Raw genomic sequence first — 127,541 nt, forward strand, 5'->3', positions numbered from 1 at the left:
AGTAATAAGCGAAATTCGGAAGTGTGTTTAGTGCATGCGTACTAACAGGGCTGTAAGGTAAAACTGAAAGCTTTTTGTTGCGACAAACTTTCGGTAGTTTTGTGATCGGAAAATAGCGTAAGCCGTACCCTTTTCACGAAACACCACCCCAACAACCCCCTGTTCCAAATTATAAAAAGAGAGTCAGAGGAAATGGCCATGCAGGCAATGGAACGTCTGATGGATCCAGCAAAGTTTGTGGTCGCAGCGACCAGCAGCAGTAGCAGAGTAGGCCAGTGTCCCACGTGGGAGCTGGAACTCCGCAAATATTTACAAGGAAAGGGATGGCCCCTTTGGAAAGAGTTTTGTGCAAATGAGGAGACAGGTCCCGGAAGTATAGGTCATACTTGGTGGGAGAACCTCTCTCAAATACACAAAAAGAGTTTAGGTAAAGCACGCAAGCCGATGGCGATTGTGTCCTGCTTGGCACAGTTGCGAGGCGCAGAGGAGGTCATCAGGACGCTCCGGGCAGATTTAGAGGAAAGGAACCGAATGAGTAAGGTCGATGTCAGGGACATCGAGAAAGAAAACCTGGAATTAAAAGGGAAGTTGGCAGAGAAGGGTAGAGAGGTGGATGATGCCAAGAGGGCTCACCAGTCTTGTCTAGCTCATCTGAACAGTTCCCAGACCCAGTATGAGAAAGCCTATCAGGACGTGCAACGTGCCGTTCTGATAAGACAGGAATCGGAAAAGCAGGTGGAGGCATTGCAGAGGCAATGTTCTGATCTCAAAGCAGCTTTGAGAGCACTCCATGCTGCAACGACCGAACAAAGACAAAGCACAGTTGACCACGCGAAATGCAGGAAACAGATTGCGGAATTGCAATCTCTGCTTTCGGTGCAGAATGGCTTCCAAAGCACCTTTGGAGCTCAGTTAGATGGGGAAAACGCCCCAGATTGGCAGGAATTAAGCGAGACAGCGCAGCGTTATGTTCAGGGAACATGTGCGCCAGCAGCTCAGCAGAAACGACAGGCACCCCAACCCCCCACAGCTCAGATCATAACCGCACCCATGAATCCCGTAACCACACAGAGGAAAGCCGAATCAGAAGGCGCCCCAGACATAACTTACACCACCCCTTTAACAGTAACCCAGCTAAGGGACGCTTGTGAAAAGATCACTCCGTTCCTCCCCACCGCAGACCCCCACCAGTTTTTCGCTAAAGTAAAACAGCAGGCTACCATGTACGGCCTGGATGAGAGAGAGCAGGTTAAGCTCACCGTGCTGAGCTTAGACCAGAGTGTAGTGGCAGCCCTCCCCGACCCACAAAACGTGGCAGGAGGCAGCCTAGAGGAGATGCACACTGCCATTTTAGATGCCATCGGGTACAATAGAGGTGACCCCGTAGAAGGATTGAATAAGTGCAGGCAGAAGAGATCCGAACACCCCACAGCATTCGCAGGAAGGCTGTGGATTCATTTCAGCGCAGTTTTCGGACAGCTAGATAGAGCGCATTTAACCCGCGAAAACATGGTTAAGTGGACGCGCACAATTATCTCACACGCAACAGAAGCAGGACAGAGCGCTTGCAATAGTTACGACCCCTCAGAAGAGGCCCATAACGAAAAATGGGTCCTGAAAAGATTGTCCCGCGCTTGGGAGCAATCGCTTCAGGCAAAAGGAAAAGTTAGATCCCCAGAAGAGGCTCAGGCTGCTGCAGATATCCAAGCAGTCAGAGAGCACCAGAAGCCCGCATGGGTAAATGAAGGCAAGAGCAGCCCTCAGCAGAAAGGACAGGAATGCTATAACTGTGGACAGTTAGGGCATTGGGCAAAAGAGTGCCAAGCACCCCAGCGATCTCAGAGAGGCCAGCAGACAGGCACTCTGAACCGCAACAAAGCAAAACCCATCCACAATGTAGCAGTACAGTCAGGACCCACCAATGTGGACGAGACGAACTGACGGTGTTCGGGCTCCCCCACTTGGGTCTGTGACACACTATGGGACTCATCAGGGAGGCCCGTAGTCACGGCAAAAGTCAAAGGGAAGCCCATAGAGTTACTGTGGGACACAGGAGGATCCCGCACCACCATTAACTCCACAACCACGGCACACGCAGACACGTGGCCGACCACCTCCACCATCACACTTAGCGGGTTCACCGGACACTCGCAGCAGGGACACATTACAGCACCCATAGCAATTCAGCTAGGGAACATTAGCACAAGGCACCCCGTAGTTTTAGTAAATCTTCCCCGGACAGCAGAGCACATCCTGGGGATAGATTTTATGAACGCTCACAGCTTGTCGTTCGACCCAGTGAACCAGTGTGTCTGGCGAATGGCGAGATCAGACAGAGCCCCAGCCACCCTCACAGTAGGAGACTACGCTAATCGGATTAGCGCAGTGGGAGAGTACTCATTCGACCTGACTACACTCCACACCGACAGACAAATTAAGGCCCTACTGAACAAACACAGGACAGCATTTGCAAGTCACCGTCATGACTGTGGCAGAATGACTGGACAAGTTCATGTTACCGGACAGGACCCCCGACCGCAAAAGCAGTATAGATTTCCCCTCGAGGCAGAGGTGGAAATAGAAAAAGTTATAGGCAGCTTGTTGGACCAAGGTGTACTGAGAACGGTAGCCTCCACCAACAATGCCCCTATTTGGCCAGTGAGGAAGCCCGATGGATCATGGCGTCTGACCATCGATTATCGGGAACTCAATAAAGTAACCCCCGCAGTAGCCCCAACGGTAGCTACTAGTCCCGAGACCATGCTCAAGCAGGGTCTCAACGCCAAGTACTTCACGGTATTGGACATCAGTAATGGATTCTGGTCAATACCATTGGCAAAAGCGTGCCAATACAAATTCGCATTCACTTTTAAAACACAGCAGTACACGTGGACATGCCTCCCACAAGGATTCCACAATTCACCCTCCATTTTCCACCGACAGCTGGCAAGTGGATTAGAAAAATTTTCCCGACCCGAATGTCTGGTACAGTATGTAGACGACCTACTACTGCAGACAGACACAAAGGCAGAGCACATTTCGCTTCTGGCCGAACTCCTGGAACTCTTAACTGAAATTGGCTGTAAAGTTAACCCGAAAAAGGCCCAAATATTGGAAAGTAAAGTGATGTATTTGGGATCAGTCATCACGCACGGCAAACGCGAGATCGAATTCAAAAGAATTGATTCGATTGTCAAATTGCCCCTTCCCCAGAATGTATCAGCCCTCCGGTCGTTTTTAGGACTGGTTGGCTATTGTCGGAACCACATAGACGGATGCGCGACAAAAGCCGCCCCACTTTCAGACCTCCTTAAGAAAGGAGCCCCCTGGGAATGGCTTCCGCAGCATACAGGCGCTGTGGAAGAGTTGAAACGAGCCCTTAGTGCAGCACCCGCGCTGCTAGTCCCCGACCAACTTTCACCGTACGCAATAGAGGTAGCGAGCACCGATCTGACCCTCTCGGCCGTGTTGCTTCAGGAACGGCACGAGCAGCTAAGACCAGTGGCTTATGCCTCCCGACTGTTAGACCCGGTAGAACAAGGATTTTCAGCCTGTGAGAGGCACCTCCTTGCTGTCTTCTGGGCAGTGCAGTATTTCTCATACATCACCGGACTCAACCCCATTACTATTCTGACCGAACATACACCCACACAGCTACTACTAGACGGTCGACTGAAGGACGGTTCAGTTAGCCAGATTAGGGCAGCTAGGTGGACCCTACTTTTACAAGGACGGGACATTACAGTAAAACGGACACGCACACACACATACTTAGCAGACAACCTCCAATACCCCGGACAGCCCCATGACTGTGAAATTGTAGCTCCCCTGCATAACACAGGACCCTTTTTAGCAAAAACACCCTCCAGGAAGATAGGGAACCCGAAACAAAGCCCCCAGCCCACAGACACGTGTGGACCCTTGAGGATTTATGTAGACGGTTCCTCCACAGTTTTAAATGGTGAGCGTATCACAGGATGCGGCATCTATGTAGAGGACGCGCAGGGGCGCGCTCTCGAAGAGATAGCTCTTAAGTTACCAGGTCACTTAGGCGCGCAGGCAGCAGAGCTAGCAGCCATAGCGTACATAGTGGACCACCCCGATTCTTTCCCCAGCCCAGCGGACATATATTCAGACAGCTTATATGTATGCAATAGCCTAACAGATTTTCTGCCCCTGTGGAGGACACGAGGTTTTGTCTCCGCAGACGGAAAACCCCTTCCATCAGCCCCCTTACTCCAGCATATCCTAGAGAAAGCGAAGGACAGGACCTTCGGCATTATAAAAGTTCGCAGCCACCATAGGTCATCACCCCCTGGGAATGTAAAAGCCGACGCGTTGGCTAAGGCAGGTTCTAGGAGAGGACACTTATGGACCCCCCCAGCTAGCGCACCAGCTAGCGCCCCTGTGAGCGCAGTCCAAGTCCCACAGACTGATATTAAAGATCTCGTGGCAGCACAGAAACAGGACGGAGACCTCAGGGAGGTTTTCAAGGGAAACTTTGTGCCTGCTTACGAGCACTTTAAACACGCACTGACCACACATGAGGGTGTGATCATTAAGGACCAACTTTATGTGGTCCCACAGCAGGACAGGAATCAGATGATTGCCTTGTTCCATGACGGACACGGGCATCAGGGAATTGATGCAACAACGAGGCACCTCAGGCAACTCTGTTGGTGGCCTAATCTCAGGAATGATGTAACGCACTACATAGAGAATTGCCTGATTTGTGCTCAGAATAACCCGGAGCGGTATTCTAAGAAAGCACAACTTCGGCATACTCGCCCAGTTAACGGCCCTTGGACAAACCTCCAGATCGACTTTATAGGTCCATTGCCCCCTTGCAGGAATGGCTATAAATACGTTCTGGTGGTGATAGATACCTTTACCAAGTGGGTAGAGGCATTTCCCTCACGAACAAATACAGCAAAGACAGCTGCAAAGATCCTGACCCACCACATCTTCACGAGATGAGGTTTACCCCGAAGTATCGATTCGGACCAGGGATCTCACTTTACAGGACGGGTCATGAGGAACGTCCTGACAATATTCGGAATCAAACAGAACTTCCATATTGCGTATCATCCACAGTCCAGCGGGATTGTGGAGTGCATGAATCGGACCCTAAAAACTACCCTTAGGAAAATGGTTCAAGAGAATAATTCCACATGGGATTCAGTGCTCCCATTTGCACTTATGTTCATAAGGAACACTGTCTCCACATCGACAGGATACACACCACACACACTCATGACCGGACGCCCTATGAAAGGTACAGAATTCCTTTTAGGACTGGACATGACAAGCCCCGAAGTGACGGCCCTCACACATGAAAAGGCAGTTAAAGATCTAGTTGAGACTGTGAGGTCTGCACAGCTCGCAGCCGCAGTCCAGCTAGGGAAACGCCGACAGCAACGGACTGCCTGTTTCAATAAGACCGTCCACACCACAGAATTCCAGGTTGGGCAACAGGTAATGTTATCTGTTTATAACCCCAGCAGTTTTTTGGCTCCAAAATATTCCGGTCCCTACTCAATTTCGGACAAAATTAGCCCCTCCGTTTACAGAATAAAATATCCTAATGGGAAGACCGCGTGGTTCCATATAAACCAGTTAAAGGCATATGGAACACAGGCCAACCATGCTCACCATGTCCTGCTGGATGCAGCAGAACACTACACCCCGCCCACCAGAGACACTTTTCCACCATCCCCCTCACAGACCAGTTCATCAACGGACTCGCCCACGACTCCGCCCACAGACCACAACAGACCACGCCCCGACACGCCCACAAGCTGCCACAGCAGAGACAGCAGGACTGACACTGACTCTGAAGACAGCGACACCACACAGCCATACAGCCCACACTGCACCAACTACGACCCCGACTCCAGTGACCCCATGGAAGTCACCTACCTCAAATATCCAGAACCACCACCCAACCCCGACTACCCCGACAACACACTCGACACTACACAATGGCACAGGGACAATTCATACAGACTTGTCCGCAATGACGAGAGTGACCCCCGGTCACACAATTCCAAAATAGCATGCCTGATCCACACAAGGGTGTGGGATCCGGGAGAGCAGGACGACACGGTGTCTGACTCCCGACACGGCAACCCCTTTGTGACCCTGTTCACAGAGGCAGAATCAAAGTGAGGTGTCCAGATGATGCAAGATAGGAGTCGTTTGAGGGAAACGATGTCCTTTCTGATGGAACCTGCACGTATGTTTGTCTTCGTTTTATGTTTGTTTGTCTCAGGATTGTACATTGTTCAGCTGGAGGATGGACATCTTCTTTTCAGCTGAAAAGATTGTGACCACCTCACATACACGTTAGCTTGTCCGCAGATACTTTTGAGAACTTCGGTTTGATTGGAGATCTTTTCCAAAGTTGTAACACTTGTGACAGCCTGGTGAGCAGCTCACCGTATCGTCTAAAATATCTGAAGACCAGCTCATGTCCTCAGTTGGAGCATCTTGGCTCCCATGGTTTTTTTTTTAAGGTGCCCCTCTATTCGGCGAAATAGAGACTGCAAGTCATGGTCAACACATTCGTACCCGTTTTTTCCAGGTTACTCAGGCAGTGGACAAACGGCACTGAGGACCCGCCCTGTCTGAGAACCCACCCTTGGTCAGCCAAGCTCGGGTATGGCACAGCACGCCCTACCCGGGGATCCCATCCAACTCGTACCCGTAGCGGCCCATACGCAACTCATTCGGATGTTTGTTTCCAAGTTTGTTTTCATTTTACGTTAGGTAGCCCTTCGGCCGCCATCCCACATGCTATTTACATCCGGGAACATTCGGATGGTAAATCAGCAAAGCCTGCGAGACGGCTCGCAGAAGGAAGGATTGTTAGGTGTATGCTGGTCTTTAAATTCGCTTTTTGAAAAAAAAAAATGAGGGGAGTCACAGGGTGTGACTTAGCCAGTCATTTTAAAGGGTCAATTGGGTTTTGAAAGACAGATGCACTAACAAGTAAAGGTCTTAAACTGTGTATTGACAGATACTGTGCTTGATCCCAAAGGTTTCAAAGGACGAGACAGAAGTCGAAGCCAGGATTGTCAATACCGGAGGAAGAAGGAAGAGAAAGAAGAAGAACAGCAAAATGATGGAAGCCCACTTATTACTGTTTAATGTCATATGTATATGTGTGGAAACAAGACACGTTTCCCCCACAACCCCCACCGTAAATGTTAGTACAACAAACCCCCAGTGCTCAGCTCTGATCAGCGAGGTTCAGACCTGGTGTACTAAATTCATGACGTGGTACTCCATGTCCTACATAATCGAATCACTGTTGGTGATCGCGATCCTCATCGTCCTAGTGCAGACCCTCAGGTTGAGGAAATGGAAGAGGAGAGCCTCTCGTTCCAGCACCTCACCCATCTATAGAGTGCAATCCCCCATCTTCGGATTCCACCAAACCCCTCAACCCCTCACTGATTACAACACTCTGTAAATAAAATTCAGCCATGTATTATATTGTTCCATACTCGACTGCCGAGTTGGGAAGTGTGATGTTGTGGTGTGAATGGTTAAGATTTTAGAGTGATTAAATGTTTAAGTTAAGGTTAAGGTTAATAGTGATAGGTAGAGGTTCCCAATTGTAGTAATGCATGTCCCCTTTGACATAGGGCCAAGTAGAAATGTTAGTTAAAATTTTTTTTCTCTTCTTCCCATAGTTTAGAACAGAGTAGAACAGGAACTGGCAAGAGGTCAGAACACAAGGAAGGCAAAGTACATAGGTGATCCTTCACAATAGTATGATTGTGAGGATCACAAGGAGGGAATGTAGCCATGCTGGCCACGCAAAATGGACACTGAGCCAAACTAAAATGGAAGACTGCTGGGAAACAGACAGTTTAGCCAGAACAGCAGTCTGCAAAGAGCAGTTTGCATTCTGCAGCAGCAGAAACCAGTTTGGGCTCAGGTGAAAAGACCTTAGCTAGGTGCAAATGGCAAAACGCTTTGCATGCTAATGAGGCCATCAGACTTGAACACCCACACAATAGATACATTTGGTTCTGAATGGACACATTCTAATCAAGACCCAGACATCGAGGCACCAGAAACCTCCAAACAAAAGGACATAAGAAACGCCCCCTCCATCACGGAGACCCCCTCGCATTGGGGAATTAATCCAGTATCGATAAGAAATTGATCCAATAGGTAGAGCCCGCCCGAGAAGAGGGAAGGACAATGGAACCCCTATAAAGATAGGGACCTCGTGTTGTCCGGTCTGTTAAACCCGTGCTCCGGCTCTGACTGACATCTCGCATCCTGACTCCAGCCGTTGAGCACCAGCCGCCGAAACCGTAAGTTCAACGCTCGCTACGCGATCCAAGCCCACTAGACTCCCAAGTACCAGAACGCTTGCTGAAGGCTGCAGACAAAACCAGGACGAAGGCCTCGTTCTCTGACCTTGCCTGTTCCTGTTAGATAAGTATTCTGTTTGCTTAAGTTTAGTTATAGCTTAGTCTCTTAGTGTGCATGAGTATTTATTATAACTGTATAATAAATATTGATCGTTTGAACTTTACTAATCGGTGTATCGTCTTTATTACTTTGAACTTGACCTTGGAATACTTGTGACGTTGCCTATACGGCAACTGGCGACTCCAGAGCTAAATAATTACATAGAACAGAGCCTAGCAGTGTTAAGCACACGTCGAACTCGGAGGCGTGTTAATACACTCCAATAAACGCGTTTTACGCCCATAGTAAAACGTGCAACAACTGACATGTCCAATGGTCCCTGGGCTAGGACACAAGCAGTGTACGCTGCAGCGCTTTTGGTTATCCAAATAAACTGCAGTTCAAATGAAGCCTGGCCTTGGTGGCATGGCTACACTTTCCAAGCCCACCTTGTTATGGCTGTTCAAAATTTTATATGCTTCAATCAAGACATCTCTCACTCTTCTAAACTCCAGTGGAAACAAGCCAGTCTGCCCAACTATTCATCATTTCAGGTGTCAGCTCTACTCTGAATCGATGTTAGATGTTAACATCTAACAGACATTAGCTACATGCATGTAATGCCTCCATAAAGGTGGAGGCTGGCATGCTTCACATCAGAAACATGTGAAAACACAGTGGATGCCATTTTGGATCTTTCATAGCATCCAAATAACAAACACCACCAAGCCCAATTTCTCACCCAAAGGGGGGAAATTTATGAATGTAATAAGAACATAAAAACTAGGAGCAGGAGTAGGCCATCTGGCCCCTCGGGCCTGCTCCGCCATTCAATAAGATCATGGCTGATTTTTTTGTGGGTTTAGCTCCACTTACCTGGCTGCTCTCCGTAACCTTTTATTCCTTTACTGTTCAAAAATCTATCTACCTTTGCCTTAAAAGCATTCAACGAGGTAGACTCAACTGCTTCGCTGGACAAGGAATTCATTTGGGTGAAGAAGTTCCTCCTCAACTCAGTCCTAAACTGCTCCCCATTATTTTGAGGACATGCCCTCTCGTTCTAGTTTTACCCGCCAGTGGAGACAATCTCCCTGCTTTCCTATCTATTCCCTTCATAATTTTATATATTTCTATAAGATCCTCCCTTATCCTTCTAAATTTTAATGAGTATTGTCCCAGTCTATTTAGTCTCTCCTCATAAGCTAATCTTCTCAACTCTGGAATCAACCTAGTGAATCTTCTCTGCACCCTCTCCAGTCTCAGTAAATCCTTTCTCGAGTAAGGAGGTCAAAACTGTACATTGTACTCCAGGTGTGGCCTCACCAGCACCCAAACAGCTGCACCATAACCACCCTGTTTTTAAACTCCATCCCTCTCACAATGAAGCACAGAATTCCACTTACCTTCTTAATTACTTGCTGCACCTGCAAACCAACTTTTTTGCGGTTCATGCACAAGCACAATTTTAAAAAATTTAAATAAAAGTCCATTTTGCCGTTATTCCTACCAAAATGGATGACCTCACATTTATCAACATTGAACTCCATCTGCCAGACCCTTGCCCACTCACTTAAACCATCTATGTCCCTCTACAGACGTGTAGTGTCCTCTGCACACTTGGCTCTACCACTCATCTTCTGTGAACTTTGACACATTACACTTGGTCCCCAACTCCAGATCATCTATGTAAATTGTACACAATTGCAGACCCAACACTGATCCCTGAGGCACACCACTAGCCACTGATCGCCAACCAGAAAAACACCCATTTATCCCCACTCTTTGCTTTCTGTCAGTTAACCGATCCTCTATCCATGCTCATACATTACCTGTAACACCATGTGCCTTTATTTTATGCAGCAGCCTTGTGTGTCACCTTTTATGGAGCCCATTACAGCAGGAAAAGTGATGCACCAGGGTGACTCAATTCGGTAGAATGTGAAATTTCAATTTCTGGATGGCAGCTTGAGATGCAGTGATACAACCAGCTGTGTGTTTGTGGTGTCAAAATATGTTCTAAGCTGTGGCAGGTTGATATTGCCATATATTTGTATGCCATGATTACTCATTAATGTAAAACAGTTTCAATAAAGTCCCACCCTATGGATAAAGTCAGCCAGGCACAAGAATCTTGTGGCACTCGGTTCACAATCAGTTAATGGTGGTAGGTGGTGTGCATCAGTCGTCTCGGTGCCATTGTAACTCTGTGATACAAGGTAGTGGGTGTTGAAAGATTGGTGTTTAGGTACAGGGAGATGCGGTGGAGGGAAGGGAAGGTAGACAGAGATTGGTGTTCATGTGCAGGGTAGCTGCAGTGGGGGGAACAGCCTCACATCGTGGGTGTGGTAGTCCTGTAAGAAGTTGGGGTTGGATGGATCAAGCAGGGATTCAAAGTGTTGAAGGCTTGGAAGGGTGGAGTCCGTGCTGTTTATGATGGTGTCTGAAGAGTTGAATTGCTTGGTGGCAGAGGGGACAGCCACAGTCAAAGGGAGAAGTTGGACTCGGTATGGGGGTAGCTCCCGAGTCAGAAACAGGCATCGCAAGGTCTCAAGCGGTGGGTCATGGGCATTAACAAAAGCATGGAGGAGGATAATGTGAGGGGTCAGGGTGAGCTTTGGGATAGTGATTAATGTAGGCAGGAGCGGGTAGAGATAGCATATAAAGGTAAATGATGATAGGGTCCAGGATAATAGTGGGAGGTCCAGGGGTAAGAAACAGGAGAGAAAAGGTGACATTGCCTGGGTCAAAGGGTGATGGGGCAAGCATGAGAGGGACTGGGGGAGGGTAAAAGGTACTTGATTGGGTTTGGAATGTAATAAGCACCATGATCTGTGACTCGCTGAAATCACGCACCTAAATTATGCAGATTGAACTGAGAAGAAGGAAATTTTGGGTGGATAGAGTTTGTGTTGTGCACAATTGATTGGTTAAAGGGACTCTCGAATAATTAGTTAAATGGATGAGAACCATGGTTGAGCATTCTCTTAAATGTATGTCTGCCTCCTTCACAGAGTGCAATTTTGTATCATAACCATGGCTCTCATTCACCCAATATTCCTGCAACCTTGGGAACAGGCAAGGAGAATTAGAAGAAGCTCTTGCTGTTCAACAGAGGTGTCAAGGCCAATAGCAGACAGCAACAAAGGCTTTGTTGAAAATGGGCACTGGCGCGTAAACACATCTAGAGGATAAGAACAAACTACCTCCAGATATCAGAGAGGTGATGTCAGAGGCGCCTCACGAAGTTGCAGGAAGTGGGCATGGAAGCAAGCCAAATTGTTTATGAAGAAGTACAGTCATGTGGATTTTGTGGAAATCCCATTCCAGTGCATCTCAAGGTTACAACAATGCTCAACTTCTTTATCTGCATTAAGCATGACAGATAAACATGTAGTATCAAACAGGAGACCACATTAATGCATAAAGGAGATGACCAATGTCCTATTGAGTTCTGCCAATGATTTTATCCACTTCACCTTCGATGAAGACAGTCAGTCTGCAAGGTCAACCGCCTTTGGTATCACTGCTGTGTTCCCTCGAGTGCAGGGTGTCATCAACTGCACTTGTGGCCATAAAACTCCCTGGGAACAATCAATTCAATTTGCAAGTTGTGAAATGTTCCACTACATGAATGTAGAACTAGAGTGTGAACACAAGAGAAGAATAATACAGGTCAAAGCTCATTTCCCAGATGTTCACATCATCAGGCTGCTTAAATTGTGCTACTGCTGCCTTGACCAGTCTGGACGGGCTCTGCGATACACAAGCAGAGAGTGTCAGAAGTAGGAGTGATCTTCTGTGCAGTGCATAACCTGGCATACTGAGAGTCGAACTGAGGGTGCTTAGTGGCAGAGGTAACAGTCAGAGTCAAAGGGAGTACTTAGGCTCAGTACATGGGACAGGTCCAGAGCCAGGTACAGGTGTTGGCAGATTTCAAGGGGTGCATCACGGGTGTGCACACCATTAGGCTGCTTAAAATGTACTTTTCTGCCTGAACTGTTCCTCCTCTAGTGCATTTGGCCCTCTTGCTGTTGTGGGTCAGCATGTCCTGCATGACAAAATGCAGGGTTAGTGATATATCAAGTGATGTCAACCCCCTTGTGTGCATGCAACCTCGTCACACACAGAGGCCTAATTTGAAACATTACATCAAAGTACACACAAAAAGGAAAACCTCCAGATGCTTTGGTTTCAATTGACATGCAGCACTGAGACTGATACCACATTCATTCTTCTGGCATGACTGCCATTCACACATATGCACTGATGATCACGCAAGAGACTCTTGCTGGAAATGCAGCACCGACACTTACCCTTGGGGATCAGAGCAGGTAACTGGCCTGTTTACTGCAGTGGGTGACCCCACTGTTGCTCACCTCCCTTGCCATCTCCGTCCATCCCAGCATGGTCTGGTGGGAGAACTTTCTTACACCATCTTCAGTTAAAGGTACCTCCTGCCTTTTCCTGATGACCTGGAGGAGAACAGATGCACTGATGCATTACCGAACCACAAGGCTCGGCTGTTGCAAAGGTTATGCTATTTTCATCCAGCAGTAGAGTATTCTGGCAGTGATGACAAGCCTCTCTGTTTGAGTAAAAGGCTCTACCAGACCGTACCTAGATTCCGCTGCTACTAAATGGCACATGTTTTCATACACACCGCTAGCTCTTCGATTTTTAATGATAATGGCATGGGAAAAGGCAAAGAGAGAGAGAGCGGAAGTGACGATGGCAGGAATGAGACACTGTTGACAAAACTCTGGCCAACGTGTCTCAGACTATTCCTGTTGGAATTTGAAAGGTCTTTCATTTCTGACTAGGTTTATTATTTTTATTATCCACTTGTGAACTGTTTCCATCCTTCTACTATCATTTTGAATTGTGTAACGTCTCAACTAGATGGTGTGCTTTTGTCGCCAACTCCATTTCCTTTCAAAATTTGGTTAATTGTTTTACATTACTTACAATCTGACAATATGAGTTTAGTCCCACAGCTCACTCTATCCAACATATAAGATGCAAAATTGGACCAATGATGTGTGGGTTCGATGGATTGGTCATGCTAAATTGCCCGTAGTGTATCCAAAGTTTAGATGGGGTTACAGGGATAGGGTGAGGCAGTGGGCCTAGTTTGGGTTCTTATTCAGAGGGTTGGTGCAGACTCGATGGGCCGAATGACCTCCTTCTGCACTGTAGTATTCTATTCTATGATCAAATTAAGAGCAATGCAGTATGGACTTGCCTATGGAAACTGCAAAAGTAAAAAAACAGTATTGGGAGAAGCCTGAACCACTAACATATTCATTAGAAAATGAGACGGTGTACCATTACATGAATTTGCAAACTTACCTGCCAGGTTGTCTTGTTCAATAACATCCAAAGTCAGATTTCCACATCCTATTATTTATGATTTTTTTGCCTCACTGATGTTTAGATTCCACCCAATCTGCTATATTTCGATGTATCGTCAGGGCACTGCATTTGTCATTCTTCATACTTGTCAATCTGTTTACTAATCAGAATCACTATCTTGTGAATGCTGGGCTGCGACACCATGTAGGTAGGGGTTATTTGTGTTGTGTAATTAGAGCTTTCTGTCAGTACACTGATAAATATGAAACTGCGTGTGAGATTTCTGCCCAGCTAAATTGGATTATATCTTCCAATTTATTTCAGAAAGCTTTTGAGTTTACTCGTCCGCTCACAGTTCACGTTTTAGCTGTCTTCACATCAGACAATGTTTAATTAAAATTTCATGCGAGTGCTGCCTGCGAGTATGCGCCCTATGTTTACATTGGCAAATCAAGGATTCCTTACCATGGCGGGGTACTCATCAGTCCAGGTTTTTGTATCTGTCACAAGGATAAGGAGATTGCCAGCAACAACGAATAAGATGGGGAAACGGGGAAGTTAGAAAGAAAAGGGACAGGAAAAACGAAAATAAAGACATCAGGTGGGAGAAACCACAGGAACACACAACCTGGGGGGGGGGGGCGGGGAGGAGAAAAGACTGGAGGGACACAAAAGGGACAATGTGGGAGGGAGGAACACCCAATCATAGGGGGTAAACAGCAGAGGTTGATGGGGGAAGAAAAGAAAGGGGGAAGGGGGGAAGGGAAGGGGAGGGGGGGGGGTGAACCCCCTCCCAAAAAACGATCGGGGGGGGCAGAGGGTCAGGGAGGGGCAGGTTGGGGGGAGGGGGTCCACACGCCAAGCCAGGTGGCGGCAGAATGTAAACGGGAAATTAAGAGAAGGAAAAAACAAACCTTTATTGTACAGTGAATAAACACAACCAGCAATGTACATAACTGTTTATAAAGTTATAAAAAAGATTTTTAAAAAAGGATAAGTAGATTGAAACCAATGCTTCAAATGCTAAGTGCTGTCTCACAGATAACAATGCCCCGAATCAGTTGTAAAAGAAGCTCAATATAAAATAAGCATTTTCTTTACTCATTAATTTCATTTTTGTCATTTAAGTTGATTTATTTTTCCTCTATTTTATTTGTTCTTAGTAAGAAGTCTTACAACACCAGGTTAAAGTCCAACAGGTTTGTTTCAAACACGAGCTTTCGGAGCACGGCTCCTTCTTCAGGTGAAGAAGGAGCCGTGCTCCGAAAGCTCGTGTTTGAAACAAACCTGTTGGACTTTAACCTGGTGTTGTAAGACTTCTTACTGTGCTCACCCCAGTCCAACGCCGGCATCTCCACATTATTTGTTCTTCACCACATTGGTCACAGTATGTCCTCTGACTGGAACAACAGGATATTATTGTTAAAGCAATGGAATAGCAGCATTATTTATTGATCACCCGTTGGGATGCATAATTCATGAGGATTAGTCGAACATTGACCATTGTCTTTCTCTGCTCAAGGTGGCACATCTAACTCTGTGCAGTGTTAAACTGAACAGCCAAAAGGACAATAGATACAATTCATTTAATTGAGTTCAAGTCACAAGAACGCAGTGATTTGAATTGATGACTCTGTGGCTGGGAGGTAAGTAATAATCCACTTAACTAATCATGCTGTGTGGAGAAATAAGTTCAAGATTGTCAGCCTTATGGAGTAGAATTTGTTCAATTATATATTCTTTGCCAGAGGTGCTATGAAGAATGAACATATCTGTAAAGATTTTTATAGCATGTCTTGATAAACATTATTTGCATGTGCAAATATGTTTCATTATTAAATGCCAGCGAGGTACAACGTACATATCAGCAGGTTCCAGAATTGAAATGAAATGAAATCGCTCATTGCCACAAGTCGGCTTCAATGAAGTTACTGTGAAAAGCCCCTAGAGTGAGTAAGCCGGCTGGGAGGGATCTTTGATTATGCTGCTGGCTTTCCTCAGGCAGCGGGAAGTGTAGATGGAGTCCATGGATGGGAGGCAGGTTTGTGTGATGGACTGGGTGGTATTCACGACTCTCTGAAGTTTCTTGCGGTCCTGGGCCGAGCAGTTGCCATACCATGCTGTGATGCAGCCAGATAGGATGCTTTCTATGGTGCATTTGTAAAAGTTGGTAAGGATTAACGTGGACATGCTGAATTTCCTTAGTTTCCTGAGGAAGTATAGGCGCTGTTGTGCTTTCCTTGTGGTAGCGTCGACATGGGTGGACCAGGACAGATTTTTGGAGATGTGCACCCCTAGGAATTTGAAACTGCTAACCATCTCCACCTTGGCCCCGTTGATACTGACAGGGGTGTGTACAGTACTTTGCTTCCAGCTCAATTACCAGCTCTTTAGTTTTGGTGGCCTTGAGGGAGAGATTGTATTCTGACTCGTCGTTATTCGATATCCGTCCCACTATTCGTAGAATTTACAGTGCAGAAGGAGGCCATTCAGCCCATCGAGTCTGCACCGGCTCTTGGAAAGAGCACCCTACCCAAGGTCCACACCTCCACCCTATCCCCATAACCCAGTAACCCCACCCAACACTAAGGGCAATTTTGGACACTAAGGGCAATTTATCATGGTCAATCCACCTAACCTGCATATCTTTGGACTGTGGGAGGAAACCGGAGCAGCCGAAGGAAACTCACACAGACATGGGGAGAACGTGCAGACTCCACACAGACAGTGACCCAAGCCGAGAATCGAACCTGGGACCCTGGAGCTGTGAAGCAATTGTGCTAACCACAATGCTACCGTGCTCCCCACTATGGTCGTATCGTCAACAAACTTGGAGATGGAGTTGGAACCAAGTTTTGCCACACAGTCGTATGCGTACAGGGAGTAGAGTAGGGGGCTAAGTACGCAGCCTTGCGGGGCCCCGATGACTATTGTGAAGGAGGTGTTGTTGTTCATTCTTACTGATTGTGGTCTGTTGGTCAGAAAATCGAGGATCCAGTTGCAGAGTGGAGAGCCAAGTCCTAGGTTTTGGATCTTTGATATGAGCTTGGCTGGGATTATAGTGTTGAAGGTGGAGCTGTAGTCAATAAAAAGAAGTCTGATGTAGGAGTCTGTGTTTTCGAGATGCTCTAGGGATGAGTGTAGGGCCAGGGAAATGGTGTCTGATGTGGACCGGTTGCAATGGTATGCGAATTGCAGTGGATCATGGCGTTCTGGGAGTATGTAGGTGATGCGTTTCATGATCAACCTCTCGAAGCACTTCATTACGATTGATGTCAGGACCACTGTATGGTAGTCTTTGAGGCACGTTGCCTGGTTTTTCTTTGGTACCGGTATGATGGTGGTCTTCTTGAAGCAGGAGGGGACCTCGGAGTGGAGTAGGGACAGGTTAATGATGTCTGTCACTACCTCTGTCAGTTGGTCCACGCAGGCTCTGAGTAAATGACCAGGGATCCCGTCCGGGCCCGTCGCCTTCCGAGGTTTCTCTTTCAGGAAGGCTGATCTGACTTCGGAAGCTGTGATGGTGGGTATGGGTGAGTTATGGGCTGCTGGGGCACTCGACAGCAGATTGTTAGTTACCTACTCGAACCGAGCATAGAATGCATTGATTTCATCGGGGAGGGGTGCACTGCTGCCAGAAATACTGCTCGGCTTCGCTTTGTAGCCCGTTATGTTGTTTAGTCCTTGCTACAATCGCCGAGAGCCTGTCTGTGACTCTAGCTTAGTTTGATATTCTCTCTTGGCATCTCGGATGGCTTTGCGGAGGTCGTACCTGGATTTCTTGTATATGTCAGGGTCGTCTGCCTTGAACGCCTCAAATCTATCCTTCAGTAAGGAGTCAATCTCGCGATTGAGCCAAGGTTTCTGGTTAGGGAATGTACGTACTACTTTCTTTGGCATGCAGTCGTCCACACATTTGCTGATGAAGTCTGTGACGGTGGTGGCGTACTCATTTTTTTTTTTTTATAAATGTTTTTATTCAGTTTTCGTATTTTATATTGAACAAATTACAAATTGTTAGGAGAGAGAAAAAAAAAACAAACAAAAACAAACACGCAAAAATTAACATACATATTTACAGGTAAGCATCTTCGTAGTAGTAACTGCGCCCCCCCCCCCCCCCTCCCCCCCTCAACATGTTTATTTAGCTTGGTTTTGGGCCTTAGCTAGCCATCGAACCCCCGTAACGAACCTGTAGCCCCCCCCCCCCCTCCCGCTACCTTCCCCCGACTATTCTTCCTCTTGTACATTGGCCACAAATAGGTCCCGGAACAGTTGCATGAATGGCTCCCACGTTCTGTGGAAGCCGTCGTCCGACCCTCGGATGGCAAATTTGATTTTCTCCATTTGGAGAGATTCCGAGAGGTCGGACAGCCAGTCCGCAGCTCTGGGCGGTGCTGCTGACCGCCAGCCAAACAGGATTCTACGGCGGGCGATCAGGGAGGCAAAGGCAAGGGCATCCGCCCTCCTCCCCAGGAATAGATCTGGCTGTTCTGAAACCCCGAAGACCGCCACTATCGGGCATGGCTCCACCCTCACTCCCACCACTTTGGACATTACCTCGAAGAAGGCTGTCCAGTACTCCACGAGTCTGGGGCAGGACCAGAACATGTGGGCGTGGTTGGCCGGGCCTCTTTGGCACCGTTCACATCTGTCTTCCACCTCCGGGAAGAACCTACTCATACGGGTTCTTGTTAAGTGGGCTCTATGTACCACTTTTAGTTGCGTCAGGCTGAGCCTTGCGCACGTGGAGGTGGAGTTGACCCTATGCAGTGCTTCGCTCCAGAGTCCCCACCCGATCTCCATCCCCAGGTCGTCCTCCCATTTCCTCCTTGTTGCGTCCAGTACGGTGTCGTCCCTATCTACCAGTCGGTCATACATGTCACTACAGTTCCCTTTCTCTAGGATACTTGCGTCCAGTAGGTCTTCCAGTAGTGTCTGTCGTGGCGGTTGTGGGTACGTCCTTGTCTCCTTTCGTAGGAAGTTTTTGAGCTGCAGGTAATGTAGCTCGTTCCCCCCAGCTAGCTGAAATTTCTCTGTCAGTTCGTCCAGTGTTGCGATCCTGTCGTCCGTGTATAGGTCCCTGACTGTCAGTGTCCCCCCGTCCTGCCTCCACCTTTTGAAGGTGGCGTCGGTCAGTGCTGGTTTGAACCTATGGTTGTTGCAGATGGGAGCCCTGTTCGACATTTTGGTCAGGCCAAGTTGCTGCCGCAGTTGGTTCCAGGATTGGAGGGTGGCTGTCACCACTGGGCTGCTGGAGTGTTTTTTGGGTGGGGATGGGAGTGCTGCCGTGGCGAGGGCCCGGAGGGAGGTTCCCATGCAGGAGGCCTCCTCCGCACGCACCCACTCAGCTTCTGGCTCCTGGATCCATCCCCTTACTCGCTCGGCTGTTGCTGCCCAGTGGTAGAATTGTAGATTCGGGAGGGCTAACCCTCCCCTGGTTTTTGTTTTTTGTAAGACCTTCTTTGGGATCCTAGCATTTTTACCCCCCCATACGAACGCCATGATGAGTTTGTCCAGCGCTTTGAAAAAGGCCTTGGGGATGTAGATCGGAATGGATCTAAACAGGAAGAGGAACCTGGGCAGTACGTTCATTTTGATCGTCTGAACTCTCCCCGCGAGGGAGAGCGGGAGTGTGTTGGTGGCGTACTCATTTAACTTGGTCACTGAGACGCTTAAAAGACAGGAAGTTAAAGTAGATGTACTGGAGCAGGTTGAGGAAGGAAGTAGTTCGAGACATTAACCTAGTGGGGAGATGTTTACATTTCTGAAAGTTCTTCCAAAATTTGAGTAAAAGGATGTGGAAGCTTTTCTTTAAAAAGGTAGTTAAACAAATGGAATGACCTGAATAAATTTCAACATTACTTTTACAATGAAGGCTGGTACAGACAGCTACTGAGTTGGATGCATCATTGTCGGAAGAGGTATCTGTAGATCATGATATAGTCAAGAAAGCAATCCTAGTGTATATGAGTTGGTCCCTGAGGCATAGAGGCGGAAATTTCAAAACGCAGGAAAATAGCCTGGACAAACACATATTGAATTTGCAAGGGTGAAGCAAAATCATTTTGATTGCTGGATACGGGCATTAAAGAGAGACCAGATTTGTTTCCATCACCCTTTTAAACCAGAGAAGGAAAGAAGGTGGAAAAAAACAAATAGTCAGGGAAAAGATGGAACAGTTGGGAATGAAGAGGAAATGTCACCTCAGATCGAAAGGGAAGGTGCTAAGGGTGGAAGTGACATTCAGAGAACGAAGTGTTTCCATTGTAATAAAGTGAGACATGTGAGGGCAGATTGTTGGAAATTAAATGGAAGACTAATTGCAATAGTATGAAAGGAAGCATCTGAAAAAGAAACGGCTGCTCAAACTGCAGCAGTGGTGAAGGTGAAATATGCTCTTTCAGAGTCAGTGAGAAAAGGGGGATAGACCTTAAGATAGTTCAGATAATTATTTAAGTATTGGAGACGTACTGGAGAAGGGAATCAAGATATTGGAGATTCAGGATGTTTTGTTCCAAAGGGAGAAGGTTTCCCTTACTCATCCAAGAAAATATGTAAACAAATTAAAATTTTGAAAGTTACAGGAGCAGATCAATCATTGATGATAGCTGATGACACAATTTGTATTCCAGGAAGTTCTATGAAGGAAAAAGTATTAATAAGGGATATTACATGAAGGGATGACCTGTTTCTTTGTGTCAAGGTAATTTAAGAATTTTGTAGATTGAATTGTTATCATGGGAAATTTCCTATTGGAGGAATAGATTTCATCCTTGGTAATAACTTCGCTTGCGGAGACAGTAATGTGATGACAACTGTATTGCAACAGCCAGTTGATCATGGTGATCTTAGCAAACTTTTGAAAACTACTGTGGAGGAAAATAAGACACATATTACAGATAGCAATCAATTATTGAAAAATCTGATTAATACAAAAAATCAACTTTCAAGTATGAAACTGGAGTTTGCGAGTGAAAAGAAGAGAACTGATGAGAACAATTGAGAATCAGACAGGAAAAGTACAACTTTTGGCTGAGGATTTGAACGATCAGACAGGAAAAGTACAACATCTGGCTGAGGATTTGAACGATCTAAAGGATAAACTTGAAAAAGCAAACCTAGCAAAGATTGATCTTCAGTTAAAACTTGGTGAACTTCAAGCATCAGAAGTATTTATGAAGTATCATGGGAAATGCCTTGAAAAAGAAAAAGGGGTCTGGTCAAACAAAATAAGTGGTTAAAGCAGAATTGAAAAGCAAACCGAACAAACTGTTAGAACATTTTTGTGAGAAGAACATGGAGATTTTTGAACTTGAAAGCAAAACAGAGGAAATGAAGAAGAAGATGGATGGTACAGTTTCGCAATTCGAAAGTTATTCCTGTGACTAAAAACTAATTGTTGAATAGTGAACAAGTTGAGCAGATAACTTATCCAAGTAATTGACGTATCAAAGTCAGTAATGGACAATAAGAAAATCACTGAAGTACCTGCAGAGTTTGAAAGTACGGATTGTCAACCAGAAGTACTGACATTGCAAAATGATCTTTCTGAGTCAATGACCAGATACTCTGATTTAAACAGGCTTGTTAGTGATATTGCACAAAATGTAGCATTTGGAAGAAAGGCAAGTGAGCAGATGCCAAAGACCATTCAAACTCTACTGAGAACTGGACTGAGATAGATCAGAAATTATGTGAAAAAGTCAAAGGATTCGAACGAACTATGAAACTCCAGAGAGGAAGTGATTGACATGGCTCAACACTGAATTGAAAAGAACTTGTTTGAAATGGAACTTGGAGAAACAATGACTAAGACATTGTAATTCTATAGTACGATATGTAATTGTGAACTCATTGTGAACTAAGAAAACTGTTTTTGTATGATGTAAGAACTTTCATGATTAGACAGTTGTCATGTTAAGTTTCGAACATCAACTGAGAACATCACGATACATCAGCTCTATAATTAGTTTGTGGCCATGCCACAGTGGCTCCTGAATCATGCCAGTGACTGGGAGTTGGACACCCCCTACACTGTAGTGTGGGGTGTTTGTCTTTCAGCTGCCTTGGAGCCACTGCTACTTCTCCGATAGGACTGTCGCTCTGGCACATGAATTTAAATTAAAGTTGGTAGATGGACGGTCACGGAGATGTCTGTGTTCTAGAAGCAAAAGCTGCATCATCTGCTGTCACCCATGAAGAAAGGGTGTGCGTCTTCTGTGTCGGTTGGCCTTAACTTTGTGGATGACTCTCGGATTGCCGATGTACTGCGGAGGTCATGACTGGCACAGCTTACTGAAGTGTCACGATCTGTGGCAGTGGACGCATGTGACAGCACTCGCGGGGCATTGTCTTTTCTGCGAGTGGGCTTTGCACCGCAGCACTGACATAGTCGTTCGGCTGGGTGGTTGGATGATGGTTTATCCTGGCTTGGATGTTGCCTGCACTTGCGTGGCTTTTACCTGCTATGTGAAGTCCTGTATCCTTGCAGCATAGTCCAGCTTTGTTCATGTAGCTCCGATGGTCTCTTCCACTGAATGCTCTTGTCGAGGGTACAGAAGCCTGCAGGCCTGCGGCCTTTGTGCAGGGGTCTGGAGTAAAACTGTCCATTAGAGAAACTTTCCCGCAAAGTTTCAGCTCTGAGATTGATCAGCGCCATAGGTAAGACATGTCTGTGGTGGTCATAAAGATTTGTGTTGCATCTTCAACATACTTCAACGTGTGGGTGTCCCTTCAAGAGAGAAGGGGACTGCAAGATAGTGTCGGCGATATCGCTAAAGCTGGGATTTCTGCATGCATTGCAGTCTTGGTGCAAAAATCAAAATGGCGGTGGCTATTCGCTGAGGAAGAACAAGCCACAAAATATGTTGCTGCTGAGGGTTGTTTTAGACAGCACGGTAGCACAAGTGATTAGCACTGTGGCTTCACAGCGCCAGGGTCCCAGGTTTGATTCCCCGCTGGGTCACTGTGCGGAGTCTGCACCTTCTCCCCGTGTGTGCGTGGGTTTCCTTCGGGTGCTCCGGTTTCCTCCCTCAGTCCAAAGATGTGCTGTTAGGTGGATTGGCCATGATAAATTGCCCTTAGAGTCCAAAAAGGTTAGGAGGGGTCATTGGGTTACGGGGATAGGGTGGAAGTGAGGGCTTAATTGGGTCGGTGCAGACTCGATGGGCAGAATGGCCTCCTTCTGCACTGTATGTTCTATGTTCTATGTGGACACAAAGACATGCTGCAGGCTGGGGACGGGTCGGGAGGGCACAATACCCGCTGGTCGGAAGGCTGAAGAACAACAAGGCAATTGATTCTTATTAAAATTCTTTCATGTTTGATCTTTTTTTTGCTTTTTTAAAACTTTCTTTTTCCAGACGTTCCGGACTCAAGGGTATGGAAGGTGTCAAGTCGGAGCTCCTTCCAGGGATGGAATGTACAACTGGGTTTCTGGCTGGATGGACTTTTTTTTAATTGTTCATAGGACTGGCTTGCCTGGATCTTTGACATGATTTTCTCTCACCCTGCAGGTTGCTGACTCTGCTTTGTTGGAGCTGATCTTCCAGAGGGATTGAACGGAGACATTTGCTTCAGCTGAAACTCTTTTCTGCTGCCAGGCTCTCATTTCTCTGGAGTTTCTCAGGTGGCTTTTCTCAGCTTTTTGCTTCTTGAATGAGATTGCATCACTGCAGAATTGTTTCCGATGTCCTTTTTCTGTCTTTTGAATTTGTCAGTCTTTTAATGAGGATGTGAATTTTTATCCGTCTCTGCCACCATTATTGTTGCTACCCTCGTTGGGGTATGGTTCTTACTGTGGGCGTTTTAATCAGCGAGATACCGTGTGCAAAACACCGATGACCACTTTGCTATTGTTTCCTATTAGTCAGGTCACAGGGAGGTGGCACGGTGTCACAATAGTTAGCACTGCTGCCTCACAGTGCCAAGGACCCGATTCTGACCTTGGGTGACTCTGTGTGGAGTTTACATGTTCGCCTTGTCTCTGCAGGTGAGCAGATTTGTGTATTATTCCTTGTGTCTGAATAAAGCTCATAGTCTTAACAGTTGAAGTAGATGCTTTATTTCTATGGGTTCGTTCTCTCTCCAGCCTTTATACTATATGTTACATCTGAGCTGCCTGTCTGTGTCCTGCTCACCAGCTGCCGTTCCTGTGGAGAAACTACTTCCTGTCTGTCTATGTATTTATACATCTCTGGTGCTACCTCCAGTGGTTACTTAGTTGTAGTGTGTTTACCTTAACCCCTTGTGTATATACAGTGATGCATATCACTACAGACACCTTTTTTCTTTTTACATATTTTCTGTACTTTGTTAAAGAAAATTGCATAACACAGGTAGATAAATGTTGATATGTACAAGCTGTGATGATGTTGATGTTTATACAAGCCAATTAATATTTATGAGTCCAATATTAATTTAAAAAATTAGGAGTCCAAACTTTATGAATTTGTACAGTTGAGTTGCTTTCTTCTTCTGTTGTAGTGATGTTGATGTTGTCATTTCTTTGTGAACGTTGTCAGTGTTCTTATGTTTAAGTAACCAAGAGGTCATCATGAGGTGTTTGAATGGTCAAATCACTTTGTTGTCTGATTTAGACTTCTTTTTACTATGCTTGTAGTAGCGATTCTGTATTTCATCTTTGTTGTCTGTCCTGGACTTTTTTCTGTGCTTGCGTTATTGGGCAGCATGGTAGCACACATGGCTAGAACTGTGGCTTCACAGTGCCAGGGTCCCAGGTTCGATTCCCCGCTGGGTCACTCTCTGTGCGGAGTCTGCACGTTCTCCCCATGTCTGGGTGGGTTTCCTCCGGGTGCTCCGGTTTCCTCCCGCATTCCAAAGATGTGCAGATTAGGTGGATTGGCCATGCTAATTTGCCCTTAGTGTCCAAAAAGGTTAGGAGGGGTTATTGGGTTATGGGGATCAGGTGGAAAGGGCTTAAGTGGGTCGGTGCAGAATGCCTCCTTCTGAACTGTATGTTCTATGTTCTATTGATTCTGTATGTCGTCTTTGTTGTCTGACCTGGACTTTTTTCTGTGTTTGCGGTATTGATGCTGTATGTCAATACCACTCTTGAAAGCTGGTTTGCTTGTTTGTAGTGGAGAAAATGTGAATTTGTGAGACTCGTTGTCATGCCATGGCATGTTTGTACTCTTGCCATTGCTTTGAGCTTGCTATTACATTGTCCTTCTTGTGCAGAGTTGTACCATGTCGTACAAGTTGTTGTTTCATTGTTGTTATTTTTGTCGTTTGTCTTTGTTGTTTCCATTGTTGTTCTTGTTGTTTTTGTCGTGCTTGTTATTGCTGTTGCTGCCTTTGTTATGCTCTTTGTTGTTGTTTTTGTTGTTGTTCTTATAGTTTTTGTTGTCATGCTTGTAATTTGTTGTTGTGCTTGTTGTGCTTCTTGTTATTTCTGTTGTTTCTGTTGTTGTTCTTGTTTCTGTTGTGCTTCTTGTGTTTTTTGTTGTTTTTGTTGCGCTCAATGACTGTTCCATGTGGATAATTCGAGTCATTCAGTGTCCTTTGTGGTATCTGATGTTTCATTGAGCATTTCTTCTTGAGGATTGTGAGAATTATCTGATGTTGCATTGATCTTGGTGACATCACTCATTTGTGGTTGATGTGATTCCTCTTTGGTTCCGAGATGCTCCTCTTCTGGAGTCATTTCTGGTTCACTTGAATCATCATTGATTTTGTGGTGCTCCTCTTTTGGAGTCATTTCAGTTCATTTGAATCATCTTTGGTTTCTTGGTGCTCCTCTTCTGAAGTCAAAATCTTCAAGATTTCATCTTCGTGTGAGTAGTTAAAAGTAGATGCGGTTTTAATTGACGTGGTCTCACTGGAATCACAAGTGGTCGTGCCACTCAAGTCACGTTCTTTTGTACAGATGAGCTGAGATCTATCAGTCTCGCTGTGATCTTGCACATCTTGTATGGGAATTGTGATTTCTTCATAACTTGTCTCACATAGTGGGTAGACATTCAGTGTCTTCTTGCTGGTTTAATGAGCTGGGTAGACTTTCATAGTCTTCTTCTGGTGGCTCAAATAAGCTGGGCAGACATTCATAGTCTTTTTGTTGTTCACGTGAGCTTGGTAGACTTTCATAGTCTGCTGCTGGTTGCTCAGATAAGGTTGATAGACATTCATGTCTTGTTCATGCATGGACTTCGCTATGGTGTATTACGTTGCTTCCATTTTGGAGTCTGTCAACGAGCTCTCTGTGGAGACTTGCATCGCTCTCTGTGTGGAGTCTTTCATTGCTTTCTGTGTGGAGTCGTGCTGTGGTCTCTCTGTGGAGTTGATCTCAATGGAGTCGTTCAGTACTCGCTGTGTGGCATCGTTTTCTTCTTGGGTATTTGACAGGTTGCTGTCATCCAATGTATCGACGATCTGCCATTGCATCATGGTATTGGATTCATCTACTATGAGTAGAGTCGTGTTGAGCTTTTCTACCGCGGCGCTTGTGCCTTTATGATCATCATATCTGAATAACTCAGCCATGTCTGATTAGTATTCTTTTGTTTCGGATTTCTCATTGTGCTCTGCACCTCGGGTGGTGCAAACAGGTTGTTCCAGGGTGCTGCGGAAGTTATTTTCAACTGATGGTAGAAGTTCAGTCATTGCTCTGTCTTTCAAGGTAAAAGAATTGTGTTTTGTAGCTATATAACTCTTTTTTTCAATTTTCGGGCATTTCCCCTTTAAATGGGTGTGGACTGGGGCCTCTGACATCATGACGCTCATGACGTAAATCGCAAATCAATTTTCCTTTACTGTGCAGTTTATCGTAAACTGCGCATGCGCGACTTGCGCAGGCGCAGAACGATTTGCGCCCAAAAGGTATTTTTTCAATTCGCATGCGCGGCTGCTGTTTCCTGCGCATGTACAGACCTAGGTTTGCGTATTTTGTTCCCCAGGCAGTTTAAAATGTGCTCAGACACCATTTTAACTTCTTCAGACCCATGGAAATGTATTTTTTTGCCATTTCTTCTGGTGAAAAACAAAGTTTTTTTTTCTTGCAATCTGCCCTTGTCAATCGCAATTTCCCTCAGTTAACCTTTCTGTTCTGATGATTGCTTGAGTTTCACAACACTCATTCCCTGTGTAATTTGGTCTCTGAGCATTAAATGTCTTAAAGCGCATTGTTCCTGGTGTTACAGTAATTTTCTAATTTTTTAAGTATTACTTCTAATTCAGTGTTGTCTCCACCTTGCAAGTAATTAAAGCAGTTATAGATTTCACTAGCTTCATGTTCTGCTAGTAGAAGTGCTATTTTCATTTCTTCTGAGGCCGCACTTAACCCATTAGCTACGATATACAGTTTGAACGTTTGTTTAAAGAATTTCCATCTATGTCTTAAATTATCGGTTGTTTTCAGCTGCGGTGGAGTTCCAACGAGTTTCATCGACTCAGCGAAGTCTCCCCACGTCCGAGTTTTCTTCTGTTTTCAATCTTGCTTTGTCTGCACCTTGTGTAACTTTTCTGGTAAACGTTCTGAAGTCTCCTGGTACCATGTATTATTCCTTGTGTCAGAATAAAGCTTGTAGTCTTACAGTTGACGTATATGCTTCATTCTATGAGTTTGTTCTCTCTCCAGGGCTTATACTATGTTACATCTGAGCTGCCTGTCTGTGTCCTGCTCACCAGCTGCTGTACCTGTGAAGAGAAACTACTTCCTGTTTGTTTATGTATACGTACATCTCTGGTGCTCCCTCTAGTGGTTACTTAGTTGTAGTGTATTTACCTTGACCCCTTGTGTATACACAATGATGCATATCTCTACAGTAGATGAATTGGCCGTTCTAATATTACCCAAAGGTTAGCTTCAGTTACGGGGACAGGGGCGGAGGATTGGGCCTAAGTCGGACGCTCCATTGGAGCAGGGGTCGGTGCAGACTCGATGGGCTAATGTCCTTCTTCTGCACTGTAGGGATTCTATGATTTCTACCCATGATGGCTACTGCCTGAACATCATGAAGTAGTCTTGTTAAAGTTACAAGAAAGTCTTTATTAACAGTTGTCACTCCCATCTACCAACTCACCCACATATCACCCTACTTGCATACCACCCTACCCATCTGTCACCCCTCCTGCCACTTCATCCGCCTGCCAAACTATGCAACTGCCACCCGACCTATTTACAACTTAACCCATCTACCCATATACGCACCTACCATCTCACACACCCAACATCGTAGTCAACTGGCTCCCTGCCCACCAACTACCTCACCCACCTGGCACCCTACCCAACTATCATCCCACCCAACTACTGCACGCCAACCGACCGCCCTATCCCTCTGTCACCCTGTGCGCATACTATGTCACCCACCTACCACCATACCAACCTGCTATCCAAACCACCTACAACTTCACCACCCACCAGCCAGACCACCTGCCACCATACCTGTCGAGTAAAGGGTTAACTTCATATGCTTACATAATGCTGATGTAATAATGATGTTAGAACACATGGCTGAGGAAGAAGGGGGACCTGGAAGGAGGTGAGCCTCCAGATTTGTGTACAGGTTCAAATGTGTAAATACTTGCTGCCAACCTATCAGCTAACCCAACTGCCTCCACACCCACCTATACCCTATCCACCTGCTACCCACCACTTCACCACAGACCTCATCCACGTACCCACTGTGTTCAGCATTTCTGGAGAATTTAAACAGAGGCAGTCTTCATCTATTAGAACCATCATTGTTCCACTTTTCCCAATGCTGTATTCTGAACTGGCGGGTCTTTCCCTTAAAAAAAAAACTTGCAATTATGTCACACTTTCCATGATCTAATCATGTTCCCAATGGATTTGACATCCAATGAAGAACTATGAGGTGAAGGGGAGGCACGGTGGCTCAGTAGTTAGCACTTGCTACCTCACAGCACCGAGGACCTGGGTTCCATCCCGGACCCAGGTCACTGTCCGTGTGGTAATTTCACATTCTCCCCGTGTCTGCGTGGGTCTCACACTGACAACCCAAAGATATGCAGGTAGATTCGGGGCCTCACGGTGGCATGGTGGTTAGCATCAATGCTTCACAGCTCCAGGGTCCCAGGTTCGATTCCCGGCTGGGTCACTGTCTGTGTGGAGTCTGCACGTCCTCCCCGTGTGTGCGTGGGTTTCCTCCGGGTGCTCCGGTTTCCTCCCACAGTCCAAAGATGTGCGGGTTAGGTGGATTGGCCATGATAAATTGCCCGTAGTGTAAGGTTAATGGGGGGATTGTTGGTATGTGGGTTTAAGTAGGGTGATCATGGCTCGGCACAACATCGAGGGCCGAAGGGCCTGTTCTGTGCTGTACTGTTCTATGTTCTATGTTCTATTGGCCACGCAAAATTGCCCCTGAACTGGACAAAAAAAGAATTGGGTACTTTAAATTCCAAAAAATAACTTTGAAATGTGCTGTCTCTTGTAATGTAACAACTGTGGTGGCCAATGTATGCACAGAAATGTCCCGTAAACAGCAATGACCAGATAATCTGTAGGAGTGATGGAGGTTGTGGGGAAATGGTTGGCAAGGAGGCAGAGCAAAGGGAAAAGCTGCAATGTTCCCTGGAGGAGCTGCTCTCAGTCCATTTCACTTCAAGGACTTTGCACACCATTTGTATTTTGCGGGTTCAGTGTCGGTGCAAAGGCAAAAGATCTCTACACTGATTCTAAATTTGTAGTGTGAATGCACCATTAAGCTTTTGCTTGCAGCACCCTTTGCCGCTCCTTGGAAAGTAATGAGCTGTGGTGGGAGCAGACAGCCAAGACAAACTGCTGAGTCAGGATGTTTCAACAAGAACAACTTCTTAAATTAATGCACTTCTCATGGCAAAAAAAATCCCAAGGTGCTTCAGGGACAGCATTCTGGGAAATGTTTTGAAAGGGGGGTGAAAGATGGATAGGCTGAGGGATTTAGGGATTGTATCCCAGAGAGTAGAGCCAAAGATGCTGAAGCTACAGGCTTGGAAAAAATAGCAAAGGAGCACAGCAAAACCAGGGGAGAATTTAAAAATAAATTTATTTAATCTATTTCAAACATGAGGCATTTGGAAATAGAGGAACGGGTGGGTAGTTGAGTGAGACATGGTACAGGACAACAGACTTTAAACGGGGTGTAGTATATATAGAGGTGAATGATGCCAACAAAGAAGGGGCCATTAGCGTAATGAAGCCAAGGAGTAATAAAATCATGTGGAAGAGTTTCAGCTTTGTGGGGTTTGGTGGGGTGGGCGGAGTGGGGGTGGGGGAGTTTACTACCATGGATATAGCATTGCAGTAATGCAACTGACTGCACTTTCTGATGGAAAAGCGATCACACAGAATTGTTATAGTGTAGAAGGAGGCCAATTGGCCCATTATGACTGCATCGGCTCTCCAAATGAGCATTATGACTGTCTTTTCCCCACACCTCTGCACATTGTTTGTATTTAACTATGTGCAATGGTGGGTATTGAATGGATTAAGATTGGGCCCAATTGATTTGAAGTTCAGTTCAGGCATCTATGGTGTGCTGAGGTTCAGAACACTTTGGCTCAGCCCAAGAGAATGGCCAGTGAGACGGCTAATTGCGGCAGAGATAATGGGCTAGATTCTCCGTCCTGCCATGCCACAATTCTGTTTCAGCACGCCGGCTGGATGCTCCATTATGTCGGCTGGTCAATGGGGGGGGCAGCCATTGTAGGGCAGTCCCACGCCATCGGGAAATCCCCAGGCTGCCGGCAAAATGGAGCATCCCGCTGGTGGAGAATCTAGCCCGTGGCTTTGGTCTGCCTATTGTTGAGCTGGAGGAATTTAAAACTCATCCGAAGCTGGATAAGATATTGTCACTGACCCAGTAATCCAGAAACTTGGACTAATTCTCTCAAGTAACAAGATTTTACATTCAACTCAATTAATAAATCTAGATAAAAAACTCCCGGCTCCCACGCCAAAAACGGCAGGAGAATGGCCGGGGCCCTGGCCGCTCATGCGTACGGCTGAGGACCTGCAGCAATTGCGCCATACAACATTGTGCCAACCGTGCACGGGCCCGCCATCCGCGACCCCACAGGCCATCCCTGGCCACCCCCACCAGTTCCCCCAGCCCTCGCGGAAGCTCCCCCGGCCAGCGGCACGGATCCCGGCCGAGTGTGGCGGCGCTAGACACAGTCCGCAGCCCCCACGCGGGGTTCCTGACCGTTGAGACCACATATGTCCCATGCCATCGGGAACTTGTCCCATTGAGGGTGGAGCATAACGGGAGGGCCTGCCGATGGAAAGCCAACGCCGTTGCAACAGCGTGCAGTGCGCGATGCGATTACGCCATTTCTGGGGGTGCGGAGCATGGCTGACGGATCAAACCTGCGCCGGCCCTGATTTGGGTGTCGGAATCGATTCTCCGCCTGATCGCCAATTCCGATATCACCGTTGGACAATGTACAATCCAGCCCATCATCTTCTTTCGCATGATGGATATCAGCCGAACATTATATCTAGCCGTACAAGCCATCTTCTCCTTATCTTCTACCCAATTGTAATCATTAAAAAATTTCCTCTTTATGTTCTAAAGTGCTGATCACCTGTGTCATAAGCTTCACCCGCACAGGACTTATAGGCTTCCCGCTAAGGGGGTGGAGAAGCTCAATTAATATTGTATAAAGGTCGGCCATTTGGGACGGCTGTTCAGAACCTGTTGGGTACCACTGAGAGCCATGTACCTTAAACATTGGAAATAAGCCTTTGTTTTGTTTGTTGCAACTTGGTGCAGACATATGCTCCTATGCCCGTATGCTCCTAAAACTAGCGGCGAGGAGTAAAACTGGTCTGCTGCTAATGCTGCAGCCCTGTCGCTTCTGCCAGCTCCCTGCATTCACATGCCCTAGTTGGAGCCTTGCTTTATCGCCATACCTATGCTCGGGCGGCTGGACACATTTGACGCCGGTGTTGAGGATTGGACTCAGTTTGCAGACCGGGTGCGCTATTTCTTTCGTGCAAATAGCACGAAGATGAGTGCCAGGTGGTGATCCTGTTGAACTCTGTGGAGCCCACACGTTTGGATCATTCGGAGCCTTACGTACTGATCTGCATCAGAGGCTGTGTGATGCTCACCAGCTGTATCTGGGGAGTATTACATAGCCTCTGATGCAGATCAGGTGAAAACAGGGACCTCCCAGGATCGAGCAGTCAGAGGCCAGCTAGATCCCAGAACACATCTATGCTGGGCAGGTGATGCGTCTCTGGACACATTTATCCCTCAGCTGCTTGAGATGCAAAGGCAGAGCTGGGAATACCAGGAGGGATTGTCAGTAACATTCCTGTGACTGCAAAGCCAAATGGAGGATTCCCAAAACCTTCAGTTGCAGAAGATGTTGCCAAAATTGCATGGCACCCAGGCCTGGGGCAAGATGCCAGTGTTATATCACCCAAAACTCGGCTGGGACCCTCCAGGTCCAGGCCTTCCAGAGGACGCCTGCCAAGGGCATCTCAGGCAATGGGGAGTGGAAGGCCGCAGGCCACCTCCACTTATGAACTGTATTCTGGGAATACAGTTGGACATAATGGGAAGACAAGGAAAGAGAATTTGCTGGAAAATCTCAGCAGGTCTTGCAGCATCTGTAGGGAGAGAAAATAGCTAATATTTTGAGTCCGATGACTCTTTGTCAAAGCTAACAGACAGAGAAAGTGGGAAATATTTATATTGTGGAGTGAGAATGAAAGATGAGTCATAGTCACAGAAACCCAGGGAAACCGGCTGCTAATGGGCACAGAAACCACGGGGAAAGAGTGCTAATGACAGTCCCCAGAGAGGACAAAAGTTGTGAAAGCCAAACAGCAGAAAAACTAACTGTAGATGTGGGGGGAGGGGAAGGGGGAAGCAAAGAGGAGAAAGATTAAGGAAAGGTGGATAAGATTGGGGGGGGGGGGGGGGTTAATATATATTAAGAAAGAAATGGTAAAAGACAGTTAAAATGAAATGGGATAAAAACAAATGGGTTGAGGTGGGGGAGAGCTGGTCATCTGAAGTAGTTGAATTCGATGTTGAGACCGGAAGGCGTGCCTAACCGGAAGATGAGATGTGGTTCTTCCAGTTTACGTTGAGCTTCACTGGAACATTGCAGCAGGCCAAGAACAGATATGTGGGCATGGGAGCAGGGCCTTTTGTTAAAATGGCAAACAACGGGAAGGTCAGGATCCTGAATGCGCACAGACCAAAGATGCTGAGCAAAGTGATCACCCTGTCTGCGTTTGATCTCTCCGATATGGAGGAGGCCACATTGGGAGCGGCGAATGCAGTAGACCAAATTGGAAGAGATGCAAGTGAAACTCTGCTTAACCTAGAATGAGTGTTTTGGGCCTGGGATGTTAAGCATGGAAGAGGTAATAGTGGGAAGACACATAAGATGAAGGGGTTTTATGGGCACAGAGTTGCAGGGGTGAAATTCGGTAGTGATAGTTGTGGGTCAAAATAATTTGTCACCAAAGCACACATCACATTATTAAAACCGTTTGTTGCTCACAATCTTAGGGTCTCACTTTCTTTGACTCTCCTCCCACTGGGAAAAGTCCTCACCCCATCTGGACACAACTTTTATCTCAGTCCCTCAATCTAGGGAAACGGTTAGACCCACTCAAACTGAGAGTAGCAGCCATCTTGGCATTAATCAATGAACCCTTTACCCTCGCCCCAAATCCCCCTATAGTGCTACTGGACAAAGGGGTGGAGGCCTGAATACCACTCACACATGAGTTGCGAAATCAGCATGCTTGCAGCAGACAGATAGACAGGGGTCAGATCTATGTAATAGCTGAGGGGCATTAGAGCTTTCCTCACTGAGAGTCATCATCACCCTCCTGCATTGACAGGCTAAGCAGCACAAGGACTCCCAGGCCCAGCACCCTGACAAGATGTTTTTATTGCGAATCTCTCCCTTGGTCATGGAGGGGATCACAAAGATCTTGTGGGCTGGGGGGCGGGGGGTTGCAGAGCTGTTAAACAACATGATAGTCTGAGTATGTGAACCATGAAGTGATGAGGACATCTCTGGTCCTACTGCCCATGGGAAACCTCGCCCTGCCGGGCGTCCATTCTCCGGCTCCTCATTGGCCCCTCCCTCCACTCCCTCCTGGACATCCTCCTCATGATATTGAAATGCATTTAGATTCAGTCAAATCAGGTTCTCACCCTTCCTGTGCGTGAACCTGATCACATCACTGGGGAAGACCTGGAAACAATGCATTCTGAAATCTCACAGGCACAAATCCTGTTTCTGGCCTCTTGTGATATTTTGCAGCCATTTGAGCCATGAGGTTAACAGAGTATCGGATTCACCAATACACAGTATATCTGAAGTACAGTATACTTACTCTAATATTCAATTCTTCTTGTGACAAAGGATAGCACTAAATTATTCTTTTTAATTATTTGCTGTCCTTGCATACTAACCTTTTGTGGCTCATGCATTAGAACACCTAGATCCTTCAGCACTTGACTTTCTCTGGGTGCTCACTAATGAATTTCAGGTATGTTGAAACAGGTACATCGCTACAGGATGTATATATTTGAAACTCTCAAAACATAAATCTGCAGTAACTATAAAGTAATGCTCCAGGGTACAGCATTGGTCTCTCAAGTTGAGCCCCTTCAACGTGGCCAGGCATTGGGCTGTATAATCCTCCGGGAAGTACATCACATGGAACGTAAATAATTCCCATAAATTTGTGCACAAAGAAAAGCTCGATTGTGGTGACAAGCTTAGTTCCGGTTTAAAAGATTGAGGAAATTCTAGCATAATCGTGTCTGCACATACTTATGATACACTCCAATTTTATTCTTGTTTTACGCCCATTCAATGAGACCTGTGCCCAGACGCACTATGACTTACTATCATAGCTTCACATTCCATGAAGGGGAGCAGTACACTCTAATTTCCTGTGAATACACAGTTCAAAGCATATTGAAGGCACAGCAGGATTCATGATCAGATTTCTGGTGTTTTATGATTTATTAAGATTTTTTTTCTGTTTCAATGAATTTTTTTTTTTAATTTAGATTAGCCAATTAATTTTTCCAATTAAGGGGCAATTTAGCATGGCCAATCCACCTACTCTGCACATTTTTGGGTTGTGGGGGCGAAACCCACGCTGACACGGGGAGAACGTGCAAACTCCACACGGACAGTGACCCAGAGCCGGGATCGAACCTGGGACCTCAGTGCCGTGAGGCGGTTGTGCTAACCACTAGGCCACCGTGCTGCTCCTGTTTCAATGAATGTGCACAGCATCATAATAAGTTACACTAAAAATGAAAAGCCTCCACAATTGTATTTTCTGAAATGTCTTTGAATTTCCTCTGTGTTTTCCTCCAGGGGCTCAAACAGACCAATTAAATGACTTAAAAGATTGAGGTTTCTTTCCAGCTAGATATATGCCTTAGCTGCACTAAACCTAGTTCTTCTTCGTCTTTCATGGGTCTCTATTAATCCCTCCACACAAACAGATCTCCACCCAAAAACGTGGCCCTGTCCCAAGAACTTCAAAAACAGGTCTCTACTTGCTCAGATGTTAATTTCCAATTCCAACCAGATTTTCAGGCACAACAGGAAAGAAATTAATTTTACTGGTGTTTCGTTGCAATTTCTTGATATTTTTGTTTCCTAATTTATCTTCACTGAGACCCTGTCTGCATTTTCTAAGTCTTTTCATGTATTATTACGGCATCAATATAAATCACATTAAAAATTGTAATCCTCCCATTTTGCAAGCTCTTTAACAATGCTGTGCGTGCTGGACATGAATGGAGGTTGAATGAGTTGAAACACAATATTAATTGTGAATTAATTGAAAGGAGTATGGTATGTGTGTTTCCTAGGCCTCAGTTGTTCATTTACACTGATTTGTATCCCCAATTTAGGCATACTCTCATAAGGTTTGAAAAAATTTGGACGTAATTTCATTTTGGCAAAAGAAGCAAGGTGATGGGCCCAATTTTGGATCTACCTTCTGATTTGGATTTGTTTATTGTCACGTGTACCGAGGTATAGTGAAAAGTATTTTTCTGCGCGCAACTCAAATAGATCAATTAGTATATGAAAGAAAAAAAAATACATAATAGGGCAACACAAGTTGCACAATTTAAATACCTAGACACTGGCATCGGGTGAAGCATACAGGAGTGCAGTATTAATCAGGTCAGTCCATAAGATGACCGTTTAGGAGTCTGGTAACAGTGGGGAAGAAGCTGTTTTTGAATCTGTTAGTGCGTGTTCTCAGACTTCTGTATCTCTTGCCGATGGAAGAACTTGAAAGAGTGAGTAAACAGGGTGGGAGGGATCTTTGATTATGCTGCCCACTTTCCCAAGGCTGTGTAGATAGAGTCAATGGATGGGAGGCAGGTTTGTGTGATGGACTAGGCTGTGTACACCCCACCTGGCTGGCTCTATTTCAGAGACAAAGATGTCCTCTCTTCCACAGATTTCATGGAGTCAGGCCAGGTATAAATAAATAATTAAATAAATAATGCAGAAGACAATTCCTAGATAACTGATCAAAGTCCATTGTTGCTATTTTAACAAACAATGGTGGATATCATTGTATAGGAAGGTAAATTGGACATTCCAAATTCTCCGTCAGTGTACCCGAACAGGGGATTAGGGGATTAGGGGATTTTCACAGTAATTTCATTGCAGTGTTAATATAAGACTACTTGTGACACTAATATTATGATTAGGTCTTAAAATAGTTATGGTTTATGGCAGAGGAGGTGCTTGGTCTATATACCACCTTGGCACCAGCCAGCCCCTGTGGCTTCTTCCGATCTGAATTTGAGGCTGACCGACCCGACTTTGTCCTTTACCCACGCATTTCCAGAATGAAGAACTGAAGACCCCACCACTCAGAGCACTTCTTTTACCGAGGTGGGTGCAGCAAGCCAGGAAATACCTCAGTTGTGCACCCATGCCTCGTGAGTGAAAATTCAGGCCAATGTGTGACACTATTTGACAAAGAAAGATCTGCATTTATACCACACTTTTCATGACTGCTGTCTCAAATCACTTTAGGGGCAATGAAATACTTCCACCCTGGGCGGGTGCGCAGCTAATGCCAACCCCACAGGCCACAAAGTCCCAACGTAAGTGAATTAACCGATAATCTGTGTAAAGTTTGTAGCATGGTAGCACAAGTGGGTAGCACTGTGATTTCACAGCACCAGGGTCCCAGGTTCGATATCCTGCTGGGTCACTGTACGTGCGGAGTCTGCACATTCTCCCCATGTGTGTGTTGATTTCCTCCGGATTCTCCGGTTTCCTCCCACAGTCCAAAAGACGTGCAGGTTAGGTGGATTGACCATAAGAAATTGCCCTTAGTGACCAAAAATGAAAGGTTAGGAGGGGTTATTGGATTCCGGGGATAGGGTGGAAGTAAGGGCTTAAGTGGGTCGGTGCAGACTCGATGGGCCGAATGGCCTCCTTTTGCACTGTATGTTCCATGTTCTATGATTTAAGGCCCTCAACTGCTCCAATGACCTACAGGCATCAGATTTATAAGTAAAACATAAAAGAACAGTTTATTTATATCAAGAGAAGAGTTAAAATGTAATGGCAATAGTTGCTGATCTAATTACTCCTCAGCCACCGTCTCACCCTCCACCCCCACACACACAAGACAGATACACAGTCGGGTTGGGAAGGATCAAAATAATGGGGATTAAAAGGGCATAAGAGTTGAGTATTTTTGCTGATGAGGTTATGGTCTTTGTAGTCGGTGCTTTCCTCAGGATGTGGAGTGATGAAACCCACCAGGTAGGTTGGACCTTCTGGTTTGTACCTTCAATTCGACCCCAGAAGATGTAGAATTCCCTCTCGGGAGTCATTTTCACTTGACTGATGCCCACCAGATTGGCTCTCAGTCTCGCGAAGACAATTTTAGAATTCTCTGCCTGAATTTCAAAGAGAATTTCCCTCCACTCTGCCACTCTAGTTCTTGTCTGGCTTTGTGGCTGCAGGGTAGAAAGAAAGGAAAAGGATTTTTCTTTAGGCCTTTAGAGGTCTCAGGAGAGAGCTGCCAGCACTGCTTTCCTCAGCCTTTCAAACTGGGCTTTCACAGACCTGGCTATAGAGACTCTTTGCAGTCTAATAATCAGAAGTTAAATACCAGCCTAAGCTGATAGAGAGTTCAAACCTACTCTCCCTAGGTATAAGCAGAACAAAATGCAAGATAGAGTCTGCACCCCTTCTTCCAGTATCATCTGAAGCTCCTCACCAATCGACATCAAAAAACTCACATGTCCTGGGATTCGAAAAGAGATGATTGGCTGCCAGCCAAGTCCATCAAAATGTGGCATCACTGGATTATACCACATCGCACACTGCACTGAGGGGAGTCGTCGGGCCAGTTCAAACAGTACCTTGTAACCGGGGTCTTTCAGTTTAGAACCAAAGTCTTCAGAACTGTGGAATCCAGCATAACAGAACATAAAGGAGATCCCACAGGTAAGCCAGATTTAAACGGGGAGATCAAAGTTTAAACATGAGGTTTCTTACAAAGTGTAGTCATTGTTGTATTCTTGCAAACATGGCAGCTAATCTGCGCGCAGCAAACCTCTACAAATAACAATGTGATAGTGACCAGATAATCTGCTTTTATGATGTTGACCTCGGGATGAATATCGGCTCCGGGACAAGGAATAACTCCCCTGCTGGTCTTTAAATTAGTGCCATGAAATCTTTCACATCCAGCGGATGGGGCCCTGATCTCATCCAAAAGGCAACAGCTTGAAGAATGCAGCACTCCATTTGTATTGCACTCAAGTGCCAGCCTTAACTGTTTTGTTCTGGAGTGGGACTTGAACCCAGAACCTTGTGATTCAGAGAGAAGCATGTTACTAAGACAATGTATGGTGAGGGTAAGATTGTCATGAAAAACATGATAATGACAATGCAACTCATTGACAAAGCAATAAAAATGTCTGCTATAATACTCCTGGTAACATTTTCTGTCTTGCTGTGATTTTTTAAAGATGTTTTGGAATAAAATACTGGAAAGCTGCCTGTCCTAGGATATTAATCCAAATTAACTGTGCATAAAAATAAGTTATAAACAGTTTAGTAGATGTATTATATATATTTGATCAAAGATTGACATTATTAAACAATTATTAAAGGCCCAGATCATCTGAAAGCATTTGGAAAACAACAGTTAAAATCGAACAAATGTCATGTGCTGGATAATTCACAAAACCCTGCAGCTTCACAGAGTCTATATATATTGAAAAAAATTGGGTAATCTGGATCAGCTCAACCAATGAAAGACTTTTGAGAGCATTATCTCCCACATTCTGGTTTAAAGTTGGTCTTTGTGTGTGTGTGTGTGTGTGTGTGTGTGGGTAGAAACTATAAGTTCGGAGAGGCAGTGTCCATTATTTTTTCACATTGTCCATCTATTTCGTGCAAATCTAAAGTCCCAGGTCAGTAATTCAATCGAGATTTTAGAACATAGTGTTAGTATTGTTTTCTTGCTTTCAGACAGTACAACTTTGAGCAGACCTGAAGGAGCTAATGCGGTACTGTGGTACTGGGGTTGCTGCATAGAGCCAGGGACCTGGGTTCAATTCCCGCTTGAGTCACTGTCTGTGCGGAGTCTGCACATTCTCCACATGTCTGTGTGGGCATCCTCCGGGTGCTCCGGTTTCCTCCCACAAGTCCCGAAAGATGTACTGTTAGGTAATTTGGACATTCTGAATTCGCCCTCAGTGTATCTGAACAGGCGCCGGAATATGGCGACTTCTAAGTAGATTTTACAGACTACAGTTCATTCATGAAAGCCCATGCTACATATTTAAACTTCCTAAATGGTAAATCCCTTCTAAAGCCAGACATTGTTATTCATAACCTCACATCAAAGACAGGTAATCCTGAGATCATTTTTGTTTGCTGTCAATCAAATTGTGAACTCACAGCCCCCCACTGTGTTAATGATAGGTTGTGGAAAGCAGCCGAGCATTAATAATGTCAGAATGATAACACTTAGGATGCTGACAGTTAATTGTTAAAACTGCTTGCTCATTTTTTTTCAACTCTCAGGCACAATCAGTCAGGTTTAATTTTCCATATTTTTAAAGGGCATGCATTGTAAATAATTTGTTAGCTCTATCAACCTTATCTCCCCTTTAAGAGCATTTATGTTTACTAATAATTTATAACTGACACACTGAGGGATAAGGCACTTTGCACTGAAAAATCTTGACCAACATAATTATTTTATTTCCAGGTTTATGATGCACCTTTTGGCATGTGAGCCCAGTGCCTATATTTAAGACATAGTTTTTAACACTTTGTTATTTTGTCAGGAAGTCTCAACTACAAAGAGTGTGTGTTGCAAATTCTGGCATTTGCAGCACAAATGTGCCGCACAAGTAATCATATTTCTGTGAGGCCAGAATTTCTAGCCTGTGCTTCTGACAGCAAGGTTCCCTGTTGCGTTTTAATTACTAAAGACAAAAAACAACTTATGCTAGCTTTACGTTCATTCACAGATGCCTTTCAACAGGATGCACTTCCAATTGATTATGTTTCAGAAATAGCCACACAATTTTCTTTATACTTGAACAGCAATTAAATAGCTTAGTCTAGGTTAGATATTTAATACATTGTAGTTTTAGAGTCTACTGTTGATGCATCATTCTGGAATTTCCTATTGATTGTTAAACATTATCTGAGAGATTGATTAATGAAACAGTAGCCCCTGATATTATTATCTTTGGTTGGGGAATACATTGTGCAACAACACCAACCTGACCAGCAGACGTAGGTAGAGGACTGAGCAGTTGATGATAATGAAACCCATGCGTTTCAATGTGGTTGCAGCAAGCCAGTGGTTTACTCTTTCATATTGTTTCACAAGAATTATTGTAATGATAATAATAATAGTCTTTCTTAGTGTCACAAGTAGGCTTACACTGCAATTAATTTACTGTGAAAATCTCCTAATCATCACACTGTTTGGGTACGCCAAGCGAAAATTCAGAATGTCCAATTCACCTAATAAGCCCGTGTTGTGGGACTTGTGGAGAGGAAACCGCAGCACCCGGAGTAAACCCATGCAGACATGGGCAGAAAGTGCACAGACAGTGACCCAAGCGGGAATCAAACCTGGTACCCTGTCGCTGTGAAGCAACAATGGTAACCACTGTGCTATCGTGCTGCCCTAATAATTGTGCCATTAAATATTTTACAATAAATGGACTGCTTGAAATCACTTCTTTGAGGTAAAAATGTTAACGATGTGCTTCTCTTCTGCTTCCACAGTGCTAAAAGTACAGTGACATCCCAACGATAGTCCCCGAGCAAGCCAGCCCTTCACAGGAGCCAGAACATGACTGCTCATCGCCTGTACCAGCCAGCAGCACGGAGATGCAGATCCAGGCAGATTCAATATCAGGTCATAGTTAACAGGCCAGGTCGCACCAGAAGAGAGAGGACCAGAGCTAAGATCAAACAGCAGTCATCAGAACAGAATGTTAGCTGTGTTTCACCCTCCACAGAGGCTGGCTAACCTGCTGAACATATCAAGTACGTTCTCTTTTTATTTCAAGTTTGCAGAATTTGCAGTGTTTTTCTCATGATCTTGGTGGATGATGTTAGTTTGAGGAAGTTACAGTGCAGGCACGAGAAGGAACAAATCGTGATGTCAGGTGTTTAGGATTGGGGCACTAGAACTCCATCAAACTGTCCCTAATACTCAGCAGCCAACCATCACGCTAATGTATTCCACAAAGAATAACACCAGGGTCTATTGCTGTTGTAATCAGTACAATAGGAAGACAGAATACCCTTTCTTGCCATCTGGTATCTCTGGCAATCCTTTTGAGTTGCTCGTTCTTCTCCATTAAGTCAAGTACTGAACATTGTTCCAATTTTTGTGGGTTTTCTGTCAGGAAAAGCTCAATGGAAACAGTTTTCTTCAGATTCCAATAAGATCTTTGCTTAGTCACATCACTGACCAGTCAACACCCACTGGGTATTGATTGTACGATCAATCGAAGGAACAAAATACAGATTTTGTTCACAATAAATTCTATAAGTTTCATTCCACCCATGTTGGATTAGCTTTGTGTTGAGATGTCTGTTCTCTAACCTCGTATGTGAGGCACTTGAACAGAGTTGTGTCTGTTGACAGTGAAGAATACCAGCCCTATTAGCCTAATTAAATTAGGCAACATTCACCTTGCTTGGATATTTAGCTTTGATGTGTGCGTACTGTAATTGAATATATGAGTAAATTTCTCAGCAACTAGCAGTGCAAAGATCCCCTTTGGGGTGAAAAACAGGGGGTGCTTGTGTAACATATATGAGTGGCCTTTGCTACTAATAGATGTTTTTTTCCTTTTGCGGCTGTTGTTTTATGTCGATGAACAGCTTCATAACAAAACCAATTCAATGTATTGAGGCCTTGGGCCTTGTGATTGATGTGCTCGTGATTGTTAAATGTATTGAGGCCTTGGGCCTTGTGACTGATATGCTCATGTGACTGTCAAATGTATTAGCGGCCCTGTGCCTTGTGACTGTTTTATTCATATGAATGTCGGAATGTTACCACAATAAAATAAGAGCACTGCAAAGATAATGTATGAAATTTACAGTGACATACAAAACCTCTTGTTTTTTTTAACACCGTCAAGCAAGTTGGAAATTAGGCAGTAAGCCAGAGATTTTCAAGGTGTGGGTAGCGACCCGCACCATGGGTGTAAGAAGGGTTGCGGGGTGTTCCCATCAGCTACTAACGCAGTGTTTCCCAATGGTAGCATTCTGAGGCCTGCAGGGAAAACACTGCCTAAAACACTACCTGACACTGGGAGTATTCTGCATTTAAATAGCGTATTACTTGCACACTATAAAATAAGCTGAGAGCTACAAACCTGTCTACTCTTCCACGTGTAGTTGAGGAGAATCTGCAGCACACCCGCAGGTGCTTTGTGTGTGATCTCCAGCCGTCTTGGGTCTGACAGGCTGCCGACTTGCAGTGTTCCGCAAGGTGGACAGCTTGTGGACAGAGTCGCAGTTGAGGAAAAGGAGCATAAAATCCTCATCAAATTAAAAAGGACTTAGAAATCGGAAAGAAATGATAGGTGAGTAATATGCTGATTCCCAAGCATCTGCAAAACAATAGGACCGGCTAACATTTGGGGTGCAGTGCGTTTGAGTGTGTATGTATGTGTATGTGTGTAGAAACTATAAGTTGGGAGATGCAGTGTCCATTATTTTTTCACATTGTCCATCTATTTCGAGCAAATCTTAAGTCACGGGTCGGTAATTCAATCAAGATTTTAATATGTAGTGTTAGTTTTGTTTTCTTGCTTTCAGACAGTATAACTTCGAGCAGACTTGTACGAGCTAATGCGGCACAGTGGTACTGGGGTTGCTGCACAGCGCTAGGGACCTGGGTCACTGTGCGGAATCTGCACATTCTCCGCACGTCTGTGTGGGCTTCCTCCGGGTGCTCCGGTTTCCGCCCACATGTCCCGAAAGATGTGCTGTGAGTTAATTTGGACATTCTGAATTCACCCTCAGTGTACCTGAACAGGCACTGGAATGTGGCGACTTGGGGATTTTCACAGCAACTTCATTTTAGTGTTAATGTAAGCCTACTTGTGACACTAATAAAGATTATTATGCGTATATGCAAGTTGATGGTGTAATGTAGAACAAGGGAAGCTCCTGCAAGCACTCCCCACCAACCGCAACCACCCCCCCAAAAGCAGCGTTCTCGCCGATTATCCACCACAGGAGGCCATTGCCAGAGGCCTGCCCCGCTACTCTCCGCCCCTGACTGACCGAATTCCCGACGGCGTAGACCACCCATGGTCGTGCTGTTCAGGATACTCGCGAAGTGGCTGCAGACTCAGTCCACGGCCGCCACAGTCGGGCACGGGCCGATCGCAGGGCAGGGGGTCCTCATTTGGGACTGAGGTATTTTTGTGTGGGCGGTCCGGGTCGGGCAAGCGGCCGACCAGGGAGCACTATTTCCACGGTCCAGGTCCGCAGTCTCGGTTCGCTGTGCACATGCACGGCCTCTGATTCAGAAGTGCGGGGGGGTCGCATCGGCAGCTAGAGCTGCGAGCCCCATGAAAGCTGCCTGATCGCTCCCTGCAAGACTATGAATCTGGGTAAAAGACCACAGTTTTCACGACGGCGTGGGGACGTAGTCTCATAGATGGAGAATCCTGCCCTGCATCTCTCTCAGTGCTGGAATTATCACCCATCCACTTGGTAAAAATTCATGTCAATTACAACTTCCAGCTTGTAATGTTTTCCTATCTTAAATGGTTACTCTCAGATGATGTTCACTGTTGCAATTCATTTGTAGAACCACTGTAATAATTTAATTGATGTGCATTGCTGAGGGACATTTTTATTGTCCATTTAGGGGCAGCACGGTAGCATGGTGGTTAGCATAAATGCTTCACAGCTCCAGGGTCCCAGGTTCGGTTGCCGGTTGGGTCACTGTCTGTGCGGAGTCTGCACGTCCTCCCCGTGTGTGCGTGGGTTTCCTCCGGGCGCTCCGGTTTCCTCCCACAGCCCAAAGATGTGCGGGTTAGGTGGATTGGCTATGCTACTTAGTGTACTTTAAAGTAAGGTTAGGGGGGGGGGGTTGTTGGGTTACGGGTATAGGGTGGATACGTGGGTTTGAGTAGAGTGATCATTGCTCGGCACAACATCGAGGGCCGAAGGGCCTGTTCTGTGCTGTACTGTTCTATGTTCTATTACTCTTTCCCACTGATGCAAAAGGTTTTTACTGCTGCAAATGGATATGAAACTGTGCTGGAGAAAAAAGTAGCTTTTTTACCTTTAAGCAGCCTTTGGCCTTTAGTTTGGTACTTTCCAAGTCTCTATGGAGCCTCTTGTACAGACCTGCTACAGTTTTCATTTGAAGAGGCCAGTTTGTTTAGTTGCAGAACCTGTCCACCTGTACCAAGAATTTCATCTCACGTCTGTAGCCACCTAAAATGGATGCTGAGCTACAAAAATAGGCCAAGCGCTAATACTGCTGGGAAACAGACAGTTTAGCCAGAACAGCAGTCTGCAAAGAGCATTTTGCATTCTGCAGCAGCAGAAACCAGTTTGGGCTCAGGTGAGAAGACCTTAGCTAGGTGCAAATGGCAAAACGCTTTGCATGCTAATGAGGCAATCAGACCTGAACACCCACACAATAGATACATTTGATTCTGAATGGACACATTTTAATCAAGGCCCAGACATCGAGGCACCAGAAACCTCCAAACAAAAGGGCATAAGAAACGCCCCCCCCATCACGGAGACCCCCTCGCATTGGGGAATTAAAACAGTATCGATGAGGAATTGACCCAATAGGTAGAGCCCGCCCAAGAAGAGGGAAGGACAATGGAACCCCTATAAAAGATAGGGACCTCGTGTTGTCCGGTCTGTTTTGTGCTCCGGCTTAACTTCGGTCAAGGTCTGTTTTTCCGTGCTCCGGCTCTGACCACGACCTTGAAGATCCACTCTGACTCCAGCCGTTGAGCACCAGCCGCCGAACCGTAAGTGCCAGTACGACGCTCGCTACGCGAACTAAGCCCGCTAGAACCCCCAGTGACCAGAACGCTTGCTGAAGGTTGCAGCCCAAGACCAGGACGAAGGCCTCGCTCCCTGACCTTGCCTGTTCCTGTTAGATAAGTATTCTGATTACTTTAGTTTAGTCATTGCTTAGTCTCTTAGTGTGTGCATGAATATTTATTATTACTGTATAATAAATATTATCGTTTGGACCTTACTAATCGGTGTATCGTCTTTATTACTTTGAACTTGACCTTGGAATACTAGTGACGTTGTCTATACGGCAACTGGCGACTCCTAAAGCTGAATAAATACATAAGACAGAGCCTAGTGGTGTTAAGCACTTGGAAGTTAATACACCCCAATAAACGCGTTTTACGCCCATAGTAAAACGTGCAACACGTCATTTCTCTTTCTCATGTCCTGTTATCTTCTCCTCTCTCTTTCTCTCCCTCCTCATTTAGAATCAATAGTGTCATATATATTCTCATGCTTTGGTATTACCATGTAGTATTACAAGTATAAAAAAAAAGGTTCGGAGGGGTTATTGAGTTCCGGGGGTAGGGTGGAAGTGTGAGGGCTTAAGGGTCGTGCAGACTCGATGGGCCGAATGGCCTCCTTCTGCGCTGTATGTTCTATTACAATTTAATTGGGACATTTAGCGCTTGACTAGCATTGGAGGCAGTCGAGAGAAGGTTCACTAGGTTGCTCCGGGGTATGGAGGGATATTCTTCTGAGGAGAGATTGAGTGGACCTGTACTCATTGGAGTTCAGATGAATGAGATGTGATCTTATTGAGACATGTCGGATTCTCATGGGGCTTGGGTGAGAACATGCTGCGAGAATGTATCATCTTGTGGGAAAGTAGGACCAGAGGGCATAACCTCAGAGTAAGGGTCACCTATTTAAGGCAGAGATGAGACAGAATTTCTTCTCTCAGAGGATAATGAATGTGTGGAATTCTTTAACGCAGAGGCTGGGTCATTAAATTTGTTCAAAGCGGAGATAGGCAGTTCTTTAATCAGCAAGGGAATAAATGGTTATTGGGATAAAGCAGGAAAGTGCAGTTGAGGATTATCATATCAGATCTGTCATGGTCTCATTGAATGGTGGAGCAAACCCGATGGGCCAATTGGCTTACGGCTGTTCCTACATCTCATGATCTTATGGTGTGTTGTTAGACCCACTCAAAGCAGGATTTAAATTGTTTGAAACAATGTATAATTTTGGCTGAGTTCTGTCATTTGTTTCAGAGCAGTTATCCGAAAAGGGACATCATCAACATGAGGAAATGCAGGATAAATCGTCTGCTACTGTGTATGCCACACGTGTATTTCATAAAATACCCACCCTAGCCTGCGATTTTCTGGTGACTTACCTTAATGATTGACACATCATGGGTCTTGGCCTTTGCAACTTTGTGACATGAGCTCTCAATGTTGATCAACTGCACAGTAGTGGAGATTTACTCTTGGCTTTCCACTTAACCCAAACTAATGGATGGAAATTATTCTCCCTGCCATTGTTCAATGTGAAATTATTTGAATTGCCCTAATCTGTCGCAGTTGACCAGAAGTGAATTGAAGAAAATTGTAAGTAATGCCGTATCAATTGAAATTAAATTGTAAATCCTACACAAAGGAACAGGAGGATTGCGAGTGCTGACCATGTGTCCATAAAACTGCATACAAGCGCTCTAAAAGCTGTTCTCCTGATGCTTGGGGGAAGTTGTGTAATTGGAAATATCTAAAAGAAACTTTCCTCTGCAATACCTGAACTTTACATTGCTCATTAATTAAGCTGGATACCAAACGTAAAAAAAAACTACTTTGCTTATTTTAAACATAAATGCTTTTCAAAAGAGGTTGATTAAGAGAGTTCTCCAAAGTTGAGAAACAGAAATTTATACAGTTATTGATGTGAGCTCGCCACTGAAAGTGGTCCACAATTATGTTTCAATCAACAATGAAAGCTGCATAAAAAGATCATCAAATCAATGTGGTTGACTCTTAACTGCCCCCACAAGGGCAATTAGGGATGGGCAATACATGCTGGTCCAGCCAGCGATGCCCACGTCCCATGAACAACTAAAAAAAAAACCAGTTTAATTACTTCAAAAATTAACACCGATTAATTATCCTTTCAGTGGTGTTATATATACTCATTGGACTTCGAGAACAAAGTAGAATAAACTTGCATAACAAGGCTTAATAAATAAATTCTGTTGCCAGAGAAACACATTTCCTAGAATAATCATTGTGCCAAGTCAAGTGTTCTATAATTATAGAAATGACAAAGCAGGGATCGTATAAAATACAACATAAAATGACTTCAAAGACTGGTGTCAAACACAAAAGAAAATTCAGTGAGAAATAATCGAGTTATTTTCTGTAGCTCTGTCAACAAAAGCTTCATAATTCTGAGTCTTCGTGGTCCCAAGATGTAATTAGCGGGATTCTCCCGAATCCCAGCGACGGCCCGACGCCGGCATAAAAAGCGGCGCGAACCACTCCGGCGTCGGGCTGACCGGAAGTTGCGGAATCTTCCGCACTTCCGGGGGCTAGGTTGGCGGTGGAAGGGTTGACGCCACGCTAACCGGAGCCAAAGGGCCGGCGCGAGTTAGCGCATGCACAGAACCGGAGGTGTGGTTCCGTGGATGCGCAGACCAGCCGGCGTATTCTAGCGCATGCGCAGGGGGGGTGTCGTCTCCGCGCCGGCCATGGCGGAGCCCTACAGAGGCCGCGAGGAAGGAACGAGTGCCCCCATGGCACAGGCCCGCCCGCAAATCGGTGGGCCCCGATCACGGGCCAGGCCATCATGGGGGCCCCTGCGGGGGCGGATCCCCCCCGCGCCACCCGACAACTGCACCAGCCAGCCTACCAGCCAGGTCCCACCGTGTGGGACCATGGCCAATCCACGCCGGTGGGACTGGCCAGAAACAGACGGCCGCTCGGCCCATCGGAGCCCGGAGAATTGCCGGGGAGGGCCGCCTCCAACACCCCGACCAGCGTGGCGTGAAACCCGCCCCCGCACAAAAACCGGCTTCGGAGAATACGGCAGCCAGCGGCGGGGCTGGATTCATGTCAGCAATGGGGATACTCCGACCCGGCGGAGGTCGGAGAATCCCGCCCAATATATCTGGACTTCCAGAAGGCATTTGATAAGGTGCCGCACAGAAGGTTAATCCACAAGGTACGGTCACACAGGATTAGGTGTAATTTATTAACTTGGATAGAAGACTGGCTAACCGCCAGAAGGCAGAGATTCAGATAAATGGGTCTTTTTCTGGTTAGCAATGTGTAACTAATGGGCTGCTATCGAGTTCAGTCCTCAGGCCCCAATTAGTTACAATATATATGAATGACTTGAATGTCAGGATAGTAGGTACAGAGCTAAATTTGCAGATGACACTAAAATAGGTGTGATAGTAAGTTGCAAATAGGTAATAAGAAATTTACAAATGGGCATAGATAGGTTAGGTGAGTGGGAAAAATTTGTCAGATGGAGTTTGATGTGTATAAGTGTGAACTTATCCATTTTGGTTGAAAAAATGCAACGCAACTTTGCATCTAAATGCAGAGAAAAACTTCAGAGTGCTTCAGTGCAGAGGGATCTGGGTGTCCTCATGCATGAATCTCAGCAAACTAGTCTACAGGTACAACAGGTAATAAGGAAGGCAAATGGACTTTTGCCGTTTATAGCTGAAAGGATAGAGCATAAAAGTAGGGAAGTGTGATTGCAACTTTACGAGATATTGGTGAGACCGCACCTGGAGTACAGTTTTTGTCCCCTTCTTTGAGGAGGGATGTAATTGCATTCGATGCAGTTCAGAGGAGGTTCACTAGATTGAATCCAGTGATGAGGGGTTTGTTTTACAAAGAGAGATTGTGAAGTTCAGGCTGATACTCTCTCGAGTTTAGAAGAATGAGAGGAGATCTGATTGAGGTATATGAGATCATTCAAGGTATTGAAAATGTAGACGTAGAGTGGATGCTTCCTCTTGTGGGGCAATCGAGAATGAGAGGTCATAGTTTTAGGATAAGGGGTAGCAGATTTAAAATAGAGATGAGGAGAAATTAATTCTCTCAGAGGGTCGCGAACCTGTGAAATTCAGTACCCCAGAATACGGTGGATGCCGGGGCTTTGCATAAATTTAAAAAGGAGATAGACAGATTTTTAGTTAGTGATGGGTTGAGGGGTTATGGAGAACGGGCTGGAAAGTGGAGTTGAGGCCGAGAGGAGATCAGCCATGATCGTATTGAATGGTGGAGCGGGTTTGAGAGGCTGAATTGCCAACTATTCATTCTGATATTTTTGTGCTTTGAACATAAAGTAGCAAACTTGAAGGGGACACTTTGGAAATTCAGAGTTTAAATGTTGACCTCAAACATCCAAAGTACTACACATTTTGTAGAGTCCTCTATTTTCCTGGTGGCAATATCCATTATTATTTTGCAGTGACATCTTGGTGAGATCGGTGGGAAACATAGACCGGAAGCATAAATGCACCAATCACGTAAATAGTGTAGCTACGAGAGAACAGAGACTCGGGACGCAATTCAGCAACCCCTTTGATCATGGTGCAGGTTCAGGTACACCAGGTGAACCAGGCGAGAGCCACAAATTGGGTTTCAAGCTGCTCGCCGGGCCGATCGGGAGTCACGTGATTTGCTGTGCCCGGTGTGATCTGGATCTCACCCTCAGTAGGTGTAATCCAGATCGGCATATTCAAATGAGTCGAATGCCTCTTTGAAATACCTGGATGCCAGCTTCACCGGTGCCTGGGACTCAACAGCCGTGCCTGCGAGGTCCCGCCAGGGTGCCATTTAGTACTGGTTCACACTAATGTGGACCAGGTGTAATGACACCTCCGGGGGTCTCGCAGGGCATTGGAGCCCCCCGGGTATTTGGGGACAGGGAAGGGTGGTACACTTGCATTACCCCGTGCAGTTTGGCACTGCCAGTCTGGCAGTGCCACTTTGTACCGAGTGAAGAATGTCGGAATTTCAGATATATTGCATTATAGTGCAGGTTAAAAGCCTGGGTTTGTGTGTGTATGAATGAAGCAGTAATGTTTTTAAAGAATCCTGGTGTGAAAGGATTTGGGAGCCAGAGGTACAATTAAGGCAGCTTAAAAAAGCTTGGGCAAATGGAGTTTTGTTTGGATTAAGGATTAATTGCACTCCCTGTGGAGTTAATTATATTTGAGCATGGTAAACTCATCTAATAAATGAGAAAAGCTAAATACCAGGCATTTCGCAGAAAAAAACAGTTTGGTTGAGTTTTAGAGTGAGATGTGAGCAGAAGTCAAGTATCTGCTCTCATTGCAGTTCAGTTAAAGATATCTCTGTCCACTAACTAGCAGTTCCTTTCCAAATAGTTCAGAATTTTGTAGGTCGAAGGTAGGCTGAAACAAGCTGAGAAGTGGTTTCTGAAGAAATACAGCCAGAGTTTTTGCATGGTTCTGAGAGGGTTCAGGTCTTTTCTTTAAAACAGTTTTTAAAAATATCTCTGTACAGCAGATATTCCTGAGTGCTAATTGTATTTGAAAGTGGATTGAGATCTGAGATGATTCTGTTGTTTGAATAGAAATAAAGATAGCAGTTAAGGGCTATTGTGTCACTGTATTGATTAACATTGTTTAAGGGATAATTGTAAGCTATTTGTTTTGTGTGATGTTAAAGATAATTTAATGTTGTGTTAATAATAAAATTTGTTTTAATATAACATAATCTATTTTGTGCAAAATTACTCCTGGAGTGAGGTATAATTTCCTCACAGTCTTACAAAATTAAAATAAAATATTGGGGTTTCTGACCAGTATCGTAGCCACTGTTGGAGTCTGGTCCAAGGATCAGAATAATGATCAGACACCAGCTGGACGTTGAAGGAGTGGTATCCCTTTCTTTTGTACATAGAACATAGAACATAGAACAGGCCCTTCGGCCCTCGATGTTGTGCCGAACAATGATCACCCTACTTAAACCCACGTAACCCGTATACCCGTAACCCAACAATCCCCCCATTAACCTTACACTATGGGCAATTTAGCATGGCCAATCCACCTAACCCGCACATCTTTGGACTGTGGGAGGAAACCGGAGCACCCGGAGGAAACCCACGCACACACGGGGAGGACGTGCAGACTCCACACAGACAGTGACCCAGCCGGGAATCGAACCTGGGACCCTGGAGCTGTGAAGCATTGATGCTAACCACCATGCTACCGTGAGGCCCCGATCAGAACCATGCAAAAACTCTGGCTGTATTTCTTCAGAAACCACTTCTCAGCTTGTTTCAGCCTACCTTCGACCTACAAAATTCTGAACTATTTGGAAAGGAACTGCTAGTTAGTGGACAGAGATATCTTTAACTCCAACATCTTGGAGTTGACATATGATATGCTTTCTGTCAATAGCAACCTGCACTATGGGAAAGGCTGCAATCCTCACACTGTTATGTGCTTGCTTTGCCTGCCTCTCTTTTCAAGAAGGAATGAAATGTATTCATTTTTCTTGGAAGTTAGAACCTCCACGGCTTCCCTATTCCAGTCAGGACATGCCATAACACTCACTGTTAACTTCCACAGCTATAAACAATAATGCTAACTTTACCAATTCCTGAAATGATCAACCACTTCTACAATCACAGCAAGAGCCAAAAGAAGTCAATCAGCAACTGAATAGCATGATGGTTTGGAGTGGGAGGAGTTGACGGGGGGGGGGGGGGGGGGGGGGGGGGTCCTTCCTGCTGCTAAATCTGTACTCAACGTTATATATTTAAGGGCACCTTCAGCACTGAATCCAAAATGGCAGTTCTGGTGCCCAATTGGTGTTACACTTGGAGTGATGTCAAAATGTGCCCCCTCTGCATCTGTCAGGCGAATGCTTCCTAAAAATTAATCAAATGCCAGCACAAGAAGTGTACGCGCACATCACATGTGTCACTTTGGAGGAAAAATGGCATTTGTAGCACTCAAATAATAGGCATTGCAAAACTAAATTTCATAGCCAGGTCCTGACAAAACGACATTCCCACACTACCAAAGTATTTTCCTGTACTGAAGTATTTTTCTGGACTATATAATATTCTGTATATGATAGTATATATTATTCTAAAGTATATAGTCAAATTTGAGTGGGATTTCAAGCAAGTAAGCTCTGTCTCAGAAACAGGAATGAAGCAGAGATCTAAGTTGATGTGAATATCTAATTGATAACTTTGGAAACAAGTAATTGCTAAGGAACTCATCACATATGTTGGCCAAGTCTTAATTTGACAGTCAAATCTAAATATTTTAGAAGCACAGCCTGTTATCTTCCGTAACTAGTCCATCCGAGGAAATGCAACTGGCCCCAAATTAATTTCAAACAGAAAAGTTGGCAAGTGCACTGGACCTGTATGTACCAGAGCCTTTCAGCTCTCAACCATGGCAACCTTATACCCTCTCTCAGCCTCCCCCCACTCAACCCCTTACATAAAAAAACATTGGCGGAACATCTCAAACCACTTTACATACTGGCTTCCAGAAATATATTAATTCTGAGTGGAATGGGAATTCCCCTGGAATTGGCCCCAACAGCAGTTCCCTTCTGAAGGATGAGTGGAGGTGTTGACATTTTCAAAGCAAGTCAGAAAATTGCAGAAATCGGCATCATTTCCCATGTAGGTCCATTCACCTCCAATCCGAATAATGATAGGAAACTGGTATTATCCCTGTTGTCGTAAAAACAACCACTCAAAACCTGTGAGCTTTCTGGTAAAAGGATTTAATTTTACAAGCATATGCTGGGGTGAGAGAACCACAGCATGCCATGGTGCCTCTCTCCATGGTACAGGTTCTGTAGTGCCTGTCTACAGTTCTTAACTGCCAACTTTTCATTATTATTTCTCTATTAATATTTTATCTACATATACTATTCCATCAGCAGATGTTCCCATTTTCTCACCCTTGGGTATGGCCTTCAATTCCGCCGTATCTCCTTCTTGTCCTGTTCAGGAATGAATGCCTGTGAAAGCTGTTAGTGGACGCTGTCATACGGCCTTGTCATGCCCAACTTGGTGATGTGACGAGGCCGTTAAATCTTAAGAGAGAGAGAGAGAGAGGCCTCTCGTGGGATTTGCGACGCTCAGAATACCTTACGAGATCTTGGATTTGTTTACTGGATTGGATTTGTTTATTGTCACGTGTATCAAGGTACAGTGAAAAGTATTTTTCTGTGAGCAGCTCAACAGATCATTAAGTACATGAAAAGAAAAGGAAATAAAAGAAAACATATGAAAGGGCAACACACGGTACATAATATAACTACATCACACCGGCATCGGGTGAAGCATAGGTCGCATCGCGATCTGAATCTCGCTCTCACTAGACGAGGTCCAGATTTACATATTTAAGTGACCAGTCAGGGTAATTAAAAATGCCAGTGTCCGAAGCACTCTCCTTGGCCAAGGATCCCATCATGCCTATAGTATTGGCTAATATTCCCATCCTGCCAAGAAAGACCTTTCATAACTGCATATGTCTACTCTAAAGCTATCAATATACGTTTAAATACCAATCTTGATATCAAATTATTTTGATTATCCTACTTCATCCCTCTGAGAGCTCTGCCCAATAAGTTTTGGGTTTCATCTCATTCCAGGCTGTTCCAGGTTCTTACATAGAATTTTAAGAATACAAGGATGGAGGAAATAGGAGCTGGAGTAGACTATGTGAGGTCTCAAGCCAGCTTTTCAATTCAATGCAATCACAGTTGATCTGCCTCATCTCCAGTTTCTTCCCCTTCCCCATATCCCTTGATGGCCTGAGAGATCAAAGACCAACCAATCCGAGCCTTGAATATACTCAACGATGGAGCATCCACAAGTCTCTATGGTCGAGAATTTCAATGATTTGTGATGCAGGAATACAATGGAAAACACTTAAAGCTGTGTTCAGCAGAATGCAAGAAATGTATATTCCAGTAAAAGCAAAGAATAAGCAAAATACAACAGAAACTCCATGGGGACAATTGATGGTAAGAAGAGAGGCATGCATTAAGCATGGAGACAGCAAATGAGTGTGTGAAAAGACAGAATGGCAAGAGATCCAGAGAAAAGTAAAATAAAAACACAATTAGGAAGGCAAAAACGAACTGTAAAATCAAATATAAAACTAAATAGTAAACTATTTTGCAGCAACATAAATAAAATATAGCTGTGATGGGAATAGGATCATTATTGGATAGGTGAGATAATACCACAGGTTACGATAGAGAGATGTCAGCAGTATCACATTGTTTTGCCTTGGTATTTAACAGGAAGTTTGAACAGGTGGGCATGCCATTTGTAAGACTCCTCTTCCACCTGGCCTGAAGGTTTCAGCCTTTGCTCTGGGTGTAAAAGACACATAACAACTTGGATATTGTTCCACAAATTGTGGTGCATCCTTATTAAACCACTGAACAATATAACATACTCATGATTATCCTGGTTGCTTGTTTCCCTGTGAGCTGGAATCTGTTATTGTTAGTCAGTCTTCTGACGAGCCCTCCGTGCACACTTTCTGAGTGACTGACCGGGTCACCCTAACCACTGCAGCAATGATGCCTATGTGTGGTCTTTCTTTACACTTTTTAGCTCTGAATTGTGCCATACCAGGCCAAACCTGTTTTTAACACATTCAATTGGTTTGTAATTACCTCACTGTCCTTCCCAGCTGTTACAACCTCACACAGAGGTCAAGGAGCAGCACGGTGGCACAATGGTTAGCACTGCTGCCTCATAATTTCAGCGACCCGGGTTCAATTGCGGCCTGTCTGTGTGAAGTTTGCACTTTCTCCTGTGTCTGCATGGGTTTCCTCCAGGTGGTCTGGTTTCCTCCCACAGTGCAAAGATGGGCAAGTTAAGTGGATTGGCCATGCTAAATTGCCCCTGAGTGTCCAAAAGTTTAGGCCAGGTTGCTGGGTTTATGGAGACAAGGTGGAGGCGTGGGCATAAGCAGGGTGCTCTTTCCAAGGGCCGGTGCAAACCCGATGGGCTGATTGGCCTCCTTCTGCACTGTAAATTCTATGATTCTCTGCTGAGTATGAACGTACCCGGTAATGGGGACCCTTCATAAGGGGAGCCAGTGCAGTACAAAAATAAATCCACCAAAGTGAAGGCGGAGGTGGGAAAACCCTTTGGGAAGTGCGTCAATCTAGTTTAAGTATGTTAATGAGCCCAAATTTTGCATCCTATCCATTGCTTCCTTCTGGTCATTCTGTGCGGATTCTACACCAACACAAGTCATTAGGTTCACAGTTCCTTCTCCAGATGTCTCCTGGCTGCCTCCCTTGCAGGAATCCCAAGGCCACACTTGAAGCAACAAAGACAGTCTGACTCTGCTTTGATATCTCTAACACTGTTATCAATCTATAAAGCTCAGAGGAGACATTTTTATTACCGTGAATGAGGGAATGTCTATATTTTCCCTGATGCCAGCATGTCTGCAGTAGAATTCATTTTTCAGAACTTGCTAATTCTTTGTCTTTGTTAAATCATGCCCCTCTCTATACTCACTCCACAAATTCTTAGATATCTTCAACCTCAGATTCTTCTTTCACCTCATTTTTCCACCACCTGTCAAACCACATACACAGGGCGTACCACATACATAAAGATAAAAGTAGTTACAAAGTTAAAAATAGAAGCAGTTAATAAATAACATGTCTAATACATAATGGACGCTGAGGGATAAGTACATTTTGTGAAAAAAAGAGATATATTGAATAAATTATTCAAACTCAAAGACAACAAAAAACCCTAATCTGGATAGATGCATCCACATATTTTAAAATAATGTATGGAAGGGGTAACAGTGACAGCACATTTAGGGCAGCATGGTAGCACAAGTGGATGGCACTGTGGCTTCACAGGGTCAGGGTCCCAGGTTCGATTCCCCACTGGGTCACTGTCTGTGCGGAGTCTACACGTTCTCCCCGTGTCTGCCTGGGTTTCCTCCGGGTGCTCCGGTTTCCTCCCAGAGTCCAAAGACGTGCAGGTTAGGTGGATTGGCCATGATAAATTGCCCTTAGTGACCAAAAAGGTTAGATGGGGTTATTGGGTTACGGGGATAGCGTAGACGTGAGGGTTTAAGTGGGTTGGTGCAGACTCGATGGATCGAATGGCCTCCTTCTGAACTGTATGTTCTATGATCTATGTTCACATGTTTAATAATTCATCAGAAAGAGTGTAGTGCCAGAGGATTGCCAAATAGCTAATTCAGTAGCTAGATTTCAAAACATGCCCTGGAAATTGTAGACCGATCAGTTATGGCATTGGTGTTGGGAAAAATAATGGAATCCCGACTAAAGGAGAGAATAGAAGAACATTTAGAACTGGGACATATAATAATGAGTAGTTGGCATGATTTTCAAAAGGAAAAGTATTTTCCCTTGAATAAAGAAGGCTGGATAACCTAACAGAGGTAGTTTAGGCTATAAAAGATTTTGATAGAGTGGATAGATGAATGTTTTCACTTAGAGGGAAGGGCATATGACTAGAGGCCATCAATAGAAAATGGTCACCAATAAATCCATGAGGGAATTCAGAAAACAATTATTTCACTCAAGAGTGGTGAGAATGTGGAAATCATTAGCACAGGGAACGGTTGAAGCAAATAGTCCAGGTGCATTTAAAGGGAGGCTAGTCATGCGGATAAGGAAGAATGGAATGATTGGTTACACTGATAGGTGATGATGAGGAAAGATGAGAAAAGGCTTGAGCAGAGCATAAATGCTAGTTTGGACTGGCTGGGCTGAATGTCCTAATCCCGTGCCATTTTTCATACGTAACCCTACATAATCCTCTAAGTGAAGAAACCTCTCCTCACCTTATTCCTTAATGATCAATCCCTAATCCTGAGGGAAAGTCCCTGTGTTCTGGATTCCCCTGGCAATAGGAAATAAGCTCTCAGGTTCTAATCCATCTAGCCCCCTTCAGAGTCATTGTATGCTTTTATGATAAAAGATCTCATTGTTGCAAACTCCAGGCTTAATTTACTCTTCCCAGAAACCAGTTGAATGAATGTTCGTCATGTCACCTTCAAGGTGAGTGGATTCTTCCATAAATTCGGAGACCAAACCTGTGCACATATTCCCTGAGACCTACTCTTGTAGCAACAAGATGCCCTTGCCCATGCACTCCACCTCCCTTGAATCTTGGTCAAAATGTTATTTGCCTTTCTACTTGTTAGCCGTTTGAGATTTATTGAAAATAAATCGGGGGGGGGGGGGGGTTGCGGTTTAGTCAACATCGTGGGTTCAATTCCCAAATTGGCTGAGGTTATTTATGAAGGCCTTCTCAACCTTGCCCCTTGCCTGAGGTGTGGTGATCCTCAGGTTAAAATCACCACTAGTCAGCTCTCCCCCTCAAAGAGGAAAGCAGCCTCTGGTTATCTGGGACTATGGTGGCATAACTTATTGAAAATAGCTTTGGTGGATACTGAACGCTTAAGGCACTGCAGATACTTGTATCAGTGGAGGAAGTTTGGCTGAAAATAAAGAGATCCATGTTCTTTATTTTTTAATAAATTGAGTACCCAATTTTCTTTCCAATTAAGGGGCAATTTAGCATGGCCAATCTCCCAACCCTGCACATCTTTTTTGGGTTTTGGGTTGAGGCCCACGCAGGCATGTGGAGAATGGGCAGACTCCATACGGACATTGGCCCAGGGCCGGGATCGAACCCAGGTCCTCGGTGGCATAAGACAGCAGTGCTATCCACTGCGCCACTGTCCTCCCCAGAGATTCATGTTTAACTTCATGTATAGTGCCAATTCCGAATGCGTCCCACAGAATCTTAGTTTCTTCCCAGGAAATTCACAATGGTAACGAGGGTGGTAAGAAATACAAAACATTGCTTTCAAGTGTGACATTTTTGGAAGTTGTTCATCTACTCTCTGCAGACAGCATTTTAAGTTGGAGACAAGCTGTTAAGACAGATCCAGGAGCCCTCCAGCACGAGATTCGCAACAAGAAAGATGAGTCAGTTTACATGCACATCTTAATCTTGCCAAAAGAATGATCCTCCCAAAGAATAGCAATCTCAGATCATCACAAAGAAGTTTTTATTTAAAAGGAATGTAATCTGGATCTTTGATCACTCTGCCACTGCATTGCTGATAAATGTAGTATTACCTACGTCCAATCTACCACCTTTTGATGTGCACTCAGTCATCATTTATATTCCCCTGTTGGCAAAAGCCCATGACATTTCAAAGGTGCAATAGCAGGTTTTGCAATCATAGATGACAAAAGAGAAAAGACTTTCCTTCTTGTCTATAGGAGGTGAAGAATTGAAAGTCATTTTTGAGACACTTATGTCTGTGCAAGATTAGTACAACACAGCAAAAAATGCACCAACACCCAAGAAAAATGCATGTTATGAAACAATTGTCTCCTGACCCACTGGGCAAGAAGCAATGGGGTAATGTTGCATGGGCGAGAGACAATTAGCAACCAAACATGAATTAATTGAGGTTGAACATATCAAGCAGCAAATCAAAACACACAGAAGTCAAGCTTGTCTCTCCCGTCAACTATGCTGAACAGCATGCATTGAAGACATAAAACTGTCAGGGTTGTTAAAGTTAGTAAGATCAAGATTGCTTTCAGAGTCCAGAGCTATTGGAAGTTGAGGCTGCCCAGCAGTAGCTACCATAATTCATGTCCAACTCATGCAAATACTGAACATTACTCAAATGCCAGGATGCCACATGCAAAACAACATCATTTTCACAAATAGAGTTGTGACTTGGCCAAGGAATATTTCCACTGTGGTAGTTGATGCGACCACCAATTCACACGAGATGCAGAGTTGAAGTGAACAGTGGTTTTAATCAGCTAGAACTGTGCCTGCCTGTGACTGCTCTGCACTGAGAGCTGCCTGCAGGGCAGCAGCTCTATATACCTCCCCCGAGGGGGCAGAGCCATAGGCGGAGGCTGTGATGATATGCATCACTGTAAATACACAAGGGGTTAATGTAAATACACATAGACTAGTTCGACACTAGAGGGAGCACCAGAGACATGACACACAGACATTCAACCAATAGGTCAGTAAGATAGGACACGACCAATGGGCACTCACGATACACAGAGGTGACGCTACCACAGGGGGGCATTACACCAACCAATATAAATGGACACAGCACACATGATCTTCCTCTTTCCAGTGGAAACACTCAGTGAGCACAGACACAGGGTTGATTCAACATCACACCCACCACTTGGATTGTAGCAGACTGGTTCGTCAGTCTGAGTAGCTATTGAAGGATTAAGAGTAGAGTCAAATCCAAGTAGGAGATTTGTTAACAGTTTAAATAAACGTGTTGAAGCTATCTCAAAGTCAGAACCTTCCTTTGTCAGAGTGCACATCAAGGAAGCAGCTTATGCTACGACAAGAGCATAACAAGAAAGAGCCCACAAGGGCATCAACATAATACAATGTAATGTAATGTAATACACTGGTGAATGGTAGTGATAATACATTCACCACATTCACTCCCTGTTAAAAATTGAAGTCCAGCGGGGGTGAAGTAGGCTCACAAATTGAGTATGTCCGGCGCCTTGATTGTTTGCTGCGATCGCCTGAGCTCTGGTTTTGCTGCGGGCACGGGTGTTGAACTCGTCGCTGCGGGAACGGGCGTTGAATCTGGGAGCGTGTCTTCTGGAGCCTCATCCATGTAGGTCCCTGATGGGAGGAGGGGGTGTAGGAGAGGGGTGTAGGCCATGTAGGGGCGGGGGCAGTGTTCGGTGTAGGGTGGTAGGGGTAGGTGATAGTTGTAGGGGAACCGGCGGGTGCCAGGTCTCGGAGGGAGACTATATCTTGTCAGCCATCGTGGTGCACCATGTAGGCATACTGGGGGTTGGCGTGAAGGAGCTGGACCCTCTCGACCAGGGGATCGGACTTATGGCTCCTCACATGTTTTCGGAGGAGGACATGCCCCGGTGTCGTCAACCAGGACGGAAGCGAGACCCCGGAGGTGGATTTCCGGGGGAAAACAAATAGGCGGTTATGAAGGGTCTTGTTCGTCGGCGAGGACCTCCTGCCAGCGGGAAACTGGGAGACTCCTAGACCATAGGGCCAGAACGAGGGCCTTCCAATACCATCGCGTTCTCCCTCTCCAACTGTCCATTTCCCCGGGGGTTGTAACTAGTAGTCCTGCTCGAAGCAATGCCCTTACTGAGCAGGTACTGATGCAGCTTGTCGGTCATAAACTAGGAGCCCCGGTCACTGTGGACATAAGTGGAGAAACCAAACAGGGTGAAGATACTATGCAGGGCCTTAATGACAGTGGCCGCAGTCATGTCGGGCCATGGGATTGCAAAGAGGAAACGGGAGTACTCGTCAATGACGTTAAGAAAATACGCGTTGCGGTCAGTGGATGGGAGGGGCCCTTTGAAATCGATGCAGAGGCGCTCAAAGGTCCGGGACGCCTTTACCAGGTGGGCCTTATCTGGTCAATAGAAGTGCGGTTTACACTCCGCACAGATTTGGCAGTCCCTGGTCATGGACCTGAACTCCTTGGTGGAGTAGGGCAGGTTGCGGGCCTTGATGAAGTGGAGAAGCCAGGTGACCCCCCAGGTGACAGAGGTCATCGTGGATGGCCCGGAGTCGGTCATCTTGCGTGCTGGCGCATGTGCCGCGGGACAGGGCATCTGTGGGCTCACTGAGGTACCCTGGACGATATACAATATCATAGTTATAGGTGGAGAGTTCAATCCTCCACCTCAAGATTTTATCGTTCTTGATCTTGCCCCACTGTGTATTGTTGAACATGAAGGCTACCGACTGTTGGTCGGTGACGAGGGTGAATCTCCTACCAGCGAGGTAGTGCCTCCAATGCCGCACAGCTTCCACAATGGCTTGAGCTTCTTTTTCGACAGAGGAATGTCAAATCTCGGAGGCCTGCCTGCCTGGTTAAGGGTGGCAGCGAGGGCGACCTCTGATACGTCGCTCTCCACCTCGAAGGGGATGGACTCGTCCACCGTGCACATCACAGCTTTGGTAATACCTGCCTTGATGCGGCTGAAGGCCTGCCGGGCCTCAGCCATCAGGGGAAGATCGTGGCTTTGATCAGTGGGTGGGCTTTGTCCGCATAGTTGGGGGCCCACTGGCCATAATACAAAAAGAACCCGAGGCATCTTTTCAGGGCCTTGGGGCAGTGGGGGAGGGGGATTTGCAGGAGGGGACGCATGCAGTCGGGGTCAGGCCCGAGGACTCTGTTTTCCACGACATAGTCGAGGATGGCTAGTCGGGTTGTGCGGAAAAGGTATTTCTCCTTGTTATATGTGAGATTGAGGGCTTGGGCGGTTTGGAGAAACTTTTGAAGGTTGGCTTTGTGGTCCTGCTGATCATGGCCGCAGACATTTCCAAGTAGGGAAATGTGGTCCGCAGACCGTACTGGTCCACCATTCGATCCATCGTTCTTTGAAAGACCCCGTTGGTGACACCGAAGGGGACCCAGAGGAAGTGGAAAAGGCGGCCATCTGCCTCGAAAGCCATGCAGTGTCGATCTTCTGGGCGGATTGGAAGCTGGTGGTATGCGGACGTCAGATCTCCCATGGAGAACACCTGGTAGTGTGCAATCTGATTCACCATGTCTGCTATCCGGGGAAGGAGGTACGCATCGAGTTGCGTGGACCAGTTTATGGTTTGGCTGTAGTCTACAACCATCCGGTTCTTTTCCCCGTTCCTGACGACCAACACTTGACCTCTCCAGGGGCTATTACTGGCCTGGATGACCCCCTGCCTTAAGAGCCGCTGAACCTCTGACTTGATAAAAGTCCTGTCCTGGGCACTGTACATCCTTCTCCTGGTGGCGACGGGTTTACAGTCGTCGGTGAGGTTCGCAAAGAGCGGGGGATGGGTGACCTTTGGAGTTGCGAGGCTATATACGGTGAGAGGGGGTAGGGGCCCGCCGAACTTCAGAGGCAGACTCCTGAGGTTGCACTGGAAGTCCAGTCCCAACAGGAGAGGAGCGAAAAGGTCGGGGAGGACATAGTTTGAAATTGACGTACTCGGTGCACTCTATCACGAGGTTCGCAACACAGTACTCCTGGATCTGCACCGAATATGATCCAGAAGCGAGGGAGATTGTTTGGGATGCGGGGGAAATTTGGAGAAAACAGCGCCTTACCGTGTCTGGATGTACAAAGCTCTCCGTGCTCCCAGAGTCAAACAAGCAGGGCGTTTCGTGCCCATTGGTCATCATTGAGTTCCTGAGGTGCTTGGGCCGTGACTAGTCGAGGGTGACAGCGCCGAGTTGTGGGTAGCCGGCATGGTGGGGTGATCCCAAGATATCTGGACCCCACGATCGCATGTGCCGGGCGGCGTTGGAGATGGCGGCCAAGATGGCGGCCCCCGTCGGTCGCACGTATCGGGTGGCATTGAAGGTGGCGGCCAAGATGGCAACCCCCATGAGTCGCACGTGTTGGGCAGAGTTAAAGATGGCTGCCCCCACGGACAGCATGAGTTCCATGACGTGTCCAAAGGGGGCGGTGCCGGCAGGCACGCAGCCACGCTGCGGGGTCTGCGGGCCTGTGAATCTGAAAATCGGGCCTGTGATTTAGGAGTTTTGTGTCTGGCCAGGCAGACTTTGGCAAAGTGGTCTTTCTTGCCACAGTCATTACAGGTTGCGTTCCAAGCCGGACAACGCTGCCTGAGATGCTGGTTCTGACCACAGAAATAGCAGGGCAGCCCCCCGGTTTGGGCAGGCAGCCGCATGGCACAGGCCTGGGGAACCCTCTGATCGGGTGGCCACAAGGGGCTCGCGTGGACGGAGGAGAAAGCATGGAGGCTCTGAAGCGCTACTTCTAAGGAGGTGGATAGTTTTACTGACTTCTAGGTCAACTGTGCCCTTTTCGAGCAAGCGCTGTCTGACGTAGCTGGGCCGGACTCTAGCCACATAGGTGTCTCGGACAGTGAGTTCCCTGTGCTGCGAGGCCTTGACGTCCTGGTAGTTGCCGTTTCAGGTCGTGTAGGTATTCCTCCAGCGATTCCCCAGGGCGTTGACGACGCATGGTGAGGAAATGCCGCGCGAACACTTCGTTCACCGGCCTCACGTGTTGCCTTTTCAGGATCGCAACCACATCGGCGTACGTGGTCACTTCCTCAATCTGCACGGAGATTCTGTGGCTCACCCGGGCGTGGAGGAGACTCAGTTTCTGTTCCTCGGTGATGGTGGGCAAGGAGGAGGCGGCAAGGTAGGCCTCAAAACAGTGGAGCCAGTGCAAAAAAATCCCTTTGGCTTCAGCTGCCTGTGGGTCGAGTTCCAGTAGATCAGGTTTGAGGGCTGCTTCCATAGCGATATTGTAGCTGATTAAATTGATGCGACCATCAATTCACACGAGATGGACAGTTGAAGTGAACAGTGGTTTTAATCAGCTAGAACTGTGCCTGCCTGCGACAGCTCTGCACTGCGAGCTGCCTGCAGTGCAGCAGGTCTATATACTTCCCCCCGAGGGGGCTGAGCCAGAGGCGGAGCCCTCAAGGGCATCAACATAATACAATGTAATGTAATGCAATACAATGGTGAATGGTAGCGATAATACATTCACCACAGTAGTGCTTACCCCCAGACTTAATACCCTGCTATTGGCAAGCTGATAGAAAACTCAACCACTTTTCTGCATTTGTTGCTCAGCTATCAAGATCAATACCAACAGAAAAGTGCCACGTATGCACAACACAGCAAGAGGGCAACAGAATAACCAATGTAGAGGCAGACACCATGAATATACTTTTGTGCTCCCTTTTGTACACAATAACCAGGTATTTGTGACCGTGACCATTAGCTTTTCAGACGTAGATGCCCTGATGCATACAGGAGCATCTTTCAATGGGCGGGTGGATCGGGGGCGGGGGCCATGCGTCGCGGCATTCCCGATCACAGGAATGGTGCAACCGGCTTTTAGAAATGCCGCCAGAGTCTAAGATCTTTGGGCTACCTGAGGGCACAGAGTACATCGCACAGATGCTGGGAAAGCTGGTCAGAGGGGAAGGTTTCTCCACACCCCCAAAGGTAAACTGGGTCCATTGGTCTCTCCGGCAATGTCCCAAAGCAGGAGAACCATTGAACAATTGTGAGCGATCATAGAGGAGTTCCATAAGTGCCAAAACAAAGTGAAGGTTTTGAACTCGGCAAGAGGTGCGTGGTCGTGTTGATGGGAGGAACATGCAATCGTATCTTCCTGGACATTGGGGCCGAACTGGCCAAGCGCCGGCTAAAGTTAATGGGGCAAAGGTGGCTTCATTTAAAAGTAAGATGCGGTTTAGAATGCTGTATCAGCGGGACTGTGGGTAACCTACGGCAACAAAGAACATTATTTTAACATGCCGGAGGACGCAAATGAGTTCATCCAATAAAATATATGAAAGGGAGGGAATGTCTGGTAGAAAGGGGGAACAAAACAATGAACCGGGGGGAAGGGGGGGTGAAAGGTAAAGGGGGGAGGCAACAGGGATACAGGGAGAGGGAAGAGGGAACGGTAATGGTAGAGGGGCCCAGGGGGAGGTGGAGGGGGTAGAAAGAATGCTGGTTACAAGCCGCAGACCGCTGGAACAAGGAAGACAATGGCCGTGTGGCGGTATCCACCCATATTAAAGGCTAATCAGAACTGATTTTATATTAAATCATATACCAACTTTATATTAAAAACTGATCAGAGCTGATGTTACATTAAATCATGTATTTAACCCTATATTAAAAACTGATGACTGATTTGATTGGATTGGATTTTTGGATTGGATTTGTTTATTGTAACGTGTACCGAGGTACAATGAAAAGTATTTTTCTGCAAGCAGCTCAACAAATCAATCAGTACATGGAAGAAAAGGGAACTAAACAAAATTCAAGAAAATACAAGAAAATACATGAGAATACATAATAGGGCAACACAAGATATACAATGTAACAACATAAGCATTGGCATCGGTTGAAGCATACAGGGTGTAGTGTTAATGAGGTCAGTCAAAAAGAGGGTCATTTAGGAGTCTGGTGACAGTGTGGCAGAAGCTGTTTTTGAGTCTGTTTGTCCGTGTTCTCAGACTTCTGAATCTTCTGCCCGATGGAAGAAGTTGGAAAAGTAAGTAAGCTGGGTGGGAGGGATCCTTGATTATGCTGCCCGCTTTCTCCCGGCAGCGGGAGGTGTAGATGGAGTCCATGGATGGGAGGCAGGTTTGTGTGATGGACTGGGCGGTATTCAGGACTCTCTGAAGTTCCTTGCGGTCCTGGACCGAGCAGTTGCCATACCAGGCTGTGATGCAGCCCGATAGGATGCTTTCTATAGTGCATCGGTAAAAGTTGGTAAGGGTTAATGTGGACATGCCGAATTTCCTTAGTTTCCTGAGGAAGTATAGGCGCTGTTGTGCTTTCTTGGTTATAGCGTCGATGTGAGTGGATCAGGACAGATTTTTGGTGATGTGCACCCCTAGAAATTTGAAACTGCTAACCATCTCCACCTTGGCCCTGTTGATGCTGACAGGGGTGTGTACAGTACTTTGCTTCCTGAAGTCGATGACCAGCTCTTTAGTTTTGCTGGCATTGAGGGAGAGATTGTTGTCGTTACACCACTCCACTAGGTTCTCTATCTCCCTCCTGTATTCGGACTCGTCGTTATTCGAGATCCGGCCCACTATGGTCAGCAACTTGTAGATGGAGTTGGAACCAAGTTTTGCCACGCAGTCGTGTGTGTACAGGGAGTAGAGTAGGGGGCTAAGTACGCAGCCTTGCGGGGCACCGGTATTCAGGACTATTGTGGAGGAGGTGTTGGTGTTCATTCTTACTGATCGTGGTCTGTTGGTCAGAAAGTCAAGGATCCAGTTGCAGAGTGGAGAGCCAAGTCCTAGATTTTGGAGCTTTGATATGAGCTTGGCTGGGATTATGGTGTTGAAGGCGGAGCTGTAGTCAATAAATAGGAGTCTGATGTAGGAGTCCTTGTTTTCGAGATGCACTAGGGGTGAGTGTAGGGCCAGGGAAATGGCGTCAGATGTGGACCGGTTGCGATGGTATGCGAATTGAAGTGGGTCAAGGCGTTCCGGGAGTATGGAGGTGATGCGCTTCATGATCAGCCTCTCGAAGCACTTCATTACAACTGACGTCAGGGGCACCGGGCGGTAGTCATTGAGGCAGGTTGCCTGGTTCTTCTTTGGTACCGGTATGATGGTGGTCTTCTTGAAGCAGGTGGGGACCTCGGAGTGGAGTAGGGATAGGTTAAAGATGTCTGTGAATACCTCTGCCATCTGGTATGCGCAGGCTCTGAGTACACGACCAGGGATCCCGTCCGGGCCTATCGCCTTCCGTGGGTTCACTTTCAGGAAGGCCGATCTGACTTCGGAAACTGTGATGGTGGGTCTGGGTGAATTATGGGCTGCTGGGGCACTCGACAGCGGATTGTTGGTTACCTGCTCAAACCGAGCATAGAATGCATTAAGTTCATCGGGGAGGGGTGCGCTGCTGCCAGAGATACTGCTCGGCTTCGCTTTGTAGCCCGTTATGTTGTTTAGTCCTTGCCACAACCGCCGAGAGTCTGTCTGTGACTAGCTTAGTTTGATATTCTCTCTTGGCATCTCGCATGGCTTTGTGGAGGTCGTACCTGGATTTCTTGTATAGGACAGGGTCGTCTGCCTTGAACGCCTCAGACCTGTCCTTCAGTATGGTGTCAATCTCACGGCTGAGTTATGGTTTCTGGTTGGGGAACGTACGTACTGCTTTCTTTGGCACGCAGTCGTCCACACATTTGCTGATGAAGTCTGTGATGGTGGTGGCATACTCATTTAAGTCAGTCACTGAGTTCTTAAATATGAACCAATCCACTGTCTCTAAGCAGTCACGTAAGAGCTCTTCTGTCTCTTCGGATCAGCACTGCACAACCTTCTTAGGTGGATTCTCCCACTTGAGTTTCTGCTTGTAAGCCGGGAGAAGGAGCACAGTCTTATGGTCTGATTACCCAAAGTGCGGTCGGGGGATGGAACGGTAGGCGCCCTTGATTTTTGAGTAGCAGTGGTCAAGAGTGTTGCCGCCCCTGGTGGGACAGGAGATGTGCTGGTGGAATTTTGGCAGTACACTCTTGAGGTTGGCTTTGTTGTAGTCTCCAGCCACAATGAACATGGCCTCTGGGTGTTCTGTTTCATAGTTGTTTATGACTGTGTACAGTTCATCCAGCGCCTTCCTCACTTCTGCCTGGGGTGGGATGTAGACCGCTGTGATAATGGCTGAAGTGAAGTCATGTGGAAGATAGTATGGGCGGCACTTTACTGTCAAGTATTCCAGGTCTGCGGAGCAGTAGGTTGCCAGGGTCACCACATCCAAGCACCAGGGGGAGTTGATGAGGAGGCAAACCCCTCCACCCTTCGCTTTGCCTGAAGATGCCATGCGGTCCGCCCGGTGAATAGAGAAGCCTTCAGATTGTTTGGCACAGTCCGGTGAGGCGGGGGTGAGCCATGTCTCTGTGAAACAGAGCACACAGCAGTCTCTTACTTCCCTCTGAGAGGTAAGTCAGGCGTTAAGTTCATCCAGCTTGTTTTCAATCGCTTGGACGTTTGCCAGGAGTGTGCTGGGGAGAGGGGTCTTGAAACCGCGTTGCTTCAGTCTAACCTGCAGACCGCTGCGTTTCCCTCACTTTCTTGGTTGGCGGCTGCTGCTGGATGATCCTGGGATCCGATGGGAGACGTCAGCCCTTGTGGAAGGCAGGTGGTTGCGTCTGGCGGGTCTCAGGGCGCTAGCGGGGTCCAGGGCACTGTTTACGTTTCCGGGGTCGCGTCTGGCAGGATCCCGGGCGCTGGTTGAGGTAGAGTGGTTGCTGGGGGGGATGGGTTTTCGATCCGGATGGGTTCCGGTGCTCTGCGGGTGCGGGAATACCTTGCAGCGTGTTCAGGTCCTCGCGCACGGTCTCCGTTGTTTCTGGGGTCCTGGGGCAGGTTGTGCTAGGTCCCATGGTCTGTTCCCTCCCTGGGCGCTCCTGGGGTCAGATCTTGAAGTCGGCACGGTGGTGCCTCCATGTGGATTTTTCTTTCTTCCATCACCAGGTAGGTCGGGTTGCTGGGCAGGCCTCTCCGGGTCGGGTCGCTGGGTGGGTCTCTCGGGGTCGCGTTGGGCCGGGTCTTGCCATCGGGGGTCGGGTCGGGAGCTCCGAGGACTAGGCCGGGCGATCCGGCGGCTGACGTCGGTAGTTAGGCCGGGTTTGGAGCTCCGAGGCCTGTGTCGGCTCCAAACCGAGGTCGGGGCTTCACTTCCGATTTGGGCCCGATCTTCTTCCAGATCACGGAGGTCAGGTCGGGTCGGGTCAAAAGGTCTCCAAGGGCCTCGGAGGATCTTCAAGCCTGCAAGAGGATATAAAAGAGAGAGAGGTCAGTAATAATGTTAGCTTTAGAATTAATTTTTAAAAGGTTAGGACGAGTATAAGTTAAGTTAAAAGTGGATCTGTTGGGGAGAGCTTGCAGAGAGTCGCCTCGCTCCGGCGCCATCTTGCATGTTGCAAGATGAACTTGGTTATCTCTTGTAAACTATTACTTATCGCAATATCTTTTAATATGTATTGCAGACATTATCTTTGTAAGAGTCCAGAAACAGTGAACTCATTAAGTTTTGTGGCTTTGTCTGGAAATAAGCTCTGCCAACTAAGGGAGGATATCACTTGTCTAGTGGCCTTGCCACTATGGGGGGCTACTGCTTGGCAAGAGATCTTGCCAAGAAGGGAGGCTGGTGTTTTTCTGGAGATAGCTACGGGAGGTATCAACCTGGTCCCTGCTGGACCTCCCTAGGTCTTGCCGACAAAGAGAGAGACTGTTCTTTGTTGATGTAAGTATGACATGTTTATAGCTTACACAATTATGTAGTTAGGGAGGTCACAGGCTAACTCATCACAGATCCTGTATTTGTCAAACTGTATCATTTATCAAAAACACGTGTATTACCTTTTTTCTTTAAATAAATTACGTATATATATTTTACCATACAGATCCGTGTCTATTTTAATAAATAAGAGTGACATTTAACTAAGACTCATCATATTCTCACCTTTTGAGTCTATCTGAAGGGTTACTTGCCCATGCCTGGCTCTCAAGAATTAGAAATATTTAGTCGAGGTTCAGGAAAAGATAGCAATCTAAGTCACAGTCTCTCCTGTACACTGAAGGTAGTGAACGCAAGGCACATTGTGGATACTGTATTTAGAACTCACAAATAGCGAGCCTTACTTTAGATATTCACAAGACCTTGTCTGGTAGCTTACAACCATGACTAATCAGGAAGATATTAGATAAAATACTCCTCAACTGTCACATCGGGCGCTGCAACATGGGGCCTGAGATTTATTCTTGGATCTTTACGAAGAGACACAATAACTCTGTTGCTGGAATATATTTAATTGAAAAGTTCAACTAAAACAGTGCACCATGACCCTTAAGTAAGGTCAGAACAATATAAAATAAAGCGCTAATACCAGCAAAATCAAATTCGACTACTATTGTTAAACTGTGTTTACCAGTAGGAAAGACCAAGGGAGCAATTCTCCCAAAGGGAGACAAACAGCTGACACCGGAGTGAAACCTGGAGTGTGTCACTCCGGGGTCGGAGGCCGCTCCTTGCCCCCTATTCTCCCTCCCCCCTCCCGGGGGGGCTAGGAGCGGTGGTGCGTGAATTTTGCGCTTGCGTCAAAGCGGCGCGCCCGGAATGACGCGGCCGGCGGCGCCTAAGTGATGTCAGCCGCGCATGCGCGGTTACCGTCTTCCCCTCCGCTGCCCTGCAACACATGGCAGCTTGATCTTGCGGGGCGGCAGAGGGAAAAGAGTGCGTCTTTTGGAGACGCTGGCTCGACAATCGGTGGGCACCGATCGCGGGCCAGAAACCTCCTGAGCACATCCATGGTGCTCGATCCTCCCTCCGCCCCCCACAGGCCCCACAAGCAGCTGTCGCGCGATGTTCACGCCAGCTGCGACCAGGTGTGGTTGGCGCCAGCGTGAACCGGTCGGGTTCGGCAGGCCGCTCTGCCCATTCGGGCTGGAGAATCGCCGGTCGCCGTTAGAAATGGTGAGCGGAGATTCTCCGAGCGGCCTGTCACAAAACGCGACATGCCATTTTGGGGGGGGGGGGGGGAATCGCATGGGGGTGCCAGGTTGGCGTGGCGTGATTCGCCCGGCCCTCCCGCGATTCTCCCACCCGGCGTGGGGGTCGGAGAATCGTACCCCAAGTATAGATTTTTAAAAATACTTTGGCTATGGCAGTTCAAGCACATCTCTGGCGTGATCCGCCAGCAAACCCTTATCCCCTTGCAAATCAAACAATTAATGTTCCCAAGGGAACATTACTGGTGGATCATTTACTTGCATTGCAAACTCTCTTCGCAGACGGACAGAGATTTATGCTTGAAATAACAGAATTTTTCCCGGGGAAAAATCACAGACAAGACTGTCAGTTTGAATTAGCAACTCGCCTAATTAGACCATGTTGCAGTGCACAGCCAAATGAATTAGTACCATTTGTGGTCTGTCACTCAGAAGATATAGACCCGCTCAATGCTAGCAGGGTCTTGGGGTTAACAGTACATGCTTATCCTGTTCCGGTCCCACAAACTCCTGCCTTCGATCCAGGGAATCCCTGGGGAGACGCTATAATTATTCGTAGTGACCTTAACATCCCCGCACTTCTGTCACCGGCTCAGACAGAGATAGCGAGAGGAGCTATTACAGGGATGAATCACACACTCCTGACAGCACCTAAACCGGCAAGTGGATCAGCGATTCCAGTCAGGATGAGATCAGTAATTGGGGAACACACCGTGTCCGTATTTAAAGATACCTTCGGACCAATTCCCCCCGACGATAAACAAGCACTTAAATGGTTTTTTGAAAAAATGTCCATGTTAGAAATATTCTTCAGACCATTAACTCCAAGAGATAAGCAGCAAGTTACAGCCCCATCAGGCTTTCACCTTTCAGAAGTGGAATGTGGAACATTGTTTCAAATTTTAGCTGCTGCCCATAAGAATCTTTATGGCCATGGAATGCAGGAAGGGTTCAGAAACATTCTTTTAAATGCCCTTAAAGTAGGGAGCATCAGAGAAACTTTCCAGCTTGCTTTGCAATTACAATTTGATTTTGCTCAAGTCAGCCGATTGTTATTAAAATCAGTCACTGACTCAGCTCACCGCCTGTGCCTGGAGGAGGCAGCACACGGTCAACCAAACCAAGCTGCTAAATACCATTCAATTATTCAGGCTTGCGGAGACCTTGAGGAACTTTGCAAGCTGTTGGCTACCAAACTAGGAGGACCTAGGGGACGTCCCCTCCACCTCTGGGACACAACCCGGGAAAGGGGGGGGGGGGGGGGACAGGAGCACCAGTTGCCCCTCGTACCCCAGGCAAACCCCTGCCGGTAGGTCCCCAGGAACCCCTGCACGACCCCAGCCTCAGGTTTCCGACAGCAGCCTTTTAGACAAACCCCCAGGCAGACACCATCGGGACAACCTAGGGACCCACAACAGGCAGTACCCCGTCGTCTATTTGAGGACAGAGGTCTGTGATACCCCCAGTACCTTCCTCAACAAGGACGGTAGATGAAGGATGTGCCCGCTACCATTCCTTAAACAGACCCATAATAGGGAGCAGAAGTGTGTGTGATGATATGATTTGCATACCTGTCTGACATTGGGGCAGAACACCGGCTTACCATTGGCCCTGGTCGGTCATGTGCCTCTCGACCGATTGGCCCAGAGGCTGAGTTAACCATGCCTCCATTACCGAGGTATAAATAGACAAACGCCCGGCGATCGTCCATTCCATTGTAGACGATCGCAGAGCTGTGTTCTAGTTTATTAAAGCCTGACTTTTGTAAAGCACTAGCCTCTCGTACAATTGATGGCACATCAATTTAATAAACTACGACTTTGAAGATGGAGTTCCGGATCAAGCCCGAATGCCTCCGCATCAGCCCGCAAACTCCGAACTCTGCAGAACTTTTCCAACTCTGGCTGACATGCCTCGAAGGATACCTGGCATCTACAACCACTCCCCCCACCGGGGCACAGAAGCTGCACGTCGTCCACTCCAGTGTGGGTATCGACGCCTACGCAATAATCAAAGAAGAAACGACTTATGATGAAGCTATGCTAAAGCTAAAGGGACAATTCATCAAACCAGTCAACAGGGTATTCGCCCGACATCTGCTGGCCACCTGACGGCAGCTCCCCGGTGAGTCACTCAACCAATTTTACCGGGCCCTCCATACCCTGGGGAGGAATTGCTCCTGCGTCGCAGTCTCAGCTACGGAGCATATGGAACTACTGATCAGAGACGCTTACGTGGCTGGGATGCAGCCCCCACTATCCGCCAGCGGATGCTGGAGAGAGATGACCTCAGCTTAACTGAGACACTGACCCTCTCCTCCTCTCTGGAGGTCGCTGATCGAAACGCCTGCTTCTATGACCCCAGCCAAGCCTCCTGGCACGCTTCCCAACCACCATCCGCCACTCCCGACCTCCCTCAGGACTGTGCTGCAGGACGCCCCAACAAGTCCGCGGGGCCCCGCTGCTACTTTTGCGAGTTTGCAAAACACCCTCGCCCACACTGCCCAGCCCGCTCCGCCCTCTGTAAGAGTTGCGGGAAGAAGGGCCACTACTCCACGGTCTGCCAGGCCAAAACGATGGCTGCGGCGCTACTGGACGCCACGCAACGCTCTCCCTCCCCCCCACCCCCAGGGCCCTGCGACCGGACTGTGTGCCTTTCTCTCTCCTCCGGGCACTCCTGGTCCCCTCCTAGCCACCGCGCAACACTCTCCCCCCCGCCCCCAGGCCCCCGCGCCTGGCCTGCTCACCTCTCTCTCTCCTCCGGGGCCGCTCCAGTGCACTGAGCTCCTCCCAGCTTGCGCCCCGTCGGCCGACCAGCGCGCCTCTCCGGGCCCTCCCGGTCCCTGCCTGCCCGCCGCGCGGGCCTCTCCCCCCCGCCCCCGGGCCCTGGCGCCCGACCAGCGCGCCTCTCCGGGCCCTCCCGGTCCCTGCCTGCCCGCCGCGCGAGTTTCCCCCCCCCCCAGCCCCTGGGCCCCCGCGCCTGGCTTGCTCGTTTCCCTCCCTCCCCCGGGGCCGCTCCTCCCAAACCGCCGCCCCCGGGCCCCGGCACCCGACCTGAATGCCTCTCCGGGCCCTCCCGGTCCCTGCCTGCCCGCCGCGCGAGTCTCCCCCCCCCGCCCCCGGGCCCCCGCGCCCCATCTCCCCCGCTCGCAGCCGCTCCACTCGACTTGCCGGCACCGCTAGCCCCGCCCCCACCGACCACGAGGAACCCACGGGCGCCGCCATCTTGGGGCGCCGACTCTACGTGCGGGTCCTGGGCGCCGCCATCTTGGGGCGCCGACTCCACGTGCGGGTCCTGGGCGCTGCCATCTTGGGACCCCGACTCCACATGCGGGTCCTGGGCGCTGCCACCTTGGGATCCCGACTCCACGTGCGGATCCTGGCCACCGCCTTCCGGGATTGGCACGCAAGGTTCTTCTAACATCGACTCGACGGCGACGACGGACACGGATTTTCTCCACGGCTCGCGGCCATTCAGCTCGACCAGTCACGGCCACGCACGCTCGCCAAAACGACAACGCTGATCCACCTTAACGGCCACGAGACGGGCTGCCTGCTGGACTCTGGGAGCACGGAAAGCTTTGTTCACCCTGACACATCAAGACGCTGCCCTGTCCATCCGGTAACACACAAAATCGGGTTAGCCTCAGGTTTGCACTCCATCCACATCACCGGGTGCTGCATCGCGGACCTCACGGTCCAGGAGAAGGTTTTTAAAAATTATAAATTCCTTGTCCTCCCCGACCTTTGCGCACCGGCACTCCTAGGACTGGACTTCCAGTGCAACCTGCAGAGCTTGACCTTCTAATTTGGCGGCCCTATACCCTCCCTCACTGTCTGCAGCCTCGTGTCCCTCAAAGTGGACCCCCCCTCCTTGTTTGCTAATCTCACCCCCGATTGCAAACCCGTCGCGACACGGAGCAAACGGTACAGCGCACAGGACCGGTCCTTCATCAGGTCCGAGGTCCAGAGGTTGCTGACGGAAGGGGTCAACGAGGCCAACAACAGTCCCTGGCGAGCCCAAGTGCTGGTGGTCCAGACTGGGGAGAAAAACCGGATGGTCATCGACTATAGCCAGACCATCAACCGGTTTACGCAACTGGATGCGTATCCTCTCCCCCGTATTTCCACCATGGTAAACGAGATCGCGAAATACAAGGTCTTCTCCACTGTGGACCTTAAGTCCGCTTACCACCAGCTCCCCATCCGCGGGAGTGACCGCAAGTACACCGCGTTCGAGGCTGATGGGCGCCTCTACCACTTCCTTAGAGTTCCATTTGGTGTCACAAATTGGGTCTCGGTCTTCCAACGGGAGATGGACCGAATGGTCGACAGTTACGGATTACAGGCTACCTGCCCGTATCTTGATAATGTCACCATCTGCGGCCACGACCAGCAGGACCATGACGCCAACCTCCAGCAATTCCTCCGGACCGCTACACTCCTTTACCTCACATACAATAAGGATAAATGCGTGTTTAGCACCGACCGTCTAGCCATCCTCGGCTACGTAGTGCGTAAAGGAGTGATAGGCCCCGACCCCGAACGCATGCGCCCCCTGATGGAACTCCCTCTCCCCAATACCCCAAAATCCCTCAAACGCTGCCTGGGGTTCTTCGCATACTACGCCCAATGGGTTCCCAACTACGCGGACAAGGCCCGTCCCCTCTTTCAAACCACGACCTTCCCGCCGTCGACAGAGGCCTGCCAGGCCTTTAGCCGCATCAAAGCGGATATCGCAAAGGCTACGATGCGCGCCATTGACGAGTCCCTCCCCTTCCAGGTCGAGAGCGACGCATCAGAAGTTGCTCTGGCGGCCACCCTGAACCAAGCGGGCAGACCCGTGGCCTTCTTCTCCAGAACTCTCCAGGCTTCCAAACTCCGCCACCCCTCTGTGGAAAAGGAAGCCCAGGCCATAGTCGAAGCGGTGCGACATTGGAGGCACTATTTGGCCGGCAGGAGGTTTACCCTCCTCACAGACCAACGGTCAGTAGCCTTCATGTTTGATAATGCACAAAGGGGCAAGATCAAGAATGACAAGATCTTACGGTGGCGGATCGAGTTGTCCACGTACAACTATGATATCTTGTATCGTCCTGGGAAGCTCAATGAGCCTCCTGATGCCCTGTCCCGCGGTTCCTGCGCCAGCGCGCAGATAGACCGCTTCCGCTCCCTCCACGTGGACCTCTGCCATCCAGGGGTGACCCGCCTATACCATTTCATTAAGGCCCGCAACCTGCCTTTCTCCATCGCGGAAGTCAGGTCAGTAACCCGTGACTGCCACATCTGCGCTGAGTGCAAACCGCACTTCTACCGCCCCGAGCGCGCACACCTGATCAAAGCATCCCGCCCCTTCGAACGTCTCAGCATTGACTTCAAGGGGCCCCTTCCCTCTAACAACCGCAACATTTACTTCCTGGCGGTTATCGACGAACACTCCTGCTTCCTCTTCGCCATTCCCTGCCCCAACATGACCACATCGATCGTCATTAAGGCACTCCTCTCCGTCTTCTCCCTGTTCGGCTACCCCACGTACATTCACAGCAATCGGGGGTCCTCCTTTATGAGCGACGAGCTGCGTCAATTCCTGCTCGACAGGGGCATTGCCTCTAGCAGGACGACCAGCTATAACCCCCGGGGTAAAGGACAGGTCGAGCGGGAGAATGGTACCATCTGGAAGACCATACTACTGGCCCTCCGGTCCAGAGATCTCCCTATTTCCCGATGGCAACAGGTGATCCCCGATGCCCTACATTCTATCCGCTCACTCCTCTGTACCGCAACTAATCAGACACCCCATGAACGTCTTCTTGTTTTCCCCAGGAAGTCATCCTCCGGATCCCCTCTCCCGACGTGGCTGGTCACCCCCGGACCCATCTTGCTCCGGAAGCATGTGCAGGTGCATAAGTCCGACCCGTTATTGGAACAAGTCCAGTTACTTCATGCTAACCCGCAGTACGCATATGTGGAGTACCCCGACGGTCGACAGGACACGGTCTCCCTCCGGGACCTGGCACCCGCCGGCGTGCGGCCTTCCCCCCCGACCCCTCCTCTGTTTTTTTCCCCCAAGCACCCCACTCAGGTTCCTCCTTCCCCATCCATGGCGTCTCCACAGCCAGCTCGGGTGACGGAGACTGTTCAAGGACCATCACTCCCGGACTCCAGGACGTCAGTGGAACCACCACCATCGGCCGACCCGACGTCAACTCCTCCACTGCGGCGGTCTGCCAGAACGTCACGGGCTACAAAGAGACTGATCGAATCGTTCTAAATTTCAACAGCTCCATGGACGTTTGTGTACATATCGCTTCTTGTCTGGGCCAGTGGGAAGCACCCAAATTCGTTAAGAGAAAGGAGGGAAAATTTTATCCTCCCGGCTGCTACTCATATCATCAGTTCTCTCTCCCCCCCCCCCCCCCCCCCCCCCCCCCCCGGCTTCCTTCTCCGCAAGGGGTGAATGTGATGATATGATTTGCATATTTGCATACCTGTCTGCCATTGGGGCAGAACACCGGCTTACCATTGGCCCTGGTCGGTCATGTGCCTCTCGACCGATTGGCCCAGAGGCTGAGTTAACCACGCCTCCTTTACCGAGGTATAAATAGACAAGCGCCCGGCGATCGTCCATTCCATTGTAGACGATCGCAGAGCTGTGTTCTAGTTTATTAAAGCCTGACTTTTGTAAAGCACTCGCCTCTCGTACAATTGATGGCACATCAGTGTGAAAGGCATAACTTCAGAAGTACGACAAATACCATTGGTACAGATCACACTTCTATCTAATGTTCAAGTAGTTAGATGTCAAGCTGGACTATGGCCAAATTTAGACAATGATCAAGAGTGCAACATTATCCTATCCCAAGACAGAATTCAAAAGTATGACTTACTTCAATTAGCCCCTCAGGATAATAGAAAAAAATAGTTAGAGGAAATCCTTAAGGATAGCCCAGACAAACAGACAAAAGCACAAATTAAAAACTTAATTCTCAGACACTGGGACTTATTCCAAAAACATCCGAATCACTGCGGATTGCTAAAAATTCAACTAATCATAACCGGAGTCAACGACTTCCCCCTTCAGAAACAATGGTTCATTCGAGACCCGGAGTGCAGAGCCACGCTCCAAAAAAACAATCGATTCCCTATGCCAACCAGGCGTTCTGATTAAAAGATCATCTCTGTATAATTCCCCTATGTTTGGGATTTCCAAAGCTAAAGGCAGAGTCAGACTTTTTAGTCGACTAAAGAGAACTAAACCGCGTTATGATTCCAAACACAGCCCAATCCGCTAGCATACAACAAGTTACACAACAGATTAGCCGAAAAAAGTACAAATCCACTTTAGACTTATCTAACGGCTTCTGGTCACACCCGATCCTCCCCGAGGAGTATGATTGCACAGCGTTCACTGGTCCTAACGGCCACCATTACGTCTGGATCCGACTCCCGCAGGGCTTCCGCAATTCGCCTCAGCTCTTTGCGGCCGGTGTCATTTCAGCAATAGCGCCCATATGTCATAAGTACGATATCGACGTCTATGTAGATGACGTGTACGTGACAACCGACACCCGTGAACAATACTTAGAAGCCCTGGCGAAATCTTTACCCTCTTAAAAATCCATGGATACATAGTCGGCCTTAACACATGCCAATTGCTTTAAAAAATCAGTTGACTACCTCGGTATCAATATCACAGACACTGGCCGTGGCCTTACTGACTCCTTTTCCAAGAAATCTCGGCTATTAAGAATCCTACTTCCCTTAAACAGCCCCAATCTATACTGGGACTGCTTAATTTTGCACGGATGTTTGTACCAGCATTCGTTCCACTTTCAGCTCCCTTGTATGAGTACTGTACCCTGACAAATAAACATTTCTGTTTCCCGGAGCATGCAAAGGAAGCTCTTACACAGCAAATTCTTGCAGTAAAAAATGCCACTGATCTTAGCTCAAGAGACCCATCCAGAGATATCTGTCTTATCCCTTGGATCGCTTCCCGAGCAGCCCGCTTCAATGAGGGGGGAAACAACACCATTCCAGTACCTCTCCCTTAACTACTCCCCCTGTGAACAGAGACTGACCGCGTTAGAACGCTGCATGGTCCTCATCCAACCCTTGCAGAAGGTTCAGGCCAATGCACGCATTATAATCGAAACGGGTTTTCCCCAACTAAGATCACAGGAAGGAATGCCAGGGAATGAACGCAAGGCAACCCAGGCCAGATACACTAAGTATATAAGATACCTCCCTGAGCTTTGAATACAATGAAAAATACTCACAGGATATACTCCATATTCCCGGTTTTGAAAAACTGGACAAAGAAGAGGACCCGAATATTCCGAGTCTCAAACTTACAGTAACTCCCCGAGAGGACTTTGACCTTGTTATTTACTGTGACAGATCGGCAATGCCCATCCCTGATAGACAAGGCAGCATGTGCACGATAACTGGTGGTGGGATAATACTAGGTTCTCATTCAAATAGAACCTTTAACCCCACCAAATCAATTTCAAGGACCCTGGGTCCCCATAATTCCCAATCTGCAGAAGCGCAGGCATTATTATTAGCCTTACAGGAAATATCTTCTAATGATGCTAAAACATTAATCTGCACTGATAGTGCCTATTGCCAGAAGGCTGCTAATACTTTCTTAGCAGTATGGAGAAAGAATACCTTTAAGACAGATAAAGGAAAACCAATAGCTCAGATATCTTTCTGGCAAAAATTGCTCAGCAATTAGACAACAAGCATCGTGTTACCATTATGCAGTTCCAGGCCATACAAAAGGAGGCCCCCACAGCATCGGTAACCAAATGGCAGACAACGCTGCAAAACAAGCATCGAACAGCGAAAGGACCCCCCCCCCCCCCCCCCCCCCCCCCCCCCCCCCCCCCACACCATGTGGCAGGCTGATGATGTGGGACTCTTTACGTCCTCTACTGGGCACCCTCCTTACACAGGACAAAACCAGTACATCTTAGTAGTTGTTTGACATCTGTACCTCCTACACGTGGTTGGTGCCCACAACCCACTGTACGGAAAGTGCATCTGTCAATGCATTTGAAAACATCATTTTTCCCAGCGCTGGTTCCCCCATATGTCTCCACACTGATCGAGGATCTGCCTTTGTTGGAAAGGCATTCCAGAAAATGTGTACCGACAGCACTCCTTTGCACCCGCAATCAAGTGGGTCGGTGGAGCGGCATAACCAAGGTGTGAAGCTTTACATGACTAAACTGCTAATGACACGAGGACGCAGTTGGGCCAAATTGGTGCTGGAGGTACAGCTGGCAGTCAACAACCTACCCCTGAGTCGCGTAGGACCTGAAAAACACATCACACCTTACTTTTTAATGTTTAAGGTACAAATGAATACCACCCAGCAGGCATCTGAAGGAGTAATTCCTCAGTACAACCCAGAATTAGCCCAAGAAATGATTGGCTTATTGTCTCAAATGCAGCCTCCTAAACCGCCCGAACCCAATAAGTGCTAAACACAAGAAGGTGACTGGGGACAACAAAAGAAAAATCCTAAGAATACCTTACTGAGACCTAAATGGAAACCCCCCATTTGTGTCAAACAGGTCCAAGGTCAGACGCTTCTAGTTGCCACGGGACGAACGGTACCAAACTAATAGCCATTGATAACTGTCGACCAGTTCCCAAAGCCTTTGAACCACAGGTAACAACAAAATGACGAGTCGGTATGCACGATATGAGGTTAGATCCCATAACGAGCCAGAATTAGATGAACCCCCAGAGGAAATACCTCTGACTCAAGTTATTACTACACCTGGGAACACCTGTCTCAAAGGTCACCCCCAACTTTTAAAGTTTAAGACCAAAGTACAAATGATCATACGTTCCCAAAAGAGATAGTCCAAAAATCAGAAATGCCAGTGTTGCTGCCTTACCGCATTCGGCATTACTTTTTCACTTATCCTTTTTAGCCTCATACTTGGCACTATTACGGTCTCCCTCACTGCAACGGGAACTTTTGACCTAAACTCTAATATAGGCCAGGACCTTAACTAGACAGAACTGAATGATAATGACAATAATAACAGGCCAAACTGACACCTATTATCATTGGAAGAACCAAACTCCACGGTCTCTGTACCTTCAGAGACACCAATTCAACGATCATGGGTCAAAGATGGTATTATTGCCAATACTGACCTCCATCTCACAGTAAGGCAGCAGGAACTATCATGGTTCCACACTCCTTAGTCCTAGACACAGATGTAATTTCAACCCAACTCATGCGAAAAGAATATAGACATAAACGTGACCTCCAAAAAACAGTGGCATCTGCTATCAGACAGCTGAAATTAACCTCTCCCCAGTTGAATCTTGCTCAATTCACTGAGCCAGAAGAAGACATCTTTCAGTATGCACACTGTTATATCGTCACACTGCCCGAAGCCCAGCCACCGATCATACTAAAAGCAGACCAATGTACTCCACCACTACCCTTAGATGAATACGTATTTTTGGACAATGGACAACGATCAGTTCTTTGTCTCGAAATAACTGGGGAGTCAATCTATCTTTCAGAAGCTGATGCTCTGCACAAAACTCCCTAGAACTTCCTAACTACAAACAATATATAAATGTTTAAGCACAGGCTGCGAAAGTTAGAGTTTTGTTTGGAGGGCTGTTCAGGAGATTGCTGGGTGTTAATTTGGCCAAGCTGCTTTCTCGACTCATAGAGTTCTGCTCATGATTGAGTATCGAGCTCCAAGACGACTAGCCGATGGAAGTATGAGATGTTTATAGCTTAAGCAATTATGTAGTTAGGGAGGTCACAGGCTAACTCATCACATAGCCTGTATTTGTCAAACTATCATTTATCGAAAATACTTGTATTACATTTTTTCTTTAAATAAATTACGTATATATTTTACCATACAGATCCGTGTCTATTTTAATAAATAAGAGTGACATTTAACTAAGACTCATCATATTCTCACCCTTTGAGGCTATCTGAAGGGTTATTTGCCCATGCCTGGCTCTCAAGAATTATAAATATTTAGTTGATGTTAAGGAAAAGATAGCAATCTAAGTCACAATCTCTCCTGTACACTGAAGGTAGTGAACGCAAGGCACATTGTGGATACTGTAATTAGATCTCCCAAATAGCAAGCCTTACTTTAGATATTCACAAGACCTTGTCTGGTAGCTTACAACCTCAGTACGAGGTGTCTCAGTACGAGGGCAAGGGCGGTGGCTGTACTGTTTAGTAAAAGGACGACTTTTACAGCGACAAACATGGTGGCTTACCCAGGGGGACGGTATATAATGGACAGCGGTGTTTGGAAGGGGCACCGGTGGTACTAATGAATATATACGCCCCTAACTGGAATGACGCAGACTTCATCAAAAATCCATGACAGAAATCCTCCACCTAGACTCCGGTCATGGTGGGGGCTTTCAACTGTGTACAGGACAACAAAGACGGACAAATCCAGCCTCAAATCAGAGAAATAATCAGCGATGGCAAGGGAACTGAATGCCTTTATGGAGCAGATGGGGGTGATCGGCCTGTGGAGGTTCAACTAACCGAGGGAGAAGGAGGCTGGAGCGATGGTGGGTTTGAGTCGAGCTACTCAGCCAATAATGCCCCTTGTTGAAACCTGTGATTAGTCATTGTCCACAGTTGAATTCCATTCCATTCCACCCATCTGCTAATCCATTATGTTGGCTCAGCTGGAATGTTCATACAATGCAAGGAGCATTACATTCCAGACATTTGATGACTTAGCCTTTGTCCTTTTAAAGCGCTCAGAAACTTCCAGATCTACCATCATGTGGTCAGTTGCGGCCATTTTATCAGTCCAGCCAATTGTCCATTTTTAGAAACATATTTTAACAAGAGAATAATACTTTTGTTTTTTTTTTCTTCTTTGTCCCTCCTCGGTGGGGCAGAAGCAAAAGTTGTATCATTTTCTTCACAACTACAGAGCCGCTCCCGACTCGACTACCGGAAAGCTTCCAGCTAGTCTCACTTTCACACGTTCTATATGAACCCTCTGAACCAAATAGTGGAGCTAATAATTGAACTGTGCACAAATGTGGTTGAGAAGAGAAGAATCAAATGAAAGCAAACGCAGAGCGAAACATGAAATTTAGCGCTCACCCTCATAGCCCGGATATAAAGCATGATGGTCATACTATAAAGCAAACACCTTCCTATGACATTCAACCATTTGTTGTGGCCAACACAAAGGGAGCATGGATAATTGGAGGGAAACAGAGCTAACATTTCCATATGATCTGCTGCCAGACCTGCTGAGTTTTTCCAGCTTATTGTTTTTATTGCAGATTTCCAGCACCTGCGGTATTTTGCAATGATGACAAAAGATCAATAATTACCGATAAGCACAGTTTGCAGGTCATTACACAAAACATGTCAGTATTCAAAGCACTGAAAGCACCACTTATAAGCATCTTATTTGAGAGAGAAAATGCCCCAAAATACTTTAAATTATCATTGTTTGTGCGATTGCTGCACATGAACGACACAATGGGAATAAAACAGGAATAATTTATTCCCACCAGCATCAAATCTTGATAAACATTAGTCGAAAAGATTAACTCCAAGGAATTAACTGTTGACAGAGGACATTTGTGATCCACACTCTAAATCTGCCAGGGGGCCATTGAGAGTCATGGCTTTGAATCAGCCGATTAGCAGAGTTCAGTTGGCGAAGCTCCTATTGTTAATTTCCCATGGCGACATGAGGCAAATTACCTTCTCTCACAGTTATGAGAGGAATCTATCTGTCCTTGGGGTTTCTTGGACTCAGGGATGCTGCCCAGGCAGTCCGACTAAGTCCCAAGCAGCTGTCTGCCTGCCCCACTTTCCCTTCCCAGTTCTCTAGCCACCAAGGCTGCAGTATTTATTGCCTTGGCTTTTGCCACGATGCTACACACAAGTACCTCATTGTATCTGCCAGTACCATCCCCCAGCCTGCCAAAAACACTGCTCCCTGAACAGAGGTGTCCACAAGGGCCAACCAGTCCCCCCCTCGGCTGCTTTCTCCCCCATCATTACCACCTGCTGCCGGGGCCCCACTATATGTATGTGATTGAATGCATTGTTAAATTAATACAAAAGTTTGCATTGGTAATAGTGTTAACGATGGAATTGAATGTTCAAGTTATGCAAAATGCTTACACTTTTGGAAACAGACCATTATATCATGCCATGTCTCTTATTTACTATGAAGCAAAGGAATGTAGCGTATTGAAAATGCCATTGTTCATTTTGTCAATTTAAGGTTACTATACACAGACGTACCAACGGAGGGAGTCTGGAAGAAAATAAAAAGATAGACATTTTAACAGCAGGTCCAGTTCTGATTCTGAATGCTTCTCTTTGATTCTCATTGTTTGTTCCCAAGAATCTCACACTGTACCTGCATGCTAACTTTGTGTTCCTTGTATGAGCACACCCAAATGTCTCTGAACACCAACATGTAAAAAATTTGCATATTTTTAAAAATAGAACATAGAACAGTACAGGCCCTTCGGCCCTCAATGTTGTGCCGAGCAATGATCACCCTACTTAAATCCACGTAACCCATATACCCGTAACCCAACAATCCCCCCATTAACCTTACACTACGGGCAATTTAGCATGGCCAATCCACCTAACCCGCACATCTTTGGACTGTGGGAGGAAACCGGAGCACCCGGAGGAAACCCACGCACACACGGGGAGGACATGCAGACTCCACACAGACAGTGACCCAGCCGGGAATCGAACCTGGGACCCTGGAGCTGTGAAGCATTGATGCTAACCACCATGCTACCGTGAGGCCCCTTGAAATAGTAGAGTAAAGAAAGGTAAGCCAGAAAGGTAAATGTTCTGCTTTTCTATTCTTACCACCAAAGTGAAGAACCTCACATATCCCAATATCACCTGCCATCTTGTTGTCCACTAAATTAACCTGCCCACTGCATTTTGCTTTGTCAGTTTATTTGGTACATTGCAGTCTCTTTGTATAAGTAATCAACTGTGGATTCAAAATAGCTGATGTCCCAGAACAGATCTTAATGGTGCTTCACTGGCCACTGTCAGCCAGCTTGAAATTACCATGGGTGAGATTCTCTGACCTGCCAGCCACATTCTCCTGGGCAACACGCCCTCACAGGCAGCGGGATTCTCTGTTCCCACCACCTGCCAATGGGATTGTCCATCGTGGCCACCTCACACCGCCAAGAAACCTGTTGGGATGGTACTTTGCCGGCACAATGGAGACTCCCTCCAGAATCCAGCCCTGTCTCCCCCTATTTTTTGTGTTTATCAAGTAATTCTCCATGTTAATATATTACTCCAGCTATTAATATTTTGTGTGGCACCTTTTTCGGAAATTCAACTGTGGACACTTCATCCACTGGCTTACCTTTCTTTACTCTACTATTTCATCCTTAAAGAACTTCAATAAATTTGTCAAACCTGATATCCATTTCACAAAACCATGTTGACTCTCTCCATTGCAACTCACAGCTGGACGCTTGCACACATAACATTAGAATAGAATAGAATAGAACAGTACAGCACAGAACAGGCCCTTCGGCCCTCAATGTTGTGCCGAGCAATGATCACCCTACTTAAACCCACGTAACCCGTATACCTGTAACCCAACAATCCCCCCATTAACCTTACACTACGGGCAATTTAGCATGGCCAATCCACCTAACCCGCACATCTTTGGACTGTGGGAGGAAACCAGAGCACCCGGAGGAAACCCACGCACACACGGGGAGGACGTGCAGACTCCACACAGACAGTGACCCAGCCGGGAATCGAACCTGGGACCCTGGAGCTGTGAAGCATTGATGCTAACCACCATGCTACCGTGAGGATGTTATATCTAACATGAACATAATCAATAACTTAGTTGCCCATGTCCTAACTCACGCCAAGCACCATTTAAACATCTCTCCCAAACTTGCTGACCTGCATTGGCTTCCAGATAAGGAACACCTTGAAAATTCTTATCCTCGCTTTCATTTAATTCCAAGCTCGGCCTTGCCTGACGCTATCACTAGGTGTAGTTTATAGATTGCCAATTCGTAAGAAGGATGCTTTCAGGAATCTTTTCTTCAGCAGTAGAATCCAACAAGATAGGATGCACTGGATACAAGTCGTGTTGGATTCCATTGATGGTTCTGCATGTCCCGATGAAATAGCCATTCTAGCTCTGCCTGAAATAGCACACCATAACCTGCAGTGTTAATGTAAGCCTACTTGTGACAATAATAAAAGATTAACTGAATTCCATGGCCCAAGTACGTCTGCATTCCTTGTTTTCTTTGTGTCTTAAAGCAATGAGTAAATAGCTTTCTTATTTCTCCAACTAAAATACAACATATCACACGTATCTATATTGAAATCAATTTGATATTTCTATGCCTTTTTAACAAGTTTGACAATGTTATCTTGTACTTTGCCACAGTCTTCCTCAGTATTAGCCAGAAGCTCCTTTTATTAATTTCTGTTTATTTTTAAAAAAGGAATCCAACTCCTGAATGAGGAAATGTATGGAAATTGTGCCTTGATGTATTTAATAAACTTATATAAGGTTTAATTTGCAGAAAAATATGCCCTTTGAAATGTAAAACCTCTGTTTGCAAATTAGCTTTCTTCATCAAAGAGAGTTCAAATACTCACATGGTGAACACTGATGCCATTTCTCCCACGGAAGTTCAATTGAAAGGCTAAAAATTGCTTATTTAAATTTATTTTTTTCAATCTTCTGCAGTTGCCAGATTCCAAGTTCCAAGCAACAACAAAAAAATTGAAGAGAATTTACATCAGGAAACAAAATCAACAAACAAAAATTGGACTGCCAGTTCAACCTGTTATCATCCTAAGTGATTGTGTCCTATTATTCAGAGAATCTGAGATCCTGGATTGAATTGAAGATAGGAAGTGGATTGCCAAGGCAATGTTCAGGCTTCCAAGAAACAGGCCACCTGTGTGAAGTAATCATTTTTTGGAGGATAACGGAAGCATGAATGCATGAACTCAACTACTACAACTGTAACTTCAGTGTCAAATTTTAGTGCCATTATTGTTTGCTAATGTTCCCCGTATAGGGCCTTGGGATGTTTTAATTAGCTTAAAGGCACTATATAAATGCAAATTGTTTAAGCTCAAGAGAAATATGCTGAAGGGTGTGGATTATTTTCTTTTCTTTTATTCGTTCATGTGGATGTGGCTGGGCTAACATTTATTGCCCATCCCTGAGGGCATTTTTTTTAAAGAGTCAACCACATAGCTGTGGGTCTGGAGTCATCTGTAGGCCAGACCAGGTAAGGATGACAGATTTCCTTCCCTCAAGGACAATAGTGAACTAGATGGCTTTTTAATGACAGTCGACAATGGTTTCATGGTTATCTTTAGATTTTCAATTCCAGATTTTTACTGAATTCAAATTTTACCATCTGCCATGCTGGGATTCAAACCCGGATCCCCACAGCATAAAATTTGCCTGGATTGAACTCCATCTGCCATTTCTCTGCCCAACTCTCCAATCTATCTATATTTTGTTGTATTCTCTGACAGTCCTCCTCGTTATCTGCAACTCCACCAATCTTAGAATCATCTGCAAACTTGCTAATCAGACCATCTATACCTTCCTCCAGGTCATTTATGTAGATCACAAACATCAGTGGTCCGAGCACGGATCCCTGTGGAACACCACTAGTCACCCTTCTCCATTTTGAGACACTCCCTTCCACCACTACTCTCTGTCTCCTGTTGCCCAGCCAGTTCTTTATCCATCTAGCTAGTACACCCTGAACCCCATACGACTTCACTTTTTCCATCAACCTGCCATGGGAAACCTTATCAAATGCCTTACTAAAGTCCATGTATACGACATCTACAGCCCTTCACTCATCAATTAACTTTGTTACTTCCTCAAAGAATTCTATTAGGTTTGTAAGACATGACCTTCCCTGCACAAAACCATGCTGCCTGTCACTGATAAGTCTATTTTCTTCCAGATGTGAATAGATCCTATCCCTCAGTATCTTCTCCAACAGTTTGCCTACCACTGACGTCAAGCTCACAGGTCTATAATTCCCTGGATTATCCCTGCTACCCTTCTTAAACAAAGGGACAACATTAGCAATTCTCCAGTCCTCCGGGACCTCACCCGTGCTCAAGGATGCTGCAAAGATATCTGTTAAGGCCCCAGCTATTTCGACCCTTGCTTCCCTCAGTAATCTGGGATAGATCCCATCCAGTCCTGGGGACTTGTCCACCTTAATGTCTTTTAGAATACCCAAAACTTCCCCCTTCTGTATGACAACTTGACCTAGAGTATTTAAACATCCATCCCTAGCCTCAACATCCGTCATGTCCCTCTCCTTTGTGAATACCGATGCAAAGTACTCATTAAGAATCTCACCCATTTCCTCTGAGTCCACGCATAAATTCCCTCTTTTGTCTTTAAGTGGGCCAATCCTTTCTCTAGTTACCCTCTTGCTCCTTACATACGAACAAAATGCTTTGGGATTTTCCTTAACCCTGTTAGCCAAAGATATTTCATGACCCCTTTTAGCCCTCTTTATTGCGCTTTTGAGATTCGTCCTACTTTCCCGATATTCCTCCAAAGCTTCATCAGTTTTGAGTTGCCTCGACCCTATGTTTGCTTCCTTTTTCATCTTAGCTAGTCTCACAATTTCACCCGTCATCCATGGTTCCCAAATCTTGCCATTTCTATCTTTCATTTTCACAGGAACATGTCTGTCCTGCACTCTAATCAACCTTTCCTTAAAAGACTTCCACATTTCAAATGTGGATTTACCCTTAACAGCTGCTCCCAATCCACATTCCCTAGCTCCTGCTGAATTTTGTTATACTCTGCCTTTCCCCAATTTAGTACTCTTCCTTCCAGACCCCTCTTGTCCTTGTCCATGAGTATTCTAAAACTTACGGAATTGTGATCGCTATTCCCAAAGTAATCACCGACTGAAACATCAACCACCTGGCCTGGATCATTCCCCAATACCAGGTCCAGTATGGCCCCTTCCCGAGTTGGACTATTTACATACTGCTCTAAAAAACTCTCCTGGATGCTCCTGACAAACTCTGCTCCATCTACGCCTCCAACACTACACGAATCCCATTCAATGTTGGGGAAGTTAAAATCTCCCATCACAACCACCCTATTGTTCTTACATTTTTCTATAATCTGTCTGCATATTTGTACCTCTACTTCATGCTTGCTTTTGGGAGGCCTGTAGTAAAGTCCCAACAATGTTACTGCACCCTTCCTATTTCTCAGCTCCACCCATATTGCCTCAGTGCTCGAATCCTCCATCATGCCCTCCTTAATCACAGCTGTGATATCATCTCTGACCAGTAATGCAACTCCTCCACCCCTTCTACCTCCCTCTCTATCCCTCCTGAAGCATCTATACCCTGGGATATTCAGTTGCCAGTCCTGCCCTTCCCTCAACCAAGTCTCAGTAATACCAATAGCATCATATTCCCAGGTACTGATCCAAGCCCTAAGTTCATCTGCCTTACCTGCTACACTTCTCGCATTAAAACAAATGCACCTCAGACCAGCTTTGCGTTCATCATCTCTTCCCTGTCTACTCTTCCCCTTAGTCACATTGAGTTTATTGTCTCGTACCTTACTGGCTTTAGTTGCTGCTTCTTTACTGACCTCTAACTTCCTAATCTGGTTCCCATCCCCCTGCCACATTAGTTTAAAACCTCCCCAACAGTGTTAGCAAAAGCACCCCCTAGGACATTGGTTCCAGTCCTGCCCAGGTGTAGACCATCCGGTTTGTAATGGTCCCACCGCCCCCAGAACCGGTTCCAATGTCCCAAAAATCTGAACCCCTCCCTCCTGCACCATCTCTCAAGCCATGTTTTCATTCTGAATATTCTTGAATTTCTACTCTGACTGTCCTGTGGCACTGGTAGCAATCCTGAGATTACAACCTTTGAGGTCCTACTTTTTAACTTATCTCCTAACTCCCTAATTTCAAATTGTAGGACCTCATCCCTTTTTTTACCTATATCGTTGGTGCCTATATGCACCATGACAACTGGCTGTTCACCCTCTCCCTTCAGTATGTCCTGCAGCCGATCGGAGACATCCCTGACCCGAGCACCCGGGAGGCAACATACCATTCGAGAGTCTCGTTTCCGACCACAGAAACGCCTGTCTACTCCCCTTACAATTGAATCCCCTATAACTATAGCCCTGCCAGTCTTTTTCCCGCCATTTTGTGCAGCAGAGCTAGCCACAGTGCCATGAGCCTGGCTACCACTGCCTTCCCCTGGTGAGTCATCTCCCCCAACAGTATCCAAAGTGGTATACCTGTTTTGGAGGGAGATGACCGCAGGGGACACCTGCACTGCCTTCCTGCTCTTTCTCTGCCTTTTGGTTACCCATTCCCTGTCTCCGTCACCAATCCTAATCTGCGGTGTGACCAACTCACTGAACGTGCTATCCACATCATTTCATATAATGTCCTTTCCCTGTACACTCTCAGGTGCGGGCAATTGAATTGCTTCCTCACTCAGCGGACATGTAGCCTGACTACAGATGTTAAATCTGCACTGCACACTGCAATACCTGTCAGAAAGATAGCTCACATTACCTTACAGGAGGCTTGCATACGCCAACTAAGGCATTAAACTTTGAGAAAGCATTTGAAGTAATCACTGAGGCTTGCAAGGATCAACATTACATCAGGGAGACACTTAAACACCACAGCTTAAAATACATTGCAAAATCCAAGTGTTCTTTAATTCCACATCAGCTGGGGAGAAAGGCATACTAACATCAGCATACTTGAAGGAGCAAAGAGCACTAGCATCGAGGCCATGATCATCCAAAGCCAACTCTGCTGGGCCGGCCATGTGCTTCTGATGTCAGAGTCCCAACTGCCAAAGCAAATATTCTTTGCCCAGCTCAAGGAAGGCTACTGAACAAGAGGAGGACAAGGGAAACGCTTCAAAGACACCCTGATCCATTACCTCAAGAAATGCAGCATAGACGTCAATGACAGGAAGGCCATTGTTCAGAAGAGACCGATTTGAAGAACATCCGGATTGAAGGAACGCAATTCTTTGAGGACACCCAACAGCAAGACGAGGTTGGGAAAGGAGACTGAGAAAGGAACACCAGTGATCTAGAGTCCAAGGACCCATCACACCCTCAGAAAACACCTACAAAGTGTGCAGTCGAAGTTGCGGCTCTAGAATTGGGCTCATCAGCCACGCAAGGACCCAAAGAACCGATGACCAGTAATACAGAGTTTCTTAGGTTGACAATCATACCTGTTAGCGAGTGATTGCCAAAAATTACATACATTCCAAACCCACTCTAGCCATCATAGTTCCTTTAATGGAATTGACATCCTCATGACAAACCAAATATATTTCTTTCACTTTATGTGCATTTTAAGCATATTTATAAACGCTATTTCAAAGATTAACCCACTGAAAAAATGCGCTCCGATGTCTCCTGCCTCTGCTTGTTGATAATGGACAGCAAAAAGAAATGCATCCATGACCGTGCGTCGGGACTTCCACATAGTCTCGACACGTATGTACAGAATACGACCTGTATATGCCAGCAGATTCAATGGAAGTTATGAGCCAATGTCCAGGACACCACTATCATTAATTATGGGTATGTCCTCTCCCACCTGCAGGACTGAACCAGTAGAGGTGGCAAGGACACAGTGGTATACAGTCAGGAGGGCGTTGCCCTGGAAGTATTCAACATTAAATCTGAAACCCCATTAAGTCTCATGGCTTCAGTTAAAAATGTGCAAGTAAAGCTTCTACTGATTACCACATCCCCCCCCCCCCCCCCCCCCCCCCCCCCGGCCACCTGATCAATCAGTACTCCTCCATGTTGAACACCACTTGGGAGAAGCACTCAGGGTGACAAGAAAGCATAATATACTCGGGTGGGGGACTTCACTGCCTTTCATCAACCGTGCCTCATTAGTACCACTACTGACCAAACTGGCTGAGGCCTGAAGGACATAGCTGCTAGCTAGGACTGTGGCAGGTGGTGAGGGAACCAACAAAATGGAAAAATATATTTGACCTCATCCCTATCAACCTGGTGCTGCAGGTGCATCTGTCTAGGGAAGAACCGGCAGGAGTGACCACCGCACAGTCCTTGAGGAGGTGAAGTCCCATCTTTATATTGAGAATAGCCTCTATTGTGTTGTGCGGCACTACCACTGTGATCAATGGAATAGACTTTGACCAGGTCTAGCACCTCAAGACTGGATATCCCACAGACATTGGAGACCATCAGCAGCAGCAGAAATGTACTCAAACCACAACCTGTAACCTCATGGCCCGACATATCCCCCACTCTACAATTACCACCAAGCCAGGTGATAAACCCTGATTCAATGAAGAGTGTGGGAGGGCATGCCAGGAGAAACACCAAGATACCTAAAAATGAGGTGTCAACTTGGTGGAGCTACAACACAGGATTACTTGCATCCAAACAGCATAAGCAGCAAGTAATAGACAGAGCTGGGCAATTAGACAGCCAACAGATCCGATTAAGCTCGACAGTCCCTCCACATCCAGCCATGAGTGGTGGTGGACAAGTAAACCAACTGGAGGACGAGTCTCCACAAATATTCTCAACCTCACAATGGTGGCGGGTCCTGCCCATCTGTGCAAAGATCAAGGCTGAACAGTTTGCAACAATCTTCAGCCAGAAGTGCCGAGTGGATGATCCTCTTTGCCTTTTCCAGAGGTCCCCAGCATCACAGATGTCAGTCTTCAAACAATTCACTCCACGTGATATCAAGAAACAACTGAAGGCACTGGATACTGCAAAGACTATGGGCCCTGACAATATTCCGGCAATTATACTGAAGACTTGTGCTCCAGAACTTGCCTCACCCCTAGTCAGTTTGTTCCAGTCCAGCTACAGCACTGGCATCTACTTGACAATGTGGACAATTGCCCAGGTATGTTCTTTACAGAATAAACAGATCACATTCAAACTGGACAATTAACACCCCATCAGTCTACTTCTGTTCATCAGCAAAGTGATGGAATCAGTCATCCACAATGCCATCAAGTGGCACTTACTCAGAAGTAACCTGCTGATGGATGCTCAGTTTGGGTTCCATCAGGATCACTCTGCTCCTGACCGGGGGTACAGTCTTGGTCCAAACATGGACAGAAGAGCTGAATGCCAGAGGTGAGATGAGAGTGACTGTCCTTGACATCAAGGCAACATTTTACACGAGTATACCATCACTGACACCGAGCAAAACTGGAGTCAGTAGGAATCAGGGGGAAACTCCCGCTGGGTTAAAGTCATACCTGGCACAGAGGAAGAAGGTTATGGTGGTTGGAGGTCAATCATCTCAGCTCCAGGACATCACTGCAGGAGTTCCTCAGGGTAGTAGCCTGGACCCAGCCATCTTCAGCTGCTTCATCAATGGCCTCCCTCCCATCATAAGGTCAGAAGTGGTGATGTTTGCTGATGACTGCACAATGTTCAGCACCATTTGTGATTCCTCAGATAATGAAGCAGTTCATGTCCAAATGCAGCAAGACCTGGACAATATCTAGACTTGAGCTGACAAGTGACAAATTACATTTGCGCCACACAAGTGCCAGCCTATGACCATCTCCCACAAGAGCTTTGCGCAAGTCGAGAATACACAGCCGGAGTGAGACGCATCCAGAGTGGGAAGTTGGAACTTGGTAATTTGGTGCAGTGAGGTAATCAGGAAAGGTAAGTGTTAAGTCTAATTCTGCTGTTTTTCAGTTAAAAGTGCAGTGTGTATCTTAGTGTCTGATTGGCTGAAGCTGCCCCCACCCTAATTGCTGAGAGGCAGTTATCTGTCAGTCACCTGAGGCCTGTTTAGGGGCACAAAGATGCACATTGTATTCTTCTCTTTGAAGTTTAGGTAGTGTGAGTCACCCTGGTTAGCTGAGGTCTGTATAAAAGACAAACAGAAAGCGCACTCAGTAAGCTTTGCGCAAGTCGAGAAGACACAGCCAGAGTTCTCCCAGTGAGCCAGAGAAGACACAGCTAGAGTGAGGCACAACCAAGAGTGAGTTTGGGAATTTGAAGCTCGGTGGGGAGGAGGTACTTTTAATCCTGGTAAGAGACTGGTAAGTAGTTTTTCTTTTCATTGTCTAATTTATTTATTTTTCTTTTGTTTTTTTGAAATTGTAGTTGTATAAGTTTACTTAAGGTTTAAGACATGGCAGGAGATCCCAGACCCGTGTCACGCTCATTGTGTGCGATGTAGGAGCTCAGGGACACATCCACTGTCCCTGGCTCCTTCACGTGCAAGAAGTGTGTTCAGTTGCAGCTCTAGTTAGACCGCTTGACGGCTCTGGAGCTGCGGATGGACTCACTTTGGAGCATCCGCGATGCTGAGGAGGTCGTGGATAGCACGTATAGCGAGTTGGTCACACCGCAGGTGAAAGTTACTGAGGGAGATAGAAAATGGGTGACCAAAAGACAGAGCACGAGTTGGAAGGCAGTGCAGGTGTCCCCTGCGGTCATCTTCCTGCAAAACAGATATGCAGCTTTGGATATTGTTGAGGGAGATGGCTCACCAGGGGAAGGTGGCAGCAGCAGCCAGGTTCATGGCACCATGGCTGGCTCTGCCTGGCAGAAGGGCAGGAAGAAAAATGGCATGGCTATAGTGATAGGGGACACAATCATAAGGCGGTTCTGGAGTATTGTGTTCAGTTTTGGTCTCCTTACTTGATAAAGGACGTACTGGCACTGGAGGGTGTGCAGAGGAGATTCACTATGTTAATCCCAGACCTGAAGGGATTGGATTACGAGCAGAGGTTGAGTAGACTGGCACTGTACTCGTTGGAATTTAGAAGGATGAGGGGGGATCTTATAGAAACATATAAAATTATGAAGGGAATAGATAGGATAGATGCGGGCAGGTTGTTTCCACTTGAAGGTAAAAGCAGAACTAGGGGGCATAGCCTCAAAATAAGGGGAAGTAGATTTAGGACTGAGTTTAGGAGGAACATCTTCACCCAAAGGATTGTGAATCTATGGAATTCCTTGCCCAGTGAAGCAGTAGAGGCTCCTTCATTAAATGTTTTTAAGATAAAAATAGATAGTTTTTTGAAGAATAAAGGGATTAAGGGTTATGGTGTTCAGGCCGGAAAGTGGAGCTGAGTCCACAAAAGATCAGCCATGATCTCATTGAATGGCGGAGCAGGCTCGAGGGGCAAGATGGCCTACTCCTGCTCCTAGTTCTTATGTTCTTAAGAGGGGATCTAGCCATTGCCCCTTGACATTCAATGGAATAACCATCACTGAATCCCTCACTATCAACAGGCTGGGGTTACCATTGACCAAAAACCAGCCATATAAATTCTGTGGTTACCAGAGCAGTTTAAAGGTTAGGAATCCTGCGGCAATGAACTCACCTTCTTATTTCCCCAAATTCTGCCCACTATTGACAACTCACAAGTCAGGAGCATAATGGAATTCTGTCCACTTGCCTGAATGCGTGCAGCGCCAACAACACACAAGAAGCTCAACAGTATCCAGGACAAAGCAGAGGGCTTGATTGTTACATTTTGCACGAACATTCAATCCCTCCACCACTGACGAACAGTGCCAGCCGTGTGTACCATCCACAAGATGCACAGCAAGAACTCACCAAGCTTTCTTCGGCAGCATCTTCCAAACCCACAACCACTACCATCTTGAAGTAGCAGGACAGCAGATTCTGGGGAACAGCACCACATGGAGGTTCCCCTACAATTCACCTACCATCCTGACTTGGAAATATATCGCTGCTCCTTCACTGTTGCTGGTTTAGAATCCTGGAATTCCCTCTCTAACAGCACTGTGGGTGTATCTACACCTCAGTACTGCAGCGGTTCAAGAATGCAGCTCAATACCACCTTCTGAAGGGCAACTGGGGGTGGGCAATAAATGCTGGTCTAGCCAGTGACTTCCACATCCCATAAATATATCTTTTTTAATAAGGAGGTGATAGCATGCTTGTGTGGGGCATTGACACTGGCATGGACCAGTTGGGATGAAAGGCTACCTTCCCTGCATTGTCAATATTATGTATCCTGTAATAGTGCAATCTGTTCACCCTCATATTTCAAGTTTCGAAAATATAACTCTGACCATCATTTTACGTTCATTGGTATCATTTAACAAACACAAGGAACATCATGTCTGTGGAACATCTTGCCATGACCTCTCTCTGTAGCTTTCAAATTCTTCTCCCTCTACCTGTTCCAATAGGATTCTCCCTCTCTCACACTGAGCTCCACCCAGCCCCTCAAACAAAGGTTCTTTCCTGGGGTGACCAGACTTGAACCCATCATCGTTATCTTGGCTGTCCGATTTCCCACTACTGTTTACACAAAAGAACAGAGCCATGCTATTGATATGCAACTAACCTCCCACTTACGGATAAGAGAGGTCATCAGACTCTGTAATGGGCAAACGGGTTGGTCAAACAAGAGTGTCCCGAAGGACAATGAATCTTGAATAGATCATCCTGGTTGAACAGGGGATCACTGGCAAGTTTAAGTCTGAATATAACTCAGGCCAGGTGTGGTCATATCCCTCTGAATCCATGCTAGCAGTTTTTCCCTCAGTCTGTTAATCCCTAAATTGCCTCGATCTTCAATCCCATTTCTGGACCCGAGTTTCTATTATCTCCTTTTCATAACACAACCAGCATAATCACTTGTTTAGGGAGCCTGAGCAAACTAAACATTCGGTTCCAAGACTTTATTATAATTTAACGTAGAACTGGCCTTTGATTTTCAACTTTCTTCTGTAAAAGTGGGTGGGAGCGGGGGGAATGGAAAGGGGATGTGACAGGCTATGCATCAGCTGCAATGGCTCAATCCGTGCCTCATGGCATATGTAAATAGTTACGCATTGTTAGCTCGTTTAACTTATGTGTTACATCACGGTCTTTACATAGTTTCCCATTGCACGCAATCATATCACCATCTCTTCCAAATAAACGGGAAAGATGTAGACCGTGTGGTCACATGAAAACGTAATAACATGGCTGCAAAAGAGGTCACGTGACAGGAGCGTGGGAGTTAATCCGGGAGTGCAGGAAGAGCACAAGTGTTGAAGCAGTTGCTAAGTTTTTGAGAATAATCTAGAACATAGAACATTACAGCGCAGTACGGGCCCTTTGGCCCTCGATGTTGCGCCGACCTGTGAAACCATCTGAAGCCGATCTGACCTAGAACATAGAACATAGAACATAGAACGATACAGCGCAGTACAGGCCCTTCGGCCCTCGATGTTGCACCGACATGGAAAAAAACTAAAGGCCATCTAACCTACACTATGCCCTTATCATCCATATGCTTATCCAATAAACTTTTAAATGCCCTCAATGTTGGCGAGTTCACTACTGTTGCAGGTAGGGCATTCCACGGCCTCACCACTCTTTGCGTAAAAAACCCACCTCTGACCTCTGTCCTATATCTATTACCCCTCAATTTAAGGCTATGTCCCCTCGTGCTAGCCACCTCCATCCGCGGGAGAAGGCTCTCGCTGTCCACCCTATCTAACCCTCTTATCATTTTGTATGCCTCTATTAAGTCACCTCTTAACCTTCTTCTCTCTAACGAAAACAACCTCAAGTCCATCAGCCTTTCCTCATAAGATTTTCCCTCCATACCAGGCAACATCCTGGTGAATCTCCTCTGCACCCGTTCCAAGGCTTCCACGTCCTTCCTATAATGAGGCGACCAGAACTGTACGCAATACTCCAAATGCGGCCGTACTAGAGTTTTGTACAACTGCAACATGACCTCATGGCTCCGGAGCTCAATCCCTCTACTAATAAAGGCCAACACACCATAGGCCTTCTTCACAACCCTATCAACCTGGGTGGCAACTTTCAGGGATCTATGTACATGGACACCGAGATCCCTCTGCTCATCCACACTACCAAGAATTTTACCATTAGCCAAATATTCCGCATTCCTGTTATTCTTTCCAAAGTGAATCACCTCACACTTCTCCACATTAAACTCCATTTGCCACCTCTCAGCCCAGCTCTGCAGCTTATCTATGTCACTCTGTAACCTGCAACATCCTTCCGCACTGTCTACAACTCCACCGACTTTAGTGTCGTCTGCAAATTTACTCACCCATCCTTCTGCGCCCTCCTCTAGGTCATTTATAAAAATGACAAACAGCAACGGCCCCAGAACAGATCCTTGTGGTACGCCACTCGTAACTGAACTCCATTCTGAACATTTCCCATCAACTACCACTCTCTGTCTTCTTTCAACTAGCCAATTTCTGATCCACATCTCTAAATCACCCTCAATCCCCAGCCTCCGTATTTTCTGCAATAGCCGACCGTGGGGAACCTTATCAAATGCTTTACTGAAATCCATATACACCACATCAACTGCTCTACCCTCGTCTACCTGTTCAGTCACCTTCTCAAAGAACTCGATAAGGTTTGTGAGGCATGACCTACCCTTCACAAAACCATGCTGACTATCCCTAATCATATTATTCCTATCTAGATGATTATAAATCGTATCTTTTATAATCCTGTCCAAGACCTTACCCACCACAGACGTTAGGCTCACCGGCCTATAGTTACCGGGGTTATCTCTACTCCCCTTCTTGAACAAAGGGACCACATTTGCTATCCTCCAGTCCTCTGGCACTATTCCTGTAGCCAATGATGACCTAAAAATCAAAGCCAAAGGCTCAGCAATCTCTTCCCTGGCTTCCCAGAGAATCCTAGGATAAATCCCATCCGGCCCCGGGGACTTATCTATTTTCACCTTGTCCAGAATTGCCAACACTTTTTCCCTACGCACCTCAATGCCATCTATTCTAATAGCCTGGGTCTCAGCATTCTCCTCCACAATATTATCTTTTTCTTGAGTGAATACTGACGAAAGGTATTCATTTAGTATCTCGCTTATCTCCTCAGCCTCCACACACAACTTCCCACCACTGTCCTTGACTGGCCCTACTCTTACCCTAGTCATTCTTTTATTCCTGACATACCTATAGAAAGCTTTTGGGTTTTCCTTGATCCTACCTGCCAAAGGCTTCTCATGTCCCCTCCTTGCTCGTCTCAGCTCTCTCTTTAGATCCTTCCTCGCTTGCTTGTAACTATCAAGCGCCCCAACTGAAACTTCACGCCTCATCTTTACATAGGCCTCCTTCTTCCTCTTAACAAGAGATTCCACTTCTTTGGTAAACCATGGTTCCCTCGCTCGGCCCCTTCCTCCCTGCCTGACTGGTACGTACTTATCAAGAACATGCAATAGCTGTTCCTTGAACAAGCTCCACATATCCAGTGTGCCCAACCCTTGCAGCCTACTTCTCCAACCAACACATCCTAAGTCATGTCTAATGGCATCATAATTGCCCTTCCCCCAGCTATAACTCTTGCCCTGCGGGGTATACTTACCCCTTTCCATCACTAACATAAAGGTCACCGAATTGTGGTCACTGTTTCCAAAGTGCTCACCTACCTCCAGATCTAACACCTGGCCTGGTTCATTACCCAAAACCAAATCCAATGTGGCCTCGCCTCTTGTTGGCCTGTCAACATATTGTGTCAGGAAACCCTCCTGCACACATTGTACAAAGAATGACCCATCTAATGTACTCGAACTATATCTTTTCCAGTCAATATTTGGAAAGTTAAAGTCTCCCATAACAACTACCCTGTTACTTTCGCTCTTTTCCAGAATCATCTTCGCCATCCTTTCCTCTACATCCCTAGAACTATTAGGTGGCCTATAGAAAACTCCCAACAGGGTGACCTCTCCTTTCCTGTTTCTAACCTCAGCCCATACTACCTCAGAAGAAGAGTCCCCATCTAGCATCCTTTCCGCCACCGTAATACTGTCCTTGACTAGCAGCGCCACACCTCCCCCTCTTTTGCCCCCTTCTCTGAGCTTACTAAAACACCTAAACCCCGGAACCTGCAACAACCATTCCTGTCCCTGCTCTATCCATGTCTCTGAAATGGCCACAACATCGAAGTCCCAGGTACCAACCCATGCTGCCAGTTCCCCTACCTTATTTTGTATACTCCTGGCATTGAAGTAGACACACTTCAAACCACCTACCTGAACACTGGCACCCTCTTGCGAAGTCAAATCTGTGCTCCTGACCTCTATACTCTCAATCTCCCGTACCCCAAAACTACAATCCAGGTTCCCATGCCCCTGCTGAATTAGTTTAAACCCCCCCAAAGAGCACTAACAAATCTCCCCCCCAGGATATTGGTGCCCCTCAGGTTCAGATGTAGACCATCCTGTCTATAGAGGTCCCACCTTCCCCAGAAAGAGCCCCAGTTATCCAGAAATCTGAATCCCTCCCGCCTGCACCATCCCTGTAGCCACGTGTTTAATTGCTCTCTCTCCCTATTCCTCATATCACTATCACGTGGCACGGGCAACAACCCAGAGATAACAACTCTGTTTGTTCTCGCTCTGAGCTTCCATCCTAGCTCCCTAAAGGCCTGCCTGACATCCTTGTCCCCTTTCCTACCTATGTCGTTAGTGCCAATGTGGACTACGACTTGGGGCTGCTCCCCCTCCCCCTTAAGGACCCGGAAAACACGATCCGAGACATCACTTACCCTTGTACCTGGGAGGCAACATACCAAACGTGAGTCTCTCTCGCTCCCACAAAATCTCCTATCTGTGCCCCTGACTATTGAGTCCCCAATTACTAGTGTTCTACTCCTTTCCCCCCTTCCCTTCTGAGCAACAGGGACAGACTCCGTGCCAGAGGCCCGTACCCCATGGCTTACCCCTGGTAAGTCGTCCCCCCCACAAGTATCCAAAACGGTATACTTGTTACTCAGGGGAACGACCGCAGGGGGTCCCTGCACTGACTGCTTCTTCCCAGTCCCTCTTACAGTTACCCATCTATCTCCAGTCTTTGGTGTAACTACTTCCCTGAAGCTCCTATCTATGACCCCCTCTGCCTCCCGAATGATCCGAAGTTCATCCAGCTCAAGCTCCAGGTCCCTAACACGGTTTTTGAGGAGCTGGAGTTGGGTGCACTTCCCACAGATGAAATCAGCAGGGACACTGACGGCGTCCCTCACCTCAAACATTCTGCAGGAGGAGCATTGTACTGCCTTCCCTGACATCACCTCTAGATTTAAAAAAAAACAAGAAAAAGAAAAAGAAAGGAAGAGCTTACCTGATATTACCTCAAACCCTGCTCCCGCTGAAAGTTAAGCAAATTTAAAGGCACTCACTCACCTTCACGACAGGTCCCTGCTCCCGCTTCCCAACCACCGTGGGGTGGGGGGGTTGGTTAGAGGAGGAGGTAGGGTGGGAAACACTCACGAAGTGTTTCGGGTTTAACTGTCAGTTGCCAACAGCCCTTCCACAAACTACCTTCAACTTAGGCTGACCGCACTGCACGCATGCAAATTTCCCCAGAACAGCTGATCAGTAGCTCTGCTCTGCTGCCCTCTGCTGGATGCTTGTCTTCACTCAAACTCCTTGGGTCTCCTTCGCCAGTTCACCTTCAACTTAGGCTGACCGCACTGCACGTATGCAAATTTCCCCAGAACAGCTGATCAGTAGCTCTGCTCTGCTGCCCTCTGCTGGATGCTTGTCTTCACTCAAACTCCTTGGGTCTCCTTCGCCAGTTCACCTTCAACTTAGGCTGACCGCACTGCACGCATGCAAATTTCCCCAGAACAGCTGATCAGTAGCTCTGCTCTGCTGCCCTCTGCTGGATGCTTGTCTTCACTCAAACTCCTTGGGTCTCCTTCGCCAGTTCACCTTCAACTTAGGCTGACCGCACTGCACGTATGCAAATTTCCCCAGAACAGCTGATCAGTAGCTCTGTTCTGCTGCCCTCTGCTGGATGCTTGTCTTCACTCAAACTCCTTGGGTCTCCTTCGCCAGTTCACCTTCAACTTAGGCTGACCGCACTGCACGCATGCAAATTTCCCCAGAACAGCTGATCAGTAGCTCTGCTCTGCTGCCCTCTGCTGGATGCTTGTCTTCACTCAAACTCCTTGGGTCTCCTTCGCCAGTTCACCTTCAACTTAGGCTGACCGCACTGCACGTATGCAAATTTCCCCAGAACAGCTGATCAGTAGCTCTGCTCTGCTGCCCTCTGCTGGATGCTTGTCTTCACTCAAACTCCTTGGGTCTCCTTCGCCAGTTCACCTTCAACTTAGGCTGACCGCACTGCACGTATGCAAATTTCCCCAGAACAGCTGATCAGTAGCTCTGCTCTGCTGCCCTCTGCTGGAGGGCTATTCCATTTTCATTCATATGTCTATCCAGTGACCACTTAAATGCCCTTAAAGTTGGCGAGTCTACTACTGTTGCAGGCAGGGCGTTCCACACCCCTACTACTCACTGAGTAAAGAAACTGCCTCTGACATCTGTCCTATATCTACCACCCCTCAATTTAAAGCTATGTCCCCTCGTGTTGGTCATCACCATCCGAGGAAAAAGACTCTCACTGTCCACCCTATCTATTCTTTATTGAAAGTCCTTGCTATCAGTGATTCATGAATCCGTAACATCTACAAAGATAATAACATAAAACGTGATCTGTTTGTTGATTGACTTACTGAATGCTTACCAATATTAATATCGTTCCAGCTTTAAGGGGCCATCAGCACTTCCCACATTACTATGTAAGTGCATCAAATGCTCAGAGACAAAAAATATCTTTTATCCCATGTAATCTTTTCATTTCTCACACGTCTTCTTGCCTCTGGAAGATTTCTATTAAAAGCTTTGATTTTGTGGTCTGTAGTCTCCCATTTGGGATGCAGTGGTGTAGTGGTATTGTCACTGGTCAAGTAATCCAGAGATACAGGGTAGTGCTCTGGGGACCTAGGTTTTGAATTCTGCCAGGGCAGACTGTGAAATTTGAATTCAATAAAAAAAATCTGGAATTAAAAGTCTCATGACCACCGTGAAACCATTTTCAACTGCCGTCAAAACCCATCTGGTTCACTAACTTCCTTTCAAGAAGGAAATCTGTCATCCTTACCTGGTCTGGTCTACATGTAGCATGGTGGTTAGCATAAATGCTTCACAGCTCCAGGGTCCCAGGTTCGATTCCCGGCTGGGTCACTGTCTGTGTGGAGTCTGCACGTCCTCCCCCTGTGTGCGTGGGTTTCCTCCGGGTGCTCCGGTTTCCTCCCACAGTCCAAAGATGTGCGGGTTAGGTGGATTGGCCATGCTAAATTGCCCGTAGTGTCCTAATAAAAGTAAGGTTAAGGGGGGGGTTGTTGGGTTACGGGTATAGGGTGGATACGTGGGTTTGAGTAGGGTGATCATGGCTCGGCACAACATTGAGGGCCGAAGGGCCTGTTCTGTGCTGTACTGTTCTATGTTCTATGTGACTCCCGACCCACAGCAATGTGGTTGACTCTTAAATGCCTTCAGGGATGGGGAGTAAATGCTGGGCCCTGCCAGCGACGCCCAAATCCCATGAACGAATATTTTTTTTTTACATTTGTTTTGCATCTGCCAGCTGCTTCAAGCAAGCACCCTTTATTACTGATGATCTCATCCTCGACTAAGTTCACTGCCACTCATTCTAACTCCTGATCAAATCATCCCACATAATGCGTAACGTTTCTGTCCAAGTGGTAATACCTCTTTTTGGATTCCAGTGGTGTACTTATCATACAAACCAAATGTGGACAAGGGCATTTTAAGACCTCAGAAATGATATGGTCAGTTGTTTCGTTTTGCTGCTCTCGGATAATTTGATTTTGGTCATCGCACTGCTACATGGAGTTCAAAACAAGTCGCAGTGCCAGCCAGAAAAAGTAAGGTTTAAGTGGTATTGATTGAACAGCAGAAAAGTAATACCAGTTTCACCCACCGGCAATGTGTGCTGTGGTTTGTGCACTTATAGCATGCTTGCTTCAAAACTCTGCTGCTGTCCCCTTGCAAATTATTTGAACAAGAAAATCTAAGAAATCGATATTTTCACTTCAGATAATTTAACGCAACAGGCATTTCAACATTGGCCATTACGAACATAAAAGATTTTTTATGTTTTGCCAACAGGAGCAAATTGAAGACAAAAGCGCTCCAACTCAAAATGAACAAACATGTATTAAACAGTTCAGTCCCCCACTCCTTTGTCTTGAGATCTTCATTCTCAACCTGCTCATCACTTTTCAACCCTCCTCCAGCTAGCAGACAAGGTAGTTCGCACACTAGCTGTAATTGAGTATCAGATAGCCCTGAATAAGGTTAAGACCAGTGAAGGACCTGGGATTTATCTCCAGTTGGAAAACCTGAATCTGAAAGCTGGTGAAGTCCCTTAAATTTACAAATGTGGGGCGAAATTCTCCGACCCCCAGCAGGGTCGGAGAATCTCCTGGGTGCGCCTAAAATCCAGCCCCCGCCTTGGCAGAGATTCTCCGCCACCCGGGAAGTGGCCCCGGCGGAATCTCGCCACTCCGATCGGAGAGGCCCCTGCGGTGATTCTCCGGCCCGGATGGGCCGAAGTCCCGTCGCTGGGAGGCCTCTCCCGCCGCCGAGGTTTAAACCACCTCTGGAACGGTGGGCTCAGCGGCGCGAGCAGGCCCCCGCGGTCCTGAGGGGGCAGGGAGTGATCGAACCCCGGGGGTTGCCCCCACGGTGGCCTGGCCCGCGATCGGGGCCCCCGCTCAGACTCCGGGCCAGTGCCCTGGCTGCTCTATTTTCTTCCGCGGCCGCCACGGCCTCCGCCATGGCGGAAGCGGAAGAGAACCCCACATCGCATGCGCCGGCAGTGACGTCAGCGGCCAGCGGCATGCGCGGACCGGCGAAAGCCTTTCGGCCAGCCCTGCTGCCGGGGGCGCCGGTTTTTGCGCCGGTGTTCTGGTGGCAACCGCTCCAGCACGGGCCTGGCCCCCAAAGGTGGGGAGAATTCCCCACCTTTGGGGAGGCGCGACCCCTGAGTGGTTGGCGCCACTTCCCTACTCCGGAACCCTCCGTCACGCCGGGTAGGGGAGAATGCCGCCCGTGAATTTTATTTTCTGGAGTTCAGAAACCTACAAATTTCAAAGGAGCTTTGCCGGCTGGATGCTGAGAGGTGGCTTCCACTGGTCGGGGAATCAAAGCATTGGGCACCTTCTCAGGATAAGGGATTGATCGCTTCGGACTGAGACGAGGAAAAGTTGCTTCACTCAGACCGTTCTGAATTTTTGGAATTATCTACCCCATATTTGAATATATTTAAGGCTGGGATATAAGGATTTTTAGCCTCTCGTGTGCTGTGATTTGCCTTGGGCTATATCATAGTTGGATGGTGTGCGACCTCCAAACCAGCAGGTGGTGGTATAGTCACACCATGCCGTCTCTCGACCAAGGTCGTGTGGCCTTTGACTCAGATATAAGGGAGACATATCCGGCCATCTTCAGAAGAAGATTGAGACGGTCATGTGAATGGTCAGTGATAGGTTCCAGGGGTGTAGTTAGCAGACTCCATGATAACGTGCTTTGTATTGTAGCCACCGAAGTTGGCCATTCCCTCAATACAAAATGGAGGAACGCAAAGCTTGCAGGTTAAAATGGACAAAGTTTGCAGCACAAGTAGGCTGCACCAAGCCAATGTGTATTCTGTCTGCTAAGAGAGCAGACAGCACTGAAACGAACATTCTGCATACTAATGAGGCAATCTCCAGGATAGTTAACATAGTAATGGAACGATCCCAGGGACAATGGACACAAATAAGGAAGTGATTGCAACAGTGTATGGGAAACCAGACACCCCGGCACCAGCGGGGTTCGAAAACAAAGTACCTGATGGCCCGCCCAGCAACCGAGGGACAGCCTCAGTATTGGGGGGATTCAAACAAATCGATTGGGAAGAGACCCAATCGATTCCCAGCAGGTAAAGGGCCCGCCCAAAAGGGCGCGAAGTCCCAGGACCTATAAAAGACAGGTCCCAAATTTAGTTTGTTCTTCTTCACCAGCCCTCCTCTCTGGACCAGCCCTCTCGACCAGATTTTACCAAAGAAGACTTTGACCGAGAGAGAGGAGAGGTTTGGGACAGCAGCCGCCAGCAAGTAAGTGTCTCCCAACAATCGCTACCAGAGATAGACACTCCTGACCCCTTTTAACCCGTACCAACCTGAAGTCTGCGGACCAGTGCAGAGCAAGAGGCCTTGTCCCCTGATCCGGCAGTTCCCTTTAAGATAAGTATTGGTTTATTTAGTGGTAGGAATAGTTTAATCATCTTAGCATGTGCATGGGTAGTATTATAATTGTATTTTAATAAACTAATTTGTCTGAACTTACTAATTGGTGTATGGTTTTATTGTTTTGAACTTGACCTTGAAACTTGTGGCGGTATCTTAACGATACCTGGCGACTCCAGAGCTAAGTAACGAAACAGAGCCAAATTGAGTGTTAAGCACACTCACCCAGAATGAGCAACAGTATCAGATTGCTATCTTACCACACAAGACTCAGTAAAAGATTCTGGTTTGGACAAGTGGAACTGATTGGTGAGTTCCTTTGGTCCTCCAAAGGACCAAACATAAAATCAGGGATTTAATGGGTATGCAGAGCAGGCATGAAAATGGAGTTTAAGACCAAGATTGGCCATGATTGTATTGAATGGCGGAATAGGAACAGCAGGATATATGGTCTACTCCTGTTCTTATCTCTTGTGTTCTACTTCCAGAGAAATTCAACTGGGCTGAGATACATATCCAGAAAAGGAGGGTCCAGAGGAGGTTCACAAGAATGATCCCCGGAATGAAGGACTTTTTATATGAGGAGTGATTGAGGACTCTGGGTGTGTACTCGATGGAGTTCAGATGGATGCGGGAGGATCTTATTGAAACATACAGAATACTGAGAGGCCTAGATAAAATGAACATGGAGAAGATATTTCCACCAATCGGAGAAACTAGAACCAGAGGGCACATCCTCAGACTGAAAGGACCATCCTTTAAAATAGAAATGAGGAGGAATTTCTTCAGCCAGAGGATGGTGAATCTGTGGAACTCAATCTGCAGAAGGCTGTGGAGGCCAAGTCACTAAGTGTTTTTAAGACAGAGATAGATAGGTTCTTGATTAATAAGATTAGGGGTTATGGGGAGAAGGCAGGAGAATGGGGATGAGAAAATATCAGCCATGATTGAATGGTGGAGCAGACTCGATGGGCCGAATGGTCTGATTCTGATCCTCTGTCTTATGTTCCAATCAATATATGATAATTAAGGCCCCTGTTCATGAAAATATATTTTGTAATGCTGCACTAAATTGAAAATAAAATGAATCATTCACGGCAGTGGCAACAAAATAAAATTGAATAGTTGGCAGATTTGCTTTGTTATCATTTGAAGTGCAAGACTCATGAGTTTTCGCATTCAACACTAAGAGTATAATTTTACTCTGCAGTAGCAGTTAAATATCGGTTAAAATAAGCATTCAATTAAAATAATGGACAAAGGAATTTCCAACTAGTTAGCAAAATTAATAATAATGTTGTACAGCATAATTCCAATTAATTTTGTAACCCGTATCATCTTCTGAACAATGACACCATCTTGAAACTGACACACCAAAGACACTAATGTCAGCAGCGAGGAAACAAATATTTTACAATGTATTAACTTATGCTGCAGATCTTTAACATTGAACATAAACATGAGCATTTACCTGCTGAACAGAAATGATGTATTATCAGGGAATGCAGCGATGGAAATTAAAGTGGGTTAAATACTTCAGAGCGGAAGGATGTGAAGTTGATTTAATGGATTATTCTGAATCATTTTAATGGCAGATCTCAGGAGAAGATTGAATCAGGATGTGAACTGTTCAAATCACAAAACATTTGCTGTCTGAATGAGTTTGCCAACTGTTATTATTGTGGACTTTAGTTACGGTTTTTGATGCCATTTAAAGTGACGATCACAGCACATTTACCTCTGACTCAGAAAGTCAGAGGTTCAATTCGCACTCCAGAGTCTTGATTACATAATCTATAGGCTAACAGTGCAATGCAGCATTAAAGAGAATGGCTTTTTACAAGTGATGCATTAAACCCAAGCCCTGTCTTCCCTCTCAAATGATGCACAAATCGCTCAGCACTATTCAAAGTAGAACACGAGAAATATGTCTGCCCCTTTACTTCTTCCATGCTTAACATCACAGGCCCAAAACACTCATTCCAGGTCAACCAGCATTTCACTTGCACCTCTTTCAATTCGGTCCATTGCATTCGCTGCTCCCAACGTGGTGTCCTCTATATCGGAGGGACCAAACATAGACTGGGTGATCGCTTTGCTGAGCATCTTCGGTCTGTGCGCAATCAGGACCCTGACCTTTCCGTTGCTTGCCATTTTAACACAAGACCCTGCTCCCATGCCCACATGTATATCCTTGGCCTGCTGCAATGTTCCAGGGAAGCTCAACACAAACTGGAGGATCAGCATCGCATCTTCCGGTTAGGCACGTTACAGTCTTTCGGTCTCAACATCGAATTCAACAACTTCAGATGATTCGCTCTTCCTCACCTTTGTGTTCATTCCATTTTGTTTTAACTGTCTTGGACCTTTTATTTATTTGTTATCTTTCTTTATTCATTTTTCCCACTGTCTTATCCCCCCTCTCCTTACCTTTTCACCTCTTTGCTTTCCACGCCCCCTTTTTCTCATTTTACCTCTCTCCCATCCATGTCCCCCCCTCCCCCCACATCTACATCTGTCACAGCTTACCCTCTGATTTTAGTTTCTCTGCCGTTTGGCCTTTCACAACTTTTATTCTCTCATGTTTCTGTGGCTGCAACTCATCTCTCATTCCCTCGCCCCACAGTATCCCACTTTCTATGCATTTTCTCTTTGACAAAGAGTCATCTGGACTCGAAACGTTTGCTCTTTTCTCTCCTTACAGATGCTGCCAGACCTGCTGAGATTTTCCAGCATTTTCTCTTTTGAAATCTGTCTGGTGTTCTGGCCAATAGAATATCAATGGTATGGACGTGCAGCAAACTGAACTGAGTATCAGACATGGTACTCTTGTTTCCTGAGTTAGACGTTCTTCTCCAGACACTTGAGCAAGCATATAATCAAAGCTGACATTCCAGTGCAGTACTCAGAGGGAGCTACACTGTCAACTTTCAGATGAGACATTTACCCTGGACCCTATTCGGAATTTTCCAATCCCATCTCCGGTGATCCCATTGAAATTAACAGATGTTTGAGTGGCTCGCCTCATCTGCCGTAGGGGAGCCCATCGCAGTGGACCCAGAAAGTCCGAGAAAGGGCAGGTGAATTCTCCTGGCCAACATTTATACTGGGTACAACATCATTAAAACAGACCACCTGCTCATTGTCTCTTGTAGTTCGTGGGACCTTACCGTCCACAAATCAGTTGCCTTTCATCCTGACATGAAAGGGTGATTAACTGTAAAGTGCTTTGGGATTTCCTGAGGTTGCATCTGATGTTATATAAATGCAGGTCCTTTCTTTCTTTGAACCTGAGGGATTCCATTGTGAAGTGATGGGAATCCAGGTGGCTCAGTGGTTAGCACTGCTGTCTCACAGCTCCAAGGACCCAGCTTTGATTCCGGCTTTGGGTGACTGTCTGTGTGGAGTTTGCACCTTCTCCCTGTGGGTTTCGTCCGGGTGCACCGGTTTTCTCCCACAGTCCAAAGATGAGCAGCTTAGGTGGATTGGTCATGCTACACTGCCTCTTAGTGTCCAAAGATGAGGTGGGGATAGGGTGGAGGGTTGGGCATAGGTAGGGCGCTCCTTTAGAGGGTTGGGCCAAATGGCCTCCTTTCTGCACTGGTTTAGCTCAGTGGGCTAGACAGCTGGTTTGTGATGCAGAACAAGGCCAGCAGCACGGGTTCAATTGCTGTACCAGCTTACCCGAACAGGGGCTTTTCACAGTAAGTTGACACTTGTGTCAATAAAAGATTATTATTATTATTATTAGGGATCTATGATTCTATGAAATGAGTCAGCCAATACATGATCCAGCTCGGTCAAAGAGACAAGATGGAATGATTTATATTATTCAGTTGTACGATATCACTGGCATCGCCCATCCCAGATTTCCCTTAAAAAGGTAGTGATCTGCCACTTTCTTGAACAAGAACTTTTCTGCAGCAGTTTGATACAACTGATGGATTACTGGGCCATTTCAGGGGGTGAAGAGCCAATGACATTGCTGTGGGTTTGGAGTCACATGTAGAGAAGACTGGGCCAGGGCTGCCCTGAAGGATGCAAGTGAACCAAGGATTTTGTGACCATCCTTTAATTTCATGATCATCATTGCTGGGATGAGGCTTATTTTTTTAAATTTCAGATTTACTAATTCATTCAATTTTAATTCCTTCAGCTGCCATTGTAGGAACTGAAGTTGTATCCCTGGATTACTGGTCCATTAAGGTTACGACTATGCTTACCATCTCCCAAACTAATTGTAAAGAAAAGAGGAGTCAAAGAAAATGTTGACAAGGAGATCAAGCCAATGATGTCGAAAGTGGAGGGACATTGCCAGAGAATAAAGAAAGACTGATAAGTCTCAACAAATATGAGGCCAAGCATAATCAAATGTTGGGTTGGAAGAGAGTCAATTGTTGGTTTCTTCTACAATCAAGGTTCCTGAGGTTGGAAAACAGGACAGGGCAGAAAATGTCAGTGTTGGAGCAGGAGATGCCAAGGACAAAATCAAAGGATGCTCAGGTCATTGAGAGAGCAGAGTCAGAGGTTACATAAAGAATGATATTCCATTAGGAAACAACGTTTAAAACAACATTCTCTTAACATTTAGTGTTGATAACTCTGCAAATTGTCCATCATCTGATGAGAAAGTCACTTGTCTCAGATAGGGAGCTGGATCCTCCGCGCCCCGTACGCCAAAATCGCATTCGGCGACAGGGCGGAGAATCCGCTTTTCCGCACGAAATCAGGACCGGTGCCGGTTCTGGGATTCTCCGCCCCCTGAAAAACACCGTAGTCAGGGAGTACGCGGCGCCGAGTATTCACTGCCTCAGGCCATTGCATGAGGCCTGCCCCGCTATTCTCTGTCCCCAACCAGCCAAATTCCTGACGGCGTGTTTCTAATGTGGTCCAGCCATTCGGGAAACTCGCTAGGTGGCTGCGGACTCGGTCCGCGACCGCCACAGGCGGGAGCAGGCCGATCGGATGGCAGGGTGGGTCTCAATCGGAACTGGGGGTTATGTGTGCGGGCGGTCCAGGTCGGGGTCGGGCACTATATTGGGCTCCGCGTCCATGGGCTGAGTCCGCCATGGAGCATGGAGCGGCCGCTGGAGGCCGCCGCCGTGCGCATGCGTGGCCTCTGACCCGGAATTGTGGGGGGGCCGCATCGGCAGCTGGAGCTGCGAGCTCCTCGACGACTGCCTGCTAGCTCCCTGCAAGACCAGTTTTCCTGCCAAAAAGACCACAGTTTTCACGATGGCGTGGGGACATACTCCCAAAAACGAAGAATCCAGCCCAGGATTCCTGAAGAATCAACTCTTTACAATTCTGCGATTTTAAAGAATGCTATTTTGTTCCATTTTTTAACATTAATTTTAATTATTCTGGAGGTTAATTTTGACTCTGTTCTTGCACATTTTTGTAAAGAAACAATCAAACTACTTGGCAAAATTAAATTAAGTCATTCATTTATATTAAGCACTCACAGCAACAGATAACCAATCGGTAGAATGTTCATGTGATTTATTGTACCTCTTTAAAAATCATTGGTTTCGATTTAATGGAAAGGTTTCCAAGTGTGGTAGCAAGTGGGAACTGCCGCATGCTTCCCGACACTCGACCCAGCGAGGCTGTCACCGGTATCAAGTCTTAATTGGTCCACTTACGGGCCTCACACCGCAAATGATGGTCTTGCCGGCTGATTCGCCGGGACCACGCCCGTCAGCTCCCCCACCCACCCGCAAGGGGGAGCAGCACTTAAACCAATCTCGCAGAGCAAACCCCACACAGCTCGCAGCCATGCCACCGAGGAGAACAGCCCCATGATATACGGATGCCGACCTGGCCAGATTGTTGGGCGCAGTCAAGTCCAGATGTGATGCCCACTTCCCCCAAGGGCCTCGGAGGGTCAACCACAGGGCAGCCAGTGTCGCCTGGGAGGAGGTGGCATGTGGCTGTCAGGTCGGGGAGTTTCACCATGAGGTCTGGCACCCATCGCTGTAAGAAGATCAATCGCCTTTACAGAGCTGCATCGGTGGGTTTGCACCGGTCCCACCTACCACCCCTCCATGCACCTGGGACCGCACCCGCCCAGTTTTATACTGTGCCCTGGCCCACCCATGTCCAGCAGCTCTGCCTATGCCTGCCCTGCCATCTTCCCATCACCCCATCCTCTTCATCCCCCCCCCCCCCTTCACCGCCCCTTCTTCCCCCACCTTCCACGATGAATGAAACCTGCGGCTCACGATGCCCCCTCTGTGATCCCACAGAAGAAGTTGACCCACAACAGATGGGAGAGGGCCCAGACATACAACTGGGTGCCGTATATCAGAGTCCTCACCCCCTATGACAAACATTACGCTGGAGGTCACCAGGGTGCCAAGGACAGATCGTAGGAGGGTTTAATTGGTTGGGGGAGGGGGGGGATGGGTAGAGGAGGGAGGAAGAGACAGGGATAGGGTGAAATGACAGACAAAGCCACATCCTATGTGAAGTGGCCAAGGCTGAGGGTCTCCCTGGGCCCCTGGGCTTGCTGGACCCATACCGCTGCCACATGTCCTCCATCCTCCAGCCAGTCTTATGGGTTCTCCCCAGCTCATTCTCTAGCTCTTCTGGCCTGTCACCTCCTCATCATCCTCTTCCTCAGAGGTGGCTGTATGTTCCTCCCCCCACACCCCCAGCACATTGCCCTGCTGTGGTGGCAGGTTGTAGAGGGCACACCAGACCACCATGAAGCGGCAACCCCCTGGGAAGTGTAGTCCAGTGTACCACCAGAGAAGTTAAGGCACCAATGACAGCTTAGGTGGGCTCGTTGTATCGAATCTCCACATCAGTCACCAGCATCTGTACTGGCGTCATTAGCCAGGTCCTCAGTGGGTACCCCTTATCCCCCAAGAACTAACAGGCCATCTTAGGGTGGTCCTCGAAGAGGCCGAGGATGTCCGACTGTCCCAGGATGTGGCTGTTGTGCACACTCCCTGGGAAGCGTGAATGCTCTTCATGTCATGGTTGCGCATGAATAGAGTGGAACCCTTTCCTGTTGATCTATGGCACTCCCTGATGGCCCGATCTGCACAAGGCTACATGCGTGCCACCTATTACCCCCTGAACATGGGGCATCCCGTCGATGTCGGACGATCCTGCTGCCCGGGCATCCTATTGGGCCTGGTCCTGGTCAAAGTTTATATAGTTTGCTATCCAGGCAAACATAGCGTCTGTGACCTACCATATACACTTGAGAGCTGTGACATGTGAGATGCAACACATGTTGCCACCCGAGCCCTGGAATAATCCACTGTACCCCAGACACCCGCACGTAGCGTTAGCTGAACCAGGCGCTGGTCCCCTCACACAAATGCCCCTGGTGCTGGGGCCCAGCCCTGGGTGCTTGGATGTTGGCCGTTGTATCTGTGGTGTTGCTTCCTGCAGTGTTCAGGCACAGTGTCCAGGCATCACAGTCTGATTGGGATGCTCGGCAATAACTCCACATGTGACATGGCACGCCTGACCATGGGAATCCACTTGGGAGGTGTTAATTGCTCACTTAACTACGATTGCCAATTCCCTATTAGCAATAGCCTTCAGCCACATGGCCAGAGGCCTCCAAGGTCAGTGGGAGTTATGGGTGGAACAGCCAGGCAGAGGCTGGGGTTGCCCACATTATGGGTACACAAGTTCCAGGGGATGGCATGCCAGACTCGCAGGCACCGAAACACCCACCACCCCCTCCCAAGCCCAGGGACGACCCCCCCCCCCCCCCCCGACCAATGGCAGGTCCCCCCAAACCGAAGCTGCCTCCCACGGGGGCTGCCACATCACTCCTCCCTCCCCACTCCCCGAGCACTGCGGCAGCAAATCCAGTGCCCTCGGGTACATTACCCAGGAGTGAAGATGGCTACTTACCTCCTTGTATCCCCAGAGAACCCATTCCGCCAGCTTCACATTTTTAGAAAGGTGCACATGTCGGCGCTGCGGGGAAGGTGGTTAGATCATGGGAGGTCATTTAAACAGGGGGTCATTCCCGTTAATTGTATAGAGATTGGTGATTATTGGTTTCCCGCCACACTATGGCAGGATCCTGATTAACAGTTGCGGCGCCTCCCCACTCGAGCGCGACGTGGCTGCAAATCTGCGCCATTATCTTTTCTTCTGTTCTGTTATTTTCCAATGCTTTGCTTTAATTAACTCTCTCTTGATGGTGATTCTGTGGTAATAATGGGAGAGACAACACCACAACAGGAGTAATTGAGTTAATCCCCATGCACTTCAGTCTGGAATTGGGTTGCACATGAGGACAGTGGCTTTGTTTTAGCATACAAGAGGCCGACAACAAATTAATACAATTGCATGAGTTCAGAATTTGACACAAAAAGGTGACAGGTGCATGCACATAAAATATGTGCAGCCCGGTAGCATTGTGGATAGCACAAATGCTTCACAGCTCCAGGGTCCCAGGTTCAATTCTGGCTTGGGTCACTGCCTGTGCGGAGTCTGCACATCCTCCCCGTGTGTGCGTGGGTTTCCTCCGGGTGCTCCGGTTTCCTCCCACAGTCCAAAGATGTGCAGGTTAGGTGGATTGGCCATGATAAATTGCTCTTAGTGTCCAAAATTGCCGTCAGTGATGGGTGGGGTTACTGGGTTATGGGGATAGGGTGGAGTTGTTGACTTTGGGTAGGGTGCTCTTTCCAAGAGCCGGTGCAGACTCGATGGGCTGAATGGCCTCCTTCTGCACTGTAAATTCTATGATATGAAGCATGCAAGTTAATGAATATGCAAGTGTTCTTGCCATGCTACTGCGAGTCCCTGACCTCATAAACAAAGTCACGTTGATTAAAATTCCGCCATGGCCGGCTGGAAACTGTTAATTGAGTTCAAAAGAAATCTAGAAACAAAAAAAAGATGTTCCCCCATTATCTTAATATTCTCCAAATGAAAAAGGCCCAAGCGGGTAATAAATTACAACTCCTGGATTGAAGTAAAAGCCTCAACCTTTTGACTATATTGAAAATCATCACCTTTTGGAGACGATAAAGGACACCAAGACTCCTTTAATTACTGCCATGATGTGTAGATACCGATATTGGACTACTTTGGGAACAGTAAGAAGTTTGACACCACAAGGTTAAAGTCCAACAGGTTTATTTTGAATCACTAGCTTTCGGAGCACACCTGAAGAAGGAGCTGCGCTCTGAAAGCTCGTGATTCAAAGCAAACCTGTTGGACTTTAACCTGGTGTTGTAAGGCTTCTTACTGTGCCCTTTAATGACTGACAGTAGAACCGGCCAATCATAGAGAGTGCTGCAACTCCCACCCTCACCCCATTCCCCTCATTGATAGGAAAGGATTGACAGTTAAAACCCAGAGGACCCTCCATTCGAAGGAAGAACGCCTGACGGTAGTTCTCACTTTATTTGGTATCAAAACATGAAACTCGAGGAAAGCATCAATTTCCTGAGGGCAGGTTTTTTTTTTCATAATTGGATCTTTGATCCCTGATAGATTGGCAAGGTGCCACTGTGATATAGCTGCCATGCCGAATTGGGAAAATGTCCAGAACCATCAAACATATTAAATACCCCAATGTTCTTTTTTTTTAATGTTGACGATCCTGATTCAGAAGTTGGGCTAAGCTGGAAGTCCCACCCCGCCTTGACATCCTCCTGCAGTGTGGGGGTCTCTTCAATTTCACTCCCTTTGAACAGTTTAAAAAAAATGGGTTAACACATTGCATAAATGTAAATGAATTGTAAGTGATGTAAAGTGGCGCTTCTCAATTACCCTTTTCATATGGAAATGATCTCGGATGGGTTAATGAATGATTCAGTATGAATAATGTTCTAATTCTGTGTGAGCAGTACAAAGAAGTATGATGAATTTGGAATTCAGCAGAGAGCAGTGTCCTGGGAGGATTTGTTTACCAACAGAACAAACAGTTCTTCAACCAGCTGAACGCTCTTCATTCCTGAAATAGATCAAGCATGCTCAAGACCAACATAGGTTAATATTTTTGAATCAAAACACAACTTTGTTGCTCATTGGAATTATTAGAGGATTATTGCCTGTTGAGTTCTTGCACCGAGTTTATACTTGATTTAAAACATTTAAGTCCTCATTGATTTTCTGTAAAAGTTCTAAAAGCCTGGGGCCAGAGTGAAATATTATTGCTTTCCCTGGGACCTCGCTAATGTTTCCAGCTTGCAAGAGACTCAAGTATTATACAAAAGGCTTTTTGGATAGATTTACAAATCAATGGATTGCATTGTAGTAATATATATTCTCATTGCACTGCCACTATTAAGCTCATAAACAAACCTTTCTTGCTAATTTTACACCAATGGTTGGAGAATATGCTGACACGGTTTTAATCAATGTCTGATGCAAGATAATTATTTTAAATTGAAAAATTTAAAAAGTAACTTTCCCACCATTCATGTCTGGAGGGAAAACTCTCCAATGTTTGTATCTGTGTAATGTATGTGTGGAGTAGAAATACTGTGAAGAAATATCTCCATGGTAATGTTACACAATCAGTTTCAAATATAGTTTTAAAACAAAGGGCAGAATTTCCCTGGCCCTGTGGTGGCAGGCCTGGAGGATGGGAGTGGAAGGGGAGTTGGGAAAATAAGGACTTTTGGATGGCACTTGATGCATTTCCGCTGTTGTGGAACATTCCCAGGGGTGGGATGAATGGAGGGTTGGTTACCCACTCCAAGGAGCCAGGCAGCTTATGGTAATTATTAAGGGGTGATTTTGTGAACGTGCCAGCATTTTGCATTGAGGCGAATTCCTTCTGAGTGGAGTTTGCCTCAATGCAGCAAATCAGGGTACCATCTGCAGCAAATCAGGATACATTCCCTAAAATGGGAACCACCGGCAGGAATGACGATTGCCAAATGCTTCACCTGGTGGGGCTTCCCTTCTGCTCTTAAGGCGTAATGGCTTTGGCAGTCATAATGTTACATTTAGAGCCATATGTCCATGGGCGCCTCCATGTTGAAGCTGCCTCGCAATACCCAATCTGCCTCACTGCCAGCTCTGTTTTGCCAGGCTTCATCAGAATGAATATGAAGGTGGCCAGTTAGGAAGCTGTCTCTGGGAAGATTTTTCCCTCGGTCTCGCTGCTGGCAAGTGTGGGTTCAGGAATCCCATTTGCTCCCGACATTGTGGTTTCGAAGTCCATGATAAAGTGCCAATTTAAATGTTGTTGAATTTTAGTAAGGTCACCCTCTGCATGCAGTGTTTTGGTATGCTTTTCTTTTCCCATATGGCAATGATTGTTTTCAAACAAGTAAAAAGACCTTTAAGATTATAAATGTCTACCTCCTAATACCTGTGCACCCTCCTTCAGTGACTACCATGAAAGTTTAACGTTTAATTCATTACTATGGTACATCCACATGGACATTTACAGATGCTGTTATATACTTCAGCTTCTCTCAAAAGAGAAATTAAGGAGGTGCCCAAGCTCTGGGTTCTTACATGCACAATGGGAGGTTTTATTAGGAATGTTGCTCAGACACTCGAAGGTGAGAACTGGGAACGCAATCACTGCTGACATCACTACAAATCATGCGATTACGTGATGTTTCACCCTGATGTTTCACCAGCAGGGATGTATTCTCTGATGCATAACAACCCTGCCCCTTTACTTATTTAGGGCAACGACAACTACTTAACATTTTTACGACATATTCAACACTACGTTATCTCTGTACACATAATTATGACTCAATAAGTCTCTCAGATAGACGTCTATTTCTTTTAAGTTGTATTTGACTCTCTGGGACAAGGCTACTCAGACCTTGGAATGTCCTCTTTCCTTCTGTAAGTGCTACTTCCTGGGAAGTTCATCCAATTTTCATCACTATAGGTATTGGGACTCCATCAGAAACAACATTTGAACTTGCCTTTGCACCTGGCTCCTGTCCCAAAGTATTGTTGTCTACATTGTCCAAAGGAAATATGTCTTGAGATGTTTTCATGATGTCACATTTTCATTTACGAACCTGTTCGGATGTACCTAATCTTGCAAATATTTCACCTAGTTTCTCAGTGGTCTATTCCATCGTCGTGGATTTCATGCTAATGGCTTCTCACCATTAAGAGTGTGCATCCAGAAACATGTGACCCTCCTCTTTAATAATAATCTTTATTGTCACAAGTAGGCTTACTTTAACAATGCAATGAAGTTACTGTGAAAAGCCCGTAATCGCCACATTCTGGCGCCTGCTCGGGTACACAGAAGGAGAATTCAGAATGTCCAATTCACCTAACAGCATGTCTTTTGGGACTTGTGGGAGGAAACCGGAGCACCCGGAGGAAACCGACGTAGACACAGGGAGAATGTGCAGACCGCACAGACAGTGACCCAAGCCGGGAATCGGACCTGGGACCCTGGCACTGTGAAGTAACAGTGCTAACCACTGTGCTACCGTGCCCCTTTACCCACAGATTCCATGTGTATTCTCTGTCATGGCTGTGTCAGCCATTTCCATGGATGTATGGGCAGCAGTGGTGGAATGTTCTTTAGTTTTGTACAGGACTGACATTGTCCCACATTCTCTTTGATTTGAGCATCTATCCTGACCACCAAAAATAGCTGCGTGCCAGTTTGTTCGTCCTCACCCCACCAGGGTATCTCCAATGCAATTAGTCAAGAACTTCACTACACAAGCATCGAGGAATAATTATTCAGATAATAAAACTCCATCCTGAACTGTCAACTTAAGTCACCGTGTGATGTAGGGCTTGAGGTCTGGATTGGTATGATGAACATCTGGCATTGTTCTTTTCTGAGCCAAATCCATCACCTTCCCCATCACTGGATCTGTTCTTCTATATCTCTGTATGAGAGATGAAGTCACAGGTTCATTATCCACAAGTGAGAAATACAGGATGTTGACAAAAAGTTTTTCAGGTTCGTGTTTGATTATTAATGGAAATCTTGACAAAACATCAGTAGTTGCATGTTGCTCTGACTTACAATATTGAATATAGTATGTGTGTGCCGACAATATCAAAGATGATATTTGTAACCTATTAGCTGCGAAAGAAGGAATACTTTTATACGGCCCAAAGATTATCGTCAAGGGTCAATGATCCATCAAAAGTGTAAAATGACAGGGCAGCACAGTGGCGCAGTGGTAGCACTGCAGCCTCACGCCGCCGAGGTCCCAGGTTCGATCCTGGCTCTGGGTCACTGTCCGTGTAGAGTTTGCACATTCTCCCCGTGTTTGCATGGGTTTTGCCCCTTCAACCCAAATATGTGCAGGGTAGGTGGATTGAACATGCTAAATTGCCTCTTAATTGGAAAAAATGAATTGGGTACTCTAAATTTATTTTTAAAATGTGCAAAATGACGTCCATAAAGGTGGTGGTGGAACTCTGTTCTCCCCAAAATGATGTTCAAAGCCTCCTTTTATCACTGAGTGTATTTGTTTCTGCGCTAATAAGTGTTTGTGAAGCAAGTGCTATCGGCCGTTGCACTTCTGAAGTCATAATGTGTAAGACAACTTCACTAACCCTACAGGATGCTTCTGACCAGTGCCGTACCTGTTTAGCACATAGCAAAGTGTGTAAAAGCTTCAATTGTGTTGCTAAATTTGGCACAAATTTACCACAATAATTGATCGACCCTTAAATGGCACATTTTGAGGACATGGTGCTTCTCAGATTGCTGTCATTTTTTTCGGCTCCTTGTGTAAGGGATAGCACGGTAGTATGGTAGTTAGCATAAATGCTTCACAGCTCCAGGGTCCCAGGTTCGATTCCCGGCTGGGTCACTGTCTGTGCGGAGTCTGCACGTCCTCCCCGTGTGTGCGTGGGTTTCCTCCGGGTGCTCCGGTTTCCTCCCACAGTCCAAAGATGTGCGGGTTAGGTGGATTGGCCATGCTAAATTGCCTGTAGTGTCCTAAAAAAAAAGTAAGTTTGGGGGGGTTGGGTTGTTGGGTTACGGGTATAGGGTGGATACGTGGGTTTGAGTAGGGTGATCATTGCTCGGCACAACATCGAGGGCCGAAGGGCCTGTGCTGCACTGTTCTATGTTCTATGTGTAAGCCATATTTATCGATGATGTGGCCCAGTTAATTTATGGGTTGCTTGAAAAAGTCACACTTTTCCTTTTTAACTCTGAGATTACGGTTTTGTAGACGTTTCATAGTAGTTTCCAAGTTCCTGTTCAGTCGAGCGAATGATGATAATGTCATCTGAATAACATTGTACTCCATTTAGTCCACTCAGAATTTGAACTATGGACCTCTGGGGCTGGTTTAGCTCACTCAGCTAAATCGCTGGCTTTTAAAGCAGACCAAGCAGGCCAGCAGCACAGTTTGATTCCCGTATTCCAGCCCCCCTGGACAGGCGTCGGAATGTGGCGACTAGGGGCTTTCCACAGTAACTTCATTGAAGCCTACTCGTGACAATAAGCGATTTTCATTTCATTTCTGGAAGCCTTCCATAACAAAACAAACCATTCAGCGTCACGATAGTGAGTAGCCGCTGTGATTTTTCAGTCACATTCATTTGTAAATACGCCTATTAAAAATCAATTTTACTGACGCTCTAACCTCCGGAAAGTCCAACAAATAAATTTTCAATCAGCAGCAGCGGACAGTGATCCGTGCACAATACTGGGTAAACAGTTGTTTTTAAATCTCCACACATTCGCACTGAGCCATCGCGTTTCAGTACAAGAGCTATTGCTGTTGCCCAATCACTCATAGCCAATGATTCAATGACTCCTGCTTGAACTAACCTTTCTAGTTCTTCTTGAACTTTTGGCCTGATGGCGTATGGTACGGTTCTAGCTTTGAAATATTTGCGGTGGGATTCTCCCATAATGGGGCTATGTCCCCAGCCCAGCGTCAAAACGTGAGCGTTTCACTCTAGAATTTCCTGAAGAAAGTCCAAAGTGATTCTTCTACCTGAGTGGGGTGGCCAGAGCTTACCCGGATTCAATGGAAAATCCCATTGACAATGGCGGGACCAGAAAATCTCACTGGCGGACTATCTCCGCTGCAAACAACACATGGCGGGTTGCTCGGTAAGTCCCGCCCATCATCTAATTGTACTACCACTTTGAGTAGCCCCTGGAGGAGGAGGCTACTCATGGCTTGTTGTTACACAATATTACCCAAAAGGTTAGGGTCACATTAGCAGAGTTCTCATTTAGCATGTATTAAGACACAGGAATCTTAGAGTAATGCTGAGCATTGTTTTATTACGGTCAGAGAAAGTCTGCTTACGGCCGCGAACGGGACAACCAACGTGCCAGTCCCCATCCAGGCAGGTCGTGAAACTAAGTTCTTATGAACCTCAGCCCGGATCATCAAGACAATGATGACTCTAATTCGGAGATGGACACCAAAGTGTTCGCACTTACAGATAACATTGTGTCTGGAGCTGAACACCCAGCAAAGCCCTCCAGAGGCTATCACAGGAAAGGTACTCTACAAACCGTTAAATGCCCCCCAACAGCTGAATTAGAATCATCATTGTCTTGATGGTCCGGGCTTTGGGCCACAGTGGGTAGCCTTGGCTGAGGAATGGTCCATGAGTTGGTGGAGGTACCGATGTCCCTGGCTGGGCTTCCTCTGAGGTGGGCTCTTGTCTCTTAAGATGGTTGATATGATTAAGCAAGTTCTTTCCTTGTGTCTTGACCTTAAACGATATAGGTCCTGTATTCTCCAACACAACTCCTGGGAGCCAAAGACAACCATCTCCAAAGTTCAGAACACAAATAGCAACTTTTGGTTGAAAATTTCTCCCCAGCGTCCTGTGGTTGTGGTTCATTCGTTGTCCATCTTGCTGCAACTCAACTTTTTGGCCCAAACTTTGGGAAGTCAGACTCAACCATTGGCTCATCAGAAGCTCCACCAGTGCTACCTCTGTCGTTACATATGGCATGGTCCAAAGTGAAGGAGGAACCTCGCCAGTCTCGTGTCCACGGGCCCCGTGGTTTGCTTCCGCATGACCCGTTTGCCCGTTTGTACCGCCTGTTCGGCCAAGCTTCTGATGTAGGATAGTACATGTCGGTCCGGATGTGTCTTGTTCCATTGGTGCGCATGAACGTTGTGAACTCCTCACTCGGGAATGGCGTCCCATTATCAGTGACAAGCATCTCTGGAATTCTGTGGGTGCAAAACGAGCACCTTAATTTTTCAGCCGTGGCTCTTGATGTGATCGAGGCCATCCTATGTACATCTAGTCACGTGGACTGGGCGTCCACAAGAATTAGAAACATGGACCCCGTGAAAGGTCCAGTGAAATTCGCATGCTGCCTTACCTAGGGGCACCCTAGCCATTACCGGGGTGAAGAGAGGCCGAAGGAGGGAGTTTCTGGTGTTCTTGACAGGTCAGGTATCTTCTGACAACCCATTCACTTTCCCCATTGATCCCTGGCCACCAGATATAACTCCTTGCCAGCACCTTAACCTTTGAGGCCCCTGGATGACGGCTATGCAGGTCCTGCAGGATCTATTTGTGGCCTGGCTGTGGGATGACAACACAAGCTCCCACAAGAGGATCCTGAGTTTGACGCTCATCTCCTGCAGTTTCAAAACATAAGGGTGATGGGCTGCGGGTGGGGGGTCCCCTGTAATCCGCCATGCAGTAATATGTGGTGAAGCTTTGTCAATGTGGGATCTCTCTGTGTCCATTTTTCGTATCTGTGCAGCTGTTACCGACAGGGTATCCATTCACCAAGTTGGACTATGAGGCATACATATCTTCAATTAGCATCGCAGTAGTATGCGACTATAAATACTCACAGGCGGCTGAAACAAATATACCAACCTTCCTTTTGGGATCTCTTCCGCATGTGCAATTTTTCAAAGGGTGATGGATGGCATCCTCCAGGGGCTACCCAAAGTGATGGGATATTTGGATAATGTTGCGAAGCAACCACTGTAGTTTATTTACTCTTCATGCCGTAGACCTCTCTCAGCACAATAGAATCGCAATTGGAATTGAACCCCACCCCACGCAAACATCTTTGTCCAGCATTAATCTAACTAAAGGTTTTTTTCCTTCGAGGCACAGAAACATTAAATTAAACTCACTTAAAACTAGACCGTATTTCTAATACTTACCAATAGAAATATAAGTCCCTTGAAACTACTTTTGTTTCCCTGACACCTGCAATGCTATGGGCTCCAAGGCAGCTGCCGTCCTTTCCATGGAGACTTCAAGGTGATTGCATGCTATAACCATAACATCAGAAAAAATCCAGATGGTTTCCTCCATTCCAGTCTGTTGAGAGCCTCTGGCTAATCTGTCCCTCTGTCTGTCTTTTCACCTCTACCATGTGCCATGTGTGTAGAGTTGACTACATAGCCTCATCAACTGTCTTGGAATTAGCAGGGACCTGTTCCCCAGCAGTCCTCCGAGTGCTAGAGACCTGGACGTCATTGCTTCTCACTACTGCGTAGACATGTCAGTGAGGTGGTCCACAGTATGTGACCTCTGATGTGTTGGGCAGACTGGGTCAATGTGGACTGCGCTTGATGCAGTGTAGCGAGAGACAGACTTCCAATACTTGATGAGATGCAACACAATTTTATTTAACATCTAACTATTATACATGTTCAACTGTGGGTTGACACTATGCTGACTTGACTGGAGACCTGATGCTAGCCTGACCAGACTTACTAGTTACCACATGGTGTTTGCACTGGCTAGCTCACGAGCTCTGACTGTCTCAGAGGCTGGATCCCGAGAGAGCGGGAAAACTGGTGACCTTTGGCTTTATAGTGGTTGTGTCCTGTCTGGTGATTGGCTGCTCTGTTCTGTGTGCTCACTGGTCATCCTGTGTGTTAATCACTGCCTGTCTATATACATAGACGTATATTATGACAACCCCAAGCCTAATCTAGATCTCAGGTGCTCCAAGGTGCGTGTCTCTGTACTGGTGGAGGGTGAAGGTGAATGCAGTGATGGGTCTTCAGCAAACAGACCTTCAAAATCCCCTGAGGTGGACTGTAGGTTGGGTAGAGGAATTGGCTACAGGTTGGTCTCGACCTGCAGGTACCTGTGAGAGAGAAAGTAGAATTAGTTCATGAGCATCCAGAATGCAATGTTACATGTCACTCACTGTAAATGTCCGGGTGCCTTTTAGTGTCCAAAGATGTGCTGGTAGGTGGGGTTATGGGATTACGGGGATAGGGTGGGGGAGTGGACTGAGGTAGGGTGCTCTTTCAGAGAATCGATACAGACTCAATGGGCCAAATGGCTCCCTTCCGCACTGTAGGAATTCCATAATTCTATATCATCATAGAATCCCTATAGTATAGAAGGAGGCCATTTGGCACTGACCTTCCGAAAGAGCACCCTACCGAGGCCCATTCCTCTGCCCTGTCCTGTAATACCACCTAACATTTGGACACTAAAGAGGCAAGGGCTTTTCACAGTAACTTCATTTGAAGCCTACCTGTGACAATAAGAGATTTTCATTTCATTTCAATTTTGCATAGCTAATCCACCGAACCCACATATCATTAGACTTGTCGACTAATGGAGAGCTCATCCATTCTGGGTTTCTGGTGGAGGCTAATCTCATCTTTGCCACAGAAGTAACCCATCTCCTCCCCTGCCAACATGGCTATCTCATCCTCGAAGGGAGTGAGCTCCTGGATGTCAGGGTTCCTCCTCTGGTGTGGAATCTCTCCTTATTAAGGACTAGTTTTGCCTGCATGAGGACAGATAGATAGAATGTGATGAAAGGGTTGGAGGAGAGGTTGGAAAGCATGCATACTTACTGTGTGTGCTAAGCCCTCCCCAATAAGGGCTGAAGATTTTGTTTATAACAGGATGATAGATGAGAAGGTGATGATGTTAAAGTGTGTGCGAAGCATTGAGTGCTGATGAGCCTTCTGCTATCAGTGAGGGAGGTCCCTGTGGAATGTAACACTTAGACTAGCTGATGCCATTATGAAAGTGTCAGCCAGGGTGTGTGGAAGGTCGACTTACCCTGGCGGAGTGGATGAGATCCATCCCTTTACTGTACTGCACGGCATTTCCTCTCTGTGTGGCGGATACACTGTCGTCCCTGGCAAACTCTTTTCAGGCTGTGGAGGTCAAATTGCTGTCATCCCTTTGAAAGAGGACATCTCTTTCATTCAAGATATCCTTGAAGAGAGTCTCCAGGGAGCCATTGCTGAAGTGTTGGGCAGAAGGTTTGCTTCTTCTGGTTGCCATTTTCAAAATGTTCCCCAAACAACTGGGCTGCAGAGATTAAATGTGTGCTTGGTTAGTGTGGCTCCAAGACCTTTGACCCCATTGAGCATGCACATTCACTGCACCGTCCAGAGCGCCACCGCCCATCCACCATCCAGTCGAGTGCAAGGATGGAATTAATAATTAGGACAGTGTGATAACCAGAATCATGTTTATATAAATTCAAGGAGAATGAGGGAGCAAAAATGAGTGAGTTGGGCACAATGACATTGAGGAAAGAAATAGATATTGTAGGTTAGTCAGAAATGTGGCTGCAATATGATGACTGGCAATTAATTTGATGGGTTTTGTGTTTTCAGAAGGGCCAAAAGATATGGCAGGAGCTGGTATAGCATTACTTGGTAAAGAGTAACTAGCTATCATTCTGGAAGTATTACTGCATGTCTTTGGGGGGAGACAAAAATAGGTCCGTAAAGGGGAAAACGTGACTAATTGGGAATAAACACGGAAAGCGTTTTTGTGGGGAGAAAGGCAGCATTGTGCCAAATTTTCAGTAGATTCCTGGGCATTTTTGTCTTCCTCATACTGACTGCAGAGCACAATGGGAACAACCTACTTGTGAGCGGGAATTTATTCAAACGTTCTTATTTTTGTTCTTGTTTCTAAGCAGTAGGCTGAAGGGGCTGTCAAAGTAATCTTACATTTAATTCAAAGAAGTGACAAGGGGATAATAAAAGTAAGATTAGTTTGCCTTTGTTACCTAATTAGGAAAAGTATTCAGGAGAAAAGAAGATATGAAAATATTTAAACTTTCAGGGAAAGATTACAGCAATGATGGACGGCATTCTCCCCTACCCGGCGTGACGGAGGGTCCCGGAGTAGGGGAGTGGCGCCAACCACTCAGGGGTCGGACCTCCCCAAAGGTGGGGAATTCTCCCCACCTTTGGGGGCCAGCCCCGCGCCGGAGCGGTTTGCACCAGAAGACTGGCGCAAAAAACCAGCGCCCCCGGCAGCGGGACTGGCCGAAAGGCTTTCGCCGGTCCGCGCATGCGCCGGCAGTGACGTCAGCGGCAGCTGGCCGCTGACGCCGCTGCCGGCGCATGCGCGATGTGGAGTTCTCTTCCGCTTCCGCCATGGTGGCCGTGGAAGGAGAAATAGTGCACCCAGGGCACTGGCCCGGAGTCTGAGTGGGGGACCCCGATCGCGGGCCAGGCCACCATGGGGGCACCCCCCCCGGGGTTCGATCACCCCCCGCCCCCCCCCAGGACCCCGGGGCCCGCTCGCGCCGCTGATCCCGCCGTTCCAGAGGTGGTTCAAACCTCGGCAGCGGGAGAGGCCTCCCACCGGTGAGACTTCAGCCCATCCGGGCCGGGGAATCACCGCAGTGGCTTCTCCGATCGGAGTGGCGAGATTCCGCCGCCGCCACTTCCCGGGTGGTGGAGAATCTCTGCCACGGCGGGGGCGGGATTTTAGGCGGCCCCAGGCGATTCTCCGACCCTGCTGGGGGTCGGAGAATTTTGCCCCATGGAAAGCAAAGCTGAGAGTGCCAATATGGACTGCAGAGCGAGCATGAAGAAAAGATTCACCAGCAACTTAACGCAGAATGATAAAGCATTCTTCAAGTATGTCAGGAGTACAAAGTGTCCAAAAAAGAGTTGAACCATTAAAATATGATATTGTGGAAATGGTGTCTGAAGATCGTGACATTGCTCTAATACTGAACCTGGGTTCACAGGAGAAGCGGACAGAATATCAGAGTTCGATACAGTTTAATGGTCTGAAATAATTGCTGGCTCTCCATTGGATATGTCTTCCTTTACTTGACTTCGGATGAATCCCAAGGGTGGGAAGATAGCAAATGTGATACCCACCTTCAAAAATGGGACGAGGGATGAAACATTAAATGATAGATCTGCACATTGAAAAAAATGTTAGAAAGCATTTGAGGGACAATCTTGACAGCCATGAGCTATTGCAAGACAGCCCATAGCGTTTTTAAAAGTGTGGAGGCCATTCTTGATAAGCATTTGTAATTTATTTGAGGGGATGATTGATTTAGGAAAGAAGGGGAAACAGTAGATGTTACCTGTCTGGATTTTTAGTAGGTGTTTATACTGTCCACATAACAGGCTGGCCTGTTTAGTGACTGAATGGCAACATATGCGGCAGGTCTTCCCAAAAAGAGGCAATGTTGGGGTCTTGCCAGCTACCAACTAGCAGCCGAGGACTCACGCATCTCCACAAGTTTCTGCCCTACATTTGCAGTCAACTTTTTTCTCACTTCTTTCAAAACATGCATTTAGCCATTGGAGTGGGTAGAGAGAAGAGTTTTGTGATTTATTCAAGAATTTAGGGAAATAAATCAGAAATTGCTCGTTGTATATATCACAAACTCGCAAATAGGCGGAATCTTGTTATTTTTGGTCCAGAAAACTGCCCAGTCTACCTCAGATTATTCTTGAAGAGTAAGGAGTCTGAAAAATTGGAGCAACAGGTGAGGCTAGGCATTGCCTGCTGTTACTATGGAATGGCAACATGAGTTGTATCTTCCACTAGCAGGAAGCTGCTGTCAAGCCAAAAGATTTTGGGCAGGATTATCTCTTTGGGAGACCGTGAGCTGGATTCTCTGAATTGGAGGCTATATCTGGAGGATCCTCTGACTGGTGAAGGGCTGGCAGCTGCGCCATGTAAAACGGCCAGTCTCCGCAACAAAAACAGCCAGAGAATTGCCAGATCCGTGGCCATGCAGGCGCACAAAAATGACTTGCAGCGGTCAAGCCATACAACAGC

The 127,541-nt window shown here is 46.7% G+C and overlaps 1 long non-coding RNA gene across 1 annotated transcript; it reads left to right on the forward strand.

Moving 5' to 3' along the window:
* Nucleotides 1-23,739: 23,739 nt before the first annotated feature.
* LOC119977636 lies at nt 23,740-86,538 on the forward strand. The gene is made up of 4 exons (XR_005463241.1): nt 23,740-23,776; nt 35,661-35,784; nt 41,053-41,316; nt 86,177-86,538. It is a non-coding gene; the product is annotated as an uncharacterized LOC119977636 (long non-coding RNA).
* The last annotated feature ends 41,003 nt before the right edge of the window (nt 86,539-127,541 follow it).

The sequence above is a fragment of the Scyliorhinus canicula genome, chromosome 14 (genome assembly GCF_902713615.1).
Source record: "Scyliorhinus canicula chromosome 14, sScyCan1.1, whole genome shotgun sequence".
In the NCBI taxonomy this organism is placed as follows: domain Eukaryota; kingdom Metazoa; phylum Chordata; class Chondrichthyes; order Carcharhiniformes; family Scyliorhinidae; genus Scyliorhinus; species Scyliorhinus canicula.